The sequence below is a fragment of the Nycticebus coucang genome, chromosome 20 (assembly GCF_027406575.1).
Source record: "Nycticebus coucang isolate mNycCou1 chromosome 20, mNycCou1.pri, whole genome shotgun sequence".
In the NCBI taxonomy this organism is placed as follows: domain Eukaryota; kingdom Metazoa; phylum Chordata; class Mammalia; order Primates; family Lorisidae; genus Nycticebus; species Nycticebus coucang.
In genome coordinates this window covers 22,062,409-22,196,769 of record NC_069799.1, presented here as the reverse complement: position 1 = coordinate 22,196,769, position 134,361 = coordinate 22,062,409, and the positions used below count along the sequence as shown (strand labels likewise).

At 41.7% G+C, this 134,361-nt stretch overlaps 1 protein-coding gene across 1 annotated transcript; it reads right to left on the bottom strand.

Annotated features, from left to right (window-relative positions):
• Nucleotides 1-59,174: 59,174 nt before the first annotated feature.
• Nucleotides 59,175-123,474, bottom strand: LOC128572508 (zinc finger protein 493-like). The gene is given in 9 exon segments (XM_053572547.1): nucleotides 59,175-61,479; nucleotides 62,936-62,990; nucleotides 80,078-80,173; nucleotides 117,601-117,792; nucleotides 118,664-118,735; nucleotides 121,940-122,113; nucleotides 122,233-122,373; nucleotides 123,146-123,201; nucleotides 123,392-123,474. Coding segments are annotated over 9 exon segments (3,174 nt in total).
• Between the last annotated feature and the right edge of the window lie 10,887 nt (nucleotides 123,475-134,361).

The window sequence follows — 134,361 nt, the reverse complement described above, 5'->3', positions numbered from 1 at the left end:
AGTTTGCCATCCCTCAAGTGGAGGCAAATGGTCTGTGTTAAACCTCCTCACAGACTCCCTGAAAAGATACAGGAAGACACCCCGGATTCCTCTCAGGCTGAATCAATGGGCAGCTCTTTCAGTAGTAAAACTCCTGGCAGACAGGGAGGTCATGTGATCAAGAGGACTTGGTGATACAAAGGCTAAAAAGAGGCACCCAGGCAGAGATAAGTCTGAAAGTCAGGAATTGAGGGTTGAAAGTGGGTGCGTGCTTGTTAAGAAATGCCACCTGCCACTGGAATCTGACCTTGGGACTCTGAGCAAATGCAGATCTCATCCCACTTTGGCAACCTGAGGTGCGTACAACATTGTCCACAGGTAATACTTGGTCCATGACAATGATGTCTTTATGGGCATCCAAATATTTGGTACAATGTCTCTAGGATGACCAGCGCAAAGGGTAGTCTACCCTCTCCACCTATGGAAAGCTGTGGGCTAAGGCTTTCTAAGAAATACTGAGGCTACATATTTATTGCTTAATACTTCACTGTGCCCTCTGACTAAACAATCTGGTTCTGTAGCATTAATGACAGGACAGCTGGAACACAAATTCTTCAACCTCTTACATGCTAGATTGGAGAAAAAGAGTTGATTCATCAGTTCCTTTCAATGCCTGATTTCCTTGTCAATTGTTGGGGAGAGAATTATTGTCTAAATTAAATACTCAGGATTATTAATTCTCTAGAAAAACAATAGCCTTCCCAGGAAGATAGTCTCTGAACACACCTGGTAGGTGGAGGATGAGGAGAAATGGCCAGAAGAAATCAACATTCAGGTAAATTTCTCTATCTGGGAAGAGCTTCCCCCTGGGAAACCTCAGGACTACCTCAGTAGAGATTCACTTAATACCAGAAATGTTCACACCCTCTGAAATGGGAAGCATTAGTAGACATAGCCCCTTTGATTGACAAATTTATGAGATGCGGCTTTCACAAGTTTGTGCTGTGGAATAACATGCTAGAACTACAGATGAAAGTCAATCTGTTACTGAAATAGCAAATGGTAATAACACTTTTTAATCTTTTTTTTTGCTTAAAGTTAATGTCTTTAATTTATAATGTGCCTTATATACATTGTTTTGAAATTATTTTGTGATTTATTATAGCTAAGTCAATCATGCAGTAACTCAAAGTCAGACACAACACCTTAATTACTATATATTTCCAAACTGGAGCTGACCAAAGAAGCTTCTATTTGCACAGCCTATATGGCCAAAAAGTATTTTTTGTCCCCAATGCTTTCTTGGAAAATAAAAAAAGTAAAAATACATAATTCCAAAACATCAATTAACACGTTCAGAAAATACCATTTAATTTTCTACTCATAGAGTCAAACACAGAACTTTCTTTAACTATTGCCAGAATAGACCATTTTTACTAAAGGATTACTGTTCAGTGGTGAAACCACTGGCTGTATAAGATTTGTAGGGCAAGCAGAGAGTATTATATTTACATGAGCTAATTTCTAATGTCTAATTCCTGGTTAGATTAAATGGGTAGTCATTAGAAAAAACTGAAGGTGATACTAATTAAAACACATTTATAACAACTGTATAATACATATGATTTAGATATAATGAATATACCTAAACATACACATATAAATGACCTTTCTAAACAAATGTAATAAACTAAAACTAAAATTTAATTATAGGGTTATAGGTTAATTTATAATTTAATTATACAGTTATAGGTTAGCTGATGACTTCATGTTGAACCTCAGAGTTAAAGCATTCTATAGTAGACATACCTGCTATTTGACAATGTGAGTGTTGCTTTCTTGGCACTGTTGTTATTATTGCTTGATATTTTGATGCAGCAATCATCTGATTTCTTTTCTGAATGTATTTATCTTCATTCACTCTTTGCAAGGTTTTTGTTTCTGGTCTTTGTCTTGAACATTGTTATTGTTGTTGAATTTTAAGCCTTTTTTGTTTTGTAAAGCGAAAGGGTGGAAACCTAATAAACACATGTATATGTAAAAGGAAGAAAGAAAGTAAGTCAGAGAAGACGAACTCATTCATTCAGCAAATATTTACTAGAGTTTTACCCTGAACAAGATTATCTGCTGAGTAGTATGGGATAACAGTAAAAAATCAGTTTTGAAACCTATACTCTAAAATTGTGTGATCTGAAATAAAGCATATGTTCAAAATAAGCTCTTTACAGTGTTGTCATCTTTACTGTGCCAGTATTTACATTATAGCAATAATGGAAAATTAAAAGAAAAAAAGAAATTTAATTATATATCTGTGTTAATTTGAAGATTCCTCAATTTTTTTTTTTATTTTTATTAGTTCCCTAATTGACCTTCATGACAATGTTCCAACTATGAAGACACTGGGATCTTTCCTGAGGCTAGTCTTCTATTTGTAAAATACTCCAAATCCATTTTCCAAGTATTAAAGTACTGAATCAAGTATTAAGTTTCAAGATATTTGTTTCCTTCAGTTCACAAGAAGAACTCCAGACTATACACTTCATGACTTTAGGTGTACAGTAAGAGTAAAAATGCAATAAAATATTTCTAGTAATAAACACTTTAATCTCATATGGTTTAGCACACAGGTTTAATTACAGAAATTGTAATTTATGATATTACTTATGCAAAATGACTCTGGCAAATTCACCTGCTTCTCACTGCCATTCTGCTGTTATTTACAAACAAAATGATGGTTCCATGCTACAGACGATTGATGAGGTCATGGCCAGAACATCATGATGCCTCACATCACTGCTGGTCTCCCCGCAGCCATCAGTGAGGTATGTGGACTCAGCTTCCTGGTCTAGAACCAGAAGCTGAGCAAATAAGCACTGTCACTGCAAAGGTATAACTCAAACCTTTGCATCAGGATTGTCCTTATCTTTGAACAAACCAAGCTTGTCTTAATGAAGAAAAAATAAAGCTCTAAATTCGGGTGTGAAATGAAGTGTCTGAAGAAGGGAATGGAGATGACAGGATCTACCCTGATTTCTGATTCTGCTTAAATTGGTGAATTGTCTAGGAGAAGGTGGCTCCAAAACTTTAGTTAGTCCATACTGATTATTTGGCACACTGGAATAATCCACTCCAAATAGATACCCCAAAATTGTACAACTAAATACTACCTGGGTAAAGCCCAGCCCCAGCAGTGGATGAACCGACCCCAACTGGCACTGCCATGTTGGCGATGGTGTATCTTCTAAATGTGATTTTCTTAATTATTAATTTTTTTCTAATTATAAAGAAATTTATTTGAGATCTGATAATTACGTTTGTGAACTTACAACTGTGCGCTTACAGTGGCAACACTGTTCAAACCACTCAGCAAGGTTCCATAATCTCGGTATATCAGTGTCTCACTGTTGTGTTCTCATTGATGTGTGCTGGTATCTTGCTGTGTTTTGTATATTTTTATTATTATGTGTTTTTGTGTGTTCTTGGGAGAATGTCAGAGTTTGACTCAGAGCAATGAACAAACTTTTGGAAATTTCTTCTTCCTTTTTTTTTGTGAGGTAGTGTCTTACTATGTTGCCCTCTGCAGAGTGCTATGCCCTCACAGCTCAGAGCAACCTCAATCTCTTCAGGTACTCTATCAATTCTCTTTTTTTTTTTGTAGAGAAGAGTTTCACTTTATGGCCCTAGATAGAGTGCCGTGGCATCACACAGCTCACAGCAACCTGCAACTCCTGGGCTTAAGCGATTCTCTTGCCTCAGCCTCCCAAGTAGCTGGGACTACAGGCGCCCGCCACAACGCCCAGCTATTGTTGTTGTTGTTGTTGTTGTTGCAGTTTGCCCAGGGCCGGTTTTGAACCCGCCATCCTCGGTATATGGGGCCGGCACCTTACCGACTGAGCCACAGGTGCCGCCCCTACTCTAGCAATTCTCTTGTCTCTCTCCCAAGTAGCTGGGACTACTGGCTCCCCACATCAATGCCTGGCTATTTTTCAAGACAGGGTCTTGCTGTTGCTCAGGCTGGTCTCGAAACTGGGAACTCAGGCAATTCACCAGGCTCAGCCTTCCAGATTCCTGGATCATAGGCATGAGCGGACAATTTTTTTTTTTTTTTGAGACAGAGGTTCAAGCTGTTGCCTTGTGTACAATCCCTAGTATCACAGCTCATAGCAATCTCAAACTCTTGGGCTCAAGCGATTCTGTTTCCTAAGCTTCCCAAGTAGCTGGGTCTATAGACGCCAGCCACAATGCCCTACTATTTTCTGTTGTAGTTGTTGTTGCAGTTGTCATTGTTTTAGCTGGCCCGCGCTGGGTTAGGACTTGCCAACCTTGGTGTATGTGACCGGTGCCACCCAATGAGCTGGTGGCACCAACTGAACAGGAAATATTTTTTTAAAAAAGATATTTTACTGATACTGTGAATGTCAAGTGTAATACAACAGCAGCCAGGATGGACATTTAGAGAAAAGTGAAGACTTACAAAATTGCATTGAAGGGTAGATTAGGCACTGGCTTCAGTACATAGCTTTCCAAAGGGAGTACTTTAAATGTGACCATAGTGATATTCAGGAATGAGGTATGTAACAGGATCCTGATAGAATAAAAATGTCAAGTTATGTCAATGTACATGAGAAGAAAATCTTTAGTATCCTCCAACAATTCATAGAAGAAACTATTAACAGTGTTTATTCTTCTGGATACTTCCTATGAGTTTATAAATACACACTTTTTAACGAATAAATTATATCATTTTATTTTTATTATTATTATTAAATCATAGCTGTGTACATTAATGTGATCATGGGGCACCATACACTGGTTTTATAAACAGTTTGACACATTTTCATCACACTGGTTAACATAGCCTTCCTAGCATTTACTTAGTATTGTGTTAAGACATTTATATTCTACATTTACCAAGTTTCACATGTACCCTTGTAAGATGCATTGTTCTTTTATTTACTGTTTTCTTATCTATGGTTAACTGACATGTATTTATATCAGTCTGAGATCAGTTCTAGGCTTACTTCATAAATTCTCAGGACTAGTGTCTATTGTAGGTCAACAATTCTTACTGTTAAAATTCAGGTGCCAACACAACTGAAACATGTAAACTAAAAATTTTAGTGCACATGTAGATACTTGTCTTTGAAGACATGTTCTGATTTTAAACCGATTTCTAGTTTAGTATCATTAAATTGTTTTCATTTACTGGAATAATAAAATATCTTACAACTACAATGAGAACTGTGGGTTTGGGAAGCTCAAGGTTGGAATGAAAAATTAAAGGTAAATCTGACTTTTGATTCACACATGCAATTAAAGTGAATTTTATTGGATAAAATGAAAAATTATCTAAAATTAAAAATAATGAAAACCATTAATGTTTTCTTATGCTATATAATATGGAAATTTAGTACATTTATATGATAAACTATTGCATAATCCCAGTGTAAAATGCCAATGAAATACAGCAAAAGTGGCCAGGCAGGTAACTCTCACTTGTAATCCCAGTTCTTTGGGAGACTATGGTGGGAGGATATCTTGAGCTCAGGAGTTCCAGACCACCCAGAGCAAAAGTGAGACCCTGTCTCTATTAAAAATAGAAAAACAAGCCTCAGCACTTATAGCACAGTGGTTATGGAGTCAGCCACATGCACCAAGTCTGGAGGGTTCTAGCCCTGACCAGGCCAGCTAAACAATATTTGCAACTACAACAAGAAAATAACCGGGTATTGTGGTGGATGCCTATCGTCCCAGGTACTTGGGAGGCTGAGGCAGGACAATCGCTAAAGCCAGAGAGTTGGAGGTGACTGTGAGCTGTGATGGCACAGCACTCTACCGAGGGTGACATAGTAAGACTCTGTCTCAAAAAAAATAGAAAAACTACCCAAGTGTGGTGGTGCACAGCTGTAGTCCCAGCTCCTCAGGAGGTTGTGGAAAGAGGATTGCTCTACGTCAACTAGTTGAGGTTGAGCTATGATGCCATGGCACTGTAGCTATGGTGATAGAGTGAGAGTCTATCTAAAAACAAAAATGCAACAAATGGCACACAAAGGTCAATATATATATTAGATTTAACATCATATAATAAAATAAGATCCATCAAAATAAACAAGTTGAAAATTAGGCAAATATCAACCAGGTAGAGTTTTTTTTTCTTTTTGTTAGTGACCAACATTAAAAGTATAGAGGAGGATTGGGGCCTATAGCTCATTTGCTAGGGAGGCTGCCACCTACACCGGAGCTGGTGGTTTTGAACTCAGCCCAGGCCTGCCAAAGAACAATGACAACCACAACCCAAAGGTAGCTGGGTATTGTGGTGGGTGCCTGTTGTCCCAGCTACATGGGAGACTAAGGCAAGGGAATCATTTAAGTTCAAGGCTTTGAGGATGTTGTGAGCTGTGACACCATAGCACTTTACCCTGAGCGACTAAGAGTCTGTCTTTTAAAAAGTATACAAGGACTGGTGTTTTGATTAATGTTTTGTTGATATCAGAGAGGAGATATGATGACAGAAGAGGTGAAAAGGAAGGGTGGGTATTAGAGAGAAAGAGGAAGGAGAGAATGAATAAGATGTTACGGTGCTGGGTTTAAAGATGGAAGAAGAAGGCCTCAGGTGAAGGGATGTAAGCCTCCTCTAGAAGCTAGAAAAGGTAAGAAAAATAATTTTTTCCTAGAGGTTATAACATACTAAGATGGCGGCCAAGTAACAGCTTCCTTGCAACTGGGCACAGTGAGTCCTGGCAGAGAAGACTACAGGCATCTCTCGCTGGTGGGATCTGCACAGAAACATCCCTTTGAGGTCACAGGGAGTCAGCGTGAGACCTCTGGACCCGATGAGGAGGACAAATGCAGTGGAGAACTGGCAAATGTTTGCATGTGTTCATTCAATCTAATCTCACTGGCAGCTGTAAGTACAGCTGCAGTGATATTGAATACTGGAAAGGCCTTACCTGTGAGCTGTTTTGTTTTTTTTGACTTGGCACTCAGTTGAACTACCTTGGGAGAACTTGGGCAAGAGTGCAGAGGACTTTAAGTGTTGTTTAGGGCCCAGGACTGAGTCACTCAGCGGTTGGAGCTAATAGTGTTTGGCTATAGGCTGCATGAAGACATTGTAGGAGAACTGCCCCAGCAAGCTCCACCCTCAGGGTTGCAGAGCAAGGATTGGGCAGGAGAGAGTAACCTACTGACTGAGTAGCTTAAAGGCAGGGACTGAGACACCTTACAGCCTTAACCGACAGGGGCATAGAGTTATACCAGTTTTGTCACACTGGGTAAGTGGATAGCCATTTCAGGAGTGATCCCAATGACAAGTGCTTTTCTGGGAAAGCTTCGTGCTTAGCCAAGGTTAGCAGTGTAAAGTGACTTGTAAGCAAGCAGTGTAAAGTGACTTGAAAGCAAGCAGAGGAAAGCAGATTTAGGCTATGCACCCTGTGGGGTTTGAGAAATCAGCAGAGACCACCATTCTCCATCTCATGTAGCTGTACCAGCACTGTGACTAACAAATCATACCCAAGAAGATCACCTGTTGCCCCGACAATATCCAGCAAGATATATATACTGCTTTGTTTTTGTTTTTGTTTGTTGCTTTTTTGTTTTTGTTTTTAATTTCAACATTTTCCCTATAGATTTCACTTTTGTTTCTTTATCTTTCTTTTCTTTCTTCATTTTTCTAGTTTAAATACAATTTCCCATTGTTGCTTTTTTCAACAATTAGAATTTCATTTTTTGCCTGTGTTTCTACCCTATTATTTGGTTTTTCCCCAAATTTTGTCCTGTAAAGTTTTCTGTTTGGTTGTTTTGGTTTGATTTATAGCATTTTTCCCTTTCCTCTCTACTTGGTGAAGGTGGGATACTGTGTCTGAACAAGCTGCTGACTTCAAGGGAACTACCCAACTTGGCACCTCCAAAGGTTGGGGATCTTTAAGGTTGAATCAAACTACCCTACTGTACACCTATATTGCTCCTGTCTCCTCCTTTCTGTGCTTCTTCTTTTTTTTTTTTTTTTGTCAGTATTCCCTTTTACCTACCCCCTCTCCTTTTTCTTTTCTCTCTCTCTTTTTTTTTGTTCTCTTTCTTTTTTCCCTTCTTCCTCTTCAATCTTTTCATCCTTCTGGTACCAAAAGGACTCATCAAAACCCTACTCTAGAGGCATGGCAACTTAAAGATCAAGAGGAAGTGAAAGGAAAATTAGGGCAAGGAAACAGACAAAAGAAGTTACTCATGTGTAAGAATCAGCAGAAAACTCATGGCATAAGTATAAACCAATCCAGACCAAACCACCCAACCCTCCAGGGGACTGTGAGGTAGCTACTGCAGAGGATTCCACCTATAAAGAAATGTTAGAAATGACAGAAAGGGAATTTTAAATACAGACAATGAAAACAATGAAGAAAAATGATGGAAACTGCTGATAAAGTGGAAAATAACCAAAAGGAAATCCAAAAACAGTACCAAATAAGAGGTCAATGATATGAAAAATATAGAAAATATAAGCAGACCTGAAGGAACTGAAGCAGTCAATTCGGGAACTTAAAGATGCAATAGAAAGTATCAACAACAGATTAGACCATGCAGAAGAAAGAATTTCAGAGGCAGAGGACAAAGCTCTTGAGATAACTCAGATAGTTAAAGAGGCAGAATGTTCACTGACACTTATGGGACTTTACGAAGCATTCAAACATGAGTTATAGGAATCTCAGAAGGGGAGGGGGATGCCCCAGGGGAATGGAAGCCATACTAGACAATTTTATATATGAAAATTTTCCAAATATCACCAAAGATTATGACACATTCCTTTCAGAGGGATATCGGACCCCAGGTTGCCTCAACTCTAACCTAACTTCTCCAAGACACATTGTGATGAACCTGTCCAAAGTCAAGACAAAAGAAAAGATGCTTCAAGCTGCCAAGAGTAACTGCCATTTGACCTATAGGAGTAAATCCATCAGGGTGACTGTAGACTTCTGTAATGAAACTTTCCAAACAAGAAGATAATGGTCATCTGCCTTTAATCTACTTAAACAGAACAATTTCCAGCCCAGAATTCTAAATCCTGCTAAATTAAGCTTCAAAATTGATGGAGAATCAAATCATTTACTGATATAAAAACATTGATGAAATTCGCCACAACAAGACCAGCTCTACAGGAAATACTTCAACCTGTTCTACACACTGACCATCAGAATGGATCAGCAGCAAAGTAAGAACTCAGAAATTAAAGGACAGAACCTAACTTTCACACTGATACAAAAGATAAAACTAAGGAATGGAATCTTACAAAATAAAATGAATAGAACACTATCACACTTGTCAATTACCTCAATAAATGTTAATGGCTTGAATTCCCCACTGAAGAGGCATAGATTGGCTGACTGGGTGAAAAAAACACAAGCCATCCATTTGCTTTCTGAAGGAAACACACCTAGTTTCAAGGACAAATTAAAACTCCAAGTTAAGAGTTGGAAGAGAATTTTTGAGACAAATGGAATTCAGAAGAAAAGAGGAGTTGCAATCTTACTTCCAGATACATGTGGATTTAAAACAACTAAAGTCAAAAAAGACAAAGATGGCCACTTTATATTGGTCAAGGGAAAAATACAGCAAAAAGACGTTTCAATTCTAAATATGAATGCACCCAATTTAAATGCTCCCAGATTCTTGAAACAGACCTTACTCAGTCTGAGCGATATGATATCCGATAATACCATAATAAGAGGGGACTTAAACACTCCTCTTACAGAGCTGAACAGATCCTCTAAACAGAAATCAAACAGAAATGTAAGGGACTTAAATGAGACCCTAGAACAACTGTGTTTGATATATATATATATATATATATATATATATATATATATATCTCCATCCCAAAGATAAAAAATATACATTCTTCTCATCACCCCATGGAACATTCTCCAAAATTGATCATATCCTAGGACACAAAACAAACCTCAAAAGAATTGAAATTTTACCTTGTATCTTCTCCGACCATAACACACTAAAGGTGGAACTCAACTCCAACAAAAATGTTCAACCCCACACAAAGGCATGGAAATTAAGTAACCTTCTGTTGAATGACAGTTGGGTGCAGCAAGAAATAAAATAGGAAATCATTAACTTGCTTGACCATAACAACAATGAAGACACGAGCTATCAAAACCTGTGGGATACTGCAAAAGCAGTTCTGATAGAAATATTTATTGCTTTAGATGCCTACATTCAAAAAACAAAAAGAGAGTGCATCAACAAACTCACAAGCTATCTTGTGGAACTGGAAAAAGAAAAATCTAAGCCTAAACCCAGTAAAAGAAAAGAAATATTCAAAATTAAATCAGAGATCAATGAAACTGAAAACAGAAGAATCATTCAGAAAGTTATAAGAAAAGGAGTTTGTTTTTTGAAAAAATAAATAAAATACATAAACCTTTGGCCAGACTGACTAGAAATAGAAAAGTAAAATCTCTAGTAACTCAGAATTGATAAAGGGTAAATTACAACTAATGCCCCAGAGATACAAAAGATCATCTCTGAATACTACCAGAAACTCTATGCCCAGAAATTTGACAATGTGAAGGAATTGGATCAGTATTTGGAATCACACCCTCTCCCTAGAATTAGCCAGGAATAGATAGAGCTCCTGAACAAACCAATTTCAAGCACTTAGATTAAATAAAGAATAAAAAGTCTCCCAACAAAAAATTGCCATGGTCTGGATGACTTCACAGCAGAATTCTATCAAACCTTCAAGGAGGAGCTTATTTCCATACTGCAGAAATTATTACAAAAAATTGAGGAGGAAGGAGTCTTCCCCAACATGTTCTATAAAGCAAACCATCACCCTGATACCAAAACCAGGAAAAGACCCAACTAAAAAAAAAAAGAACAGACAAATTTCACTAATTAATATAGATGCAAAAATTCTCAACAATATCCTAGCCAAACTTAACAGCTTATCATCTAAAAAGTCATACAGAATCAAGTAGTTTTCATCCCAGAAAGGCAAGGCTGGTTTAACATATGCAAGTCCATAAACGTTATCCACTGCATTAATGGAAGCAAAAACAAAGACGATATGATCCTCTTAATAGATACAGAAAAAGCATTCGATAAAATCCAGCATCCTTTTCTAATTAGAACACTGAAGAGTATAGGCATACATGTCACATTTCTGAAACTAATTGCAGCTTTCTATGGCAAACCCACAGCTAATATTTTAGTTAATGGAGTAAAACTAAAAGCTTTTCCACTTAGAAATGAAACCAGACAAGGTTGTGCTCTGTCACCATTACTATCCAACATAGTGCTGGAAGTTCTAGCCAATACAATTAGTCAAGACAAGGAAATGAAGGGCATCCAAGTGGGAGGAGAGGAGGTCAACCTCTTCATCTTTGCTGACTATATAATCTTATACTTAGAGAACCCCAAAGACTGAAGTGCAAGACTCCTGGGAGTCATTAAAAAAGACAGTAATTTCTCAGGATAAAAAATCAATGTCCACAAGTCAGTAGCCTTTGTATACGCCAATAACAGTCAAGATGAGAGGCTAACTAAGAACACAACTCCCTTCACCATAGCTTCAAAAAAATGAAATACCTAAAAATATACACAACGAAGGAGGTGAAGGACCTCTATAAAGAAAATTATGAAATCCTCAGAAAGGAAATAGCAGAGGATTTTAACAAATGGAAGAAAACACCATGCTCATGGATGGGCAGAATCAACATTGTTAAAATCTCTATACTTCCCAAAGCAATCTACCTATTCAATGCCATTCCTATCAAAATGCCAACATTGTACTTTCAAGATTTGGAAAAAAGGATTCTGCATTTTGTATGGAACCAGAAAAAAAACCGTATAGCTTAGGCAGTTCTTAGTAATAAAAATAAAGCTGGGGGCATCAGCATACCAGATTTTAGTCTGTACTACAAAGCCATAGTGCTCAAGACAGCATGGTACTGGCACAAAAACAGAGACATAGACACTTGGAATCAAATTGAAAACCAAGAAATGAAACTAACATCTTACAACCACCTAATCTTCGATAAACCAAACAAGAATATACCTTGGGGGAAAGACTCCCTATTCAATAAATGGTGTTGGGAGAACTGGATATCCACATGTAAAAGGTTGAAACTGGATCCACACCTTTCCCCACTCACAAAACTTGATTCAAGATGAATAAAGGACTTAAATGTAAGGCATGAAACAATACAAATCCTCAAAGAAAGCATAGGAAAAACACTGGAAGATATTGGCCTGGGGAAAGACTTCACGAAGAAGACTGCCATGGCAATTGCAACAACAACAAAAATAAATAAATGGGACTTCATTAAACTGAAAAGCTTCTGTGCAGCTAAGGAGACAACAACCAAAGCAAATAGACAACCTACACAATGGGAAAGGATATTTGCATATTTTGAATCAGACAAAAGCTTGATAACTAGGATCTGTAGAGAACTCAAATTAATCCACATGAAAAAGCTAACATGAAAAAGCTATCAATGGGCAAGAGACATGAATAGAACCTTCTCTAAGAAGCCAGATAAATGGTTAACAAACATGAAAAATGTTCATCAACCCTAATTATTAGAGAAATGCAAATCATAAAGACCCTGAGATCTCAACAATCTAACCACAGGCCGAGTTTGAACCTGCCATCGTTGGCATATAAGGCTGGAGCCCTACTCCTTGAGCCACAGGTGCTGCCCGAGACCATTGGTTTCTTTTTCTTTTCTTTTCTTTTTTTTTTTTACGTTTTTGGCCAGGGCTGGGTTTGAACCCACGACCTGTAGTACATGGGGTCGGCACCCCACTCCTTTGAGCCACTTGTCTCTCCTCCTCCTCCCTGACCTCATCATACTCTCCAAAGCTAATGCCCCAGTGTTCTCTGAATGCAGGATGCTAAAATCTTCTCACCAGTGAGACACCCACTTTCTCCCAACGCCCTGTGTAAGTTACCTATTTGTCTGTTTCTTGTGCCAAAGAAGCAAAATTCTACCTGCTGCTTTATCTTGGAAGCTGCTCATGGAAATGATTTTCCTTTTTCCAGGAATTCCCCCATCTGAGCTAAAATCAGATTCTGTGAATAAAATGAGTGAGTGAGAAACTCTAAGTGAACACCTTAGAAGCCCCAGCCTATGCTGGATAATCAGGAGCAGAAGATGTTGCCCAAAATTGATTCTTCCCTTTCCAGAGTTCTGTCTGTCAAAGATCTCCCAGTTCCCCAGCCAGGGAACACTGTGTTAATCCTTCCCCTGTCACCTCTCACATGGAAGAATAAAATCTTTTTTTTTTTTGGCCAGGCCTGGTTTTGAAACCACCACCTCTGGTATATGGGGCCAGTGCCCTACTCCTTTGAGCCAGAGGCATGGCCCAGAAGAATCAAATATTATCTGGTGTAGCAGAGCTGTTTTTTGGCTTTGAGCTTTGATATTTGGAATTCTCTTTATCATGTGCAGTGAGCTCTAATTCTGGTGCAAAAGTAAGATTAGAATGCTCAGCAACTGGGCAGCACCTGTGGCTCAGTGAGTAGGGCACCAACCCCATATACCGAAGGTGGCAGATTTGAACCAAGTCCCGGCCAAACTGCTGAAACAAAAACACAAATAGACGGGTGTTGTGGCAGGTGCCTATAGTTCCAGCTACCGAGGAGGCTGAGGCAAGAGAATCACCTAAACCCAAGATCCAGAGGTTGCTGTGAGCTGTGATGCCACATCACTCTACCGAGGGTGACAAAGTGAGAATCTATGTTAAAAAAAAAAAAAAAAGAATGCTCAGGGTCCATAGCACAGTGGTTGCAGTGCCAGCCACATACACACAAAGGGTGACGGTTTTGAACCTGGACCTGACCACCTAAACAACAATGACAACCACAAAGAAAAAAAAAGCTAATTGTTCTGGCAGCACTTGTAGTTCAAGCTACTTGGGAGGCTGAGACGAGAAAATTGCTTAAGCCCAGGAGTTCAAGGTTGTTGTGAGCTGTGATGCCATGGCACTCTACCAACAGTGTGAGACTTTATGAGACCCTGTCTCAAAAGAAAAAAAAAAGGAAATATTAGAAGACTCCTTTGTCATGGAGCCCAGAGCTTATAGTCTATCACTGGGGGATGTTTGTTTGCTGGTTTCTCCACTGAATCTGTTCAGTTGTATCAAAGTGAACAGGAAAAACTCTCATCTAGGGGGTCACTCCTGCATTCCTCAAAGCTCCTTGATGAATATAAGCCATTTCTTGTTTCCAGTCTCAGAATGAAAGACTACCAAAGACACACACACTCAGGATTTCTGACTCTCACCCTCCTTTCAACCTCCATATGAAGAGTCCATGGCCTCACCTTCCTTTTGATGTGATTCTTACTGGAATAATGATAGTGTCTTACTGATTCCTTCATATGATCGATTGTGTTTTTGTGGGCCTTTTTCTGTAAAGCAGCGGTTTTTGTTTTGTAGAGACAGAGTGTCAGTTCATTGCCCTCGGTAGAGTGCCATGGCATGACACTGCTCATAGTAACCTTCAACTCCTGGGCTTAGGCCATTCCCTTGCCTCAGCCTCCCAAGTAGCTGGGATCACGGGTGCTCACCACAATGCCTGGCTATTTTTTTGTTGAAGTTTAGCTGGGGCTAGATTTGAACCCACCACCCTCGGTATATGGGGCTTGTGCCCTACCCCCTTGCGGTCTGTTGTAAAGGGGGCAAGTCAGTGGGGAATTGCATACAGAGGCAGAAGATATCTAGGTATTCACCTCCGAATTTCATTTTTTTTTGGGGGGGGTGTTGGTGTGAATACCAGTGCTGCAAAAGAACAGCCCTGTAGCCTTCAGGAGTAAGCTCACTACTGTAATTTTAAGGAATAAGGGTAAGAAACAGACTAAACAGAATGGGATGGCGTATAGTGAAGTTCTTTATTCCGGGATTTGATTTTATACACTTCTAGTCATGTACACACTTAATCTATCATCTGTTAGTTTCACCATTACCTCATTTTACCTATCTAAAATTAACTTGTAAGGAAATATCCTGTTACCACATCAACACAATCACTTCTACAGTAAACATCCTCTTCTAGACACTGACTAATCTCTTGGGCCGGTATCTAAACAAAGATCACAAAGAAGAAAGCACCCACAGGGGAAGAGTTAATAGAACAGTACTTTCAAGCGTTTACTCAGTTTACTCAGCATGAAGTAATGACTATCTCTATAGACCTCTGACAATATGTTTTTAACATACGTCAACCCTCTGGCCCGTATCTCTGAGGAAGGGCTGCATGCCCTTTGGCCTCAGGCTTAATGGGGTGCAAAACTTAAGAGAATTGGCTTGTGGAATTTTAACTCCAAGCAAGCTAACTCTGTGCGTGTTCCAGGGAGTGCCCAGGTCCCTTAAGCCTCTGAAAGAGTAGCAAGCCGTTTTAAACTCACATGGAGTTTACTTTGTGTGCTTGATGTAGGGTATGTTTATTTTTAAATATTATCCTATATGGGGGCAGGGCTTGGTTTGAACCTGCCACCTCTTGTATATGTGGCAAGCATCCTACTCTTTTGAGCCACAGGTGCTGCCCCTAATTTCATCTTGAAGCTCAAGAGAAAAGTCCCCTCCCCTCTTAAGTCCAGATTCAGAGTATGTGTGGCCCTGCTCGAGTGGTCTTTTATAAGCAAGTATACTGAAGACATTTTTCCTTTATACTACTCATCATGACTTTAGTAAGAAAGGCTAAGGTCATGATTACCCTGGGGACCTACAAACTGAGTGCTTTTACAGTGTTATGAAGCAGGGCATGAAAGACATGAGACACAGGGCGGTGCCTGTGGCTCAGTCGGTGGGGCGCCAGCCCCATATACCGAGGGTGGCGGGTTCGGCCCCGGCCCCAGCCAAACTGCAACCAAGGAATGGCCGGGCATTGTGGCGGGCGCCTGTGGTCCCAGCTGCTCGGGAGGCTGAGGCAGGAGAATCGCTTGAGCCCAGGAGTTGGAGGTCGCTTTGAGCTGTGTGAGACCACGGCACTCTACCGAGGGCCATAGAATGAGACTCTGTCTCTACAAAAAAAAAAAAAAAGACATGAGACACAAAGGAAAAATTGCAATGGTTTCCTTCCCATGGGATTCCTGACTCAATTCTCCCTTAGAAGTATTTAAGACCTTCACCAGATTTCAAGTTGCGGAATGAAGCAGCTGATTGACACGTGTATATATGTTGCGTGTGAAGACAATATTTAGTGTTAAAATTGTCTATATTGATGTTATAAATTTCAAATGCTTGGGTGGCGCCTGTGGCTCAAAAGGGTAGGGCGCCGACCCCTTATGCCAGAGGTGGCGGGTTCAAACCCAACCCCGGCCAAAAATGGCAAAAAAAAAAAAAAGTCAAATGCTTAGAAAAGACCAATATTATGTTATATTCAGTAGTTTTCCAGAGACCACACAACCAGACGAGCTGAATTTGCAAAGGAGTCCATTATTGAAGAGCTAGCCAGCGACATCTTCACTGTTTTAATGAGTGGTTTTGGAGAACAGCCCTGAGTGCTTAAGTGGTCAGATTTTTAAGGCTTGGTCTGCATCCTGGTTCTTGTGCAGACCACCCAGGTGCACCCGGGTAGGGTAGCAAGCAAACATTGTACAGAAGTAGAATTTTGCAGTTAGCTATACATTTTAGTTTCAGTACTTTCCCCACCAGGTATTGTTTAAAGGTGAATCTGGGGACAGTTGGTACCTCCTGGTCCTTTCCCACGGTATTAGCCAAACAAGCAGGGAGTGAACTAGAGGCAAGAAGTCAATTAGTACTTTCTCATCTATCTTGGGAGTGAACTAGACTTACTTTATTTTTGAAAGCTTGTAGTTCGGAAATTTGCAAGGAGTTAACTGGTATTTTTTCTACCACAGCTTAGATCCACTAGGCCTAATACTCTCCACAGGTTTTTTTTTTTTTTTGAGACTGGGTCAAACTATTGACTTAGTGGAAGGTATAGTTCATATTGGTTTTTAATTATCATCAGTTTGACAGCGCTTATTTGTTTTTTTAACATTCTCTTAATCAAACAGTAGTTTGATTTAAGATGCAGGGTCCTAGCACCAGAAGGAGGATAAGGAGGATGAGTGGCCCAGCTGCAGTTGTGAGTAGTGTTGTGAGACATAGTGACCAGGAGAATAAGATTGATATCAGTCTTTTATTCTCTTCTTGATGGTAATACCTGTTTTTTAAATTTTTAGGAAGCAGATATAGAGTTTTTCTAATGACTTCAGACTGGTTTGTATAAAAACAGCATTTTTCTCCAAAGGTTACACATAGTCCCCCGTCTTTCATGAAGGGGAGGTTTAGTAGTAAAGCCTGGTATTGGCTTAGATGAGTATTTGACAGTCACTTCTCTGGGGTTTCTCTCTATGGGGAGTCATTATTAATAAGTTCTAGTTCAGTGTTAACTTATCTGCCTCCTTTATTAAGGAGGCAGTGGATGCTATGGTCCTGAGGTATGATGGCTACACCGTGACTACCAGGTCTAACTGTTTTGACAAGTAGGCCACTGGCCTTTTCCAGGGATCTAGGTTCTGGATCAAAAACGCCTTTGGTAGTCTTTTGTTTCTCTGCTATAAAGAAGTGGAAAGGCTTGGTGATGTCAGGGAGAGTTAGTGTAGGAAACACTTGAATGTGTTTTTAAGTTTCAGATGCTTTTTACTCCATTTCAGTTCATTTCAAGGGGGTTTCCCCTGGCTGTGGCTTCATAAAGGGGTTTTGTTATCTCTCTGAAACCTAGAATCTACAGTCTGTGGTATCCAACACTTCCCAAGAATTCACGGACCTGTTTTTGGGTTGTGGGGGTCGGGATCTGGAGGACAGCTGCCACTTGCTGGGCTGAGAGGGCTCTACTTCCTTCTTAAGTACATACCCCAGATATGTGGTTTGACTGGCACACAACTAAGGCTTCTTGGTGGATACTCGATAACCCAGTTCTTGTAAGGTGCTCAAGAGATTTTCCATGATCTCCTTACACTTAGCAGTAGAGGGGGCTGCTATGAGTAGGTCATCTACGTACTGTAAAAGGGTTATAGCTGGGTATTCCAGTCTGAACTGTTGGAGGTCCCGGCTTAACACCTCATCGAACAAGATTGGGAAATTCTTAAACTTCTGGGGCAAGTGTGTTCACATTAACTGTCTAGAAAACCCACTGTTAGTGTTTATCCATTCAAAGGTAAAAATTGCCTGACTTACATGAGTTAAAGGAAAATTGAAGAAAGTATTCTTTAAGTCCAGTACTGTATATATGCAGTGGTCAGGGGAATAAGGCTTAGGAGAGTGTATGGATTGGGGACTGTGGGATGAATGGTTTCTACTCGTTTGTTAACCTCCCTCAGGTTTTAAACTGGGAAGTATTCTTGGGTGCCTGGTTTCTGGACGGGAAGGAGGAGTGTATTCCAGGCTGACTGGTAAGGTATTAAGATGCCTGTTTTTTTAAGTTGTTGAATGCCCCTCTTGGTCTCTGGCTCATGGGGTGTTGTTTTACTCTTATGGGGAGGGCATCTGTCCTTAAGTGGACCACCACAGCGGGGTTGTGGGAGGCTACTCTAAGCTAGTTGGTTTCAGCCTATACCTCTGGGATCCAGATTTGTAAATTCTGCAGATAATCTTGGGGGCCCACAGGAGGGTCTAGAGGCTGGAGAAGAGGGAGCATGTTACCAGGAGTTGGGCTGGCTCTTCCTAGAAAGACAGTTGTCTAGGCGTACTTTCAAAAGAGATGGTAGCTTTCAATTGTTTTTAAAAGTTATGTCCGGTAGGGAGTAGGTATAGTCAGGGATTACCAGGAAGGAGTGGGTGACCATCCCATTTCCAAGGTCTACTGTGTGAGCAGTGGTCCACGGGTATGTGTCCGTTTGACCTGTAGCTCCCTGCACTTAAGTGACTGATGCGAACAGAGGTCGAAGGGGTTTAGTCAGAACTGAGTGAGCTGTCCCCCATATCAACCAGGAAGTTCACAGGAGTGCCCCCAATTTTAAGAGTTACCATAGCCTCCTGGGGGCATATAGATAAGAAGCCATGGCTTCTTCAGTCTTCAGCTAGGGACAGGGCAGGTTTTGTCTTTTGCCCCCTCCTCTTGGCCCATTAATTTTTCCAATGTCCTTGCTCCTTACAGTAGGCACATTGATTTTTTTCTAAAGGTGGTTTTTGGCCAATCTTCCTCCTGGTCCAGGGCTCCCAGGCCTGGAGATCTGCTCCTAAGACAGCAACAGTCACTCTTCCTAATTTCCTGGCCACTTTTTTCCTGTAGGGCTTCCCAGTTATGTAAACTCCCTGTGCTATGCTCATGAGTTCCTTTCTATTCTTTGCCTCAAAATGTTCTAATTTCTGCAGCTTTTTCCTAATATTTAGGGTCAACTGCATGACAGAAGCCAGGCTTACTGCTTGTCTAATTGTGGGTGGGTGAGATCTATCAGAGTGTAAATCAGATATACCTTGAGCAGCTGCTCTGAAAAGGCTGCAGGGGACTCTGAGGCCTTAGTTAGGTTTGTAGATTTTCGGGCTGCTCTTTGCAGGTCAGTTAAAAGAGCCTGGAGATAGGCATCAGGAACTGCTTGCCCGGTTGGGGCGGTTGTAAGGGAAAATATGTGCAAGTGGGGAGTGCATCCTGTTGGTTGGTGAGTGAATCTCTTTGGGGCCCAGAATAGCCTTATGGGCCTTGGTGAGGATGTGCTCCCTCTCTTCTGAAGTGAAGAGAATCTGAGACATTTGCTGACAATCATCCCAAGTGGGATGATGGGTGAAAAAGACAAAATTACAGAAGGGAAATAAGGGCCTGAGGTTTCTCTGAAAATGGAGAGTTTTGTTGTTTCTAGTTATATAGGGCCCTTATGGTAAAGGCTACATAAATAACTCCCCTTCCTCCTGGAGCAACTGAAGAATTTGAGGTGGAGATGTGGTGGAGTAAAAAGAGGACGCCCTCCAACCATAGAGGAGCCTGCTTGAGTGTGTGTATGTGTTGGGGGAGAAGTTGCAGGCAAGGCTGAGGGACCTGGGTGGGAGGGAGGTAGGGTGTTCTCCGTTTACTCTGGAGCTGGAAGAACTGGGAAGCTCCCTGGACTTGTGTTTGTTACAAGAACTGTGGTCCCTAGGTAAAGGGAGCAAGTATGGAGTCAGGTTGGGGGATTATTAACTTGTTCATTCCAAATATCAATACAGGGGAACTGATCCGGGTGACTCGGTTTTCCTGTCACTGTGCACCAGACCTGATGACAAAAGGAGGCATCAAAGGAGCCTTAGGGGGGTCAGTCCAAACTGAAGTTTGGTCATTTGAGCTCACAAAGGATCTGGAGACGTCTCCCAGAAAACTTGTTTCCATATTCATTACTCTTATCTTTAAAGTACCTTAATAAACAACCTAGTGGGATACCTGCCTTAGAAGAGGAGGAAGACATTTTAAAAGGACAAAAGTATCTGGGAATCATAGAGAAGCACAAAAAGGAACACTGATAACATTACAGTGCACCAACAAAAACCTAACTGTCAACCAGAGAAATTAACTAGATTAACCAGAGGGAACCAAATTGAAGAACCCACACCAGACGGCCCCAGACCAGAGGGATCCAGTCCAGGAACCCAGACCAGAAGGACTCAGACCACAGGAATACAGACCAAGTATTCAGATCAGAGGGATCCAGACCAGGGACCCAGACCAGAGGGATCCAGACCAGGGACCCAGACCAGAGGGATCCAGGCGAGGGACCCAGACCAGAGGGACCCAGGACAGGGACTCAGACCCATAGGGACCTCCAGACCTATCTGGGCCCCAGGCCCAGGGAATTATGTCACATCCAACTTCCTCTCAGACCCACTCCATGTCCGTGGACCCTGAACAGAAACAGAAACCACACAATGGCTTACCTCTAGAGGTGACCAGATGGACTCACTTTTCTAATTTAGGGTGGTCATGCTTCATTTTTCTGAGGGCTCTGGGTCCTCTGGAGTCCCTAGAAGATCTCGGGTGGCACCTCCCATCAGAGGAGCCATGGCCTCTCCCTCACTTGGAGGCCATCGTAGGACCAGTGAGGCCGGGGTCTAGGGGATCTCACTAGGGCCTCCAAATGTTATGCCCAGTAGTTCCCCAGAAACCACACAGCCAGACAATCTGCGTTTGCAAAGGAGTCCTTTATTGAAGAGCCAACCAGAGACTGTCTCAGTGTCCCAATGAGGGATTTCTAAGAGCAGCCCCAAGTGCTTAAGGGGTCAGGATTTTAAGGCTTGGTCTGCATTCTGGTTGGTGCACAGACTGCCCAGGTGCATCGGGTAGGGTCGCAAGCAAGCATTGTAGAGAAGTAGAATTTTGCCACATATACAGGAGCTGGTGGGTTTGAATCCAGCACAGGTCTGCCAAACAACAATGACAACTATAACCAAAAAATAGCCAGGCGTTGTGGTGGGCACCCTTAGTCCTAGTAACTTGGGAGGCTGAGGCAAGAGACTTGCTTAAGCCCAAGAGTTTGAGGTTGCTGTGAGCTATGATTCCACGGCACTCTACCCAGGGTGAAAGCTTGAGACTCTGTCTAAAACAACAAAAATAAAATAAAATAAAATATAAACAATGTCTGTCTCCTTGTTTTCCATACCTGAAGTGAGACAGCAAATCAAGAGAAGTCTAGGTATTTAGCATAGATTGTTCTATATTAAATAGAACTTTGAAAGAGCTGCAGAGAAAAAGCCTACTGGAGAAGATTCCCAGGATACCTCAAATGTGGCATCAGAAAACAGAAAAAAAAATGGCTCTAGGGGTGTCTTTACTCATTTAATCTTTATGCATTCCATGGTATGTTTTATTTCTGAGGACTTCTTAGGTTGGATTATCTTAAAAATACAAGATGACCATATGATTTCTCACATATACATACAAATATTTTTTGTCCTCCTCTTCCTCCTTTTCCTTCTGTCTCTTTCTCTTCCTCTTCTTGTTTTCCTTCTCCTCCTCCCCTCCTCCCCTTTTATCTTCCCTTCTGTCTTCTTCACCTCCTTATCCTTCTTCACTGTTGTTTACATATCTATCAAAAGCATGCCAGTGTGGGCATTTTGGTTCAAGCATCCTTATCACATGCCTTTTAAAAAGTAGAATCCTATATACAAATGCAACTTTGATGTCTTGCTGCATATTTCTTTCTTTTTTTCCTGAAGCAGAGTCTCACTTTATCTCCCTCAGTAGAGTGCCATGGAATCACAGCTCACAGTAATCTCCAACACCTGGGCTTAGGAGATTCTCTTGCCCCAGCCTCCTGAGTAGTTGAGACTATAGGTGCCCACCACAATGTCTGACCATTTTTTGTTGCAGTTTGGCTGGGGCCCAGTTCGTACCAGCCACCCTCAGTATATGTGGCCGGTGCCCTATCCACTGAGACACAGGTGCTGCTCCTTATTTCTTAATTCTTCTTCAAGAGTTCATTGGACAGCTTGACACCCGTAGCACGGTGATTATAGTGCCAGCCACATACACAAGGGCTGGCTAACCAATAATGACAAATGCAACAAAAAATGGTCATTGTGGCAGGTGCCTGTAGTTCCAGCTACTTAAGAGCTGAGGCAAGAAAATCACTTAAGCCCAATCATTTGCGTTTGTGAGCTGTGACACCACGTCACTCTATCAAGGGTAACATAGCAAGATTCTTTCTCAATAAAAAAAAAATATTCATTGGCCAATTATACTCCATTTTCAACATATATTGGTATGTAATATATGATTCTGTGTATAACCTCATAATTTTCAATATATAAAATATAGATAGCCTGCATTTGTATGTATATGTAGATATTGTAGCTCCTGGGTAAATGGGCCCATTTTATCATTATACGACTTCAATCTTTTTGTCCTGGCTATTTTGACCTAATCTGTATTTTGTGTAATATTATAGCTAGTGTACTCACTTTTAGTTACTTTTTGTATGGCATTTAGATTTTTAGTATTTTTACTCTTAGCCTATTTAAGCCCTTAAAACTATATGGAGTCGGGCAGCGCCTGTGGCTCAGTGAGCAGGGCGCCGGCCCCATATGCTGAGGGTGGTGGGTTCAAACCCAGACCCGGCCAAAACTGCAACAACAAAAAAATAGCCGGGAGTTGTGGCGGGCGCCTGTAGTCCCAGCTACTCAGGAGGCTGAGGCAAGAGAATCGCCTAAGCCCAGGAGTTGGAGGTTGCTGTGAGCTGTGTGATGCCACGGCACTCTACTGAGGGCAATAAAGTGAAATTCTGTCTCTACAAAAAAAAACTATATTGAGTCTTCTGTAGACCTAATGTTGTTTAAAAAAACTAATTCTAATCTACTCAGCCATATTATCTTTTTAGTTTGGGGAATTTAACTCATTTATATTTAATGTAACTAAGTTACTATTATCTTATTTCTTCTAGATATGTTATCTCTCATTTCTTCTCTTGCTGTCTTCATGTCAGTTTTATGGATTATCATAGTTACTTGCTTTGACTACTTAGTTTCTTTCACATAAATTGTTTCAATATTTTCTTTCTGAACACCTAAATATACCATTATTTACAAAACATTCATTACATAATTTTATAACATATTTTTCTATGTATTGATATCAAAATATTAACAATACAAAATGTCTGTTTCCTATGTATGTGTACATTTAGAACACTGTTTAATTTTTTTTTTTTTTTGAGGCAGACTCTCACTATGTCACCCTTGGTAAAGTGCTATGCCATCACAGCTCACAGCAACCACAAACTCTTGGGCTTAAGCTATTCTGTTGCCTCAGCCTTCCAAGTAGCTGGGATTACAGGAGCCTGCTACAACACCTGGCTATTCGTTTATTTATTTATTTAATTTTTGGTTGCAATTGTTATTGTTCTTTAGCAGGCCCTCGTCAGGCTCAAACTCTCCAGCCTCTTGTATGTGTATGTGTATTAGTGAATATATATTATTTTGTGTTAAAAATTTGTGTGATGAAGATGTTGTTTGAAAAACCATGTAAGTCTAGGTAACTCTATTTTTTTTTTTTTTTTTTTGTAGAGACAGAGTCTCACTTCATGGCCCTCGGTAGAGTTCCGTGGCCTCACACAGCTCACAGCAACCTCCAACTCCTGGGCTTAAGCGATTCTCTTGCCTCAGCCTCCTGAGTAGGTGGGACTACAGGCGCCCGCCAAAATGGCCGGCTATTTTTGGTTGCAGGTTGGTGGGGCTGGGTTTGAACCCGCCACCCTCGGTATATGGGGCCAGTGCCTTACCGACTGAGCCACAGGCACTGCCCAGTGACTCTATTTTTGCTATTGTTGTATTTCTGTAAAAAAAAAAAAAACCACGTAAAAGTGACATTTTTTAATATTTAATTATACAAATTAGTTCTGTTAAGTATATTGACATTTTTATGCAACATAGATCTCTAGAATGTTTTCACCTTGCAAAACTAAATCTCAATATACGTGAAATTACTCTCAATTTTCCTTTATGAGCACTACTCTATTTTTCTTTTGTTTCTACAAATGTAACTATTTTAGATTATATAATGGGATTCAAAAGTATCAGTCTTTTGGAGAAGCTGCATTTTTTTAATTTACCATAATGTTAAGATTTGTCTTTATTAGACATGTTGGAAGATTTCCTGATTTTTTTTTCTTTTTTTAGATAGAGTCTCACTATTTTGCCCTCAGTGGAGTGCCAAGGTGTCACAGCACACAGCAGCATCCAACTCTTAGGCTTAAAGGATTCTCTTGCCTCAGCCTCCAAAGTTTATGGGACTACAGGCACCCACCACAATGCCCAGCTATTTTTTGCTGCATTTGTTATTGTTTGGTTGGCCTGGCAGGGTTTGAACCTGCCAGTCTTGCTGTATGTGGCTGGTGCAGTAACCACTGTGCTGTGGGCACTGAGCCTAAATAAACTTTACTTATCAGATTGTACATGATAAAAGAAAATAAAGTTGAGTTGGAAGTTCCAAAATTTAGAAGACATAATTCAAGTTAAATGGGGTTATTATAATAATGATACCTTAATTCAATAGAATCAGTGGTTGTAAGAAGGGGAGTTTGGTGTGATGTGGTGTCTCATGCCTGTAATCTGAGTCCTCCAGGAGGCCAAAGTAGAAGGATTGCTTGAAGATGGCAATTCTAGGCCAGTGTAAAGAAGAGTGAGACTCTGTCTTTATTAAAAACACAACAAGTAGCTGGGCATAGTAACAAGTGCCTGTAGTTCCAGGTGTTTGGAAACCTGAGGCAAGATTATTACTTCACCTTGTGAATATGAGGTTACTGTGAGCTACAATGACACCATGGCAATTTATACAGTGTGACAGATTGAGACTGTGTTAAAAAAAAAAAAGAAGCAGAGAGGCGGAGAAAGATGGCGGCCGAGTAACAGCTTTCTTGCAACTGGGCACCGTGAGTCTGGGGAGATAGGACTCCAGGCGTCTCTGGCTGGTGGGAACTGCCTATCATCACTCCTATGAGGATACAGGGAGTCAGCGAGTCACTTCTGGAAAACAAGAGGAGGATTAAAACAGTGGAAAACTTGGGCAGCGCCTGTGGCTCAGTGAGTAGGGCGCCAGCCCCATATGCCGAGGGTGGCAGGTTCAAACCCAGCCCCGGCCAAACTGCAACAAAAAAATAGCCGGGCGTTGTAGCGGGCGCCTGTAGTCCCAGCTACTCGGGAGGCTGAGGCAAGAGAATCGCTTGGGCCCAGGAGTTGGAGGTTGCTGTGAGCCGTGTGACGCCAGGGCACTCTACCCGAGGGCGGTACAGTGAGACTCTGTCTCTACAAAAAAAAAAAAAAAAACAGTGGAAAACCGGCATGTGGTCGCGTGTGTTCAATCAGTCTAAACCCGACCACAACTGTAAGTTCAGTGGCAGCGAGACTGCAAACCAGAAAGGCCTTACCAGTGAACTGTTTTGATGTCCTTGGACTTGGCACTGAGTTGAACTGCCTTGGGGAGGGCCTGAGCGGGAGTGCGGAGAACTTTGGCCGTTGTCTAGGGCCCCAGTCTGAGCCGCTGAGCCAGACGGAGACAGTAGTGTTTGGCGGTGGGTCACACAGAACCATTGTCAGCAATCTGCCCTGGCAAGCTCTGCCCTCAGGGTCGCAGAGCTAGAAACGGGTGGGAGCTGGTAACCCAGCAACCAAGTAGCCTAAGGGTGGGGTCTGAGCCACCTTGCAGCCCTAACCCTCAGCGGCAGAGTGAGACCGGTTTTGGCACACTGGGTAAGTGGATAGACACTTCAGCAGTGATTCCAGGGAGAAAGATGGGAAAGCTTCTGCTCAGCAAGTTTACAAGTTCAAAGTGCCTTTTAAGTGAGCTGAAGAGAGATTTAGGGGTTTGAGATTCTCTAAATTTACGGGTTTCTCAAACCTGCTGGGGTTTGAGAAATGAGCAGCCTACAGTCGTATCAGAACTGTGATTAACATCTCATACCCAAGAAGACCATGTGTTGCCCAGACAATATTCAATAACATATACAAACTGCTTTCTTTTTAATTGTGTATTTTTTCTTTTTTTTTTTGTTTGGTTGTTTTTTTTTTTGTTTGTTTATTTTGACGTTGTTGATGTTCTTTTGTTTTTTAATTTCAATCTTTTCCATACAGATCCCTTTTTCTTTCTCAATTTTTCTAGTTTAATTATAATTTCCCATTGCTGCCTTTTTTAATAACTAGAACTTCATTTTTGCTAGTGTTTCTACCGCTATCATTTGGTTTTTCACCCAATTTTATCCCCGTAAAGTTTTCTGTTTGCTTGTTTTGGTTTGATTTATAGCATTTTCGTCTTTTCTCTCTACTTGGTGGAGGTGGGGTACTGTGTCTGATCAGGTTATCAAAGAGCCGCTGACCTCAAGGGAACCACGCAACTGGGCACCCCCAGAAGGTGGGGTTTTTTAAGGTTGTGTCAAAGTACCCTACTGTACACCTATATAGCCCTGTCTCCCTCTTTCTGTGCCTCTCTTCTTTTTGTCAATATTCCTTATACCCGCCCCCCTACTTTCTCTATCTTTCTTTTTTTTTCTTATCACTTGGTCCTCCTTTCTTTCATCCCTTTTTTGCTCTTCAACTTTCTCACCCTTCTGGTCCTATAACCCTTAGTCCACAGGCACAAGAACTTAAAGAGCAAGAGGAAGTGAAAGGAAAATTATGGCAAGGAAACAGATAAAAGAAATCACTCATGAGGAAGAATCAGCAGAAAACTCCAGGCAACATGAAGAACCAGTCCAGAACAACCCCGCCCAGGGACAATGAGATAGCTACTGCAGATGATTCCACCTGTAAAGAAATGTTAGGAATGACAGAAAGGGAATTTAGAATACACATGTTGAAAACAATGAAAGAAATGATGGAAACAATGTAGGAAATTGCTAATAAAGTGGAAAATAACCAAAAGGAAATCCAAAAACAGAATCAAATAAGAGATGAACGAAATGAAGAATATAAAAAGGATATAGCAGAGCTGAAGGAACTGAAACAGTCAATTAGGGAACTTAAAGATGCAATGGAATGTATCAGCAACAGGTTAGACCAGCAGAAGAAAGAATTTCAGATTTAGAAGACAAAGTTTTTGAGATAACTCAGACAGTCAAAGAGGCAGAAAAGAAGAGAGAGAAAGCAGAACGTTCACTGTCAGAATTATGGGACTTTATGAAGCGTTCCAACATACGAGTTATAGGAATTCCAGACGGTGAAGAAGAATGCCCCAGAGGAATGAAAACCATACTAGAGAATATTATGAAAGAAAATTTCCCAAACATCACCAAAGATTCTGACACACTGCTTTCAGAGGGATATCGGACCCCAGGTCGCCTCAACTCTAACCGAGCTTCTCCAAGACACATTGTGATGAACCTGTCCAAAGTCAAGACAAAAGAAAAGATTCTGCAAGCTGCCAGGAGTAAGTGCCAGTTGACCTACAGGGGCAAATTTAACAGAGTGACCGCAGACTTCTCTAATGAAACTTTCCAAGCAAGAAGACAATGGTCATCTACCTTTAATCTACTTAAACAGAAAAATTTTCAGCCCAGATATCTGTACCCTGCTAACCTAAGCTTCAAAATTGATGGAGAAATCAAATCATTTACGGATATACAAACATTGAGGAAATTCGCCACAACAAGACCAGCTCTACAGCAAATACTTCAACCTGTTCTGCACACTGACCACGACAATGGATCAGCAGCAAAGTAAGAAGTCAGAAATCAAAGGACAGAACCTAACCTCCACACTGATGCAAAAGATAAAACTAACCAATGGACTCTCACAAAATAAGACGAATAGAATACTACCACACTTATCAATTATCTCAATAAATGTTAATGGGTTGAATTCCCCTCTGAAGAGACATAGATAGGCTTACTGGATTAAAAAACAAAAGCCATCCATTTGCTGTCTGCAAGAAACACACCTGGCTTCAAAAGACAAATTAAAGTTCCGAGTCAAGGGTTGGAAGACAAATTTTCAGGCAAATGGAATTCAGAAGAAAAGAGGAGTTGCAATCTTATTTTCAGATACATGTGGATTTAAAGCAACTAAAATCAAAAAAGACAAAGATGGTCACTTTATATTGGTCAAGCGAAAACTACAACAAGAAGACATTTCAATTCTAAATATTTATGCATCCAATTTAAATGCTCCCAGATTCTTGAAGCAGACCTTACTCAGTCTGAGAAATATGATATCTGATAATACCATCATAACAGGGGACTTTAACACACCTCTTACAGAGCTGGACAGATCCTCTAAACAGAAATTAAACAAAGATATAAGAGATTTAAATGAGACCCTAGAACAACTATACTTGATAGACGCATATAGAACACTCCAGCCAAAGATAAAGAATATACATTCTTCTCATCGCCCCATGGAACATTCTCCAAAATTGATCATATCCTGGGACACAAAACAAATATCAACAGAATCAAAAGAATTGAAATTTTACCTTGTATCTTTTCAGACCATAAGGCACTAAAGGTGGAACACAACTCTAACAAAAATACTCAACCCCACCCAAAGGCATGGAAATTAAACAATCTTCTGTTGAATAACAGATGGGTGCAGGAAGAAATAAAACAGGAAATCATTAACTTCTTTGAGCATAACAACAATGAAGACACAAGCTACCAAAACCTGTGGGATACTGCAAAAGCAGTTTTGAGAGGAAAATTCATCGCTTTAGATGCCTACATTCGAAAAACAGAAAGAGAGCACATCAACAATCTCACAAGAGATCTTATGGAATTGGAAAAAGAAGAACAATCTAAGCCTAAATTCAGTAGAAGAAAAGAAATATTCACAATCAAATCAGAAATCAATGAAATTGAAAACAAAAGAATCATTCAGAAAATTAATGAAACAAGGAGTTGGTTTTTTGAAAAAATAAATAAAATAGATAAACCATTGGCCAGACTAACTAGAAATAGAAAAGTAAAATCTCTAGTAACCTCAATCAGAAACGATATAGGGGAAATAACAACCGATCCCACAGAGATACAAGAGATCATCTCTGAATACTACCAGAAACTCTATGCCCAGAAATTTGACAATGTGAAGGAAGTGGATGAATATTTGGAATCACACCCTCTCCCTAGACTTAGCCAGGAAGAAATAGACCTCTTGAACAGACGAATTTCAAGCACTGAGATCAAAGAAACAATAAAAAAGCTTCCAACTAAAAAATGCCCTGGTCCAGATGGCTTCACTGCAGAATTCTATCAAACCTTCAAGGAATAGCTTATTCTTGTACTGCAGACATTATTTCAAAAAACTGAGGAAGAAGGAATCTTCCCCAACACATTCCATGAAGCAAACATCACCCTGATACCAAAACCAGGAAAAGACCCCCCAAAAAAAGGAGAATTTCAGACCAATCTCACTCACGAATATAGATGGAAAAATTCTCAACAAAATCCTAGCCAATAGATTACAGCTTATCATCAAAAAAGTCATTCATCATGATCAAGTAGGCTTCATCCCAGGGATGCAAGGCTGGTTTAACATACGCAAGTCCATAAACGTTATCCACCATATTAACAGAGGCAAAAATAAAGATCACATGATCCTCTCAATAGATGCAGAAAAAGCATTTGACAAAATCCTGCATCCTTTTCTAATTAGAACACTGAAGAGTATAGGCATAGGTGGCACATTTCTTAAACTGATTGAAGCTATCTATGACAAACCCACAGCCAATATTTTACTGAATGGAGTAAAACTGAAAGCTTTTCCTCTTAGAACTGGAACCAGACAAGGTTGTCCTCTGTCACCTTTACTATTCAACATAGTGTTGGAAGTTCTAGCCAATACAATTAGGCAAGACAAGGAAATAAAGGGAATACAAATGGGAGTAGAGGGGGTCAAACTCTCCCTATTTGCTGATGACATGATCTTATACTTAGAGAACCCCAAAGACTCAACCACAAGACTCCTAGAAGTGATCAAAAAATACGGTAATGTTTCCGGATATAAAATCAATGTCCACAAGTCAGTAGCCTTTGTGTACACCAATAACAGTCAAGATGAGAAGCTAATTAAGGACACAACTCCCTTCACCACAGTTTCAAAGAAAATGAAGTACCTAGGAATATACCTAATGAAGGAGGTGAAGGACCTCTATAAAGAAAACTATGAAATCCTCAGAAAGGAAATAGAGAGGATATTAACAAATGGAAGAACATACCATGCTCATGGATGGGAAGAATCAACATTGTTAAAATGTCTATACTTCCCAAAGCAATCTACCTATTCAATGCCATTCCTATCAAAGTACCTACATCGTACTTTCAAGATTTGGAAAAAATGATTCTGCGTTTTGTATGGAACCGGAAAAAACCCCGTATAGCTAAGGCAGTTGTTAGTAACAAAAATAAAGCTGGGGGCATCAGCATACCAGATTTTAGTCTGTACTACAAAGCCATAGTGGTCAAGACAGTATGGTATTGGCACAAAAACAGAGACATAGACACTTGGAATCGTATTGAACACCAAGAAATGAAACTAACATCTTACAACCACCTAATGTTCGATAAACCAAACAAGAACATACCTTGGGGGAAAGAATCTCTATTCAATAAATGGTGTTGGGAGAACTGGATGTCTACATGTAAAAGACTGAAACTGGACCCACACCTTTCCCCACTCACAAAAATTGATTCAAGATGGATAAAGGACTTAAATTTAAGGCATGAAACAATAAAAATCCTCAAAGAAAACATAGGAAAAACACTGGAAGATATTGGCCTGGGGGAAGACTTCATGAAGAAGACTGCCATGGCAATTGCAACAACAACAAAAATAAACAAATGGGACTTCATTAAACTGAAAAGCTTCTGTACAGCCAAGGAGACAATAACCAAAGCAAAGAGACAACCTACACAATGGGCAAGGACATTTGCATATTTTCAATCAGACAAAAGCTTGATAACTAGGATCTATAGAGAACTCAAATTAATCCACATGAAAAAAGCCAACAATCCCTTATACCAATGGGCAAGAGACATGAATAGAACTTTCTCTAAAGACGACAGACGAATGGCTAACAAACACATGAAAAAATGTTCATCATCTCTATATATTAGAGAAATGCAAATCAAAACATCCCTGAGATATCATCTAACCCCAGTGAGAATGGCCCACATCACAAAATCTCAAAACTGCAGATGCTGGCGTGGATGTGGAGAGAAGGGAACCCTTCTATACTGCTGGTGGGACTGCAAACTAGTACAGCCTTTCTGGAAGAAAGTATGAAGAATCCTCAAAGCACTCAAGCTAGACCTCCCATTTTATCCTGCAATCCTTTTACTGGGCATCTACCCAGACGGAAAAAAATCCTTTTATCATAAGAACACTTGTACTAGACTGTTTATTGCAGCTCAATTTACAATCGCCAAAATGTGGAAACAGCCTAAATGCCCACCAACCCAGGAATGGATTAACAAGCTGTGGTATATGTATACCATAGAATACTATTCAGCCATTAAAAAAAATGGAGACTTTACATCCTTCGTATTAACCTGGATGGACGTGGAAGACATTATTCTTAGTAAAGCATCACAAGAATGGAGAAGCATGAATCCTATGTACTCAATCTTGATATGAGGACAATTAATGACAATTAAGGTTATGGAGGGGGAAACAGAAAGAGGGATGGAGGGAGGGTGGTGGGGCCTTAGTGTGTGTCACACTTTATGGGGGCAAGACATGATTGCAAGAGGGACTTTACCTAACAATTGCAATCAGTGTAACTGGCTTATTGTACCCTCAATGAATCCCCAACAATAAAAAAAAAAAAGAGGAAGCAAACGTATATAAGGAAAAATCAGAAGAGTAAGATACATGTTCATGTCTATGTTCAGACAAAGGCCATAACAAAATAGTCAAACATGGGCTCATGCCTGTAATCCTAACACACTGGGAGTCTAAGCATATGATAACTTGAGCTCACATATGTAAGACCAGGCTGAGCAAGAGACCTACAAAAGCATAGAAAATAATCAGCCAGTCATTATGGTGGGTACCTGCAATCCCAGATACGTGAGACCAGAGGATCACTTAAACCCAGAATTATGAGGTTGCTGTGAGCCAGGCTGATCCCAAGGGACTGTAGTCAGGGCATCAAAAAGAGACTCTGTCCAAAAAAATAAAAAAAAAATAAAAGACTTTGTGTAGTGATGTATTATGATAATATTTTCACACATATCTACAGAACAAATTGCTTCTAACTTATCGATTTTTATATTTTCAAAGTGCACAATTGTTTGTATGTTAATTTGCCGCACCCCCGGCATCAAGCCGCGGTGAGGTGGCGCTGTCCGCATTATAAAATGCGTGAGTAGGTGGTATGTGCTCCCCGGAGCGAAACCCCCAGCACCCCTGGTTTGCGACAGCAGCGCATAAGTTGCCTAGCATGCCTTTGTTTGAACGTAATGACTCACGAGGTGCGGCATAAAAGCCTAAGAAACCTTTGCTCTGAAACCTGTTTGTCGAGTTGAATGCCTGCTTGTTTTGAGAAACTAAGAATAAACATAATGACTTACTGATCCATAATCAAACATAGTCAGTGGAGACTCAATGTCTCCAGGGAATCGATGCAGGAGCACGTTCCTATCATCAAATGTCAGTGAATTGAGACAGTGCATTGAGACAATGCAGGCACAGCAAACAAGATGTTCCAACATGACATACACTATCACCGCCTGCAGTAAAACTTTACTTAGAAAAACATCTTACTTCACTAATTTTCATATGTAACACAAATCAATAGAGTAGTTTAATGTTTAACAAACAATGAATCAAAATATAGTTACTAATTAGAGTAAAAATGCATAGAAAATATATATAAAAGTAGTCAAGCATTATACATAAAAGAATATGTTCAGCTGTTTTTAAAAGAGATCATAAGAAACTGAGAACAATTACAGAACTAAGAGAAGTCACAAACCTTGACATTCCTAGATAAGGGGAAGCAACCAGGTGTTACTGATAAAACCACCTCCCTAGAGCAAAAACCTTGAAAAAATAAACCACCTCCCTCCGACACCTCCCTCCGGAGAACAAAACCTTGAAAACATATAGTGCATGATAAACCACATATGGAGACACAAAGATAATTTACAAGCATGAGCAAAATAATGATTACATTGTTTAAACCCTGGAAAGAAAATGTATAAATACCAGACTTAAAAATCAGTAAAGTACAACTGCTTTCTTCATCATTCGTGGTGTGTGGCAGTTTGTCATTTCATCCTGCGTCGACCTTTTCAACCAACCTGTACCGTTCACCCTGAGCACCCTCGGACTGAGGCCCATCGACTGGCGGTCCGCGACATTAATTATATCACAATTAAAAGGATAGGAAAACATGTCGATGTATTTGCTGTGTGTACAATCTCCATTATTAATAAAAAGCTAGGGGTTCTCATAGCTCAGTGGTTAGGGTGCTGGCCACAGGCTCCAGGGCTGGTGGGTTCAAACCTGGCCCAGGCCTTCTAAAAAATAAAAAATAAAAATATAGCTGGGCATTTTGGCAGGTGCCTGTAGTACCTGCTACTAGGGAGGCTGAGGCAAGACAATCACTTGAGCCCAACAGTTTGAAGTTACTGTCAGCTGTGACACCACAGCACTGTATGAGGGTGACAAAGCAAGACTTTGTCTCAATAAAAAAAATTAAAAATCTAAAATTAATTATTTCAAAACCCAAAATATTCTGCATTAATTCTAACATCTAAGGAAAAGAATCATCAAATAATATAAAATTAAGTCCTTTAACACGTCCTTCTATGGCTTTCACAAAGATTTATGCTATCAGCCATGTCCAATAGCTTTGAAGTAGTTTTGAGACCTACACTTCTTTGTATTTTTTGTTAGGCTTAGTATCAACTTCCGCACAGTTACATTCCAAAACTATTACATCAGTGTTACACAGGAGCTGTGGTCTAAATAAGATAGCAAGAGAAGCAGGCTATCACACAATCCCTAAGGAGCAGCTGCTATTTCCTTGCATATGGTATATTTGTATATTTAGTGAATAGTTTGGAATGCATAAAGGAAGAATTTCAGCCTAGGTGGCACCCGTAGCTTAGTGGGTAGGGCGCTGGCCACATACACTGAGGCTGGCAGGTTAAAACCTGGTGCAGGCCAGCTAAACAACTGCAACAAAAAAAAATAACGAGGCACTGTAGTAGGTGCCTGTAGCCCAGGATTTTGAGGTTGCTATGAGCTGTGATGCCAGCAGCACTCTACCAAGGGTGACGTAGTGAGACTCGTTTCCAAAAAAAAGAAAATTCTTATTCCTAGTATCACTCTGGTTCAAGTTATGATTCAGTGTTTAATTATTAAGGTGAAACAAAAGCAGGTCTAACTCCATTTTGTTGTACCTCTTATTCATGAGAATCAGGGGGAAGCAAAGCAGGCCTGACTCCATTCTGGTGTTTGGTTACATTTTATTGCTTAAAAAAAAAAAAAAAAAAAGCAGTTCCGCTTGCCTCTTCACCCATTGCATTTTATTTTAAGTGGACCTAGTTAGAACCGTTAGAATTATTAGTATTGTATGGAAAGTCACTAACTACCCTCGTGACAACAACCCTCTGATTCTGTTAAGGTGGTCTTCATACCATCCACATATGATATTGAAATGTTAAAAGAACAAGCTTGACTCCATTTTACTACTTACTCCCTTTTATCTTCAAAACTAGTTCCTCTTGTTTGCTCTCTCGTTCTCGCTGTACCGCCCTCAGTAGAGTGTGGTGGAGTCACACAGCTCACAGCAACCTCCAACTCCTGGGCTTAGGGGATTTGCTTCCCTCAGCCTCCCAGTAGCTGGGACTACAGGCACCCCCAACAAGGCCCGGCAGTTTTTTCGCAGTTTGGCCGGGCCGGGTTTGAATCCAACACTCAGTATATGGGGTTGGCACCCTACTCACTGAGCCACCGGCGCCAACCGATTATACCTTTTTATGATCATGCCATTTATAACCTTTACCTGTAATTTCTCCTCCCTGCATTTCCCCACAAGGACGTTGTGGTTTGTACCAATTTTGTAAGGAAGAAAAATCACTAATTGCTCTCACGATCACAGCATTGTGTAAAATAAGTCACTGCCCTACCCTCGCCGACCCTGTAACTGCCATTTTTGCTTCTGTATAACTCTTGCTTGCCCCCCACACCTCCTGAAAAAGTTTTGCCCTATAATAACCAGAGCCACTGAGAACTCTGGGCTGTTCTCAGAAACCCCATGTTCAGAAACTGAGGCAGTCGCTGGCTGGCTGTTCAATAAAAGGACTCCTCTTTAAATTTGACTTGTCTGGTGGTGTGGTCTTTGAGAAAATCCTGGGCACAACATAATAATCAGTTATTCAATACAAATATTTATTGAACACTTAAGAAGTGACAAGTTCTGTCCTAAATAATGAAGACACCATAGTAAAAAAGTATACACATTCCACCAGCATGGAAAAAGTTGGCAGTAAAAGTTGAACAACTACAGGTTGGTACAGGTATCTATCCAAGAGGGTAACTATAGAGAGACACGTACCTACAGATAAAAGGAAGGACTCTTTCAGAAACTGTTCTACAAACTAAGACCTGAGTAGGATGACATTTTATTACCAGAGGAAGAAGGTGCAAGGGAAACATAGGAATGAGTGAAACACAATTGAGATCTATAATTAATAAGTACGATATGGCAACTGAGTGGAAGTTTCATGGAACAGAATCACTTTTTAACTATGACAGATGCTTTTAGGTTCAAGGAATTGTTTAGAATTCATGATGTACACAGAAAGAGGGAGCTTACCGGACTGTGACAGGGGCTACTTCCAAGGACTCAAGGACACACCACTGCCCACTGCAGTGGTATCTTGTAAAAGATGGTTTCCTCCAGTGACCCTCACACCCTGAATCCACACAGCTGAGGAGCATCCAACATTTTGGGGAGATAGCCAGGAAGGCAGAGGCAAGCAGGAACTTTGGGGGAAAACTGAGTGTGATGGAAGGCAGGGACTAAGGAGGCAGCTGAGCAGAACATTTTCATTCTGTCCTGGGATCTGCTCCCCTGGGTTTCCCCTCACCTCTGCTCCATCTTCCTGGCTGATTCTTCCCATATCCCTGCCTGCTTACCTCAGAGGGCACAAGGGCTCAGTCTGCACAACATGAGTCTCCAAGTTCTAACTGTACCCCTGTATATCCCTTCATGTGGATGTGCATACCCCTCAGCTCCTCTAAAACCATTAACGCCACCTCCCTGAGAGGGCCCTTCAGGGCTAGGCAAAGTTCACCCGCCACTGTCCCAGCCCAAATTCCTAGCCATTGTCCACAACTCCTGTCACACACTCATAGTCCATCCAACCCCAAAGAAGCTGCAAGCTCTCCCTTTAAAGCCCACAGACACCACCCCTCTGACTGGGCTGAGGCTGTCATCTGCAGGTACCATCAACCCTTAGTTCATCTGCCCAGGGGCAGCCCCCAGGGACCCTGTGCCCTGTTGTATTCACCTGTAGTGGTCATATCAACTAGGGCCAATGCCGAAGTTCCTATAGGCCAGCCCTAGTCTTCTCACTTCCTGGACCCCAGAAACCTGTACCTTAATATTCCCATCTTCAATATGGCTGTCCCCCGCCTAGCCCCAGCCTGTCACACAGATGCTAGGCCCAGGTATCCAGAGCCATTTAAATGACCCAGCCCCTGATCCACCATCACCTTCATTGTGACCCCTGGGAGGTTAATGAGACCTTAGGCCTTGATTTCTCATCTGTCTATTAAGGACAAGAGTTGTTGGGTAGGCTCGGTGCCTGTAGCTCAGTTGTTAGGGTGCTGACCACATACACCAGGGCTGACAGGTTCAAACCCAGCCCGGGCCTGCTGAAAACATCAAAGACAACTACAACAACAACAACAAAAATCGCAGGGTGTTGTGGGTGCCTGTAGTCTCAGCTACTTGGGAGGCTGAGATAAGAATATCGCTTAAGAGGTGGCGCCTGTGGCTCAGTGAGCAGGGCGCCAGCCTCATATACTGAGGGTGGTGGGTTCAAACCCAGCCCCGGCCAAACTGCAACAAAAAAATAGCCGGGCGTTGTGGCAGGCGCCTGTAGTCCCAGCTACTTGGGAGGCTGAGGCAGGAGAATTGCCTAAGCCCAGGAGTTGGAGGTTGCTGTGAGCTGTGTGACTCCATGGCACTCTACTGAGGGTAATAAAGTGAAACTCTGTCTCTACAAAAAAAAAAAAAAAAAAAAAGAATATCGCTTAAGCCCAAAAGTTTGAGGTTGCTGTGAGCTGTGACACCATAGCACTCTACTGAGGGCAACATAATGAGACGCTGTCTCAAAAAAAAAAAAATAGTGTTGTTGGGTAGAAAGCAAGTCCCACCCCCAGCCAGCTCAGAATGCCTGGCATCTGGTTTCACTTGTGTCTTATTGTTGCAGGAAGACGAGGCCCAACGGACAGAAAGAGCACCCAAACACCATGTTTATAAGAGGAAGGTATTTATTCACCAGCCAGGAACTTATGGCATAGAAGAATTCCAAATGGCTGTGCTCCCCGACTGGCTTGGTCTTTTCCTTTTTATTTACAGTCAGAAAGTTCCACCCCACAGGTACCCTTCTCATTGGCCAGTTTAAATCAAGTGGCAGATGCTATTCCAGCCCCTACAGAACTACAGGATTTCACAGAACTTGGAAATTTCCAAGGCCCAGATGATAATCAGAAACAAATATGACACTATACCTGCCAAAAAAAAAAAAACAAAAAAAACAAAAAACAGTGCGGATTGTTAGGTCTAGTGGCCTAGGCTGAGGTAGAAAAAATACCAGTTAAATCCTGGCAAATTTCCAGATCACAAGCTTTCAAAAATGAAGTAAGTCTAGTTCACTACCAATTTCTTGCTTGGCTAACTCCTTGCAAAAGGACCGGGAGGTACCAAATATCCCCTGATTCACCTTTAAACTATACCTGGTGGGAAAATACTGAAAATAAAATGTATACCTAACTAACCACAAAATTCTACTTCCATACAATGCTTGCTTGCTACCCTACCCGGATGCACCTGGGCAGTCTGTGCACCAACCAGGATGCAGACCAAGCCTTAAAAATCTGACCACTTAAGCACTCAGGTCTGCTCTCCAGAATCCCTCATTGAAACAGTGAGGCAGTAGCTAGCTGGCTCTTCAATAAAGGACTCCTTTGCAAATTCAGCTTGTCTGGCTGTGTGGTCCCTGGGGAACTACTGAACATAACATAATATTGGTCTTTTCTAAACATTTGAAAATTATAACATCAATATAGACAATTTTAACACTAAATATTGTCCTCACATGCAGCATAACACATGTGTCAATCAGCTGCTTCATTCTGCATCTTGAAATCTGGGCAAGGTCTTAAATACTTCTATGAGAGAATTGAGTCAGGAATCCCATGGGAAGGAAACCATTGCATTTTTTCCCTTGTGTCGCATGTCTTTCATGCGCTGCTTCATAACACTGTAACAGCACTCAGTTTGTAGGTCCCCAGTGCAATCACCACATTAGCCTTTCTTACTGAAGTCATGATGACTAGTAGAAAGGAAAATTGTCTTCAGTATACCTGCTTATAAAAGACCAGTTCAGCAAGGCCACACACTCTGAATCTGGATGTGTAAGAAGCTCTCTTGAGCTTTAACATTTAATTGGGGGCAGCGCCTGTGGCTCAAAGGAATAGGGTGCCTGCCCCATACACCGGAGGTGGTAAGTTCAAACCAAGCCCTGCTCCCCCCCAAAAAAATGAAATTGCCACCCAGATATCTTCTGCCTCTGTATGCAATTCCCCACTGACCTGCCCCCTTTGCAACAGATCTCAGTGGGCAGGGCTCCAGCCTCATATACTGAGGGTGGCAGGATCAAACCCGGCCCTGGCTAAGCTGCAACAAAAAAATAGCCAGGCATTGTGGGGGGCACATGTGATTCCAGCTACTTGGGAGGCTGAGGCAAGAGAATCGCCCAAGCCCAGGAGTTGTAGGTTGCTGTGAGCAGTGTGACGCCACGGCACTCTACCTAGGGTGAAAAAGTGAGACTCTGTCTCTACAAAAAAAAACCTGCTTTACAGAAAAAGGCCCAGATAAACACAATCCATCATATGAAGGAATCACTAAGACACTATGCTGATTCCAGTAAGAACCACATCCAAAGGAAGGAGCGGCCTTGAACTCTTCATATGGAGGTTGAAAGGAGGGTGAGAGTCAGGGATTCTGAGTGTGTGTGTCTTTGGTAGTCTTTCATTCTGAGATTGGAAATAGGAAATGGCTTATAGCCATCAAGGAGCTTTGAGGAATGCAGCAATGATCCCCTGGATGAGAACCTTTCCTGTTTACTTTGAAACAACTGAACTGATTCACTTGAGAAACTAACCCACAAACATCCCCCAGAGATAGACTATCAGCTATGGGCTTCAGGACAAAGGAGTCTTTTAATCTTACTTTCTTTTTTTTCTTTTGAGACAGAGTCTCAAAAAGTCTCACACCCTTGGTAGAGTACTGTGACATCACAGCTCACAACAACCTCAAACTTCTGTGCTTAAGTGATTCTCTTGCCTCATCCTCCCGAGTAGCTTGGGCTACAGGTGCTGCCACAACAACTGCAACAACTGGCTCTTTGTTGTTGTTATTGTTGTTGTTGTTGTTTTTTGCAGTTGTCGTTGTTTAGCTGGCCAGGGCTGGGTTCAAACCCGCCATCCTTGGTGGATGTGGCTTGCACTGCAACCACTGTGTTATGGGTGCTGAGCATTCTTTTTCTTTCTTTCTTTTTTTTTTTTTTTTAGATAGAGTCTCACCTTGTCACCCTCAGTAGAGTGCTATGGTGTCACAGCTCACAGCAACCTCCAGTGTTTGGGCTTAGGCGATTCTCTTGCCTCAGCCTCCTGAGTAGCAGGGACAACAGGCGCCCACCACATCACCCGGCTATTTTTGTTGTTGTTATTGTAGCAGTTTGGCCAGGTCTGGATTTGAACCTGCCACCCTCAGTATGTGGAGCCTGTGCCCTAATCACTGAGTCACAGGCTCCGCCCAGCCACTGAGCATTCTAATCTTACTTTTGCACCAGAATTAGAGCTCACTGCACATGATAAAGAGAATTTCAAATATCAAAGCTCAAAGCCAAAAACCGTTCTGCCAGACCAGGTAAAATTTGATTCTTCCATGTGAGAAGTGATAGGAGAAGAATTAACACAGTATTCCCTGGCAAGGGAACTGGGAGCCCTTTGACATACGGGACTCTGGAAAAGGAAGAATCAATTTTAGGTGACATCTTCAGCTCCTGATTATCCAGCATAAAATAGGCTTCTAAGGTGTTCATTTACAGGTGCTCACTCAAACACTCATTTTATTCACAGAATCTGATTTTAGCTCAGATGAGGGAATTCTTGAAAAAAAGGAAAATCATTTCCATGAGCAGCTTCCAAGATAAAGTAGCAGGTAGAATTTTGCTTGTTTAGCACAAGAAACAGACAAACAGGTAACTTATACAGGACTTAGGCAGCAAGTGGGTTTCTCACTGGTGATAAGATTTTAGCATCCTGCATTCACAGAATATTGGGGGGTCAGCCTTGGGTTCTATAATGGATTCATTGAAGAGGAGGAGAGACAACTGAGGTTAACCTGGAATACATTGGAAGGTTCCAAATGAGCAACCTTGGATTCACTGTTTTGATGAATCTCTCACTCACATGATTCCTACACAGAATACTGTCTACAAGAGGAGCACAGCTCAACTTTGGAAAAGAAACCAATTGTCAGGTAGCACTTGTGGCTCAAAGGAGTGGGGCATAGACCCCATATACCAGAGGAGGCAGGTTCAAACCCAGCCTCAGCCAAAAACTGCAAAAAAAAAAAAAAAAAAAAAAGAAATCAATGGTTTCAGGCAGCACCAGTGACTCAAGGAGTAGGGCTCTGGCCCCATATGCTGGTGGTGGCAAGTTCAAACCCGGCCTTGCCCAAAAATTGCAAAAAAAAACAGGAAAAGAAAAAGAAATCAAGGGTCCCTGACATTGTACAGGGGTGACATGGAGAAGGACTGTGATGTCTGTGGTAGGGGTCCCCTAAGGGCCCACACTGGGTACAGCAAGTAACCCTGATTACAGTTCCAAATACCGAAGCTCACAGCAACCTCAAAAATCACCTGCTGTGTTGCCAAAAGAATGGTGACCTCCCTCAATGCTATGTCTGAGGCTGTTTATCAAGACATAGCTTGGGTGAGGTCACAGCAAATATATTTCCTCCTAATCTGGGAGCAGGTCTCTTAGCTCACCAGGTGCAGGAGCCTGTGAGCTCAGCAGTGCAAAGCTATGCCATGGCCACCCAGGTGGTCTTTGTCTTTTCTGCTGACAGCTGTTCCCCTCCACTGCCTGACCCTAGGGATCCAGCCCTGGGTGGAGAAACACACAGCTCCTCCCAGGAAAGAAATGGGCACGCCCCATCCCTGGGCAGGAGGTCACAGCCTGTCAGTGGGTCAGATGAGACTTGATCTACAAGATTCCTGACCCTCTTCAGCAGAGGATGCAGGTCTGTGTGCAAGGAGAAAGTCTTCTTCTTCTCATACTTTTCCAGATGATGAGGTTCACAATTTTGGACACACGCTAAAAAAAAAAAAAAAATGACAGGACAAGTGGAGGTCTTAGTAGAAGAATTTAAACAATATAATCAGAAAGTTGAACTGTTAGTTTTCTTGAGGGCTATAATGACGGACAAATTTTATAATCAAGTAACATGGTTTATATTTTTAGATGTCTTATGACAGTCATGCCATTCGTCACAATTAAAAACATATGAGCGTTTTATTATTCATTTGTCTCTGTATATTATAAGCATCAAATTGAACATATATTGTTATCCTCTTTCTTTGATTCATAAAACAATGGAGATCTTCACTCTTCTAGTCTCAGTACAGGGAGGACTGTAATCCCCTAAACTCTGATAGCACTTTCTAGTGAGAAATGTTTAACTGTTTTTCTTTTTTGAGAAATCATCTTGTTATTGTCATTTACTTTAGATTTTCTTTGCATAAAATCACACAAAAGGTATATTAAATGCTTACTGATAATAGGTATTCCCTCTATACTTTTTTTGAGACAGACTCTCACTTTGTTGTCCTTGGTAGAGTGCTATGGCGTCTCAGCTCCCAGCAACCTCAAACACTTAAGAGAGTCACTTGCCTCAGTCTCCCATGTAACTGGGACAACAGGTGCCTGCCACAATGCTCAGCTACTTTTGGGTTGTAGTTGTCATTGTTCTTTGTAAGGCCTGGGCTGGGTTCAAAACCACCAGCTCCGGTGTAGGTGGCTGCCACCCTATGCCCCAATCCTTCTCTATAGTTTTAATATTGGTCACTAACAAAAAGAAAAAAAAAAATCCTCTACCTGGTTGATATTATTTGCCTAATTTTCAATTTCTGTTTGATGGATCTTATTTTATTATACGATGTTAAATCTAATATATGTATTGACCTTTGTGTGACATTTGTTGCATTTTTGTTTTTAGATAGACTCTCTCTCTGTCACCCTGGCTAGAGTGCCATTGCATCGTAGCTCAACCTCAAATAGTTGACGTAGAGCAATCCTCTTTCCTCAGCCTCCTGAGGAGCTGGGACTACAGGTGTGCACCACCAACCTTGGGTAGTTTTTCTAATTTTTTGAGACAGAGTCTCAGGATGTCACCCTCAATAGAGTGCCATGCCATCACAGCTCACAGCCACCTCCAATTCTCTTTGGGTTCAGCCATTCCCCTGCCTCAGCCTCCCAAGTAACTTGGACTACAGGCACCCACCACAATACTTAGGTATTTTTTTGTTGCAGTTGCAAATGTTGTTTAGCTGGCCTGGTCTGGGCTCAAACCCGCCAGCCTCGGTGCATGTAGCTGATGCCATAAACACTGTGTTATGGGCTCCGAGGCTAGTTTTTCCATTTATTTATTTATTTTTATTTATTTTGGAGACAGCGCCTCAAGCTGTCACCCTGGGTAGACCTACTGTGCCATCACAGCTCACAGCAACCTCGAATTCCTAGGCTCAAGCGATCCTCCTGTCTCTGCCTCCCAAGTAGCTGGGATTACAGGCACCTGCCACAATGCCCAGCTATTTTTAGGTTGCACCCATCATTGTTGTTTGGCAGGTTCAGGCTGGATTCAAATCCACCAGCTTAGGTGTATGTAGCTGGTGCCTTCGCCGCTTGAACCACAGGTGCCGAGCCTAGTTTTTCTGTTTTTCACAGTGACAGGGTCTCACTCATGCTCTGGGTGGTCTGGAACTCCTGAGCTCAAGAATTCCTCCTGCAATAGCCTCCCAAAGAACTGGGATTACAGGTGAGAGCTATCTGCCTGTCCACTTTTGCTGTATTTTATTGGCATTTTACACTGGGATCATGCAATATTTTATATATAAATGTACTAAATTTCCATATTATAGAGCATAAGAAAACATTAATGGTTTTGAGTCTTTTTAATTTTAGATAATTTTGCTTTTTATCCAATAAAATTCATTTTAACTGCATGTGTGAATCTCAGGTCAGATTTCTCTTTAATTTTTCATCCCAACTTTGAGCTTCCCAAACCCACAGTTCTCATTGTAGTTTAAGATATCATTTTACTATTCCAGCAAATGAAAACAATTTAATGATGATAAACTAGAAATCAGTTTAAAACCAGAACATGTGTTCAAAAACATGTGCACTAAAATTTTAGTGCCTACATGTGCACTAAAATTTTTAGTTCACATACTTCAGTTGTGTTGGGACCTGAATTTTAACAGTAAGAATTGTTGACCTACAATAGACACTAGTCCTGAGAATTTAGGAAATAGGCCTCAGAACTGATCTCAGACTGATATAAATACATGTCAGTTAACCATAGCTAGGAAAACGGTAAATAAAAGAACAATGGAGAACGACATAATTGATTCTTTAAAAAGTGTGTATTTATAAACTCATAGGAAATATACAGAAGAATAAACACTGTTAATAGTTTCTTCTATGAATCATTGGAGGAAAGTAAAGATTTTCTCCTCATTTACATCTATATAACTTGACATTTTTATTGTATCAGGACTCTGCTACATACCTCATTCCTGAATATCACTGTGGTCACATTCAAAGTACTTGAAAAGCTATGTACTGAAGCCGATGCCTAATCTACCCTTCAATGCAATTTGTAAGTCTTTACTTTTCTATGAATGTCCATCATAGCTGCTGTTGTATTACTCTTGACATTCAGAATGTCAGTAAAATATCTTTTTAGAAACATATTTCCTGTTCAGGTGGTGCCACGAGCTCAGTGGGTATGGTGCTGGTCACATATACCAAGGCTGGCAAGCTCGAAGCCAGCCCGGGCCAGCTAAAACAATGACAACTGCAACAACAACAACAGAAAATAGCAGGGCATTGTGGCTGGCACCTATAGTCCCAGCTACTTGGAAGCTGAGGCAACAGAATCAATTGAACCCAAAAGTTTGAGGTTGCTATGAGCTGTGATACCAGGCACTGTACCCAGGGCGACAGCTTGAGCCTGTGTCTCAAAAAGAAAAAAAAAAAATTATCTGGCTCATGCCTGTAATATCAGGATTCTGGGAGGCTGAAGCAGGTGAATTGCCTGAATTCATGGGTTTGAGATGAGCCTGAGCAACAGCAAGACCCTGTCTTGAAAAATAGCCAGGCATTGATGTGGGGTCCAGTAGTCCCAGCTTCTTGGGAGGCTGAGGCAAGAGAATCGGTAGAGTAACCTAAGAGATTGAGGTTGCTGTGAGCTGTGAGGCCACGGCACTATACAGAGGGCAACTTAGTAAGACAGTATGTCACACACACACACAAAAAAAAAGACAAAGAAATTTTCAAAAGTTTGGTCATTGCTCCGAGTCAAACTCTTACATTCTCCCAAGAACACACAAAAACACACAATAATAAAAATAAACAAAACGCAGCAAGATACCAACACAAGTCAATGAGAACACAACTGTGAAACACTGATAAACCAAGATTATGGAACCTTGCTGAGTGGTTTGTACAGTGTTGCCATGGTAAGCACACAGTGGCAAGTTCACAAATGTAATTCTCATATCTCAAATAAATTTCTTTATAAATAGAAAAAAATTAAAAATTAAGAAAATCACATTTTGAAGACACACCCTCGCCAACATGGTGGCACCCAGTTGGGGCTGGTTCATGCAATGTGTGTTCTGGCTGGGACTGGGGCTGTGCTCTAGCCAGGTAGTATTTAGTTGTACAATGTTTGGGGATCTATTTGGAGAGGATTATTTCAGTGTGCCAAATAATCAGTATGGACAAGGGAAAAAATTAAAGACTAAAATTTTGGAGCCACCTTCTCCTAGAAAATTCACCAATTTAATCAGAATCAGAAATTAGGGTGGATCCTGTCATCTCCATTCCCCTCTTTGGACACTTCATTTCACACCTGAATTTAGAGCTTTATTTTCTCTTCATCCAGAAGAACTAGGTTTGTTCAAAGATAAGGATAATCCTGATGCAAAGGTGTGAGTTATACCTTTGCAGTGACAGTGCTTATTTGCTCAGCTTCTGGTCCTGGACCAGGAAGCTGTGTACACATACCTCACTGATGGCTGCAGGGAGACCAGCAGTGATGTGAGGCAACATGATGGTCCAGTCATGACCTCATCAATCGTCTGTAGCATGGAACCATCATTAAACAGATTGTTTATTTATTTTATTTTTATTTATTTTATTTTATTATTATTATTTTTTGCAGTTTTTGGCCGGGGCTGGGTTGGAACCCACCACCTCTGGCATATGGGGCCGCTACCCTACCCCTTTGAGCCACAGGCGCCACCCCTAAACAGATTGTTTGTAAATAACACCAGAATGGCAGTGAGAAGCAGGTGAATATGCCACAGTCTTTTAGTCATAAGTTATATCATAAATTACAATTCCTGTAATTAAACCTGTGTGATATGTCACAGGAGATTAAAGTGTTTATTACTAGAAATATTTTATTGCATCTTTACTCATACTGTACATCTAAGTCATTAATTGTATAGTCTTTATTTCTCCTTGTGAACTGAAGGAAACACATATCTTGCAACTTAATCGTTGATTCAGTACTCTAATACTTGGAAAATGGATTTGCAGAATTTTACAAATAGAAGACTGTAGCCTCAGGATATAACTCAATGTCTTAATAGTTGGAATATTGTCATGAAGGTTAATTAGAGAACTAACAAAAATAAAAAATATTGAGGAATCTTCAAATATAGATATATAATTAAATTTTATTTTATTTTTTGTATTTTCAATCTTAATGTAAATATTGGCCCAGTAAAGATGACATCATTTTTAAAAGCTTATTTTGAACATATGTTTTATATCAGATCACACAATTTTAGAGTATAGGGTTCAAAACTGATTTTTTACTGTTATTCCATAATACTCAGCAGATAACCTCGTTCAGGATAAAACACTAGTAAATATTTGCTGAATGAATGAGTTAGTCTTCTGAGACTAAATTTTTCCCCCCTTTTACATATACATGTGTTTATTACTTTTCCACCCTTTGCCTTCACAAAATCAAAAGGTCTTAAAATTCAACAACAATAACAATGTTCAAGACAAAGACCAGAAATAAATACTTCACAAAGAATGAACGAAGATAAATACATTCAGAAAAGAAATCAGATGATTGCTGCATCAAAATATCAAGCACTAATAAGAACAACAATGCCAAGAAAGGAACACTCACATTGTCAAATAAGAGTATGTCCACTATAAAATGCTTTGACTCTGAAGTTCAGCATGGAGTCATCAGTTAACCTATAGCTATATAATTGAATTATAAATTAACCTATAACCCTATAATTAAATTTTAGGTTTAGTTTATTACTTTCATTTAGAAAGGTCATTTATATGTGTATGCTTAGGTGTATTCATTTTATCTAAAACATACGTATTATAAACCAAGTTATTATAAACGTATTTTAATTAGTATCAGTTACAGTTTTTTCTAACGACTACCCATTTACCCTAACCAGATATTAGAAATCAGAGTTAGATATTAGGAATTTACTCCTGTAAATACAATAATCTCTGCTTGCCCTACAAATCTTCTACAGCCAGTGGTTTCAGAACTGAACAGTAAACCTTTAGTCAATATTGTCTATTTTGGCAATAGTTAAAGAAAGCTTCTGTGTTTGACTCTATGAGTAGAAAATTAAATGGTATTTTCTGAATGTGTTAATTGATGTTTTGGAATTATGTATTTCTACTTTTTTTATTTTCCAAGAAAGCATTGGGAACAAAAAATACTTTTTGGCCACATAGGCTGTGCAAATGGAAGCTTTTGTGGTCAGCTCAATTTGGACATACATAGTAATTAAGATGTTGTGTCTGCCTTTGAGGTTCTGTATGACTAACTTACCTAAAATATAATAATTCACAAAATAATTTCAAAACAATGTATATAAGGCACATTATAAATTTAAAGACATTAACTTTAAGCAAAAAAAAAAAAATTGAAAAGTGTTACCACTTGCTATTTGGGTAACAGATTGCCTTTCATCTGTATTTGTAGCATGTTATCCCACAGCACCAACTTGTGAAAGCCACATCTCATAAATTTGTCAATCAAAGTGGCTATGTCTACTAATGCTTCCGGTTTCAGAGGGTGGGAACATTTTTGGTATTAAGTGAATCTCTACTGCGGTCGTCCTAAAGTTTCCCATGGGGAAGCTCTTCCCAGATAGAGAAATTTACCTGGATGTTGATTTCTTCTGGTCATTTGTCCTCATTTTCCAGACACCCGAGTAACACCTACCAGGTGTGTTCATGGAGTACCTTCATGGGAAGGCTATTGTTTTCTAGAGAGTCAGTAATCATGAGTATTTAGTTTAGACAACAATTCTCTCCCCAACAATAGACAAGGAAATCAGGCATTGAAAGGAACTGATGAGTCAACTCTTTTTCTCCAATCTAGCATGCAAGAGGTTGAAAAAAAAAAATTGCAGGGCGGCGCCTGTGGCTCAGTGAGCAGGGCTCCGGCCCCATATACGGAGGGTGGCGGGTTCAAACCCGGCCCCGGCCAAACTGCAACAAAAAAATAGCCGGGCATTGTGGCAGGCACCTGTAGTCCCAGCTACTTGGGAGGCTGAGGCAGGAGAATCGCCTAAGCCCAGGAGTTGGAGGTTACTGTGAGCTGTGTGATGCCACGGCACTCTACCAAGGGCGATAAAGTGAAACTCTGTCTCTACAAAAAAAAAAAAGAAAGAAAAAAAATTTGCGTTCCAGCTGTCCTGTCACTCCTGCTACAGAACCAGATTGTTTAGTCAGAGGGCAGAATGAAGTATTAAGCAATGAATATGTAGCCCCAGTATTTATTAGAAAGCCTTGGCCCACAGCTTTGCATAGGTAAAGAGAGGGTATACTACCCTTTGTGCTGGGCATCCCCAGAGACATTGTACCAAATAGTTGGCTGTCCATGAAGAAATCATTGTCATGAACCAAGTATTCCCTGTGAACAATGTTGTGCCCAACTCAGGTTGCCAGAGTGGGCTGAGATCTGCATTTTTCTCACTCAGAGTCCCGAGGTCAGATTCCAGTGGCAGGTGGCATCTCTTAACAAGCATGCACCCACTTTCAATCCTCAATTTTTGAGTTTCGGACTAACCTCTGCCTGGACACCTCTTTTTAATCTTTGCCTCAGCAAGTCCTCTTGGTCACATGACCTCCCTGTCTGCCCTGAGTTTTACTACTGACCACAGTGAAAGAGCTGCCCATTGAATTAGCCTGAGAGGAATCTGGGGTATCTTCCTGGATCTTTTCAGGGAGTCTGTGAGGAGGTTTAACACAGACCATTTGCCTCTGAATGAACCAGACCAGCGCTATCTTAGGAGTTAAGTTTCGCTCCCCCCCAACCCGGCCATTTCACTCAATGTTTCACCTTCCAGGCAAGCCCAGGCAAGCCCAGACATCATGAGACAACTGCCCACCAATCAGGGATCCTCCCCCCCACCTAACCAATCCAGAAGCGTCCCCTTTGTTTCAAGCTGTGCACGCCCACCCACTGCACGGGACCATAAAAACCCTCTGCTCCAGAGCTCAGGGCTCCTGGCTTGAATCCGTTGTAACGAAGACCCCAGGAGTCCAAGTTCAAACTTGCAATAAAACAGTTTTCGCTTTTGCATCGGACTCGGCTTCCTGGTGGTCTTTGTGGGGGATTTCAAGATCTGTGCACACCACCTCCACTTGAGGGGTGGCTAACTAGAGCTTTAAGCCAAGAGCAGATCAAGGACACAGGTTCATAAAAGAGACACCATTGATGCAGCAGGGGAAAAATCCATTTGAAACATCTTACTTGAATGAGAAAATCACAACTCAAAAAGGGCAGCCAGGAGAGCAGGTAGTCCCCAGTTTGTAACACAACCAGACATGGTCCACTTTGGCCATTTCTTGTGAAAGAAAAAATATGTTGTTCAAGGGTGACAGCAGTCACACATACATAGTCTGTCATCTTATCTTAGCAAAAAAAAGCCAGGATGTGTGTGGGGTGAATTAAAGACACAGAGGAAGCAGTGAAAATGTCAGGCAGTAAGAAAAAGAGGCTAGTGTTTAAGGATAAAGTTTGCTCCTGATTTTCTTTGCTTCATTTTCAAAGGAGTAAACCATAACATTGAGTAGTGATCTCAAAACCCATAACTAAGAAAATACAGCTTCAGGCGGGCAGAAGAAAATACAGAGGAGCAGATTTACCGCTATTGTGGCAGATTGATGCTGAATAATTGATGTTTGTCACTTTTCAGCAAAAACACAGCAATCTGATGAGGTTTTAAACAAATTCTCAAAGCAAAACTAACACTTACTTGGCGATTCCCTTTTCAGTTATACCAAACTGTTCACATACAAAATTTTTTATAAATTTACCTTTACATCTGTTATCCCTTGCCCCGGCCCGTGGGGAATTCAACGGGGACCTGGGAAACAAAGGGGTCAGTCGAATGAGGGGACAAGAGACACGAAAGAATGAGAGCAAGTCAAGAGTCTGATCAAGCTCTGTCGAGTTTATTTTTCAGCTGGACTTATAAGCACACAAACGAGGAAGTACTAAGGGCTATTCCTAACAGGGCGGGGAGGGGGCTAGTTTCTGGAAAATTACTAGAAGGACCCTAAGGCGGGGTGTGCATTTTTGAGGAGATATGCAAGGGGAAAGTACCGTTGCTGTTTATGGTTGAATTCCTGAGAATAGTTTGCTCGTAAAATCAAGATAGCAAGGGGCATTTTTGTTATATGTTTTGGCTCCCGGCATCTCCTCCCTTTTAGTTTTTTTAATTGTTGGGGTCTGTCAGTTGTCGGCGTGGAAGAGAGGGCATTAACCTTTTGGGGGGAAGCATTGACCTGATTCCTCCCGCGGGCATAATGACTGTATGATAAGTTTGAGCGTCTTTTGGGGAGGAGAGGAGAAATTTTTATGACGCTAACATGTATGCAAATCAGGTTGGCTTCCAAGGGACTCAGAGAGGCTGTTTATGCCTTCCCTTTGCAGTGTCTTTATTGCACCCCATAAAAAGGTACCCAGGTTGTACTCACATATGATGGTGAGTCAACGTGCATAGCTCTGAGTGCTTACGCGGTTCCCAGAGGAATATCTTCGTTGGCAAGGCCCCGGTCTGCAAGGTCGAGTCTATGATAATGGACTTGAATGGGTTTTGATGCCAGGGAGTCAATCTGTGATTTGATAAAATTCATGATTTTGTTAAGAATAATGGGTCCAAGGGTGATTATTAATAGCAAGCTAATAAGGGGACCTGCAAGGGGCATGAGTAAGGAGTACATGGAGGATTTTCACCACTCGTTTGCCTCAGATGAAAATTTTTGTTTTTGTAAATCTAAGCTAAGCTTATGAAGTTGGTCAATCTGTGTTTTCATCAGTCGAGTTTTCGGTTAAATAGAAGCGCCAAGCGAAGGGCTTGGTGACCGCTGCAACATGTTGGCCCAGTGCCCGAAGGCAGAAGATCAGGAGATAAGGCAGCATCATGGATGGAAATTCATGGTTCTGGAAGGTAAAGGAGAAAGATAATCTCAGGCAGGTTATTCTCCCTGGATTTTAGAATTGTTATCAATTTGTTTTACTAATCTTTCAGGCAGCCTTCTGGCTGCATTTTTTTTTTTTTTTTGTAGAGACAGAGTCTCACTGTACCGCCCTCGGGTAGAGTGCCGTGGCGTCACACGCTCACAGCAACCTCCAACTCTTGGGCTTACGTGATTCTCTTGCCTCAGCCTCCCGAGCAGCTATTACAGGCGCGCGCCACAACGCCCAGCTATTTTTCTGTTGCAGTTTGGCCGGGGCTGGGTCCGAACCCGCCACCCTCGGCATGTGGGGCCGGCGCCCTACTCACTGAGCCACAGGCGCCGCCCTGGCTGCATTTTCTTTGGTATCAAATAGGCATACGGATCCTCGGCCCCAGATAAGAACTGGGTCTGGGCCGTTCCATTTTGAGGTGAGTGGATCCTTCCATAGGACTGTGGCATAATTGTTATTTGTTTCTGGGTGCCAAAGGCGGTCAGCGGCAGACTTGCCCTGGGCATCTATATTTAAAAAATTAAGGATTAGGAGCCCAGGGGAAAATTTAGCTTGTATAATGTTACTATCATAGGGACTACATCCCATGAGTTTATCCCTAGTCCATTTCTTGGAGGTCTTATTTTCAAGATTACGGGCTGCTGTTTCTTTGTAGTTATCAGCATATTGGGTTCTCCAGAGGACATAATCAACTCCAGGCAGGGTGGCGCGGGTTATAAAGAACCAGTCATTTGGGGTGAGCCACCGCTCTCTCAGAGATTCAACTATAGATATAGTGAAAGGGGCTGTAAGGCCATAGAGGGACACAGCAGTTTTTAATTCTTTAACATGCTTGAAATTCAAGCGACGATACTGCTGATCGGCAGTTTCAGCTTTTTCAGCATCTGAGTCAGAGGCCTCGTGGTCATTATCTGAGGCGTCATCTGCCGAGGGGTGTTCGTCCCCATCATAGGGGGGTTTTGGTTCTGATTAGGGAGGGGGATCCCCTTTTATCTTAGTTACAGGAAAGGTGTGCAGCGCCTTTAAAGGTTTTTCTTTTGAGCTATGTTTATGGAACGTTGGGGTGGGGGGGTTAGTTTTAATTCTAAAGCACATAACTCTTGAATGAGTTTTAAATGTTCCTTCCTTGTTTGGAGTAAGTCCTTAAGGGAGGAGACCTCTTGACATAATTTGCGTTTGACATTTTCAATTGGCGTATCTACGCCTAGAATCGGAGCACAAAATGGAGGGGCAGAAGCATAGGAAGGGGGATGATTTAGGACCAAAGGGAAGGGAGGACAGTTAGAATTAGCGGCCTCCTCTTCCCGGGTGGTCGTTTCTTCGGGGGACAGGGAGTCGGGCTCAGGCATAGGAACAGAAACAGAAAGGCAGGCTCAGGGTGGTCTGGAGTGTTCTTTAAGTGCCTTCTCTCCTTCTTTAACAACTTCTTGGATATCAGGCCATTGGTTGTAAGTTTTTAAAATATCATAGATCAAGTTCCAGTAGGAAAATGCCTGAACGGGGATTTTTTCAGGGCCGAATGTTCTATAATAATCTTTTAGACAATCACCGACTCTAGTCCATCTCAGAACATCAATAGTGCCTTCTTGGGGGAACCAAGGACAGATATCACCAATAAAAACAAAAAAATTATAGAGATCTTTTTTCTTTACCCAAATTCCTCGTGTCTTGAGGGACTCCTTGAGTCCCTGAATAAACAAGTCATGTTTACTTAACGTTTGTCCCATAAACTCGTTGCTTTCTCTTACCTTGACGGATCAGACTCGCAGGTGGGCAATTCTGCGGCGATCTCGGTGCGGATCTTCACTCACGTCCTTCTTGTGGCATGGCTATCACAGTGCGGATTTTCACTCACAACCTTGCTGTTGCGGCAATCCAATGATAAGGGTACTCTTACTGGCAGCAACGTTCGATGACACCCCCGTACCCCTGCCCCACATTTGGGCGCCAATTGCCCCGGCCTGCGGGGAATTCAACGGGGACCTGGGAAACAAAGGGGTCAGTCGAATGAGGGGACAAGAGACACGAAAGAATGAGAGCAAGTCAAGAGTCTGATCAAGCTCCGTCGAGTTAATTTTTCAGCTGGACTTATAAGCATACAAACGAGGAAGTAACTAAGGGCTATTCCTAACAGGGCCAGGAGGGGGCTAGTTCTGGAAAATTACTAGAAGGACCCTAAGGCGGGGGGTGCATTTTTGAGGAGATATGCAAGGGGAAAGTACCATTGCTGTTTACGGTTGAATTCCTGAGAATAGTTTGCTCATAAAATCAAGATAGCAAGGGGCATTTTTGTTATATGTTTTGGCTCCCGGCAATCCCTTACATAGATCATTTTTGACATGCTGACACCCTGTTTGTCAGAAAATTTTCTTCTTGGGTCAGCACCTGTATGTCAAGTGGCTAAGGCACCAGACACAATATACCAAAGCTGGCAGGTTCGAATCCAACCCGGGCCCACCAAACAACTATAACCAAAAAAAATCTGGATGTTGTGGTGGGCGCCATAGTCCCAGTTGCTTGGGAGGCTGAGTCAAGAGAATCACTTAAGCCCAAGAATTTGAGGTTGCTGTAAGCAGTGACCGTAACAGAACTCTACACAGGGTGATAGCTTGAGACTCTGTCTCAAAAAAAAAAAGAATATTTTCTTCTTAAATCATCACTTATTTTAGGAGAAATATTGTTCTTATGTGTTGTTCTACGCAAAATCATTCCCTTTCCTTTTACTGTTCCCATGTTTCTTCGTATTCATGAGTTTATTCACATTTCTCTCCTACATACTGGTTCCTGCTTGCTTTAAGGTTTCTTCCTATTTTGAATAGAAATGCAATCCCAATTAAGTGTTTTCTATTTAAAGGCCTAGCAGGGTGGTTTTACAGGATTTAGGTCTCTAGCTTAAAGTTCAGACTTCATCAAACAATGGGGTAGACCTGCTGGAAAGAACTAAAAAAAATAAACAAGGCATCATCAACCAGGGAGCAGAGGGACTTTAGAGTACCCTGTAGGATTGTATTTTTCCTTCCATTTTTTTTTTTTTTTTTTGTAGAAACAGTCTCACTTTATGGCCCTCTGTAGAGTGCCGTGGCCTCGCAAAGCTCACAGCAACCTCCAACTCCTGGGCTTAAGCGATTCTCTTGCCTCAGCCTTCCAAGTAGCTGGGACTACAGGCGCCCGCCTTACCTTCCATTTTTAAGAAAGATATAAGAGAGGGAAATAGAGGCCCTGAGTATTTGTGGAGAGCAGAGGGGTGGCTCTAGCGCTATGAGCATCAGTTTGTTCATTGTGACAGAGACAGCTACCCAACCACCAGCCTTACCACCATCTGAAAGTGTACTTTGTTCTGAAGCTGGAGCGTGTCCACCAAACTAAGAGTTCCAGAGAGTCAGAGATGGTTCAGGAATTTCACAGGGTCTGGAAGGTGAGTGTGATTCTCCATCTCCAGGAGAGGGAAATGTCACTTAAAGGGCATCTCTCTAGCAGTGAGGGGATGGGCCTAGCAGAGGCTGCTTCCTGAGCCATTCCTGACTCCAGGAAGCCATAGTCATGGTGTGGGAAGGGCTCTGGCCTGGTGGCTTCTTGCCTGACCCTAGAGTAACTGTTCCTAACAACCTTCTTCCCTAGGGGTAGCAACCATTTCAAAAGCTTCCTACTGCTCTTGGGGACTGATGCTGGCCTGGCTTTCTCTTGCTGTCTCTTCATCACAATTCTCCGTATCAAGACCTTAAAAATCTGCTTTAATGTTCTGCTTGTGGAGCCAGAGACCCCTTTGTATGCTTTTGAATCTCAGGATGAACTGGGAGATGATGTGCATTGTAGAGATAAAAAAAAAAAGAATGAAATAGAGCAGGGGTAGGTAAGGAGCTACATTACCTGGAAAGCAAAGAGAGTGAGAGCTGTAAGTGTAATAAGTACTGTGCATCAGGCAGCGCGAATTCAGAATGTCTAATGTTCCTTTAACTTATCTTGCTGAAAATGTACACTTTCCTCCCAGATTTTGGAACTACAATGTCACATATGGGGAACAGATGTCAAGAGTGTGTTCCCTGGTTTTTGGGTTCAGGTGACAAAGCAGTTACTGGTAACAAGACAGCGGAACAAATGAGCAAAACAAGTTGATACAAGTGAGCAAAAGGTCAAAGTTTATTAAAGCACAGTACAGTCCAGAGAAGGGAGACATCTACCTTATCAAGTGGAGAACACCCTGGGTTAGCGAGATTTCTCCCCTTTATGATAATTTTCCTAATCTACGTTAGCGGTGGGGGAAGGGTGGTAACATATTTACTATTTTTACTGGAAAGGGTGGGAAAATTCCTGAAATGACTGTCCTCCCCTTTCGTTCTTTCTTTCTTCTCTGCTTGTATTTTCTCTAACTTTTATAGGTTGAAATAGTGGGAGAGTGTGATACTGACATCCGTAGCAAATGTTTGTAACCAAAACAAATATCTAACAATAGAATTCCAAGTAATTAAATTATAATACAAGCACATAATTGATCATTTGGCATATTTAACTTTTAGGAAACTGCTTGTTTTCCTAGTGGCTATTCTATTTCACATTGACACCAGTAATATACAGTGCTCTAGTTTTTTTCGTATCCTCACCAATATTTGAAATTATAGTACTTTTTTTTTTGTAGAGACAAGAGTTTCACTTTATTGCCTTCGGTAGAGTGCTGTGGCATCACACAGCTCACAGCACACTCCAACTCCTGGGCTTAGGCGATTCTCTCACCTCAGCCTCCCGAGCAGCTGGGACTACAGGCGCCCGCCAAAACGCCCGGCTATTTTTTTGTTGCAGTTTGGCAGGGGACGGGTTTGAACCCGCCACCCTTGGCATATGGGGCCCGGGCCCTGCTCACTGAGCCACAGGTGCCGCCCTGAAATTATAGTACTTTTCATTTCAATCATTCTGAAGAAGCTGTTGTCACATCACATTGTGGTTTCAATTTTCATTTTCCCAGTGATCAATTGTTGACACTTTTCACACACTATGGGAATTCTTATGTCAAATTTAGTAAAATATCTGTTCAAGTCCTTTGTCATGGTTTTCATTGTGTTGTTTTGTATTAAGTTGTAGGTGTTCTTTACTCTTAACATGAATGTTTTTCCTGACCAGGTGCAGTGGCTCATGTCTGCATGATCAGCCTTTTGAGATGCCAAGGTGGGAGGATTGTTTGAGACCAGTTCAATTCTACAGTGAGTTATGATCACTCCACTGTACTCCAACACCTTTTTTTTTTTTAATTGTTGGGGATTCATTGAGGGTAAAAGAAACCAGGCTACACTGATTACATTTGTTTGGTAAATTGCCTCTTATGATTGTGTTTTGCCTCCAAAAGGTGTGTCACACACCGAAGAAATACCTTATTCTCCTCTTTGACTTGACAGTTTCAATTCTATCTTCTTAATAATGGTGGGGGTTTTTTTGATAAGCAAAATTTTAAAATTGTAGTGAAGTCCAATTTATCTTTTCTTTAAAATTATTATTAGTGCCTCTTGAGCCTGCCTGAGAAATCTTTGCCTAATCCCAAACTTGTGGAACCATTTTCAAGAAAAGTTAAAGATCTAACTTTTAACATCTAGGTCTATAACCCACCTCAAATTACATTTGGCATATGATATGCAGAAAGTTTCAATTTTTGCTTTTTTGTATTGATTATCTAGTTGTTCCAGCATTATTTACTAAAAAAGAATCTCAATTCTCACTTTGCACTTGTTTGATACCTTTAATAAAAATCAATTGAATGCATATGTCTAGGTCAAGACCTAGAATGTCTATTTTGTGCCATTGATTTTTTTTATCTTAACTCCATCACCATCATGTCTTACTTATACTACTTTCACAATATGTGTTGAAAATCTGATTGTAAAATCCTTCAACTTTGTGTTTCCCCTTCCAGACTATTTTGACTAGTCAAGATGAACAAAATGAAAATTACATTTTCACATAAACTTTTACAAATTACATATAAATTTCTATAGAAAATTTTATTTTACTGCGATTTTTATTGAAATTACAGAATAAATTAGAAGAAAGGTTTTCAAAAAATTCAATCAGGACAGCACCTGTAGCTCAGTGAGTAGGGTGTCAGCCATATACACGGAAGCTGGCAGGTTCGAACTCAGCCCAGGCCAGCTAAAAAACAACTACAATTGCAACCAAAAAAGTAGCCGGGCATTGTGGTGGGCGCCAGTAGTCCAAGCTACTTGGGAGGCTGAGTGAGGCAAGATAATCACTTAAGCCCAACAGTTGGAGGTTGCTGTGAGCTGTAACACTACATTACTCTACAGAGGGCAACATAGTGAGACTCTGTCTCGAAAAAAAAATTAAATCAAACCCATCATTAACCATATTTTCCAAATGTTTAGACTTAATTTTCATTAGCAAAGTTCTGTAGTTTTCACTGTGGAGTTTGTGTATGTTTCTTAAATATTTTTCTACCATTTTGACTTTTTTTCCCCATTCTGACCATCTATCTTTATTTTCTATTTTTACTTTATTTTTTTTTAATTAAATCATAGCTGTGTACATTAATGCGATCATGGGGAACCATACACTGGTCTTATACACCGTTTGATACATTTTCATCACATTTTCATAGCCTTCTTGGCACTTTCTTAGTTATTGTGTTAAGACATTTATATTCTATATTTACTAAGTTTCACATGTACCCTTGTAAGATGCACTGCAGGTGTAATGTCCTCCCATTTCTAACCCTGTAAACCAATTTCTAGAAGTTGTCATAGTATTTGTAAACTGTGATAAAAGTGGTGAAAATTTTACTGTGTTTATGAAAATGGGTCCCTTGGGGCTACCATCACCTTACTTGTATGGACGCTGCAAAGACCCCTTTTAGTGGCCTTGGCCATATCTCTACACTGGGGCCTCTCTACATCTGAGAGTCAGTTTTGTAAAGCAAACATCAGTTCAGTTTTTTAAAGCCTTCCTGAAATGCATTTCTTTCTTGGCAGCCCCCCTCTGGTAACTTTGTTCCTACTTATTATGGACAAAGGATGCCCTAGAATCATCTGCCCCTGTCTCTCCTTAGCCCTACTGAACAGGATAAACACAACTTTAACACTTCATTCACATTTGTAGAGTACTTCTTCCATATGAATTATTATTAGAAAAGTATGAGAAGTATTAAAGACATTGTCATATTATTCACATATGTAGAATATCACTTTTAATTTTGCTATGTACTGAAATGTGTGAATAATGGTTATGAAATTCAACACTGTCTTCACAGTTGTAGCAGTTTTCTGTCATAAATTTTATATAGAGAATGGTTTGAGCAGAAGTTAAACAATTGTCACATTCACAGCCTTTCTGTTCAACATGAATTCTACTGTGTACAGTAAACTATGATTACTGGCATAAAGCTTCCACACGCCTACATATTGTGATTTTTTTCTCTGACATGATTTCTGTTATTTTTACTAAGGGCCAAGAATCAGTTAAAACCTTTGTCATTTATTCTCATTTGTAAGATTTCACCCCGATATGAATTTTCTTACGTGTAGTAAAGTTTGAGCTCTGGTTAAGTGTATTGCCACACCATTCACAGTTGTAGGATTTCTCTCCAGTGTAAATTCTTATAAACTTAGTAAGTTATGAACACCAAGCAAGGTACTGCCATATTCTTCATATTTCTAGAGTTTCCATGTTATCACATTTTTTTTTAATGTACAGTCTGGTTTGACCTGGAGTTAAAGGATTTGCCACACTATTCATATTTGTAATGTTTCTCTCCAGAATGAATTCTTTTATGTACAGAAAGGGATGAGGAATGCTTAAAGGCTTTGCCACATTCTTGACATTTGTAGGGTTTCTCTACAGAATGAATTCTTTTATGTACAGAAAAGTGTGAGTACCAGTTAAAAGCTTTGCCGCATTATTCACATTTGTAGGGTTTCTCTTCAGAATGAATTCTTTTATGTACAGAAAGGGCTGAGTACCGGTTAAAGGCTTTTCCACATTCTTCACATTTGTAGGGTTTCTCCCCAGAATGAATTCTTTTATGTACACAAAGGGTTGAGGAATCATTAAAGGCTTTGCCACATTCTTCACATTTGTAGGGTTTCTCTCCAGAATGAATTCTTTTATGTACAGAAAGGGCTGAGTACCGGTTAAAAGCTTTTCCACATTCTTCACATTTGTAGGGTTTCTCCCCAGAATGTATTCTTTTATGTATAGAAAGGTTTGAGGAATGCTTAAAGGCTTTGCCACATTCTTCACATTTGTAGGGTTTCTCTCCAGAATGAATTCTTTTATGTACAGAAAGGGCTGAGTACCGGTTAAAAGCTTTTCCACATTCTTCACATTTGTAGGGTTTCTCCCCAGAATGAATTCTTTTATGTATAGAAAGGTTTGAGGAATGCTTAAAGGCTTTGCCACATTCTTCACATTTGTAGGGTTTCTCTCCAGAATGAATTCTTTTATGTACATAAAGATGTGAGTACCAGTTGAAGGCTTTGCCACATTCTTCACATTTGTAGGGTTTCTCTCCAGAATGAATTCTTTTATGTACAGAAAGGTGTGAGTACCGGTTAAAGGCTTTGCCACATTCTTCACATTTGTAGGCTTTCTCTCCAGAATGAATTCTTTTATGTACAGAAAGGTTTGAGGAATGCTTAAAGGCTTTTCCACATTCTTGACATTTGTAGGGTTTCTCTCCAGAATGAATTCTTTTATGTACAGAAATGTGTGAGTACTGGTTAAAGGCTTTGCCACATTCTTCACATTTGTAGGGTTTTTCCCCAGAATGAATTCTTTTATGTACAGAAAGGGCTGAGTACCAGTTAAAGGTTTTGCCACATTCTTCACATTTGTAGGGTTTCTCTCCAGAATGAATTCTTTTATGTACAGAAAAGTGTGAGTACCAGTTAAAAGCTTTGCCGCATTCTTCACATTTGTAGGGTTTCTCCCCAGAATGAATTCTTTTATGTACAGAAAGGGTTGAGGAATCATTAAAGGCTTTGCCACATTCTTCACATTTGTAGGGTTTCTCTGCAGAATGAATTCTTTTATGTACAGAAAGGGCTGAGTACCGGTTAAAGGCTTTGCCACATTCTTCACATTTGTAGGGTTTCTCTCCAGAATGAATTCTTTTATGTACAGAAAGGGCTGAGTACCGGTTAAAGGCTTTTCCACATTCTTCACATTTGCAGGGTTTCTCCCCAGAATGAGTTCTTTTATGTATAGAAAGGTTTGAGGAATGCTTAAAGTCTTTGCCACATTCTTCACATTTGTAGGGTTTCTCTCCAGAATGAATTCTTTTATGTACATAAAGATGTGAGTACCGGTTGAAGGCTTTGCCACATTCTTCACATTTGTAGGGTTTCTCTCCAGAATGAATTCTTTTATGTACAGAAAGGGTTGAGGAATCATTAAAGGCTTTGCCACATTCTTCACATTTGTAGGGTTTCTCTCCAGAATGAATTCTTTTATGTACAAAAAGGGCTGAGTACCGGTTAAAAGCTTTTCCACATTCTTCACATTTGTAGGGTTTCTCCCCAGAATGAATTCTTTTATGTATAGAAAGGTTTGAGGAATGCTTAAAGTCTTTGCCACATTCTTCACATTTGTAGGGTTTCTCTCCAGAATGAATTCTTTTATGTACAGAAAGGTGTGAGTACCGGTTAAAGGCTTTTCCACATTCTTCACATTTGTAGGGTTTCTCTCCAGAATGAATTCTTTTATGTATAGAAAGGTTTGAGGAATGCTTAAAGTCTTTGCCACATTCTTGACATTTGTAGGGTTTCTCTCCAGAATGAATTCTTTTATGTACAGAAAGGGCTGAGTACCGGGTAAAGGCTTTGCCACATTCTTCACATTTGTAGGGTTTCTCTCCAGAATGAATTCTTTTATGTACAGAAAGGGTTGAGGAATCATTAAAGGCTTTGCCACATTCTTCACATTTGTAGGATTTCTCTCCAGAATGAATTATTTTATGTACAGAATGGTGTGAATACTGTTTAAAAATTTTGTCGCATTGTTGACATTTGTAGGGTTTCCCTCTGGTATGAAGTCTTTGATATACAGAAAGGTTTGAGTACTTGTTAAAGGCTTTGCCACATTCTTGACATTTGTAGGGTTTCTCCACAAAATTAATTGTTTGATGTGCAGAAAAGTGTGAGTACTGGTTAAAGGATTTAACACATTCCTCACATTTGAAGGGTTTCTCTGCAGAATGAATTCTTTTATGTAAAGAAAAGTTTGAGTACTGGTGGAAGGGTTGTCCACATTCTTCACATTTATAGGGTGTCTCTCCAGAATGAATTCTTTGATGCAGAAAAAGGTTTGAGTAATTGTTGAAGTTTTTGCCACATTCTTTACATGTGTAGAGTTTCTCTACATTATAAATTGTCTTATAGGTGGAATATCTTGAGCTGTAGCTAAGACACTTATCATTCTCACAATGGGAGATTTTCTCTGCAGTATGAAGTCCCCTGTGCTTAGACAGTCTTGAACATGATGGAAAGACTTTGCAATATTCCTTACATTTGCACTGCTTTTCCACAAAATTGGTTATCTTATGTTTATCCATGTTTGAGCATGGATTTAAGGCATTCCCATATTTTTTACACTCAAATGTTATTTCCCTGGTATATATCATCTTGTGTCTATTTCCATTTGATAATTTTCTGACAACTTTGAAACATTTACTCCATTGGTAGATTTTACCATGCATAGCTGTTAAACTTTTGTCTAGTCCATTGTAACATATTTTCTGCTGCTTATACTCACACACTCTATCCCAGTCTTTTATTGAGTTTAAATTTTCAGGGCTATCATTTTCATATCTTCTCAGGATTTTCTCTGGTAATAACATATTCACACCCAGCACTTGCGAATTGCTCTGGGTAGAATGATTAAATATAACTGAAAGAAAATTAAAAATACAAAATTATGCCATTGAATTTCATCACAATGGAATAAATATACATTACAAATTTTGTCTGTAAAATTATGCCCAGCACAGTAATAAGATGGCATACGACAGCATAAATGCCCTGAGAATTTCTGAGATACACATAAGTAAGAAATATATGCTGCATTTTAGCAATTATAGAAACGAAGTGAGAATTTTTAGCTCACCAGGTGAGCACAATGTGAAGAGGCATATACAGGCCAGGTGCAGTGGTTTATGTTTGTAAACCTAGCACTCTGGGTGAATGAGAGTGTGGATTGCTCCAACATAGGTATTTGAGAGCAGTCTGAGCCAGAGGGAAATCTTTGTTTAATCCAAAAATAGAAAAAATTAGTGGGGCAAGTGGCAGACACCTGCAGTCCCAGCAATTCAGGAAGCTGAAGCAAGAGTATCTCTTGAGCCCAGGACGTTGACGTTGCTGTTGACTATAATACCACAGTACTGTATCTGTGGTGAAAGACACTCTGTCTCAAAAATATATAACTATATAAAATCAAATAAGAAGAAAATGATCATGACAAAGTGCAAAATATGAGAAGAAAAGATTGTTCTACTTATAGAACACAGTCATTCCCCCATCTGAGAACGCATTGTCCATATGAATGTAAACTTTTTCCGCAAAAGAAAAACAGAGACCTACATTAACTCTACTGGCTTTTCAGGGCTTTTCTAAAGATAGGTTATGTCTCCCAAGAGGGAGAGTGCTGAAGGGAATGGCGCAGTTTGGGTTTTTTTTGTTGTTGTTGTTGGTGGTGGTGGTGGGTGTTTTTTGTTTGTTCATTCGTTTTTTTCAGTTTTTGGCCAGGGCTGGGTTTGAACCTCCAGCATATGGCCACCTCCAGCATATGGGCCAGCACCTTCCTCCTTTGAGCCACAGGTGCTGCCCAAGAATGATGCAGTTTTTATAAAACTGACTGGGGGAGCTGAAACCAAAGGTAAAATATTGTTACAGCACCAAAGAGATCCCAAGACAATAGACATATTCAGGTCTAGCAAGTGATTACAATCTCTTAGGAGGAAATGTGAGGAAAATGCTTCAGCTAGAAAATAGCCACAGAATTTCACAGGCAAAACTCTTTCAGAATGTATACTGAACCGCCTCAAGTCTTTAGTATAATTTGTATCAGAGTCCTTCCTGTAAGGCAAAGCCATATCATGGATTTTGTGAAAGGTGCCTTAATTTGAATTGGTGCCCTTAGCACAATGGTTATGATGCCAGCTACAAACACGGAGGGTGGCGCGTTTGAACCCAACCTGGGCCAGCTAAACACCATTGACAACGAGAACAAAAAATACCTGGGCACAAAATATGGAAACAGCCTAAATGCTCACTAACCCAGGAATGGATTAACAAGCTGTGGTATATGTACACTATGGAATATTATTCAGACATTAAAAAAGATGGAGACTTTACGTAAATCCTTTGTATTAATCTGGATGGAAGTAGAACACATTATTCTTAGTAAAGCATTAGAAGAATGGAGAAACATGAATCCTATGTACTCAATTTTGATATGAGGAGAATTAATGACAATTAATGACATGGTAGGGGTGGGGGAAGGGGAGAACAGACAGACAAAAAAAAGTGGAGGGTGGGGAAAGGAAGAGAAGAGACAGGGAAGGAGTGAGGTGGTGGAGTCTTGGTGTGTGCCACACCTTTTGGGGGCAAGAGACGATTGTAAGAGGGTATTTTCCTAACAAATACAATCAGTGTAACCTGGTTTCTTGTACCTCAATGAATCCCAAATAATAAATTAAAAAAAAAAAAATAGCCGGGCACTGTGGTTGGGCACCTGTAGTCCCAGCTACTGGGAGGCAGAGGTGAGAGAATTCTTTAAGCCCGAGAGTTTGAGGTTGCTGTGAGCTGTGATGCCATAGCACCCTATTGAAGGCAACAGAGTGAGATTGTCCGAAAAAAAAAAACCCAAAAAGGTGCCTTTGTGATCCTCAAAAATTAACGAAAGATTAGAACATGTAAAAAATAATAGGGTGACATAACACTAAGAAACAAAATAAGTAATGTAGAATCAACCATAAAATATAGAGATGTCTAAATTATTTAAGAGTTTTATCTTAATGATGGTAAATGGATGAAATGGGAATGATACAAACAACTAAGTAATATCATAAAAATGGAGATATCAACAAAAAAGAAAAGCTTTTAAGAAAGAGAAATTCCTAACTTGAAGAACACAGGGAAAAGACTAAGAAATTTTCAAAGGAAAAAATATGGAATATCAAGCTCACCACACGTCAGCTAGGAGAAACACAAAAAACCCATAAAAAGACACATGAAGATCAAAGATTTGAAAGCCACACAAGAGTATCCTTGTGTGGAGAGTATCCAGATGTGTCATCTCTAAGCACGCTCTTCTGAGATTACTACTGGATTTTTTGACACACATCTTCCATATCAAAAAAGAGTTGGATGGGGTGGTACCTGTGGCTCAAAGGAGTAAGGCAACATCCCCATGTGCCAGAAGTGGCGGGTTCAAGACAAGCCCCAGCCAAAAACTGCAAAAAAAAAAAAAAGACTTGGGTGATACAGTCAAAGTGCTGAAAGAACACAAATTTTAAAACATATGTACTATATCCTGCAAAACATCCCTTCAAGATAAAGAAAAAAATAAACATTTATCAAGATAAATGAATGCTGAAAACTACCAAAGAAGAAATCTCAAAGAAAGCCCCTTTCTTTTAAATTATGAAATTATGCTTAAGAACAATGCTAAATTAGGTAACAATAACTAAATCTGGAAAAAAAAAGCTAAGTACATTTAAGTAAAACTTTTGTATTATTATAATGACAGGGCAGTAAGCACTTTTATTTTATTTATTTTTATGTGTTTTTTTTTTTTTTTTTGTAGAGACTATGTCTCACTTTATCACCGTTGGTAGAGTTCTGTAGCATCACACAGATCACTGCAACCTTCAACTCGTGGGTTTAGGCGATTCTCTGTGCCTCAGCCTCTCAAGTAGCTGGGACTACATTCACCTGCCACAACGCCCAGCTATTTTTTTGTTGCCCTTTGGCTTGGGCCAGGTTTGAACTCACAACCCTCGGTATATGGGGGCCAGTGCCCTACTCACTGAACCACAGATGCCACCCTATTTCCTGTTTTTCGAGACAGAATTGTAAGCTGTCATCCTGGGTAGAATGCCATGGCATCACAGCTCACAGCAACCTCAAAGTTTTGGGCTTAAGCAAGACTACTGCGACACCTTCCCAAGTAGCTGGGACTACAGGTGTCTGCCACAACACCAGGGCATGTTTTCATTTTAGTTGTCATTGTTGTTTGGCAGGTCAGGTCTGGATTCAAACCTGCCAGCTCGGGTGTATCTGGCTGATGCCCTAGCTGCTGAGCTATAGGTGTTGAGCCCAGAAAGCTTTTTAAATCATGCTTTAAAATTCAAAGACAAAAACATAATCTTAACATGAAACTTCTGTTAATGGTATAAGTGTTCAATGTAACAAGATGAAATTGGTGACTTCAGCAAGTTGAAAGGAAGGCTGGGCCAGGTGTCTCACACCTATAATCCTAGCACTTGGGATGTCAAGGCAAGTGATTTCCTGAGCTCATAGGTTCCACACCAGCCTGAGCCAGAGAGAGACCTCATCTCTAAAATAGCTAGGCGCTGTGGAAAGCACCTGTAGTCCCAGCTACTAAGGAGTTGAAGCAAGAGAATCACTCCAGCCCAAGAGTCATAGGTTGCTGTGAGGTACAACACCAGAGCACTCTAAAGAGGGTGAGAAGTGAGACTCTGTCCCAAAAAAAAAAAAAAAAAAAAAAACTAGCCAGGCACTGTGGTAGGGGCCTGTACTTGCAACTATTGAAGAGACTGAAGCAAGACGATCTCATTAATCTGACAGTTTGAGGTTGCTGTGAGCTATGACAATGCCACAGCACTCTACTCAGGGACACAGAGTGAGACTCTGACAAAAAAACAAAACAAAACAAAAACCATAGAACCAAAAAATAAGGAATATAAATAGTTATAATTTTTGCATTCAATTGAAGTTAGCTTGATATGAATCTGAATAATATTAATAATATTGTTATATCTTTAAGAACTTTTCATAATTTCCATTCTTCAAGGTGTTCAGAAAGAAAATATCTATAGAATTCATGTGAAGTAAACTAAGAAAGCAATCAGACTAATTACAAAAATCAATAAAACAGAAATGAAGGTAGCAAGAGAAGAAATGAGGAGAAAATATCTAGCAGAAATAAAGTAATAGTAACTTTAACTCATGTATATTTAATGAAATTAACTCAATAATCTAAAAAGATGATATGGCTGAATAGACTTACAATAAATAAGTTTCTACAATATTAGGTCCAAAGAAAACTCCTTGTAACTTTATGGACTCAAATAGGCTAAAAGTAAAAAGGCAAAAAATCTGTATGCCAAGCAAATAGTAACTCTTAAGTGGGTGAAGTAGCTACAATTATATCAGACAATATACACTTGTGACCTAAACAGCCAAGAGAAAAATGTAGTAGTAATGGAATAGGCCCCTTTACAAAGAATCCTCACTATCTAGTACATATACTCACAAACTTCATTTAGGTATTTTACATATCTTGTATTATATAAACAAGTATGTATAACACCATTGATTCCAATATAAGAAATAAATCATGGCAAAAGCAAAGGAAGAAACAGCCACATGGTCATTTTTAATTTTAGACCTTAGTTTTTTTTTCTCTCTTTTTAAAAATTTCAGATTAATGTGAGGGTACAAACAATTGGATCACATACTGTTCATAGTGACTCACACCTATACTCATACTACTCTGGGAGGGTGGATAGCTTTAGCTCATGTGTTCCAGACCAGCCTGAGCAGAGCGAGAACCCCATCTCTACTAAAAATAGAATAACTGGGCTCAGCACCTGTAGCTCAAGCGGCTAAGGCACCAGCCACATACACCTGAGGTGGCGGGTTCAAATGTAGCCCAGGCTGGCCAAATAACAAAGATGGCTGCAACCAAAAAATAGCCGGGCATTGTGGCAGGTGCCTGTAGTCCCAACTACTTGGGAGGCAGAGGCAGGATAATCCCTTGCGCCCAGGAGTTGGAGGTTGCTGTGAGCTGTGATTTCAAAGCACTCGACCCAGGGCTACACCTTGAGGCTTTGTCTCAAAAAATAAATAAATACAAAATATAAAATAAAAATAAAATAGAATAACTGGGGTAAAAGAATCTCTTGAGCGAAAGAGTTGGATGTTGCTATGAGCTAAGAAACCATGGCAGTCTACCCAGGTCAACAGCTTGAGACAATGTCTCAAAATAAAAATTTAAAAATTAGGTTACACATTTTCCATTTGTTAGATAAAGTCCCGCTTATAGTTATGTCCCTCACCCAGGAGGTATGCCATATACCCTTACAAAAAACACCATTTTCAATAATCAATTGAAAAATTAGAAAAAACATTAATAAGATAATAGACAACTTGAACATTGTGTATTCTAACAAACATGACAGAACTAACATACCTAACAAACAGAACTAACATATCTAACAAACATAACAGAACTCTCTAGTCAAAAGCAAAATAAGGCTGGCTATGGTGTCTCAGGGCTGTAATCCTAGCACTCTTGAAGGATGAGACTGGAGGATTACTTGAGGCCAGGAGAGTTTGTGAAGAGCCTGAGCAAAAGTGAGACCTCCTCACTAAAAAATAGCTGGACATTGTGGTGGGCGCCTGTACTCCCAGGTACCTGGGAGGCTGAGGTAAGATATTTGCTTTATCCCAGAAGTTTGAGGTTGTTGTGAACTATGATGACACAGCACTCTACCAAGAGCAACAGTGAGACTCTGTCTCAATGAAAAAAAAAAAAATGAAAGGGCGGCACGTGTGTCTCAGTACGTAGGGCACCAACCCCATATACTGAGGGTGGCGGGTTTCAACCTGGCCCCAGCTAAACTGAAACAACAACAACAAATAGCTGGCCATTGTGCCAAGCGCCTGTAGTCCCACCTACTCGGGAGGCTGAGGCAAGAGAATCACCTAAGCCCAAGACCTGGAGGTTGCTATGAGCTGTAACGCCAAAGCACTTTACCAAGAATGACAAAGTGAGACACTGTGTCTTAAAAAAGAAAGAAAGAAAGAAAAAGTGACAAAGTATTGAACTGATATTTTTCAAAAAAGATACATAAATAGCCAAGAAGCATTAGAAAGGATGCTCAAAATTAGTAACTACTGAAGAATGCAAAGCAAAATCACAATGAAGAATGAATACTAAAATAAAATTCTCCCACTGAGAATTTTGTTTGTTTGTTTGTTTTGGGGGGGAGTCTCACTGTGTTGCTCTAGGTACAGTACTACAGTGTCACAGCTCACAGCAACCTCCAACTGTTGGGCTTCAGTGATCCTCTTGACTCAGCCTCTCAAGTAGCTGGGACAACAAGCATCTGCCACAATGCCTGGCTATCTTTTTGTTACAGTAGTTGTTGTTTAGCTGACCTGTGCTGGGTTCAAACCCACCAGCCTTGGTGTGTGCGGCCAGCCACGGGGTTATGGGCGCCAAGCCCTACTGAGAATTTTGAACTGATTATTTGGGCATCTCCAATTTCTCCAAGCCATGATCTGGGGCTGGTTCCACCTATCCAGAGACCTGAAGGGAGATACTTACTCATGACAAAGGAGACAAGCCTGAAGACCCTGGAACTTTGTGTGTGTGTGTGTGTGTGTGTGTATGTTTATATATCTATTTGTGTGTATATGTAAATATATACAGACATGAGAACCTGCATTTGACCACCTCCCTACATTGAACACCTCCCCGACTTCACCTAATGTACATAGACTGGGCATGCACCAAAAGTAAGTATCAGTACACAAGGCCAAGTTTCTTATGCTAACCACCTATGTGTGTTGGCAAGATTTTTTTTTTTTTTATTGTTGGGGATTCATTGAGGTGTACAATAAGCCACATTACACTGATTGCAATTGTTAGGTAAAGTCCCTCTTGCAATCATGTCTTGCCCCCATAAAGTGTGACACACACCAAGGCCCCACCACTTGAGTGGTCAACTTTCAAAGGTCTACTGTGTTTCTGTGTGTGTGGGTGTGTGTGCATGATACAGTACTGATAAGCATAACCTAAACAAGAGAAGGTTATAAAATAAAGGTTATTTATGACAGGCATGGTGGCGGATATCTGTTAATCTTAATCACTTTAGAAGGCCAAGGAAGGTGGATCACCTGAGCTCAGGCATTCAAGAGCAGCCTGAGAAAGATCAAGACCCCTTCTTTAGTAAAAATAGAAACACTACCCAGACACTGTGGCAGATCCCTCTAGTCCCACCTACTGGGGAGGCTGAAAAGAAAGGATCACTTGAACGCAAGAGTTTGATGTTGCTATGATCTACAATGCCTCTGAACTTAACTCCAGGGTGGTAGAGTGAGAAATTGTCTCAGAAAAGTTTATAAGAGTGATTTTGTAACAAGAGAGAATTTAATACATGCTCATGGATACTGTAACTCACCGATGACAGCATACGTAAGAAATGTACAGAGTAGATAACTTTAACTATATTAAAGTTGAGAAATTGGAGCTTGGCACCTGTAGTTCAAGCAGCTAAGGTGCCAGCCACATTTACGAGAGCTGGCAAGTTCATATCCAGCCCGGGCCTGCCAAACAACCATGAGAAATACAACCAAAAGATAGCCAGGCATTGTGGCAGGAGCCTTTAGACCCAGCTACTTGGGAAGCTGAGACAAGAGAATCACATAAGCCCAGGTGTTGGAGGTTGCTGTGAGGGTGACAGCAGGGTGACAGCTTGAGGCTCTGTTTCAAAAAAAAAAAAATGTTGAGAAATTGGGCTAAGTGCCTGTAGCCCAGAGGCTAGGGTGCCAGCCACATACACCAGAGTGCAGGGGTAGAATCTAGCCCCGGGGAGGGAGAGCAAGATGGTGGCCGAGTAACAGCTTCCTTACATCTGGGCACTGTGAGTCTGGGGAGATAAGACACCAGGCATCTCTGACTGGTGGAATCTGCCTATAATCATCACTTTGAGGATACAGGGAGTCAGCAAGAGACTTCTGGACCCCACGACAAGGACAAAAACAGTGGAAAACTGGCAAATAATCGTGTGTGTTCGATCAGTATAATCCCGCTGACAGCTGCAAGTGCAGTAGCAGTGAGACTACGAACCTTCAAGGCCTTACCTGTGAACTGTTTTGGTGTTTTTGAACTTGGCACTCAGTTGAACTGCCTTGGGGAGAGCTACAGCGGTAGTGTGGAGAACTTTGGGCGTCGTCTGGGACCCCAGACTGAGCCGCTGAGCCTGACGGATGGAGCTAATAGTGTTTGGCTGTGGGCCACAGGGAACCATTGTGAGAGAACTGCCCCAACAAGGTCCACCCTAGGGGTTGCAGAGCAAGGATCAGGCGGGAACTAGTAACCCAGTGACTGACCTGCCTAAAGGCGGGGTCTGAGACACCTTAAAGCCCTTACCCACGGGGCAGAATGAGACCGGTTTTGGCACACTGGGTAAGTGGATAGCCACATCACCAGTGATTCCAGCAACAAGCACTTTCCTGGGAAAGCTTCTCCTTAGCAAGATCAGATGCTTTAAGTGCCTTTTAAGAGAGCTGAAGAGAGACTTAGGGTGTCTACACTGTGGGGTTTGAGAAATCAGTGGAGGTCTCCTGTCATATTAGCATTTTAATTAACATCTCATACCCCAAAAGACCACCTATTGCCCAGACAATATTCAAGAAGACATATATATATACTGCTTTGTTTTGGCTGTTTTTTTTTTTGTTTGTTTTGTTTGCTTTTTTGTTGTTTATTTTGATTTCGTTGTTGTTTTGTTTTTTAATTTCAACCTTTTCCATACAGATTTTTTCTTTTCTTTATCCAGTTTTTCAAATATAAATACAATTTCCCATTGCTGCCTTTTTCAATAACTAGAACTTCATTTTTGTTAGTGTTTCTACCCCTATTATCTGGTTTTTCACCCAATTTTGTCCATACACTTTTCTGTTTGCTTGTTTTGGTTTCATTTATAGCTTTTTTGTCTTTCACCTCTTCTTTCTGGAGGTGGGGGTACTGTGTCTGATCAGGCTATCAAAGAGTTGCTGACCTCAAGTGAAGCACCGAACCGGACACTCCCAGAGGTTGGAGTTTTTCAAGGTTGTGTCAAAGTACCCTACTGTACATGTATATTGCTCTGTCTCCCTCTTACTGAGCCTCTCTTCTTTTTGTCAATATTCATTTTACCCACCCCCTCTCCTTTCTCTATTTTCTTTTCATTCTTTCCTGCTCTCTTTTCAACCTTCTCATCCTTCTGGTCCTATACCAAAAGGACTCATCAAAAACCTTGGTCCACAGACACAGGATCTTAAAGAGCAAAAGGAAGAGAAAGGAAAATTAGGGCAAGGAAACAGATAAAAGAAATCACTCATGAGGAAGAACCAGCAGAAAGCTCCACTCAACAGTAAAAACCAGTCCAGAACAAACCCTCCAAGGGACCATGAGGTAGCTACTGCAGAAAATTCGACAAATAAAGAAATGTTAGGAATGACAAAAAGGGAATTTAGAAAACTCATGATAAAAACAATGAAGGAGGGCGGCGCCTGTGGCTCAGTCAGTAGGGTGCCGGCCCCATATACCGAGGGTGGCAGGTTCAAACCCGGCCCCGGCCAAACTGCAACCAAAAAAATAGCCGGGCGTTGTGGTGCACGCCTGTAGTCCCAGCTACTCGGGAGGCTGAGGCAAGAGAATCGCTTAAGCCCAGGAGTTGGAGGTTGCTGTGAGCTGTGTGAGGCCACGGCACTCTACCGAGGGCCATAAAGTGAGACTCTGTCTCTACAAAAAAAAAAAAAAAAAAAAATGAAGGAAATGATGGAAACAATGAAGGAAACTGCTAATAAAGTGGAAAATAAACAAAAGGAAATCTAAAAACAGAATCAAATAAAAGATGAAACAAATGAAGAATATAGAAAGGATATAGCAGAGCTGAAGGAACTGAAGCAGTCAATTAGAGAACTTAAACATGCAATGGACAGTACCAGCAACAGGTTAGACCATGCAGAAGAAAGAATTTCAGAGGTAGAAGACAAAGTTTTTTAGATAACTCAGATAGTTAAAGAGGCAGAAAAGAAGAGAGAGAAAGCAGAATGTTCACTGTCAGAATTATGGGACCTTATGAAGCGTTCCAACATACAAGTTATAGGAATCCCAGAAGGGGAAGAAGAATACCCCAGAGGAATGGAAGCCATACTAGAGAATATTATAAAAGAAAATTTCCCAAATATCACCAAAGATTCTGACACACTGCTTTCAGAGAGATATCGGACCCCAGGTCGCCTCAACTCTAACCGAGCTTCTCCAAGACACATTTTGATGAACCTGTCCAAAGTCCAGACAAAAGAAAAGATTCTGCAAGCTGCCAGAAGTAAGCGCCAGTTGACCTACAGAAGCAAATCTATCAGAGTTACTGCAGATTTCTCTAATTAAACTTTCCAAGCAAGAAGACAATGGTCATCTACCTTTAATCCACTTAAACAGAATAATTTCCAGTCCAGAATGCTGTACCCTGCTAACCTAAGCTTTAAAATTGACGGAGAAATCAAATTATTTATGGATATACAAACATTGAGGAAATTCGCCACAATAAGCCCAGCTCTACAGGAAATACTTCAACCAGTTCTACACACTGACCATCACAATAGATCAGCAGCAAAGTAAAAACTCAGAAATTGAAGGACAGAACCTAACTTCCACACTGATGCAAAAGATAAAACTAAGCAATGGACTCTTACAAAATAAGATCAATAGAACACTACAACACTTATCAATTATCTCAATAATGTTAATGGCTTGAATTCCCTACTGAAGAGACATAGATTGGCCAACTGGATGAAAAAACACAAGCCATCTATTTGCTATCTGCAATAAACCCACCTGGCTTCAAAGACAAATTAAAACTCCAAGTCAAGTGTTTGAATACAAATTTTTAGGCAAATGAAATTAAGAAATAAAGAGGACTTGCAATCTTATTTTCAGATACATGTGGATTTAAAGCAACTAAAGTCAAAAGACAAAGATGGTCACATTATATTGGTTAAGGGAAAATTACAACAAGAAGACGTTTCAATTCTAAATATTTATGCACCCAATTTGAATGCTCCTATATTCTTGAAACAGACCTTACTCAATCTTAATAATATGATAACCGATAATACCATAATAAGAGAGGACTTTAACACTCCTCTTACAAAGCTGGACAGATCCTATAAACAGAAATTAAACAAAGAGGGCGGTGCCTGTGGCTCAGTGAGTAGGGGGCCGGCCCCATATGCCAAGGGTGGCGGGTAAAAGGCCAGCCCTGGCCAAACTGCAACAACAACAACAAAATAGCCGGGTGTTGTGGCGGGCGCCTATAGTCCCAGCTAATCGGGAGGCTGAGGCAAGGGAATCGCTTAAGCCCAGGAGCTGGAGGTTGCTGTGAGCTGTGTGATGCCACAGCACTCTACCAAGAGCCATAAAGTGAGACTCTGTCTCTACAAAAAAAAAAAAGAAATTAGACAAAGATATAAGAGATTTAAATGAGACCCTAAAACAACTGTGCTTGATAGACGCATATAGAACACTCCATCCCAAAGATAAAGAATACACATTCTTCTCATCACCCCATGGAACATTCTCCACAATTGATTATATCCTGGGACACAAAACAAATATCAACAGAATAAAAAGAATCGAATTTTTAAATTTTAACTTCTCAGACCATAAGGCACTAAAGGTGGACTTCAACTCTAACAAAAACGCTTGACCCCACACAAAGGCATGGAAATTAAATAATCTTCTGTTAAATAACAGATGGGTGCAGGAAGAAACAAAAAAGGAAATCATTAACTTCCTTGAGCATAACCACAATGAAGACACAAGCTACCAAAACCTGTGGGATACGGCAAAAGCAGTACTGATAGGAAAATTTATCGCTTTAGATGCCTAAATTCGAAAAACAGAAAGAGAGCACATCAACAAACTCACAAGCCATCTTATGGAGTTGGAAAAAGAAGAACAATCTAAGCCTAATGTCACTAGAAGAAAAGATATCTCCAAAATCAAATCAGAGATCAATGAAATTGAAAACAAAATAATCATTCTGAAAATTAATGAAACAAGGAGTTGGTTTCTCGAAAAAATAAATAAAATAGATAAACCAATGGCCAGACTAACGAGAAATAGAAAAGTAAAATCTGTAGTAACCTCAATCAGAAATGATGAACAGGAAATAACAACTGATCCCACAGAGATACAAGAGATCATCTCTGAATACTACCAGAAACTCTATGCCCACAAATTTGACAGTGTGAAAGAAATAGATCAATATTTGGAATCACACCCTCTCCCTAGACTTAGCCAGGAAGAAATAGAGCTCCTGAACAGCTCAATTTCAAGCACTGAGATTAAAGAAAAAATAAAAAAACTTCCAACCAAAAAATGCCCTGGTCCAGATGGCTTCCGCCAGAATTCTATCAAACCTTCAAGGAAGAGCTTATTCCTGGACTGCAGAAATTATTCCAAAAAATTGAGGAAGAAGAAATCTTCCCCAACATATTCTATGAAGCAAACATCACCCTGATACCAAAACCAGGAAAAGAACCAACCAAAAAGGAGAATTTCAGACCAATCTCTCTTATGAATGTAGATGCAAAAATTCTCTACAAAATCCTAGCCAATAGATTACAGCTTATCATCAAAAAAGTCATACATCATGATCAAGTAGGATTCATCCCAGGGATGCAAGGCTGGTTTAACATACACAAGTCCATAAACGTTATCCACCATATTAACAGAGGCAAAAATAAAGATCACATGATCCTCTCAATAGATGCAGAAAAAGCATTTGATAAAATCCAGCATCCTTTTCTAATTAGAACACTGAAGAGTATAGGCATAGGTGGAACATTTCTAAAACTGATTGAAGCTATCTATGACAAACCCACAGCTAATATTTTACTGAATGGAGTAAAACTGAAAGCTTTTCCTCTTAAAACTGGAACCAGACAAGGTTGTCCTCTGTCACCTTTACTATTCAACATAGTGCTGGAAGTTCTAGCCAATACAATTAGGCAACACAAGGAAATCAAGGGAATCCAAATGGGAGCAAAGGAGGTCAAAGTTTCCATCTTTGCTGATGACATGATCTTATGCTTAAGAGAATCCGAAATACTCAACCACAAGACTCCTAGAAGTCATCAAAAATAATGTTTCGAGATAAAAAATCAATGTCCACAAGTCAGTAACCTTTGTATACGCCAATAAAAGACAAGATGAGAAGCTAATTACGGACACAACTCCCTTCAAAAAAAAAAAAATGAAATATCTAGGAATATACCTAATGAAGGAGGTAAAGGACCTCTACAAGGAAAATTATGTAATCCTCAGAAAAGAAATAGCAAAGGATATTAACAAATGAAAGAAAAAACCATGCTCATGGATGGGAAGAATCAACATTGTTAAAATGTCTATACTTCCCAAAGCAATCTACCTATTCAATGCCATTCCTATCAAAATACCAACATTGTACTTTCAAGATTTGGAAAAAATGATTCTGCGTTTTTTATGGAACCAGAAAAAACCCCGAATAGCTAAGGCAGTTCTCTGTAACAAAAATAAAGCTGGGGGCATCAGCATACCAGATTTTAGTCTGTACTACAATGCCATAGTGCTCAAGACAGAATGGTACTGGCACAAAAATAGAGACATAGACACTTGGAATCAAATAGAAAACCAAGAAATGAAACTAACAACTTACAACCACCTAATCTTTGATAAACCAAACAAGAACATACCTTGGGGTAAAGACTTCCTATTCAATAAATGGTGTTGGGAGAACAGGATATCCACATGTAAAAGACTGAAATGGATCCACACCTTTCACCACTCACAAATATTGATTCAAAATGGATAAAGGACTTAAATTTAAGGCCTGAAACAATAAAAATCCTCCAAGAATGCATAGGAAAAACACTGGAAGATATTGGCCTGGGGAAAGACTTCATGAAGAAGACTGCCATGGCAATTGCAACAACAAAAATAAACAAATGGGACTTTATTTAACTGAAAAGCTTCTGTACAGCTAAGGAGACAACATCGAAAGCAAAGAGACAACCTACACAATGGGCAAGGATATTTGCATATTTTGAATCAGACAAAAGCTTGAGAACTAGGATCTATAGAGAACTCAAATTAATCCACATGAAAAAAGCCAACAATCCCATATATCAATGGGCAAGAGACATGAATAGAAACTTCTCTAAAGAAGACAGACGAATGGCTAACATACATATGAAAAAATGTTCATCATCCCTATATATTAGAGAAATGCAAATCAAAACCACGCTGAGATACCATCTAACCCCAGTAAGAATGGCCCAAATTCTCAAATGGCCCAAATCTCAAAACTGCAGATGCTGGCGTGGATGTGGAGAGAAGGGAACACTTTTACACTGCTGGTGGGACTGCAAACTAATACAACTATTCTGGAAGGAAGTATGAAGAAACCTTAAAGCACTCAAGCTAGACCTCCCATTTGATCCTGCAATCCCATTATTGGGCACGTACCCAGAAGGAAAGAAATCCTTTTATCATAAGGACACTTGTACTGGACTGTTTATTGCAGCTCAATTTATAATCACCAAAATGTGGAAATAGCCTAAATGCCCACCAACCCAGGAATGGATTCACAAGCTGTGGTATATGTGTACAATGGAATACTATTCAGGTATTAAAAAAATGGAGACTTTACCTCCTTCTTATTAACCTGGATGGAAGTGGAAGACATTATTCTTAGTAAAGCATCACAAGAATGTAGAAGCATGAATCCTATGTACTCAATTTTGATATGAGGACAATTAATAACAATTAAGGTCATGGGGGGGAAGCAGAGAGAGGGAAGGAGGAAGAAGGGTTGGGCCTTGGTGAGTGCCAAGTGTGGCAAGACATGATTGCAAAAGGGACTTTACCTAACAAATGCAATCAGTGTAACCTGGCTCATGCTACCCTCAATGAATCCCCAACAGTAAAAAAAAAAAATGTTTTAACTGAAAAAAAAAAAAAAAAATCTAGTCCCAGCCTATCAAACAACAAGGACAACTACAAACAAAATGTAGCCCGGTGTTGTGGCAGGCACGTGTTGTCCCAGCTACTTGAGCGTCTAAGGCAAGAAAGTCGCTTAAGCCCAAGAGATTGAGGTTGCTGTGAGCTATGATGCCAATGCACTCTTCAAGAGCAACAACTTGAGACTCTGTCTCAAAAATTTAAAATAAAAAATAAAATTTGAGAAATTAGAGCATACACAAACTAAACTATCACAATTCATATGAAGGCAATGTTGAAGTTAAATTACATGAGTTTTTTTTTTTTTTTTTTTTTTTTTGTAGAGACAGAGTATCACTGTACCGCCCTCGGGTAGAGTGCCATGGCGTCAAACGGCTCACAGCAACCTCTAACTCTTGGGCTTACGCGATTCTCTTGGCTCAGCCTCCTGAGCAGCTGGGACTACAGGCGCCACAACGCCCGGCTATTTTTTTGTTGCGGTTTGGCCGGGGCTGGGTTTGAACCCGACACCCTTGGCATGTGGGGCTGGCGCCCTACTCACTGAGCCACAGGCGCAGCCTTACATGAGTTTTTTTTTTATATTTAGGGGAGATTCTTAAGTGTTCTGATAAAATTTACTGACTATACTTTCTGCAGAATCTTGTTTGAAAACTTCATTGAATCAAAAACTATAAAGCAGAAGACATATGCCATCTATTTGAAGTGTCCTGAGATGCCTAACCCAAATACTATTTCTAACTGCTCATTCTCACATTTTGAACAGGATGCTAAGGCAGTGGTTCTCAACTTGTGGGTTGAGACCCCTTTTTAACAATGAAAATACACCTCAGCATTAGGAAGGTTGAGAACCACTGTGCTAAAGAAAAAAAATTGTTTTGAGGGACACTTTCATTCTGTTGCCATAGTTAAAGTGCCATGCCAGGTTAAAGTGCCATAGCATCAGCCAACCAGAACAACCTCAAACTCCTAGGTTAAAGTAATCCTTCTGTCTCAGCCCCCCAAGTAGCTGGGACTAAAGGCAACAACCACACTGCCTAGCTGTTGTTTTTTATTTTTAGTAGTGAAAGTATCTCACTCTTGTTCAGCCTTGTCTTATACTCCTGAACTCAAATGATCATCCCACCTCATCCTCTAAGAGTGCTAAGATTGTAGAAGTGAGCCACCCTGCCTGCTTAAAAAAAAATATATATATTTTTTGAGACATAGCCTCAAGCTGTCATCTTGGCTAGCTTGCCATGGCATCACAGCTCATAACAACCTCCAACTCTTGGGCTTAAGCGATTCTCCTGCCTCAGCCTTCCAAGTAGCTGGGATATAGGTGCCTACCACAATGCCCGGCTATTTTTTGGTTGTAGTTGCCATTGTTGTTTGGCAGGCCTGGGCTGGATTCAAACTCGCCAGCTTTAGTGTATGTGGCTGGCTCCTTAGCTGCTTGAGCTATAGGCACCGTCCTTAAAGAAAAAATTCTTCAAAATGTTTCAGAGATTCTCAAAAAATACACAAATATTTTTATTCTCTGAAAATCAATCAAATAGCAGTCAGATTTTGTAGCCCTGGATAAGCCACAGAAAGTTCTTTCTTCTCACTGTAAGCTAGAAAGAACATCACTGAAAACTAAACTCCTTCTAAACATTTAAAAGAAAAGGCCAGGCAGCTATAATTCTAGCACTCTGGAAGGGCAAGGCAGGTGGATTGTTTGAACTTAACCAGCAGGAGTCCAGTCCAAGCAACAGCAAGACTATGTCTCTTAAAAAGAAAAACTAGCCGGTCATTATAGCAAGCACCTGTAGTCCCAGCTACTTGGGAGGCTGAAGCAAGAGGATTCTTTGAACCTGAAAGTTTGAGGTTGTTGTGACTATGACACCATGAAACTCTACCCAGGGTGACAAAGTCAGACTGTGTTTCAAACAAATTAAAAAAAAAAATTAATAGCCGGGCGTTGTGGCGGGCGCCTGTAGTCCCAGCTGCTCGGGAGGCTGAGGCAAGAGAATCGCGTAAGCCCAAGAGTTAGAGGTTGCTGTGAGCCGTGTGATGCCACGGCACTCTACCCGAGGGCGGTACAGTGAGACTCTGTCTCTACAAAAAAAAAAAAAAAAAAAATTTAAATTTAAATAAATTAATTGAAAATTAAAATTAAAAAAGAATAGGGGCAAGCATGGTGGCTCACACACATAAACCTAGCACCTGAGAGGCCAAGGTAAGAGGATTGCTTGAGTTTGTGAGTTTGAGCAAGAGCAAGACTCTGATTCTACTAAAAAACAGTAAAAATACTAGCCTGGCCTTGTGGAGAAACCTGTACTCCCAGCTACTTGAGAGGCTGAGACTGAAAAATCACTTGAACCAAGATGGTTAAGATTGCTCTGTGCTATGCTGATGCCATGGCACGCTGGTCTGATGGCAACACAGTGAGCCCTTGTCTCAATGAGAAAATAAACATAAGAAATGAAAACAAGAACGGAGGTGCCTCATGGAACAAGAGAAAGAAATCCTGGCTTCCCAGAAATCGTTTCCAAATAAGCTGAGCTTCCCTAATCACGTTGCATTGTCTGGTTTCCACCTTCAACTTTGGACCTCTGACCAGTGTTCTCTGCTTCATTCACTCCGACCTACCTGGGTGCTTGACCACTGTCTGGTGAGTCTTCACATTCCAGGGTTCTTTCCTTTGCTCCAGACAGGTGATGAGCTCTGGCTTAGAGACGGCAAGCCCTGTTTCATTAGAGAAAAAAGATAACATGACACTACTGGGCTTCACCAGTTAACAATCTAGTATCTTCGTAGAGTAGAGAACACAACATTTTAGAGAACCTAAAAGAATAATCTAAAAATAGAGGTTTCTCACAGAAAATTTAGAATATTTTAAAAGCATTAAAAATGCTCCACTACCCAGTAGTATGGAAATAAAAATTGGTGCTAGAAACTAGCCTTAAAGGGATGGGCAACAATTCTAAGCCTCTACATTTTTTAAATTACCATCAATGTAGGGAGCCAAGATAACATCTGAAATATTTTCTTTTCTATACCAAGAAGTTATGTTTTCCTTAGAAATAACAATCTGAAACTAATGCAGTCAAAGAAGAATCTCCACAAAACCCACCTACAGAGAAACAATATGAAATACTTAGTGTACAGTTAAGACATGTGTATGTAAGTTATCCTCACCAAGGAAGACCAGGTGTCTGTAGGTCTCTAACATGACATCCCGATACAAATTCTGCTGAGCAGGGTCCAGGCAGTCCCACTCATCCATAGAGAATTCTATAGACACATCTCTGAATGTCAACAATTCCTGAAAAAATAAAAATAAAAAACTTAAAAACAATATTTATCATGACACCATGGGAAGATTTAATTTCATTTTTACATAAATAAGTGGGTGAGAACTTTTTTGACTTACATGACTGAATGGTATTATGTGATAAATAGAGCAGAGAGATAGTCCCTCATGTGCTCTCTAACACTGAGGAAAGATGATGGGATAACATCCACAACCCCAGTGTAGATACTGTGCTTTTTGGCTTTACAATGCAAAAATCAGGCCACCAATACAGGCATGTGGATTCTTGTGCCTGCTTACATCATACACTATAACCTGTGTGTATTCCTTATGTGAAAATATCATGGTGAAGTATATGGAAACCCTAAGATTTTAACGTGTGCAAGCATGAACTGGAGATCTTGTCAAATGAATTTTTTTTTTTGAGACACAGTCTCCCTATATCGCCCTTGGTAGAGTGCAATGGTGTCACAGCTCACACCTCCTGGGCTTCAGGTATTCTCTTGCCTCAGCTTCCCAAGTAGCTGGGACTCCAGGCACCCACTACAATGCCCAGCTATTTTCTTCTAGTAGTTTTCACTGTTGTTTAGATGGCCTGGGTGGGGCTGGAACAAGCCAGCCTTGGTGCATGTGGCTGGCGAGTAACCACTCTGCTGTGGGCGCCAAGCCTGAAATGTAGTTTTTTATTCAGCAGATATTGGGTGAAGCTTCATTTTTGAATTTCCAAAAAGCTCAACAGGGAGGCCGATATTTCTGTCCCATGATAATATTTTATCACACATGAGACTGGATTTATTCCAGTTGAATGTGGACCCAATGAACAACCATTAGAGCCTTTATTTTTATTTATTTTTTTTTCAGATTGTAGGCAGGGGGTCCCCAAGTCTATCTAAGGGGGGCAGCCTCTGCTCACTTTTTTTTTTGACTCATAACTGTATACATTGATATGATCATGGGGCATCATACACTCGCTTCATAGACCATTTGACACATTTTTATCACAATGGTTAACATAGCCTTTCCGGCGTTATCTCAGTTACTGTGCCAAAACATTTACATTCTACATTTACCAAGTTTTGCAAATACCCCTGTAAGATACACTACAGGTATGATCACACCGATCCCCCTCCCTCTACCCACCCCTCCTCCCTTTTCCATTTCCCCCTATTGTTAGGTTGCAACTGGGTTATAGCTTTCATGTGAGAGCCCCAAATTAGTTTCATAGTAGGGCTGAGTACATTGGGTACTTTTTCTTCCATTCTTGAGATACTTTACTAAGAAGAATATGTTCCAGCTCCTTCCATGTAAACATGAAAGGGGTAAAGTCGCCATCTTTCTTTAAGGCTGCATAATACTCCATTGTGTACATATACCACAGCCTTTATTTTCCAAACAAGGTATAAAAAGAGAATCTCAGAAGGTACATATGAGTTGATACTCTCCACAAAGTATGTAATCATATTCTGATAAAAACTTCTTAAAATTTTTTTTTTCAAAGTTGAAAGTACAGGCTTGGTGCCTGTAGCTCAGTGGCAAGAGCGCTGGCCTCACACAGTGAAGTTGGTGGGTTCAAATCCAGCCCAGGCCTGTTGAACAACAAAGACAACTACAACCAAAAAATAGCTGTGCGTTGTGGTAGGCGCCTGCAGTCCCAGCTACTTGGGGGACTGCTGTCCCAGCTTCTTGGAGTTTGGTCTCAGCTGTGACACCAAGGCACACTACCCAGGGTGACAGCTTGAGATTCTGTCTCAAATGAAAAAATGTTGAAGGTACAGATATCTGCCCTCTCTTCTAATCTCTAATGCTATCTTTAAAAACTCTTCTTTACCATCCTAGAAAGCAAGGCTTTTATAATACTTCTGATTTTGAGAATTTTGAGTTACTTTAGGCCGTTCATGCCATCTTCTGTAAAACTGCACGTGTGTCACCTTATTTTACACAGCACTGAGGGGGCTTCTGGACTGAAACTGAACAGTACATAGTCCCATGCTTTGCTAATATCCAATGACCCAACATCATCCACACCGGGTAATATGAGGATCCACTTATTTCCATTTAAAATAAGCACAAGGGAACATTTGCAAAATTACAGAACATAATTTTTTTTTATTACTGTTGGTGAAGAACATAATTTTTTTATAAACATAAATTTGTGATGAAAATTCTCCAGTGCTTATGGGAATTTGGATGGAGAGAATGGAGAAAGGACACTGCTGTATACGTAGGGGAGGAGGATTTCTCAGAGCCTCTTCACTATTACAAGAAAAGGGCAATAAGAGTATTTGAAACAGGCTCATCAGGCAGGAACATCACAAGTAGAGAAGAAGATTTTCAACTTCGAAACACGGGATATTTCAGGAGAAAAGGCAGTCACAACCCTGTGTTAGGACACATTTAGCTGAGAAGCAACTAGTTCTTTCTCTTTACCTACATGCCCTTGATTTCCTTCTCAGGTGAGATTACCCGGATATATACTCCACCTGCATATTGATAATATGGCTTTAACGGCATATAGCACAACGCCTTCACCTGCTCCCACCACATCCACAGGCTGAGAAAACTTGAAGCAAAAGAAATATATACATTTATTACAGGAGACAATCAGGAAAAAGGAGCTTTCACGTAAAGACCAAAGTGTAACTTTCATATTTCTTGCCCTCAGGTGCCCTCCCCTGCTACCAATTTCAGCCATGACAATGGAATGTTGGTGGTGCTGTCCTGTCCCCATGAAGCACAAGCAGGGTAGGCCCTGTGACCTCCCTTTGGGAAAAAAGGCTCAACAGATTTTAAAACTCTCATGCTTGACACTGGCCTAACTTTAACATCACATGGGGGTAATAATTAAAACCATGTGGATGACACAATCCAGACTAATAGAATTTGTGGGAAGGTGGAATCACAGATGAAGGCATTTCTTCAAACTGGCCATGGACTCCTACATGGAAGCCTGGGCTGAGAACCACTCAGGAAAGCATCGCCTCCCAGACTTTACTAAGCAAACAAGGCATTCACTATTCTGGGCCCTTCTAAGTATGTGATCCTGCACGAGAAGCAATTACTCTATCTTGAAGCAAATACTCACTTTTTTTTTTTTTTACAATGGCTATTTATGTCCTTGTTTAAGAATTTCAGGATGAGTGTTTAGCAATTAATCATAGAACCAAGACTGAAGAACTCCCCGTGGAAAAAAAGCTGAGTAGTTAACCTCCATTTCTGTCATTGTCCTGCAGACTGCCAGATGGCAAGTAACGTTTGCAACAAGCCAGGGGGACCTACACGTAGAAAGCTCCTGCACAAAAATTCCCAAGCTCCTTTCCCCTTTTACCACCTTTTGGTCAGCTGAGGAACATGAGGTGGTCTTTCCAACATTATTCAGCCATCTTCCCATGTTGCTCTCGAATCAACTGCATTTTCTTGAAACAACTCTTGTATGTTGAGTTTGGCTTTGGAAATGATTTGTAAACCTTGGGTTTGCCTCAAATTTTCCTGGTTTTAAGTGGGTGTATGAAGTGGCTTCTTTGACAATTTCACATATTTGCTGGTGTTACTTCTCCCAGACTACAGTAACACTCAGCTGGAGAAAGTAAACACAGGATAGAGTGCCTTCTGCTCAATACTTTCATTTATTTAATTATTTTGAGACAGAGTCTCACTTTGTCACCCTTCGTAGAGTGAATGCCACCATAGCAACCTCCAACTCCTACGCTCAAACTATCTTCTTGTCTCAGTCTCCTGAGTAGTTGGGACTACAGAGGCCACAGACAAGGTCTGGTTCTTGCTGAGGTTGGTCTTGAATTTCTGACCTCAAGCAATCCACCGCCTTCAGCCTCTAGAGTGTGAGCATTACAGGTGCGAGCTACTTCGCCGGCCAACAGCATTTATTTATGTACTTATTTTGCCAACACTTTTGTAATAACACAAATCCTCTTTTTCCAGGAAAGACCACCCACCACAATCGTGAAACATAGCATTCTATGCCCATGCTTTAAAGTGTCTAGAGACGACCGAAGGAAGAAGTAACCAAATAAAAACCTGAGTTAAAAATTGAAAACTGTAAATTTTAGTCTTGGTCACATGTGGATACAGCTAGGGCCCTGTATACATACATAGGAAGTAGGGAAAAGGAAAACTTGGGAAGTGGAAATTCTTAAGTGTACTCAATGAACATTTGTGATCCAGCTTGAGTTTCTAGCCTCATATTCTCTGGATCAGTTGCAAGTCTAATAATAGCAATTTTGCAAAGAGGTGGTCAAGCCATACAGAATACTTTGTAAATGTTTTGTGAAATTTTTAAGACAGAGACTCAAGCTGTTGCCCTGGATAGAGTACAGTGGCATCAGAGCTCATGGCAACCTGCAACTTTGGCTTAAGCAATTCTCTTGCCTCAGTTTTTATATTTTTAGTAGAAGTAAGATCTCATTTTTTTGTTCAGGCTGGTCTCAAACTCATGAGCTCAAGCAATCCATACACCTCCGCCTCCCAGAGTGCTAAAATTACAGGTATGAGCCACCACACCCAGCCCATTTTGTGACATTTTTTTAACAACTATTTTGTAAATAAAGATATAACATAGAGTTATAATTTTGCATTTTCTCTATGTTTTGTGACTGTAGGGGCACTTTTTGTAACACTGTGTTACAACTTCCCAAGAATAGATATTGAAAAAAAGGCAGATGGACCATTGTGGCTTCATTATTTGGGACACCATGCACTTTATTGTACAATTGTGTGCAGTGACAGGTAGGCTGTGATGAAAAGTGCCCCCTAGAGTAACACTCCATGGGACTCTTCTGTGTTTATATCATATCTGGTAACTCTGATGGTGTGTAAAAATACTTCACGATTACAAAGAAAATTCTTTCCAACTCCAAAATAGCCTTCAAAATGTTAGACAGAAAAAGAACTGCCACATTACAGAATGAAAACAAAGTGTGATGTTCATCTCAGAGATTGTAAAGATCAACGAAGTCACCATAATTAGTCCTCACTGAATATACTTGACAGCACCATTGGTTATATATAGCTCACCCTAAATTCACCTTACAATTGGAAAGGCCTTTTGTGTTTGTACTGTACTATATTCAAAGGACAGACAAATTTTTACTTGTCTACATGATGGAAGATCCTTTCAAACAAGGAGCCAGGGGCACACTAACAGGAGGTCCTGCAGCACAACAGGAACTCTGACAAATGTTCACAATCTCTTGGGCTATTTATATTTCTAAGCAATGAGAGAAAGACCTGAATTTGAAAAGGAGGTAAGAAGATTATTTATCTGGTAAAATCATGTACTTATATTTCAAAGGCAGAAAAAAACGCTTACATACAAAATTTTCTAAATTAAAATTATAAGAAAAGGGAAAATAGCAAAATCTTTCTATTCGAATTGGGTTATTAGTCTGATATTTTGAATTTCCTTTTGCTCTTACAACAGACAGGTTAAGGGCCACTTCCTTGAACTCATGGACATAATTTCAGGAGACATTGACGCCACCACAGTTGGCATGAAAAGGAGTTTATGGAATGAAAATAATCAGAAGACACGAGCTATCAAGAACCCATGAGAGGGGCAGTGTAGAGATTGTACAAGTATTGGTTGAGCCACTGGCTGGTAAAAGAAACTAAAAATCTTAGGATCAAATCTTTTTTTGTTTTTTATTTATTTATTTTTTTTTTGTAGAGACAGAGTCTCACTTTATGGCCCTCGGTAGAGTGCCGTGGCCTCACGCAGCTCACAGCAACCTCCAACTCCTGGGCTTAAGCGATTCTCTTGCCTCAGCCTCCCGAGTAGCTGGGACTACAGGCGCCCGCCACAATGCCCGGCTATTTTTTGGTTGCAGTTTGGCCGGGGTTTGAACCCGCCACCCTCGGCATATGGGGCCAGCGCCTTACCGACTGAGCCACAGGCGCCGCCCAGGATCAAATCCTTATGCAAAAGCAGAGGTCAAGTCCAGAGGGTGAGTCATTTAAGACCTTTTTTTTTTTTTAAGAGACAGAGTCTCACTTTTTTGTCCTTGGTAGAGTACCGTGGCGTCACAGCTCACAGCAACCTCCAGGGCTTAGGCAATTCTCTTGCCTCAGACCCCCAAGTAGCTGGACTACATGTGCCCACCACAATGACTAGCTATTTTTTGTTGCAGTTTGGCCAGGGCCGGGTTTGAACCCACCACCCTTGGTATATGGGGCCGGCACCCTACACACTGAGCCACAGGTGCCTCCTTCATTTAAGGCCTTTTTTTTTTTTTTTTTTTAAATAAGAATAGTTGGTACTAACAACATGTATCATCCAGAACCTCAGGGAATGGAATTCCTTGCTGGGATCCCATAAGGAAAATCATGTAATTGTACCTTTGGCTCTGCAGGCTAAAAGTCTGCTTCACTCCATACTAATACTGTTTTTTGTAAGTTTATCTTCCAAAGTGTATGACAGAGACAAGATGAATTCTTGTTGGACATATCCAAGGACATCTACTTAACTGATTCTTCCTTCACTCTCTTTTTCTGTTCAGACATTCACCATATCCTATGTAAACTGTAATTTTTCTAAGCTTCACAAGAATATAACCATTTTCCCTCAGTACCCATAGCTTCAGGTCTTTTTCCCTCTGTATGCCTTGTCATGTTTAAGTGCCACAGTTCCCAAATGCCCCTTAACAACAATCAAAGATCCATCTGTGATTTGTGTATTTTTTTTTTCCAGGAATGTCTACAAACTTTGTCTTAACAAAAGGACCCTTGATTTCTATTTTTGCCTCTGTCATTTCTTTGGTGTACCAGTGCTAGGTGTAACTGCCCAGGCTGGGACATAGGCAGGCTTTTTTTCTGTTCTATGCAGGCAGATAAAATTATTTATCATTGCCAGGGCGAGCAACATGGCTGAGGAAGGGCCATGTTGCTGATACATTTTCAAGGTCAGATTCAGGGAATAACCCAGGAGTCTGCTGGGCACTGGTGTGGGGAACTAGAGACTGCTTGAGGAGTAGAGGAACTGTGGGCTGGATTCCAGAGGGTGGAGCCCTGCCTGGGAGGGGGATGAGCACACCGCTGTCTAGTGTGCAGGTGCATAAAAGGGTGAGAATTACCTGGATGCAGCTGGATGGGCAGAAGAAATCTGAGCTCAGAGATTCTCTCCTTTAAACCCACAGTATCCACTGACACCAGGAGGAGAAGGGGAATAACTACACATTTTCTAGTGTGAAAGTCTGTGTGCCAGAGAACACACTCTCCCTTCCTGTGACAGTTGCAATCTATCTCCAGCCAGATGTCTTTCTTTAAAAACACTTGTGACAGAAAATGCACACAGTTTGCTGAATAACAACAAATATTCCAATAAGAATTGTACCTGCAAAATTCAATTTTGACACCACCCAGAGTTAACATATATCTCACAAGTTTGGGTCTTGGCCCCACCACACTGGTTACACGTCAGATGACAGTGGCTAGACTGGAGGCCGTTCGATAACTTTGCACAACTACTTGTGAATCAGGGGCTCCCATAACCCCATCCACAAGTTTAATAATGTGATAACAGTGCTCACAGAAGTCAGGAAGCCACATTCATTGCATTCACCCATTTTATATAAAGTAGACCTCTCATAAAAATCTACATGAAGGCTGGGTGCAGTGCCTCATGCCTGTAATCCTACCACTCTGAGAGGCGAGGGTGGGTAGATTGCCTTGAGCTCGCAGGTTCGAGACCAGACTGAGCAAGAGAAAAACCCTGTCTCTAAAAAATATAGCCAGGCCTTGTGGTGAGCACCTGTACTCTGAGCTACTTGGGAGTCTTAGGCAATAAAATCACTTGAGCCCAAGAGTTTGAGGTTGCCTCTACCAAGGGTGACAAAGTAAGACTCTAGTTAAAAAAATAATAATAATAAAGGCTATATGAAAAGACACGTATAGGGCAAAGGAAAGTGCTGGGAGATGATGGGGTTTGTAATTCATCCTGGGAAGTAGTTGTAATTAAAGAAATTCCACATCCTAGCCAGACCTTATTGCTAAGGCCTGTAATCCTAGCACTACTGGAGGCTAAGGGGAGTGGATTACTTGAGCTACAGAGTTTAAGACCAATCAGACCAAGAGTGAGACCCCATTTCTATTATCAAAAGTAGCCACGCATTGTGGTGGGTGTCACTTAATTGGGACGCTAATTCAAGAGGATAACTTGTGTGCAATGGGGCCACAGTACCTCAGGGCAACAGAATGAGGGTCTATCTCAAAAAACAGAAAAAACTTCCCCACCCTATATGTTCTCAAGAGCAACTCACTGCAAAAAATCAACCCTTCCCATTATAACATGATTATCTTTATTTTACCTATGACAGACCAGGCAAAGGACACTGAAAATTCCTATTTTTTTGCTCATAACCTGAGCTGAACAGTTACGTCTTCAGCAGTCTAAACAAAATACTCTTTCATTAAGTTTCTCTCCTTCTCCCAGCTCCTGAAGTTTGGCCAATTCAGACTTTAACATCTAACCACTATTTAGGTCCCAACCATGAACAGGCTGACTTCAAGGAGAAAAATTTCCTGACCTAGCAGATGATTTCTTCATCCTTTATTCTGCCCTCATCTCCCACTTTTTTTCAAAACTTGTTTGTTCTTCTCTATGAAAGAAACCTGTTCAGTCTGATGCTTCCAGATCTTATAGTTGGAGCTTTCCCCAAGCAATACTTCTTTACAATAAGGAAGGATTTATTTTAATGGACAATAAGATGTAATTTCAGCCTGGGTGGCCATAGATCAGTGGTTAGGGCACCAGCCACATGCTCTGACGCTGGTGAATTCGAAGCCACCCTGGGCCTTTGAAACAACAACAACAAAAATAGCCAGGCGTTGTGGCAGGCGCCTGTAGTCACAGCTACAACAGAGGCTGAAGTAAGAGAATCACTGGAGCCCAAGAGTTTGAGGTTGCTTTCAGCTATGAGGCCACAGTATTCTACCAAGTGTGACAAAGTAAGAATCTGTCTGAAAAAAAAATGTAATTTCAAATTTCTACTATTAAATAATGCCTAGAAACAGCCCCAGAGCAAACCAGCTAAACCTTCAGGAAGGGCACCGCATCACTCCACACTGTCATCAACCACATCTGCCTTTGGGTCCCCAGCTGTCCAGGGCTCTTCAGCTCCTCTCAGTACATACAAAGGGCTCCTCCCATGGCTGGTGGGAAGAGGCTGTGACCCTGCAAGGGAGACATCCTAAGTCCTCAATGACAACCATTTCCACAACCAAGATTGACATTGTCTTAGTCCCTGGATTCAGACCTTTGTCCCCAGACAAGGTTGTTCATTAACTCTTGAATAAGACAACCTTAAGTGTTTAAAAAACCACCAAAATCCTGCAAACTCAGTGTTGATGTCTATAGTATAAATGAAAATTATAATGCACTTTTAAAGTTTAATTATACTATACATTACTTATGTCAGCACAAACAGCAAAATTATCTATTTTTGCAGACAATAATGATGCCACTTAACTATTCAGTCCATGAAAAAAATCATTTAGGAACCAATCATCTGAGTACACTTCTGGAAGTTTGCAAGTCCCCTTCCATAGTACTTAACATTAAGCTTCACTCTCCAGATGACAGAAAACAGAACAGAGTGTTAACTGTTACAGGTTCTCCACTCTGTCTAAGAGAGGAACTGATGTTTTGTGAATATTTATTATTATTATTATTATTATTATTTTTATTTTTTGTGATTTTTGGCCGAGGCTGGGTTTGAACCCACCACCTCCAGCATATGGGACTGGCCCCCTATCCCAATGAGCCACAGGCGCCACCCTGAATATTTATAATTTACCAATCGATCTACCACATTTTCATGTGGAAATGTATTCATTTTTATGGAGTCATAAAGCAATCCACACTTTGTCACTTTCTTCTTCCTGGTATCATTGCAAACTTAAGCTCTGAGTTATAATTGGAAATCATCCTCAAACAATAAGAGATTGCAGAACCTTACAAACTCACTAAGGAAGAAAGCAAAAGTGATTTCCTTTTTATGAACTAATAGGCGACTAGCTATTTCATTCCCTTTTCTGAACTCCACTTCTGTCTTGCCTCATCAGGGGAATCTTTTAATTCTTTATGTTCCGTTGATTGTCGGAAGCCATATAAGGTACAGCTTGGCCTTACTTCCTTTTTAAGTAAAAAACAGTTTTACCTTTTCCCGGTAACTTTACCTGGCAACTAGCCAACCAATCACCTTATGCCCCATCTTACTTACTCTAGCCAATCCCCAGTTAACAACTCCTCTGAACCTCCCAACAAGACCCACCCACCTTCCCCGTAATGCTTATAAGGCACAAGTTTTTTCTTTTTTTGTAGAGACAGAGTTTCACTTTATTGCCCTCAGTAGAGTGCCGTGGCCTCACACAGCACACAGCAACCTCCAACTCCTGGGCTTACACGATTCTCCTGCCTCAGCCTCCCGAGTAGCTGGGACTACAGGCGCCCGCCACAATGCCCGGCTATTTTTTTGTTGCAGTTTGGCCGGGGCTGGGTTTGAACCCGCCACCCTCGGTATATGGAGCCGGCGCCCTGCTCACTGAGCCACAGGTGCCGCCCAAGTTTTTTCAATAAAGTTGGAGACTTGATCAGAAAACTGTCTTGTCTCCCTTTCTCGCACTCCTTGTTTGTTTTTCTCCTTTAGGTGGTTCCTGCGGCCCCCCGTTGCTGTCCCGCGGGTCGGGACATCCTGGCGCCCAACGAGGGGTGATAGGGACCCCCTGGAGGAGAACGCCTGCCTACAGAAGCCCCGGCCGGGCACCCTTCGGAGCTGCAGCGAGGACCCGCGTGCACTCCCCATTCAGATCGCCTCGGTTCACCCGCCGTGAGACGGATCAGAAGAGAAGGTAGGCAAACGATAACTTACAAGATTTCAAACATTTCACCCCTTTGTCTTGGCTGTTATTATTGGATCTCCCGGATCTAATTCACTTACCAAGCTCACAGGGCCAAAGCGGGGAAGGACGAGAGGTACCCGTTTCGGCAGTGAGAACTCCAAAACACTTGGACTAGTTTTTCTGCCTAACACTCTCTAACAAACTCTGAGCTTGCTACGTCTTACACGGTCATCCACCTCAAGGGCACTCCCAGGGACGCTGCCTCCCAAAGGCTAAGCCTGAGGGCGGTAGGCAGCTGTCCTGCCTGAGAGGGTCCGAGCAGGCGGATTATACCTGCCGACCTATGACACGCGAGCAGAGATCATAAGGCACAGGGAGAGTGGTCACAGAGAAACTTAAGTTCCGAGTCGACTGGAGACTTGCGTGAACCGAGATCCTGAGAGAGCCATCCAGCCAACATAATGGGGAATTCGCTTAGTACACATGAAATGTTCCTTGACGGGGATCAAGGGATCACTCAGAGTGCGAGGAGTAAGGGTTAAAAGAAAGGACCTTAAAGAATTTTTTAATTTTATTCATGAAACCTGCCCCTGGTTCCCTTTAGAGGGAACAATCAGCCAAAAATGCTGGGAATGAGTAGGAGATGCCTTGCAGGACTTTTACCACACCTTTGGTCCTGACAAAGTCCCAGTTACAGCCTTTTCCTACTGGAATTTAATTCACGACATGTTAAAAGTTCATTCACTAGATCCTGACATTCGAGATGTCATCAAGGTAGGAGAAGAAGTCCTTAAAGAGGCTTCTCACCCTCCTTCCACCTGCCCCTGTGTCACCGTAGAAATTCCTGACAACGCCCCAGTTTCCCCTAAACCCCCGAACAGCCCCGACAACGCTCTTAAAACTCCAAAAACTATATGGGGCACCTTGTGACTGTAAGGGAGGAACAACTACAATAATACCCACCTCCCATACTAGCCAAGTTGATTGCAGCGGCAAAACCGCCTATTTAACTTTCACGTCACAGGTAGGAGGAGGACATAAACAAAACTGGCAGTGTGTTAATGCACCCAAAATAATATACTCCCAGTTCAAAACGAACCAGGACCTTGTCCCACGGAGTGCGAAATAACTGATCAAATGCACTCTATGTGCTACAATAGTGTCCAACAGTGCACCCACACAAACGGCAACACATATCTAACAGCCATTTTACAAAGAACTTATTCTGGCTCCTTTGGAGGTGAGCTTGATTCTACTCATAACCTGGGACACTCCAAATATGCCCAAGCCTCCTGCTTAGGCACTATTGGCAAAAATGTTTGCTGGCCACTAAAACCACCAATTCACACATCTGATGGCGGTGGGCCATCAGATAGGGTAAGAGAAGATGCGGTCCAAAAACAAATTGAAAATATAATTAAAGAAAAATATACTCCCCTACAATACCACCCCTTACCTTTACCTAAATCTCGAGACATAGATCTCAACATCCAAACCTCTGATATTTTAGAAGCCACTTTCAAAGCTTTAAATAATTCCAACCCAACCCTCGCGGAAAACTGCTGGCTATGTCTAACTCTTGGCACACCTATGCCCCTAGCCCTACTAACAAACACCTCCACTTCACATCTAAACAACTCACATCTAAACTGTAGCGACAGTCTACCTTTTAGAGTCCAACCTATAGAATTTACACAAACCCCTTGTATATACAAACCTCCCCAGAACAATGATTATGATGTAGACTTAGGAAGCATCACCTTCACAAACTGCTCCTCCATTTCTAACATCACCTCACACCGGTGCCCCCCTCCAGGACATGTTTTTGTATGCGGAGGAAATTTGGCCTACACGGCCCTACCAGGTAACTGGACAGGCTATTGCGTAACCGCCCAACTACTCCCTGATATCTCTATTATACTAGGAGATCAACCTGTTCCTCTCCCCAGTCTTGATTATATAGCTGGACATCCACGCTCTAAAAGAGCTATTCAACTTATCCCACTAATAGCAGGACTAGGCATCACTACAGCAGTAGCCACAGGAGTTACCAGAACAGGAATATCTATACATTCCTACCACAAACTGTCTCATCAACTAATAGAGGATGTCTCAGCTCTTTCTGAAACAATTCACGATCTTCAAGATCAAATAGACTCCCTAGCAGAAGTAGTCCTACAAAACCGTAGAGGCTTAGATCTCCTCACGGCAGAGCAGGGAGGTATCTGTTTGGCTTTACAGGAAAAATGCTGTTTCTACGCCAACAAGTCAGGCATTGTTCAAGACAAGATAAAAAACCTGTAAGACCAGCTCGAAGAAAGAAGAAAGGAACTTCGTGATAACCCCCTTTGGTCAGGACTCAATGGACTTCTTCCTTATCTCCTCCCACTCCTAGGCCCCCTATTAGGTTTTCTATTAGTCCTTTCCTTCAGCCCCTGGCTATTCAAAAATGTCACCACTTTCATTAAACAACAAATAGACTCTGCCCTAGCAAAACCAATTCAAATTCACTACCATCGCCTGGCTCTGTCTGACCAAGAAACCGACTCTCGTGGCTTCCCCTCATAATGAGGGCAGTGTATAGATCAATGGGTATGTACACTTACCCATTCCTAATAAAAGGAAAAAAGGGTATGGGCACTGAGTTGAGTGCACAGCAAGGCATTGCAAGAGAAGGTCCCACAATCCTTCGACCTCCCGATCCCAAGGAGAAGTCAAATGAAGGATCAGACCCCCTCTGATTTTTCTCTGAGAGCAAACCTGGCTTGCATAGAGGTTGGTATCAAAAATTTCGCTTACCTCTCCTCTCCAAAAGATACCACAAATAACAAATGTGGATCTGGGAAATCCACGAGAGGAGCCAGGTCACTACTCCCTCTCTCGGTTAATGCCCACCTCCTTAAAACAAAAAGGGAGGAGATGTCGGAAGCCATATAAGGTACAGCTTGGCCTTACTTCCTTTTTAAGTAAAAAACAGTTTTACCTTTTCCCGGTAACTTTACCTGGCAACTAGCCAACCAATCACCTTATGCCCCATCTTACTTACTCTAGCCAATCCCCAGTTAACAACTCCTCTGAACCTCCCAACAAGACCCACCCACCTTCCCCGTAATGCTTATAAGGCACAAGTTTTTTCAATAAAGTTGGAGACTTGATCAGAAAACTGTCTTGTCTCCCTTTCTCGCACCCCTTGTTTGTTTTTCTCCTTTAGGTGGTTCCTGCGGCCCCCCGTTGCTGTCCCGCGGGTCGGGACAGTTGATAAATTACATTTTACAATTAATGAAAAATTGAAGCTGAAAAAAGAAAGAAAACTTTTTAAGGCGAATACTTCAGGGAGTGTCAATTGTGACTGGAATACAGAGATCACTCACTCATCTTTCAAGGAAGGTCTTCCTATATCTTGGCACATGCTTCCCTCATTCTCTTCACAGAATTGATCAATAGCCACCCTCCCAGGAGAAACTGCACTGTAGCTTTGAATGCACCATGAAGTGTGCCTACTGGGTTCAGGGTATTCCTTTTTTTCTTGAGACAGAGTCTCACTCTTTCACTCTGGGCATGGTGTCATGGCATCATAGCTCATGGCAACCACAAACACCTGGGTTCCAGAGATCCTCTTGCCTAAGTCTTCTGAGTAGCTCACAAGACATAGATTTATACCGCAATGCCTGTGTAGTTTTTCTTTTTCTTTTTTTTTTTTTTGTAGAGACAGAGTCTCACTTTATGGCCCTCAGTAGAGTGCCGTGGCCTCACACAGCTCACAGCAACCTCCAACTCCTGGGCTTAAGCGATTCTCTTGCCTCAGCCTCCCGAGTAGCTGGGATTATAGGCGCCCGCCACAACACCCGGCTATTTTTTGGTTGCAGTTTGGCCGGGGCTGGTTTTGAACCCGTCAACCTTGGTATATGGAGCCGGCGCCTTACCAACTGAGCCACAGGCGTTGCCCAGTAGAAAGGGAGTCTTGCTCTCATTCAGAGTGGCCTCAAAATGCAGATGCTCAGGAAATCCACCCACCTCTTCCTCCCAGAGTGCTAGGATTATAGGCATGAACAACCTGGCCCAGCACTGTGTAGCAGGTTTCAAACTGCCTTGCTGGGGGGATGGGTTACCCTTATCCATTGGGATAGTTTTCCTACCTTGAAATATCTGAGAATTTAGAGGGCAGAAACAGAAATAAGTTTTGCACTTTCCCCTGAATACCAGTGTCTGAAGAGCTGAACAGTAATGTCTCCCAGAAATGAAAATTGAGGCTGGTATAACAAAGATTAAAGTTACAAACGGGTAGCTGTTTACATGAAGGGTGTACTATGAGAGGACTCTCAAACTGAAAGGCATTCACTTATACCCCTGAGGGGGTCTAGATCCATACTTGCTATAGGGAAGAAATCTTCAGGACTCTGAGAAAAGCACAGCTATTTGGGAGACAGGTTGCAATAAAAGCAGACAAGAAACTGAACTGCATGATTACAGCAGCCCCCTTCCCATACTCCTATAAATCCTCAGGACACTGACAAGAGTATAATCATCCTGGGAGAACAGCTAGGATAGAAAGCAGGTCAGACACCAAATGGCATGGTCCCTGCAACCCTCTCTCCACCCTCCTGCAATGCTTCAAGGCTGGTGTTCTTGGGAAGTAGGAGAATCTCCTACCTTGGTCTTGGCTGGCTCTAGAGATAAGGTCTCCATGGAAGATGAACAGCTTGTGTGGAAGGCAGTAATGCTAATATCACTCTTGGACACAGCATCATTCATTCTGCAGCAATGACTTCCCTCACCTCTCGTGACCCCCTCCCACATTTTAGCTACACTAATAAAAGTCTCTTGAAGCTGTGTGAGGGGGATGACTTCAGGTCAGACTCCATTCTGCTCTGTTGAACTAAAGCTTATCCTTAATCTCTGGACCAGTCTTCTCACTTTCTTGTGGACCCTGGCCAGATTCTATCTCTAAACCTGTGACTTCAGGCTGTGCACTGGGAGAAAATGTCCCAGGGTCTGGAATTTTTGGAACATTCCAGAAAGTATAGATGTTAAAGTCATCTTGAGACAAGTGCCAAGCTCAGGACAGAGAGAAAACAAGGAGCGAGGATGAATCACCCTGTACAGTTACCAATGGGGAATCTCAATGGAAAGACTTTCTGGTAAGGAGTGTGTCCCTAGGCACGATAAAAGGAGTAAAGCACAAAGATTGCTACCACCAAGTGTCACAGAATTATTGCCTGCTTATTATGAAACATGTCCAGAAATTCATAAAAACCAAAACTTTGGAAACAATCACCCACTGTTATAAAAGAAATCACAAACAAAAAATACTGCATCTGTTTGACATGGACAATGAAGAAAAAATTACAATTGGGCAGCGCCTGTGGCTCAAAGAAGTAGGACGCTGGCCCCATAAGCCAGAGGTGGTGGCTTCAAACCCAGCCCCAGCCAAAAACCGCAAAAAAATAAAAATAAAAATAAAAATTGATAATTCAAATTAGATGGGAAGTTGGTAGTTAGAAAAATGAGATGGGAACTAAAAATTTAGGATTTAATGCAAGACCTAGAAGAGTTAGGCTGAGGAAACACAGTGGTAGATGTAGACTCAGTTTGCTGTAGTTTTGAAAAATGTAGGGAGAAAACTATTCCCCTGTAGAGTGTTAAAATATTCAGGAGGCAATTAGGCTGACAGGGATGGAGAGCACTGCATTCCTAAGTAAGAAAACCAAACTTCACCTTAAACTTATTGTTGTAGGAAAGAAGGTGTGATAGAATGATCCACCCAAACTTCCATGTTTAAAGGAAGAAAGGCTTTATTTCAGCTGGCACAGTCACAGTGGACTAAAGTCCCAAAATGGCCAAGCTCTCCGACTGCCTCTGTCTTTTCTTTGTCCTTGGGTGCCTTTCTCATTGCTCAGTTTCCCTGGGCTTTTACAGAAGCAAAAGCAAGCATTGGTTTCAATGTCCTGTTGCAGGAAGACGAGGCCCAAGGGAGAGAAACAGCATCCAAACACCAAGTTTATAAAATGAAGGGTATATTCACCGGCTGGGAGCTTACAGCATAGAAGAATTCCAAATGGCTGTGCTTCTGACTGGCTTGTTTTTTCCCTTTTTTCCCCAATCCAAAAGTTCTAACCCATAGGTACCTTTTTCACTGGCCAGTCTGAATCAAGCAGGAGATGCTATTCCATCCACCACAGAACTACAGTATTTCACAGAAGTGGAAATTTCCAAGTTCCAGGAATTTAACCTTACAAATTCCCAAGAGCTGAGTCACCATGTAGAGGACCCCGTAGGTGTAACCTTTTGGTCTCCTTGAGAAGACCTGTTCTCCTAGACCTCACCCTTCTCAGGTATCCTCTCTCAGTCCCAAGAAGTAAGTTTGTACAGTTTCTTAAGAGCTGAGCCCCTAAGGGGAGGACTTTATAGATGTGACCTGGGGGCTTCTGTGAGAAGCCTTTTTTTGAGACACTGTCTCACTTGGTTACCTTTGGTTGAGTGCCATGGCATCTTATCTCACAGCAACCTCAAACCCTTGGGTCCAAATGATTCCCTTGCCTCAGCCTCCCAGGAAACTGGGACTATAGGCAACCCCCACAACACTCAGCTATTTTTTAGAGATGGGGCCTTGTTCTTGCTCAGGTTGGTTTTGAAATCATGGGCTCAAGAAATCCACCTGCCTCATCCTCCCAAGTACTGGGATTATATGCATGAACCACAGCACTGTGCAAAGTCTTTTTTTCTTTTAGACTTTATTTTTTTCTGGATATTCTCTTCATTTTAAAATGCTAATTGTAAGAGGTTTAGTCTTTACAGTGAAATAATAAAAAAAAAATACAGAGGATTGATTTGCGCTCAGCTGGGGCACAAGGCAGGGGTATATGGCACACCTGCAATGTGAGGGGCACATCTACAACAGGAACTTGACCACACAAACACAAACACTGGAACCTAATCATTTGTATCCTCATATTAAAGGAGGTTTATTCTGAGCCAAATTGGAGGACCACGAAGTGTAGCCACACCCCAGAAACCTAAGGCAAATGGACTGGAGGCGGTGGGGTTGGTTTGGTTTTACACATGTTAGAGAGACAAGGATTACAGGTGAGGTCATTAATCAATACTTGAAAAACACATCTTGGTTTACCCCCGAAGTTGAATCATCCTAAAGGGGGTTCTTACAGGTTGTAGCTGGGTTTAAAGATTCTGTAGCTGACAATGGACTGAAAAAGATAAGACTCAGTCTAAAAGACTGGGAGTCAGTGATAAGGAATGCTTCAGATACAAGGTAAGTTAATTGAAGACAAAAGGCCTGACACAAACCATTGGTTTGTTATGTGTATTGGGGACCTGCCCTCTTGCATACCCTTAGGTTAGGCCTGTTAATGTGTCAGAAAGGACTTCAAGGAGTGGGGCATGATGACTCAAATCTTTTTCCTGCCTCCTGGCTAGCAACTCAGTTTTAGGAATCCTCTTTGCCAAGAGGGGGACCAAATACTCAGTCACTGATCAGAGAGACTTAAGATTTTACTTTAGTTCACAATAAAAAAATAAAGCAGTTGAATGAATATTTCCATTATTTCAATTTTTTTCTTCTTTTTTGAGAAAGAGTCTTACTCTGTTGCCCCAGGCTAGAGTGCTGGGCACACTAGCTCACAACAAGTTCAAACACTTGGGCATGTGAAAAAAAATTTCTTTTTTTTGCAGTTATAGGCCAGGGGCTGGGTTTCAACCTGCCACCTTCGATATATGGAGCCAGCGCCCTACCCCTTGACCATAGGCGCCGCCCACGTGAGATTTTTTTTACCTCAGTTTCCTAAGCAGCTGCGACTAGTGTCCACCATAAGGCCAAACTCATATTTTTATTTTTAGAGGAGACAGGTTGTCACTCTTTCTCAGGATTGTCTGGAACTACTGAGCTCAAGCAATCAACTTGCCTAAGAGTGCTACGATAGCAGAAGTGAACCATGACACAAGGAAAGATTCAATATATGAAACCATCATTATCAATTCTCAAAGTGTATTTTAACTCATAGTTTTTCAATAAGATTTTCAAAAATTTCTCAAACTAAACCTGGCACTGTGGCTCACTCCTGTAATCCTAGCACTCTCGGAGGTCAAAGTGGGTGGTTCCTTTGAGCTCAGGAGTTCAAGACCAGCCAGAGCAAGAACATAATCCAGTCTCTACTAAAAACAGAAAAACTAGCCAGGCATTGTGGCACAGGTCTGTAGCCCCAGCTATTCTGAAGGCTAAGGCAAGAGGTTGGCTCAAGACCAAAAGTTTGAAGTTGCTGTGAATTATGATGCCAGGGTACTATCCCAAAGCCAGGAGTGAGAAAAAAAAATCACTCCTGAATCACTCGGGGGCGGGGGCAGGAATGGGGAGGGGGTAGGGGAATCTTTCGGCCTGCTTCCTTTCTCTGGCCAATGGCACCCCCCACCCCTGGTGAATTTCTGGTTGGGCAAACCAACCAGGAACCCAACAAACCAAAAGAAAATGTAAATTGTTTCTTTTTACAGTGGACTAAAGTCCTACAGTACAGTTTTACATTTCCTTGGCTCCCTTTGTCTTTTAGAATGTGTTCCCTTTAAGCCTAAATGGCCCAGGTAGAATGATGCCTCAGGAACTCTCACGTCAGAGGATTGGAAACACCTAGAAGTCATCTGTATTCAAACTCCCTAGAGCAAAAAGAACACAGCCCTCACATTCACAATGCCTTGTGAATTCAGCTGCAATTACCCCTCTGCCCCCTCACTGTACCTCAGCCTGGCCACTCTTCCTTTCATTCTTTGAGATGCCCAGCTGTCTCCCTACTTTTATCTCCCATCTTCTCTTCACTCACGACTTGTTCTCATCTGTCTTTCTCACATCTTCCGCATTTTCTTCCCTCTAATAACAAATAAATGTGCACCTTTATATTCTAATCTTGCCCTAGAGAGAATCTTTTCCCATCCCCACTTCAGGACAACTGAACAACTCAGCTTTTCCACACTTCTCTTGAATGCAAAACCTTCCCCTTTATTCTTTAACATAAGTGGCATATTCAAAAGACAAAGGCAAATTCATTAACGTAATTCCCTGTATGGGGAAATCATGGACAGATTAGGCCAATCTCCCCCTGAGGGATAGAAGCTTAAAGATTCCTTTTCATAAAATAAGACATGGAGATATAGACCATTCTCAGGAAAGCCAAAAATGATTAGAAAATGAATGGAGCAGGGAAAATAAAGTGTCTTGTAAATTATTCTTTTAGGAATCTGAATTAACTTGAGAAGCAGAAACTTTGTTGAGGAAAAAAATATCATCCTCCAAGAATGACTGGATTTTCCAACTGTACTGGGTAAGACAATAAGAGGGAAGCAATAGAAAGCAACTGTTTTTATTTTATTAGGAAGGTTTTGTTGCATAAGGACATTTTAGTGAGTCCATCCCTACTCTTGAGTGTGAGGAAAGCCATACTAAGTTATAAAAACCTTGATATTCAGGCTTATTTCGGAAAGGTTTTTCCATTTTTGAAAACAGTCAGAATGCCTAACCTAAAATTTTTGGAAGAATCATTTTCTGCACCATAACATCAACCAAAGCAGGGAACAAAATTTAGGCTTAAGTAAACACAAACTGCTAATTCTCCTCGGGTTGCAAAACCAGGGAAGATTCACCTGGGTAGTCCAAATAAGGTGAATGAATAACCGCACCCAGTCACTTTTTAATTTGGTTTGGTTCCTTATGCACCTTGTGAAAGCCTTTTCTTCAATCACCTTTCACCTCCAACCTGGGGCCTCTGAATTACAACTCATGGATGAGGGTCCTCCTATTCCTGAATTGCCGTTTGTTCAAAAAATTAAACTCTTGGGGTGGCGCCTGTGGCTCAGTGAGTAGGGCGCCGGGCCCAATATACCGAGGGTGGCGGTTTTGAATCCGCCCCGGCCACCAAACTGCAACAAGAAAAAAACAAGTAGCCGTGGTTGTGGCGGGCACCTGTAGTCCCAGCTATTTGGGAGACTGAGGCAAGAGAATCGCCTAAGCCCAAGAGATGGAGGTTGCTGTGAGCTGTGACGCCAGGGCACTGTACCAAGGGCGACAAAGCGAGACTCTGTCTAAAAATAAAAATAAATTAGAAAGAAAAATTAAACTCTTTAGTCCTTTAAAGTTACCTCAATTTATTTTAACATAAGAATGGAGGGACTGCGAGGCCTCACGGACCACGGCCCCCCCCTTCACCTAGCCCCATACACTCAATTGGAATTGTTCCCTGACATCCTTCCATTGTCGCCACATTGGAGGGTTGTGGTCCTGCAGGCAAACAGCTGCTCAGACATTGCTCTGGGACGTGGTCAAAGTAACCACTGGAGGAAGGATCAGGACGCCCAGGGACCCAGCTGCCTGCTCAACAGCAACCTTAGCCAAGAGGGTTCTGAAGGCCAAGGGTGCCAGTGGCAAACTACTGTTTTAAGATTTCAAAGCTAAAATGACATGGTCCCTGATCCAGCCACCGCCACATATGTCTTCAACCAAACAGTTCCCACTCTCAGGACACCTCGTTCAATATACTCACCATTTCGGTTTCCAGTAAGTCCCTCGACTTCCCTACAGATCTCCCAGGACCTACAGGTCCCAAGGTGAGAAAAGCTGCAGCAGAGATACCTGGGTCCTCCTAGAGATGCCACAGTGAAGAGGAGAGCACAGCTCGGCGCACAGAGCAACAGAAAAATCCTGGCTCCACTTCTACTTTCAGGCTGTACCTCTGATTGGATAATTCTTAATGCAGCTTCCCTGATTGGATAGGACCGCAGGCCCCACCCTTCTGGCCTTGAGTGTCAGGAGATAACATTAGACAAGCTGAATGAGACCAGAATGCCAACAGTTTCTTGGCTAGAATGTACTGTATTGTTGTTGTTGTTGTTGTTTTAGGACAAGGACCATAATATTATTCATCTAGATATTACAGGGCCACCTGCTTACCACAGAGTAGCTGTTTAACAAATATCAACTGAATGAATGAAAATACATTTACTGAGTGTTTAGTTTGTGCTAGGCTTGGGAATCTATTATTAAGAGTTAGACGCTGCTTTCAAGGCATTTTCTTTCTTTTTTTCTTTTCTTTCTTTTTTCTTTTTGAGATAGCATCTCACTTTAGGGTCCTTGATAGACTTCCATGGATTTATACCTCACAGCAACCTCAAACTCTTAGACCCAATTGATTCTGTTGCCTCAGCCTCCCAATTAGCTGGGACTACAGGCACCTGCCACAATCACCGCCTCTTTTTCAGAGAGGAGGTCTTGCTTTGGCTCAGGGTAGTCTCCAGCCTGTTGGAGCTCAGGCAATCCACTCATCTGGGTCTAGGATTACAGGTGGGAGCCACTGAGCACTATGTCATTTATTTGAAGACAGTGTTCAGTGACTCATTGTTGTGCATGAAGAATTTTTTTTGTTTTTTGTGAAAATTTTTATATAGCGTTAATTATTTTTGGAAGATGTTCAAAGCACAGTAGGTTTAAACCTCTTTAAAGTGATTATATATGTATAACAATTGTTATAATAAAGAAATGTTTTGTTGTTCTAATAAATACACAGGCGCTCATTTTGAAATTCCGTGGGGGTAGACCCTTCAATAACAAAGTTTTGAGGCTAAGCGCCTGTGGCTCAAGTGACTAAGGCACCAGCCACATATACCTGAGTTGGTGGGTTAGAATCCAGCCAGGGCCTGCCAAACAACAATGATGGCTGCAACCAAAAAATACCCGGGCTTTGTGGCAGGTGCCTGTAGTCCCAGCTACTTGGGAGGCAGAGGCAGGAGAATCGCTTGAGCCCAGGAACTGTAGGTTGCTGTGAGCTGTGATGCCACAGCACTCTACCCAGGGTTACAGCTTGAGGATCTGATTAAAAAAAAAAAATTGAGACTCATCCGCAGATGATGCAATTCAACAAGAATTTGCCAGTGAACAAAATCATATATGTCAAAATCATCCAAAGCGAATGAAGCCATGTTACGCAGCAATTCCTCTCTGTGCCTGAAGTAGTAAGAGCGCAGTAGCTTTTACTGAACAAGAACATGTTGTGCAGTTCTGTCTAGATTTGAAATTGTGAAGTAGTGGGACACGATTACTTTGCAAATCTTAGTTTTGAAAAATTGTCAAGTTTGGTTAAATCATTCCTGTATATTTTTCAAAGTATGGGTTCTATTTACATATTTTTACTATTTGGGATTTGGCATTTTTTATTTTTATTACATAGTGTTCAATTAAAATGGACAAGTTTGGAGTAAAGAAACAAAAATTAGAAGATGGTACTAGTGTGTTAAATACTGTTTCATCCAGTACCTGAGTGACTAAATTAAAAACAATTAGTTGTCAAAATAATGAAATATATTTAATATTTGGTTTCACATATAGTAAAGGAAGTCCACCATGTCCACATGCATCATTTGTGGGGAAACATTAACATTAGTATATTAATCTCTGTTTCTTAGCAGATTAAGGAGACATTTACAACTGAGACATTCCAACATGTCTGAAAAGCTGATGAAAAATTTCAAATGACTTGCACTTAGTAATACTAAACAAGTAAATATATGGACCAAATATGCAATGAGATCAACTAAAGCACAAGAAGACAGTTACTTACTTGCATAAATCGTACCTGGAAAAATGAAATATCATACTATTGCAGATCCCTTATTTTACCAGCCTGCTGTGCAATTGTTAAAACAATAGATTATTGGGAAAGGAAATTTTAAAAATTCTCCTTTCACATTTTAAAAATCTTTAGCATATTAAGAATTTATCTAAAAATATGCAATCTCAAATAATATCTCACTACAATGAAGTACATGTCTGCAATTTTATTGGATGAATCTACGGATATCAGTGGTAAGCCCCAACTTTTAGCATTTATTTGATGTTTCTATAAAGAAGAAATCCTAGGGCGGCACCTGTGGCTCAAGGAGTAGGGCGCCGGTCCCATATGCCGGAGGTGGTGGGTTCAAACCCAGCCCCGGCCAAAAACCAAAAAAAAAAAAAAAAAAGAAAGAAATCCTAGAAGAGTTTTTATTTTGTCAGCCACTCCAGATGACAACAAAGGGCCAAGGTATTTTTGATTTGATTGACAAGTACTTTAATTCAAATCACTTGTCTTGAGATTCCTGAATAAGTATTTGTATGGCTGGAATGCTGTCTATGTCCACAGGAGTAAAGGGATTTGCTACACTTGCACAAAAAAATCCAAAAATTGTATTGACACAGTTTTCTTATTTTGGGAAGGGGCCGTGTTTGAACCCACCTGGTCTGGTATATGTGGCCGGCACCTTACTCCTTGAACCACAGGCACTGCCCTTGACACAGTTTTCTACTCAGAGAAGTGCTAACATCAAAATTATTAGTCCCCAAATGTAAAAAGGTCATAGAAGGCACTGTTAAAATTACAAAAAATGTAAAAAGAAGGGCATTGGAATCAAGATTATTTGCAGAAGTATGTTCCTCAATTGATGCTTCTCACATGAAAATTTTAGTGCATATGGAAATGAAATGGTTATTGCCAGGAAAAATTCTATCAAGGTTTTATGAATTAACGGAACTATCATCCTATATATAAAAGCTACATTGTAGTCTTGGCGCCTATGTCTCAAGCGGCTAAGGCGCCAGCCACGTACACCTGAGCTGGTGGGTTCGAATCCAGCTCGGGCCCGCCAAACAATGATGACGGCTGCAACCAAAAAATAGCCTTGTGTTGTGCCGGGCGCCTGTAATCCCAGCTACTTGGGAGACGGAGGCAGGAGAATCGCTTGAGGCCAGGAGTTTGAGGTTGCTGTGAGCTATGATGCCACAGCTATTTTTCTGTCTCAAAAAAAATAAAAAAGCTACGTTCTAAATTATGTGGTTTTCTTCGTGATGAGTTTTGGTGTAATAAAGTTGCATTTCTTGCAGATTTATATCACTATTGGGATATTCTTAATGAGATTATGCAGGAAATCATGAAAATATTCTCACATCTACAGATAAAATCAATGCTTTCCAAGAAGTTACTGCTCTGGAAAGGGAAGGATTAAAAGAGAAAAAGCAATTGAAATGTTTAAAGTATAAGCTGGATAAAAATGTGATTGCACACATTTTACAAACTTTATATTTATTGTACACAAATTTTGAAAAAAAAAATTTCTGGGCGGCGCCTGTGGCTCAGTCGGTAAGGCGCTGGCCCCATATACGGAGGGTGGCAGGTTCAAACCCAGCCCCAGCTGAACTGCAACCAAAAAGTAGCTGGGTGTTGTGGCGGGCGCCTGTAGTCCCAGCTACTCAGGAGGCTGAGGCAAGAGAATTGCTTAAGCCCAGGAGTTGGTGGTTACTGTGAGCTATGTGATGCAATGGCACTCTACCAAGGGCCATAAAGTGAGACTCTGTCTCTACAAAAAAAAAAGAAAAATTTCCTGCAACTGTTTTGACATATTATGTCTGGACTGAATGAGAAATCCTGTTTTTTTTTATGTGTGTCAGCCTATTCAAATATTACAGAAAAGGAAGAGTTGACAGCAATAAGAAATAACAGGTAATTGCAATTAAAATATTCGACAATAGATATTGCAACCTTTTGGTTATCTCTCAAGGTTGAACTTTGAAATAATACCAAAAAGCAATGGAAATATCTCTTCCATTCTCAATGTGATATTTGTGTGAAACAAATTTTTCTGCGATGATACTTTCAAAAACAATTGATCACGGGCGGCGCCTGTGGCTCAGTCGGTAGGGCGCCAGCCCCATATACCGAGGGTGATGGGTTCAAACCCGGCCCCGGCCAAACTGCAACCAAAAAATAGCCGGGCGTTGTGGTGGGCGCCTGTAGTCCCAGCTACTCGGGAGGCTGAGGCAAGAGAATCGCTGAAGCCCAGGAGTTGGAGGTTGCTGTGAGCTGTGTGAGGCCACGGCACTCTACCGAGGGCCATAAAGTGAGACTCTGTCTCTACAAAAAAAAAAAAAAACAATTGATCACATCTGGAATCCTTGCAGGGAGATTTAAGAGTATGCCTGTGAAAATTCTACCTTGCAATAGAGATATTCTAAAAAAAGTCAACCTCAGGTATCTCATTAATGTTAAATTATAATAGAGAGAAAAATAAATAAATATAATAAGTATTTTTAAGAATTTTTGGCATCTTTTTATTACAAAATTATAAATAATTTTAGGCTGGTGCTCATGCTTATAAACCTAGATTTTGGAAGGCTGAGTGGCAGAGGTGGATTGCCTGAGCTCACAGTTTGGAGACCATCCTTAGCCTGAGCCAGCCCTCCTCTCTAAAAAGAGCAGGGTATCATGGCGAGTGCCTGTGTTCCCAACTACTTGGGAGGTTGAGGCAAGAGAATCACTGGAGTTCAAGAGTTTGAGGTTGTTGTCAGCTACTATGCCACAACATTCTATGGAGGGCAACTATGTGAGTCAAAACTGGTAAGTAGGGCGGCGCCTGTGGCTCAGTGAGTAGGGCGCCTGCCCCATATGCCGAGGGTGGCGGGTTCAAACCCAGCCCCGGCCAAACTGCAACAAAAAAATAGCCGGGTGTTGTGGCGGGCACCTGTGGTCCCAGCTGCTCGGGAGGCTGAGGCAAGAGAATCGCATAAGCCCAAGAGTTAGAGGTTGCTGTGAGCCGTGTGACGCCACGGCACTCTACCTGAGGGCGGTACAGTGAGACTCTGTCTCTACAAAAAAAAAAAACAAAAAACTGGTAAGTAAATACATAGATAGATAGATAATTTTCTTTTATTTTTTGCCATAGATGGTGTATTTTGTTTCTCTGTGCGGGTGTGCATGAGTGAAAGTGTGTGTGTGTGTTATGACACAAAGTCTCACTCTGTCCTGGGTAAAATGCTGTGATGTCATCATACTTCTTAGCAACTTCAAACTTTTACATTCAAGAGATCCTCTTAAGTACATGGGACTTCCCTTCTTAGTGAGAGAGAAAGGGATACCCTTTACACTAGATTGGGTTTGTCTATTTTCAGTAGAGATGGTGACTCACCTTTGCTGAGGCTTGTCATGAACACCTGAGCTTAAGTCATTCACCTTCCTCAGCCTCCCAGTGTGCTAGGATCACTGGTAAGAGTCACTGCAAAAGGCCCCATTTTTTTTCTGTTAATGAAAAAATCAAAAAATGCATATTCTCAGGCGGCGCCTGTGGCTCAGTGAGTAGGGAACCGGCCCCAAATGCTGAGGGTGGCGGGTTCGGACCCAGCCCCGGCCAAACTGCAACAGAAAAATAGCCGGGCGTTGTGGCGCGCGCCTGTAGTCCCAGCTGCTCGGGAGGCTGAGGCAAGAGAATCGCGTAAGCCCAAGAGTTAGAGGTTGCTGTGAGCTGGGTGACGCCATGGCACTCTACCTGAGAGGGGTACAGTGAGACTCTGTCTCTACAAAAAAAAAAAAAAAAAAAAATGCATATTCTCTCTCTCTTTCTTTTTTACCTTTTTAAACTTAATTTAAGTGTGCCACAGAAGTTTAAAAAGTGTCTCCTGAAATAAAAAGGAGGTGAAAAATACTGGTCTTCCATGATTGGTGCAGCAGTCAATACCCTCAGGCAATTGGGCTAGAACTTGTTTCCTGTAGATGTATAGAAATGTAGAGAAATACTCCACCAGTCACAACTCTCTTTCAAACTTCTGTACTAAAACTTCTACAGTGTCTTTCTTTTTTCCATCAACATGCAACAGAAAGGGTTGGTGTAAATTAGGTATTCCCAAAGCCAGAGCACAGGTCCAGGCCGCCTTTATTTCCGGAAAGGCTCTTTGTAGTTTCCTTCCACATATCAAGACTTTATTTTTTGGCTCGACACCAGACACATACACTGAGGTTGTGAGTTTGAACTCAGCTCGGGGCCTCCTAAAACAACAATGACAACTGCACCAAAAAATAGCTGGGCATCGCGGTGGGTGCCTATAGTCCCATGTACTTGGGAGGCTGAGGCAAGAGAATCACTTAAGCCCAAGACTTTGAGGTTGCTGTGAGCTGTGATGCCATAGCACTCTATCAAAGGACACATAGTGAGTCTCTATCTCAAAAAAAAAAAAAAAGACTATTTTTACCTTATGTTTCAGGTGACAGTTTTCCTATTTTGCCTAACCAAGGGATCCAAATTCTGTGATATTCAGGTATTCCCTGAAATTCTCTTACATGTTTTCTGATAGTTAGTGTATTTAGGGAGCACATGGTCTGAACTATCCTTGAGGACATTCATTGTTGTTCTGGGATTGTCAAAAAAACCAGTTAGGTCACATCTAGCATACGTAACTGAAATTTGTCCTTTGTAACCTTAAAGCATTTCCTTCCCAAGAACTCCAGAGTCAGGTATGTGTTCCCTGGTGTTTCGTACTAAGTGTCAAGGAATGGTTACTGGTACCAAGACAATGGAACAAATGAGCAGACCAAGAAGATACAAGTATGTAAAAGGCCAAAGTTTATTTAAGCATAGTACACTCCAGAAAAGGAACACATTTACCTTCTGGAGTGGAGAAGATCCTGTGTTGAATAAAATTTTTCCCCTTTATGCTGATTTCTCAATTCTTTTTTTTTCAACCTCCAACTCCTGGGCTTAAGTGATTCTCTTGCCTCAGCCTCCCAAGTAGCTGGGACTACAGGCGCCTGCCACAATACCCGGCTATTTTTTGGTTGTAGTTTTCATTGTTGTTTGGCAGGCCCAGGTTGGATTCGAACCTGCCAAGCCTGGTGAATGTGGCTGGTGCCATAGGTGCTGAGCCTGATTTTTAAATACTATGTTACTGAGGGAATCTAAATTTAAATGCCTTTTTTTTTTTTTGAAAAGGAAAACATATCTAGAATGGAGAGTCCTCACATGTTCTACCTCTTTAAGGCAATTTCCAGAAGTTGTCATGGGTATTTGTAAAGTGTCATAGAATTGGTGTGCGTAAGTTTTTTTTTTTTTTTTTTTTTGTAGATACAGAGTCTCACTTTATGGTTCTCGGTAGAGTGCCGTGGCCTCACACAGCTCACAGCAACCTCCAACTCCAGGGCTTAAGCGATTCTCCTGCCTCAGCCTCCAGAGTAGCTGGGACTACAGGCGCCCGCCACAACGCCCGGCTATTTTTTGGTTGCAGTTTGGCCGGGGCCGGGTTTGAACCCGTCACCCTCAGTATATGGGGCCGGCGCCCTACTGACTGAGCCACAGGCGCCGCCCTGGTGTGCGTAAGTTTTACTATGTTAATGAAAATGGGTCACTTGAAACTACTGTCACCTAACTTGTATGCATGCTCTAAAGACCCCATTTTATGGCGTTGGCCATATGTTTACTTTGTGGACTCTCTACCTTGGAAACTCACTTTTGTAGATAAAATGTCTGCTCACGTTTTGGAAGCCTTCTTGAAATGATACCTTTTTCTTCTTGGAAGTCTCTTCTGGCCATTTTTTTCCTCTTAATACACATAAAAGTCTCCTAGTACCATGTGCTTCTGTCTCTTCTTGGCTCTACCTGACAGTACAAACACAATGTAAACACTTTGAGACAGGATTAACATTTGTAGAGTATTTATCCTGTAGGAATTATGATTAGAAAAGCATTTGATATGCTTAGAGAAGTATTCAAAGATGTTGTCACACTCTTCACTTTGGTAGAATTCTTTTATGTACTGGAAGACATGAGTACTGGTTAAAGGATTTGCCACATTTTTAAACTTTGGGTTTTCTCTGGCATACATTTTTTATGTATAGAAAGATTAGAACACAACTTAAAAGTTTCTCAAATTATTTGTATTTGTAGAGTTTCTATTCAACATGAATTCTTTTTTTTTTTTTCAACACGAATTCTATTAAGCACAGAAAACTGTGACTCTGGCTTAAGCCTTTGCCACATTCTTTACATTGTTAGGATTTTGCACTGGTATGATTTCTCCTATGATTAGTAAGGGCTGAGGACCAATTAAAAACTTTGCCCCAGGGCAGCGCCTGTGGCTCAGTCGGTAAGGCGCCTGCCCCATATACCGAGGGTGGCGGGTTCAAACCTAGCCCCGGCTGAACTGCAACCAAAAAATAGCTGGACGTTGTGGCGGGTGCCTGTAGTCCCAGCTACTCAGGAGGCTGAGGCAAGAGAATCGCTTAAGGCCAGGAGTTGGAGGTTGCTATGAGCTGTGTGATGCCATGGCACTGTACCGAGGGCCATAAAGTGAGACTCTGTCTCTACAAAAAAAAAAAAAAAACAACTTCGCCCAATTATATACATTTGTAAGATTTCTCTCCAATATGAATTTTCTTGTGTGAAGTAAGGTTTGAGCTCCAGTTACAGGCTTTGCCACATTCTTCTCATTTGTAAGAATACTAGTGGATTAATCAACACAAAATTTTATATCAAAAAAAGAGTTGGGTCATAATGCTCAAAGTGATCAAAGAACAAAAGTGTCAAAGTATATATAATTTGTCGAGCAAACTGTCTTTCAAAATGAAGAATGATGTGGAGGGGCCTGAAAGATGACGATGGCCCTACATGGCGGAGGAATGTAGAAACCTAACCTGTTGAGAGCTATGCTTCCCAGAGACAGGTGACGTGGTAGCTACCATGTGCCTTGTAGAGTAACCTGATCTTAAGTCCTTTCCCTAGCAACTGCTGAGCTTTTGGCCCCTAAAACGCCCATAGGTGGAATGCCTGGAAAGTCCCGGGGTGTATACACCGGATGCGTGGGTGGAGGATGTGGGAAGGATATATAATCAGAGAGCTTGCTGTGCAAAAACGGTTGCTGTGCCGGAAAAGAAAGAGAGCTGTAACACCCCAACAATAAAGCAGCTGCAACTTCTCCGTTGGTGTCCTCGTCTCTGCTGGTAAGCGGCCTACGACACCGACAAATGATGCATCTTTTAATAGTAAATTAAAAAATTAAATAGGCCCACCTACCCACAAAGGGGCCTTCAGTTAACACACATAACAAAAAATAAAATTTAAGAGAGCTAAAATCGCATGCTGGCATTGCCTGTTGCTCAGTAGGTATGGCGCATACACCCAGGCTGGAGGCTTAAAAACCGGCCTAGGCCTGCCAAACAATGACAACTACAAGAAAAAAGTTTAGCCAGGCACTGTGGTGGGTGCCTGTAGTCCCAACAGCTCTGGAGGGTGAAGCAAGAAAATAACTTAAACCCAAGAGTTGGAGGTTGCTGTGAGCTGTGTTGCCGTGGCATGCTACCAAGGGCTACATAGCGACACTCTGTCTCATGAAAAAAAAAAAGAAGTATAAATAATAAAACTCTTCAAAGAGCAAATAGGAGAATAGATCATGACATTCACCTCGGCACTGTCTTCTTTCATATGACATCACATGCATAAGCAATGACAAGAACAAAAAACACTTAGAGCACATCAAATTTAACCATTCTCACACATCCAAGAAAACATTATGTAGAGTAGAAATGCCACCTTAGACATGGCTGAAAATATTTGTAAATTAAGTGTGATTGGAGAATATATAGGTATAAGTTGTATATATATGTCTCTGTGTGTGTATATATATATATATATATACACAAATCCTAAAACACAACAACAAAACCCAAGTACGTGTATTTAAATATTGACAAAAAATTGGACTGACATTTTTCTTTTTCTTTCTTTCTTTTGGTGGTTTTTTTTTTTTTTTGGCCGGGGCTGGGTTTGAACCCGCCACCTCCGGCATATGGGACCGGAGCCCTACTCCTTGAGCCACAGGCACCGCCTTCTTTCTTTCTTTCTTTCTTTCTTTCTTTCTTTCTTTCTTTCTTTCTTTCTTTCTTTCTTTCTTTCTTTCTTTCTTTCTTTCTTTCTTTCAGACAGAGCCTCAAGCTGTCACCCTGGGTAGAGTGCTGTGGCATCACAGCTCACAGCAACCTCAAACTCCTGGGTTCAAGCAATTCTCCTGCCTCTGCCTCCCAAGTAGCTGGGACTACAGGTGCCCACCACAACACCCAGCTATTTTTTGGTTGCAGCCATCATTGTTTTTTGGCGGGCCCAGGCTTGTTTCAAACCTGCCAGCTCCGGTGTATGTGGTCGGTGCCTTAGCCACTTGAGCCACATGTGCCAAGCCTGCACTGGCATTTTTCAAAGAAGATATATAAATGAGCAATGAGCATTCGAAAGGATGCTTAAAGTACTGATTATTGAGAAATGCAAAGAAAAATCACAATGAACTATTATGCTCAAATTGAACACTAAATAATGTTTGTCAAGGATATAGAGAAATTGGAAACTTTTTGAAATATTGATGAGGGGGCGGCGCCTGTGGCTCAGTCGGTGGGGCGCCCGCCCCATATACTGAGGATGGCAGGTTCAAGCCCAGCCCCTGCTGAACTGCAACCAAAAAAAAAAGAAAAAAAAAATAGCCAGGCGTTGTGGCGGGCGTCTGTAGTCCCAGTTACTTGGGAGGCTGAGGCAAGAGAATCGCTGAAGCCCAAGAGTTGGAGGTTGCTGTGAGCTGTGTGATGCCATGGCACTCTACCGAAGGCCATAAAGTGAGACTCTGTCCCGGCCCACGGGGAATTCAACGGGGACCTGGGAAACAAAGGGGTCAGTCGAATGAGGGGACAAGAGACACGAAAGAATGAGAACAAGTCAAGAGTCTGATCAAGCTCTGAAGAGTTTATTTTTTCAGCTGGGCTTATAAGCATTCAAACGAGGAAGTAACTAAGGGCTGTTCCTAGCAGGGTGGGGAGGGGGCTAGTTTCTGGAAAATTACTAGGAGAAAGACCCTAAGGCAGGGGGTGCATTTTTGAGGAGATATGCAAGGGGACAGTACCGTTTCTGTTTACGGTTGAATTCCTGAGAATAGTTTGCTCGTAAAATCAAGATAGCAAGGGGCATTTTTGTGATATGTTTTGGCTCTCGGCAAGACTCTGTCTCTACAAAAAAAAAAAAGAAAGAAATATTGATGAGGAAAAATGTTGCAGATACTCTTAAACTATATGAAATTTTCTCAGAAAACTAAAGCTAAAAGTTATTGTTTGATCCAGCAACCTCACATTTGGATATATATCCAAAACACTCATTGCAGAATACGGAAGATACATGTCTGCACTCACATTCATCACAGCATTATTCACGAAAGTGAAGAGGCATAAGAAACACAGATGTCAATGTCTGCGCCAATGTGGAGACAATGGAGCATTTATCCAGCATTAAACAGAATACCTTGCCATATCCACTGACAAGGACAAACCTTAAGTCTATTATGTTAACTTAGAAAGTACACTTAGAGGCTCAGCACTTGTGGCTCAAGCAGCTAAGGTGCCAGCCACGTACACCTGAGCTGGCGAGTTCGAATCCAGCCCGGGCCCACCAAACAACAATGACGGCTGCAACCAAAAAAAAAATAGCTGAGCATTGTGGCAGGTGCCTGCAGTCGCAGATACAAGGAGGCAGGAGAATCGCTTGAACCCCAGAAGTTGGAAGTTGCTGTGAGCTGTGATGCCATGACCCTCTACCCAGGGCCACAGCTTGAGGCTCTGTCTCAAAAAAAAAGAAAGTACACTTAGAAACACTGAAAGTGCCCAGCTATTTGAGAGGCTAAGGCAAAAGGCTCTCTTAAACCCAAGAATTTGAGGTTGCTGTGAGCTATGATGTTACAGCACTCTACTGAGGTTGACATAGTGAGACTCTGTCTCAAAAAAAAAAAAAAAGAAAGACTGAAGGTGGTAAATTTTGTGCTTGCCAATGAGATTAAAATAGTTACAAAGTTTCTCAAAAATTACCTGCAAATTGCAGAAGTTTTTTCCTCTTGGCACTCACAGCTCAGCTAGTAGGGTGCCAGCCGTGTACACCGAGGTTGGCATGTTCAAGCCCAGCCTGGGCCTCCTAAACAAAAATGACAACTGCAACCAAAAACATAGCCAGGCATTGTGGTCGGTGTCTGCAGTCATATCTAATTGGGAGGCTGAGGCAAGAGGATCACTTTAGCCCAAGAGTTGGAGGTTGCTGTGAGCTATGATACCACAGCACTCTACCCAGGATGACATAGTGAGACCCTGTCTCAAAAAAAAAACAAAGTGGTTATAGATTCATCAATATGGCCAGGCTCAGTAGTTCACATCCATTATCTCAGCATTTTGGAAAGCTGAGGTGGATAGATTGCTTGAGCTCCTGAGTTTGAGACCAGCATGAGCCAGAGTGAGAACCTATCTCCAAAAATAGCCGGTTGTTGTGGTGGGCGCTATATTCCCAGCTACTTCGGAGCATAAGGCAAGAAGATCACTTGACCCCAGTTGTTGGAGGTTTGTTGCGTGAAGTCCCTTATGTGTGATCGGTGATGCAGAGTATAGGCCTGCAATTGAAATAGAATGGAACAAAGAGTGGCTATAAGCTTTATGATGGTGGGTAGCAAACTTCTTTATTTTTTTCCCAGCTTATATAGGCACATAAGTTAATCAATAAACACATGACTTAAACTTTGGCCCCAAGCCTCTTACTACCTGGTACTTATGGGTCTACAGATAAACCAGATTAACTGATAACCATTTTACTAACATTATCTAAAACTATCCTTATGGGCTAAGGTTTAACTGGATTAACTGATAACTACTTCCACTGAAGTTATTCTTATGCTAAGTAATCAAAAACAAAAAACACAAAATAAGATTTTGGGGAAATAAGCTGTTTGAATGCTTGACCATCTGGAGGCAGTTAATCATCATCAGGGAGTAGCCTGGAAAATCCTGAGATATACAGGAATCTGCCTGCAGACCTGCCTCCATGAAGCTTCACCCTAAATCACTTTTACATGATTAGGTTTTAAGCTATATATGGAGTTCTATTCTTTTCTTTTTCTTTTTTTTTTTTTTTTTTGTAGAGACAGACTCTCACTTTATGGCCCTCGGTAGAGTGCCGTGGCATCACACAGCTCACAGCAACCTCCAGCTCCTGGGCATAAGCGATTCTCTTGCCTCAGCCTCCTGAGTAGCTGGGACTACTTGCGCCCGCCACAGCATCCGGCTATTTGTTTGTTGCAGTTTGGCTGGGGCTGGGTTTGAACACGCCACCCTCGGCATATGGGGCCGGCGCCCTACTCACTGAGCCACAGGCGCTGCCCCGGAGCTCTATTCTTTTCTAACTCACAAAAGACTTTAAACTTGCCTTCACAAAATGGAACCATTTAAAGGTTACTTATAGGTTTTTCACCTATAGAGTTTGCTGTGAGCTATGCCATGGCATGCTACTGAGGGTAACAAAGTGAAATTCTTTCTAAAAAATAAAAAAGGGCTTATCAATAAACACATGCTAAAATTAAGGCTATCATCATGGCTGTTTACCTAGATGGGACATAACAAACCATTGAAAACCACCAAGGAAAAGAAATACACAAGATAAGTTGTTGCTGTTTCCCTGTGGAAATGGTAGTTTCTCTGTGGAAACATATCGCAAGACAAGAATTATCAGTACAAGCTGCAAGGAGAGAGGCTGCCTGTCACTCTGCAGAGGATGAACCCTTCAGGACCCACAGGGTTTTTATTAGAAAATATTACAGGGCGGCGCCTGGCTCAGTCGGTAGGACACCAGCCCCATATACCGAGGGTGATGGGTTCAAACCTGGCCCCGGCCAAACTGCAGCCAAAAAATAGCCGGGCGTTGTGGCCGGCGCCTGTAGTCCCAGCTACTCGGGAGGCTGAGGCAGGAGAATCACTTAAGCCCAGGAGTTGGAGGTTGCTGTGAACTGTGTGAGGCCACGGCACTCAACCGAGGGCCATAAAGTGAGACTCTGTCTCTACAAAAAAAAAAAAAAAGAAAAAGAAAATATTACAAGGCTCTTGTCAACAAGTAGCAGTTCTTACAACAAGTAAAAGTTCTCACAGCTCTTGGTTTCTTTCCTGCACAACTTTTTCCCAACACCTTTGTTGGTTTCTTTTCTTTTTTTTTTTTTTTTTGCAGTTTTTGGCCAGAGCTGGGTTTGAACTCACCACCTCTGGTATATGGGGAAGGCGCACGGAGGCTGCCCAGGGTTTCTAATCTATACATAAACATTTCCTTCACCACCTTGTTGGTTTCTAATCTATACATAAACATTTCCTTCACCACTTCACGATCCTGCCTGTGAGAACACAGAGCAGCTTGGTGGCATGCTGCCAAGCTTCAGATGCTCCTGTGCTTGCATCATTTAATACTCTCATGTCGGTTCGGCGCCTGTGACTCAAGCGGCTAAGGCGCCAGCCACATACATCTCAGCTGGTGGGTTCGAATCCAGCCCAGGCCTGCCAAACAACAATGATGGCTGCAACCAAAAAATAGCCAGGTGTAGTGGCAGGCACCTGTAATCCCAGCTACCTGGGAGGTGGAGGCAGGAGAATCGCTTGAGCCTAGTAGTTGGAGGTTGCTGTGAGCTGTGATGTTACAGTACTCTACCCAGGGTGACAGCTTGAGGCTCCATCTTAAAAAAAAAAAAAAAATACTCTTATGTCTTCCACAGCTGAAGTCAGGTCACAGTGTGAGAAAATGTCCATCTACATTTCTCCCTCTTTGTTTTGAATGATCTTTGTAAAGCATTAAGGAAAAAAAACTGTGCCCTTTTGTCTCATTCCTCGTGAGTTTCTTGAGAATATTCTCCAGACTAGGTAACAAAACACAATAATGCCAATGATTAATAGCATAAAAATGAAAGAAGCACTACTCAATACTTTCAATTGCTTAATAGGAGGTAGTTGACTAATACCATCAGAAATGCTTTGCAATATATCTGTTCCTGATAACAATTGTAGCTGATGTGCAAACCTTTCTGACATATGCTGTTGTAATTCTAGAATTTCTTCAGTCACGTTAGTACTACTTAACAAATGCTTTCTAACTTTATCCCAATTAAAATTACTGTCACTACAAGGAACAGGGGTTACATGGAATGTAGTAATATTCCAATCACAGCATAATCTGATTTGTCCTTGTAGACTTACAATTTGATCCCCCAGTAAAACTAGGGTTTCCTCTAAATCTGTTAATTTGTTATGAATTTTACAGTCTATTTCATGCTGGACAGTCCATAACTTTTCAGAATTACTATGTCAATTTTGAACAAATTCTCCAGTTTTTACAGATCGGTATAAAGCCATACCAGCAGTTGCTGCAGCAAAAGTAATAGCAATCAGTCTAATGATAATGGATATCAACAGTCCAATCATCTGTTTAGTCTGTTTCTTGATAGAGTCCACAAGATGTTGAAACAGCAAGGCTCTGGTGAATCTTGCTATGGTCTCTGCATCTGCACTGGTATCCACACTCCGACTTGAGCTCTTTACTTTCCTGACTGTGATAAAAAGAGACGGAAGAAATAAAGCATGTGAAAATGGAACAATTCATGCAAGAAATAACAGACTCTTCAGGATGCCACTGGGCAGATCCCTTCATTAAAGATATGGCAGTTTTACACAAGCCTGTACATAATGGGTTTCATTTCTCTGAAAGGTTGAAGTTCAAGAGTTGTCAGTATTATGCATATCTCCTTTCCAAGCATATAATTATGATAGAGAAGTTGTTAATTTCTAAAGATGTTGTTGAGTTGGACCATTCATGGATGGCATCGGTGAGGACATAGCACCCCTGTGCCATACAAGGGAATGAAGGGGCTGTGGTAGATATACTATTATCACCTTTATGCCACCTTAAATCCGCTTCCACTCCTTTGTCTCGAGCGGTCTCCATGGGGTCTCCAATCAATGACAGTTCCATAGGAAGTATTAACTAATACACGAGGTACCTCTCCATGACAAAGCGTCCAATGCACCCACTCAGATAGATGTGTAGCCACAGGCACAGAACAGTGTGGGAGGTCAGGAGGAGCAGATCCTTTGTGACTCTCATTACCTTTCCATCCTTTTGTTTATAAAATGTAGATTGATTTGATTTCTTTAGCCTCCTTACTATTTACAAGGGATGGTGAAGCCTCATTCTGGGGCTTTTGAGGAAGTACAAAAGGGCCATGTAAGAAAGACAATAGCATGCTGCCAAGCAGACTAAAATTCCAGAGCAATACTGTACAGTAAAAGTTTGATTCCCAAACAGAAAGTGATGTCAAGGGCAGTGGGAGATAGGGGACATAGAGAAAGAAGGTAAAAAGGCTAGTTTCTACAGGATGAAATTCCTGGAGAGTTCCCTGATATAAGAGGTTAGTGACTCACCTAACGTGATCGCAGCTACAGGAAAAAGGTCAGGAGGCATCTGCAAGGACACACCATAGAAAATATCCAAATCTACAGAATAGACATATGTCTGACATGGAGAACAAAGAAGACAGATGGACACAAATCAGTCAGGCATGGAGCATCTTACCCCCACTCAGATGCCTTCCTGGCCACATCCCCGAAGGGATGAAAACTCTATCTGGCATAGGCAGAGACATATAAATCCCATTCCATGTCGCCTCGTCGGGAGGGGGCTGCCACTAAACCATATGATAAAGTCATGGTACGGAGTAGAGGCCCACTCAGATCCTGTAGCCTCAGGGCTGTAGAATGACATCCAAAACACTTTCTCTCACTCATACATAACACAGAACATAGAAAAACAGAAAACCAAGACAAAAACAACCTAACAGACATACATAAACATAACACAAAACACATGAAAGACACACAAAACCACAACCAGAACAGCTTAATAGAGACTGCAAATACCAGAACAGTCTAATAGAAGGCTACAGACACCCTCAATCTATGGCTGCATCCAGCCTCTGGGTGTCCCAGAACAAACAGACTTACTGGTAAGGACTTCAGACCTGATGATCCTGTTAAGGTGCCCAAATTTAGTCTATTAATTTGGTAGGCTGGGTCAGAGGGACAGAGTTGATCTTTCACCCAGGGCTGAGAAATTCTCAGAGGTTGCCTGCTAGGTGAAAACTGGCTCTGGTGCCTAGGCACAACCAGTGGTTGTAGCCTGGGTTAAAACCCAGGGACTTGCTAGGGCCTCCAGATGTTATGGGGCAAGAAAAGATCACCAAATATCTTCAAAATACCTATAAGAAGCTTTATTTAGACTGTCCAGCCAGCTGTCTCTGCAAGTCTCAGAGATATCAGGGGAGAGCAGCCTCAAACAGGGTTAATGCACAGATTTTATAGGTTGGATGACGCAGCAAGTAAGCCACAGGACTCCATGACCAGCATGTACGGCACTTGCAGTTACTTGGTTAAGCAAAATAATAGCTAGATACAACAACATTTTTAATATCAATGGGGTCAGCATGACCTTATCCTGTCTGTGTACCATGAAATCATCAAGGCCTTATCTTGTGTGTATTCTTCAAGGCCTGATCCCATTTGTCCACTGCTCAGCCTCCCCTCCCACCCCTGTTTTGTGGGAAAGGGGAATGGGAGAGCTGGGCCCCTGGCTCACCAGGCTACCATCTCAACCTGCTGGTGATCTAACGTCCCCGGGGTTGATCAGACCCCCAGTTCTACCCAAATGTTGGGAACCCAATATTGACTGTACTTTGCCTTAGACGTCTCCCTGTGTAGGTACTTATTCCTGCATGCCAGTTCCTCCCAGTGTTTGACTCCTTGTAAACCCGCCCAGGGGGCTCATTTCTCTGCCCAGTTGAGGTGTCTACACAGGGAGGGCAAACTTCCTCTCTGGCACACTCAGTGGTTCACGTCACCCAGGCCGATCAGGGGCCCCCCACATGGGTGTCCTGATGATTGGCAGCAACTACCATGTGCATCTGAGCCTGTTCTCTCCTCAGATGGTCACGCTTCCAGGTCAGGAAACCAAAAATTTTGCAGGAAGACAAGGCTCAATGGACAGAAAAAGCACCCAAACATCATGTTTATAAGAGGAAGGGCTTTATTCATTGGCTAGGAGCTTTGGCATAGAATTCCAAATGGCCACCTTCCCCAATTGGCTTGGTCTTTCTCTTTTTATCTCTAGATACAAAATTCCAACTCATAGGTATCTTTTTCTTTGGCCAGTTTGAATTAAGCAGGAGATTCTTTTCCAGCCCCAAAGAACTACAGGATTTCACAGAAGTGGAAATTCCCAAGTTTCAGGAAGTTAAATTTACAAATTCCCAAGAGCTGAGTCACCATGGAGAGGACACTGCAAAGTGTATCTTTGTGGCCTCCTTGAGAAGACATGTTCTCCTAGACCTCACCCTTTTCGGGTATTCTCTCTCACCAGTTCCTGCCTGTCAGTTCCTCCCAGTGTTTCACTCCTTGAAGAAGCACTGAGGGGTTCTTTCTCTGCCCAGTTGAGGTATCCACACAGGAAGGCTAAACTGCCTCTCTGGAGAGATCAGTGGTTCACATCACCCAGGCTGATCAGGGCCCCCCCTCCACGTGGGTATTAGCGGCAACTACCAGGTGGATCTGGGCCTTTTTTCTCCTCAGGTGGTCTCGATTCCCAGTCAGGGAACCAAAAATGTTGCAGGAACACAAGGCCCAATTGAGAGAAAGAGCACCCAAACACTATTGAAGAGGAAGAAAGGCTTTTATTTAGCTGCCGGAGCTAATGTCAGAGAAGAATTCAAAGTGGCGGTGCTCCCAGACTGGCTTGGGCTTTCCCTTTTTATCTCCAGTCCAAAAGTTCCAACCCACAGGTAAATTTCTCATTGGTCAGTTTGAATCAAGCTGGAGATGCTGTTCCAGCCCCCACAGAGCTACAGGAGTTCACTAAAGTGGAAATTTCCAGGTTCCAGGAAGTTAAGTCTACAAATTCGTAAGAGCAGAGTCACCATGGAGAGGATCCTGCAGGTATATCTTTGTGGTCTCCTTGAGAAGACCTCTGCTCTAGACTTCACCCTTCCTGGGTATCCTCTCTCAATGTAAGTTCCTCTGGGGGAAATAAAAGTTTCCACGTCCTCTCATTTCACTTTTTCTGCAGGTATCTTAACGATTTCAGAAGATTTACAATTCGACTTAAAAACACAGAAACTAAAAAAAGGACTAGCTAAACTGACAAAAACAAAATTAAAATGTGCTCATATTTACTGACAGAATCAGGAGGCTATCATATGTTAATCAGACTCTAACCAACTTTTGAAGGTAAGAAAAGAATGTAATCACAAAGCCAGGCTCTCCCCTTAGGGAAACAAAGAGCCGCTTTTCACAAATTGTTCTGTGGAAAATACACCCCTTTTTCGGCTGCGCCTGTGGCTCAGTGGATAGGGCGCTGGCCCCATATGCTGAGGGTGGCGGGTTCCAACCCTGACCCCGCCAGCTAAAACAGCAGTGACAACTGCAACCAAAACATACCGGTAGCTGGGCATTATGTTGGGCACCTGTAGTCCCAGCTACTTGGGAGGCTGAGGCAAGAGAATAGCTTAAGCCCGAGAGTTTGAAGTTACTGTAAGCTGTGACCCCACCGCACTCTACCAAGGACCACAAAGTGAGACTCTGTCGCCAAAAATAAATAAATAAAATACACCACTTCCAGCAGCCACCCTCCAGGAAGCAGGTGTCCCCAACCCGAGAGAACTGTGGGCGCTCCGGGCGTGGCCTCCCCTTTCAGCTTTCGGGCTCTCCATCCCTGCGGGTCCCCAGGCAGAGGTAAAAGGTGGGGGCTGGGGTCAGCGGCAGCCACGTCTGGGCTGGTCTCTGAGAGGCGGAGACACCGTGGGGAGCTCGGATCCCGGGATGTCCCTGAGACAAATTTGGCTGGGGAACGGGCTTCCGGCTCTGGAAAATTTGCTCCGCTGCCGGTGGGGGAGGCTCAATAGGCCTACGGGGAGGGACTGCTGCTCAGAGGAGGTGGCGCAGACCGGCGGCTGGAATTCGGAGAAGTCGGGTAGCAGGATCCGGGCCACAGCCGCTTCCACCTCTGCGCGCACCTAGCTCCGGGGTCAGCTGCCCTCCTCCTCCGGCAGACTCCGCAGCGCGCCCTCCTCCTGCAGGTGCCTGCGCTAGATGCGGAGAGGTCCGGGGTTCGGCCTGCTAGCGGCCCCTCATGGGCGCCTGCGCCTGGCGGTGGTTGTTGTGGGCTGCATAGCCTCAGAGTCTTGGGGCACGGAGTAGAGAGTTCCGCGAAGACAGGCAGATGAGGACCAGGGTTGGGCGCGGCAGTGCAGGCAGGGGCTCAGGGACGCGAAAGGGTTCCTACAGGGGAGGGATCGCCAGGTGCGAGTGTCACCACTGGACCGCTACACGCATTGCTGTCGCTTCTCCTTCCTGAAGATCTGATCGTAGTGGGTGCAGCTAATTTTGGGGGCACTTGGAGCCTCAGGGCTACCACCCAAAGATGAAGCCACAGCTGGGGAACCAGCCTTGGAGCAGCATCAGCAACCCCCGCGCCTTGCCGCGGTTCCTGGCCAGTCTCAGTCAAAGCTAGAGGATGGAATTTGGACGATGTGTGTGCCTCAGATGAAGCCGGCCCCTGCTCCCCCATACAGATGAGATGACACCCCCTGGAGCCACTATTTCTCCCCCTGCTTTGGTGACCTGGCGGTCTCAAGAATCTGTCTGTAGGGCTGCTATGTCAAAGTCAGGTCGAGGATATCCCAGGGATAAGGGGTCACTGGAGGTCAAGGCCCTGTGGGACGTTGAGGGTCTAAGAGGGGCCGCCAGGTTCACACGGTGTAGGCGCTATGGTCCCCACGGCTCCCTGCTAAACAAAGTGAGCACTCCTGGTTTACATGCAGAGAGGTGGCTTAGAGGGCAACTGCCAGAAGTCCTCACCTGGGACAGTCAGCTCCCTGCCTGGAACAGGGACCACAGGTACTTCAATCTTCAGCCTGACAGCAGGGAACAAAGAAGCCCTGGCCTAGTGAGCAGGTGGGAGGAGGGAAAAGGTTTAGGAGGTAGCAAGCAGGGAATGGGGCCACCTCTCTTGGGAATTGGAAGGTCTGCCTGGATCTCCGCGGTTCCAGGCAGCCAGTGGCCCACCCATGTGTGGGTGTCTGCCTGGTACCTAAGTTTCCTCACCTGTTTGACAGGTCCTGCAATGGCAGCCTTGTTTCGATGATCTGATCAGATTTATAGTCGCAGTAAGTACTCAGCCTGCCCATTCTTGGGGTTCCTGTCAGTCCACACACACTTTCTCAAGAAACTGAACTCTCCAAGTGGGGAAACAGGCATGGAGGCAGGAATCTTCATGACTTTTGTCCTTGGCTTCAGTGGCCCTTCCTGGTGCCTCCCCCTCTTTCCTTAGGTTCTCTGCAGCCATGCATCTGGTAACAGTTGCTATACCTCAGAGAGCTGCAAGAAACTTCAGGTGTGTCCAAAACCAGAGGGCTTTGTTCCCTCACCCCAGATTCTTGCCATCCCAGAATTCAAATTCCCTGGCGTGGCCAGCGTTAGAGGAGGCTGAATTTGCTGCCTTTTTTCTGATAAATCAAGAGGGGTGGTGGCTGTGGGGCTATAAAGGGGGAGCTGGCACCTTCATCCTATCCCTGCCTCAATTATAGAGACCCAGAACTGGAGAAGAGTTCCTCAGGCAGGACACGTGTCTTTCCTCAGCACCCTGGCAGTGGCCTAATTGATCTCAGTCCCCAAGGAAGTGACGCAGCCTAGGGGACATCTCTCATCCCCACCGCCTTCACATTCTTCAGCCCTGTAACATGGAGTAGTGAGCTCTCTGGCCACTGGCGTTCAGGCTAGGATTTTTATCTTGCCACACTCGGGAGAAGTGGTATATGGAGCCAATAACTGGCAGAGCCAGATTCTGCCACTGCCAAATGCCTGCCAGGCCCCTTCAGGACTCAGCACCCCTTGAGCTGTACCAGGGCTATTTTTGGCATGAGGCAGCTGGTTGAGTTCAGCACCTCGTCAGAGTGGGGGTGGGGGTGGAGATGCTGGTAGGAGCAGATGCTGTGTAACTCAAGGAGGAAAAAGGAAATTTTTTTTTTTTTGTGGTTTTTGGCCAGGGCTGGGTTTGAACCTGCTACCTCCAGCATATGGGACCGGTGCCCTAGTCCTTGAGCCACAGGCGCCACCCAGAAAAAGGAAATTTTTTTACCCACTTGAACCATCTGCTGCATTGCAGATGCTACATCCTCATTGCAGGAGGAAGAGGAAGTTGGAAAGATAAGGCACAAGTGAGACCTGATTCCAGGCATTCTGAGCTGGCTGGAGGTGGGACCTGCTTTCTACCCATCAACTATTTTTTTTTCTTCTTGATACAGAGTCTCATTATGTCGCCCTTGGTAGAGTGCCATGGTGTCACAGCTCAAAGCAACCTCAAACTTTCAGGCTTAAGCGATTCTGTTTTCTCAGCCTCCCAAGTAGCTGGAACTACAGGCACCTAACACAATGCCTGGAAATTTTATTTGTCGGTATTGTTGTTGTCGTCACTGTTGTTTTTAGCTGGCCCTGACTAGGTTTGAATCTGCCAGCCATGATGTCTGTGGCCAGAGCCCTAGCCACTGATCTACGGGTACCAAGCCTACCCACCAACTCTTGCCTTTAATAGACAAATGAGAAATCAAGGCCTAGGGTCTTGTGACCCTCCTAGGAGTCACACTGAAGGTCAGGGTAGATCAGTGGCTGTGTCATCTACATGGCTCTGGATACCTGGGCCTGGGATCTGTGCGACAGGCTGGGGCTAGGAGGGGGACAAACATATTGAAGATGAGGATATTATGGTACAGGTTTCTGGGTGTCCAGGAAGTAAGAAGGCGAGGGCTGAACTGTAGGAATTCTGGTGTTGGCCCTAGTTGATATGACCACCACAGGTGAATACAAAAGTGCACAGGGGCTCAGGGGGCTGCCCCTGGGCAGATGAGCTGAGGGTTGATGGTACCTGCAGGTGACAGCCACAGCCCAGAGGGGTGGTGGTTGTGGGGCTATAAAGGGGGAGCTGGCAGCTTCTTTGGGGTTGGATGGACTGTGGGTGTGAGACAGGATTTGGGGATGAAGCCTGGGGGTTTGGCCTGGGACACTAGCGGGTGAACTTTGCCTGGCCATGAAGGGCCCTCTCAGACAGGTGGTGCTAATGGTTTTAGAGGAGCTGAGGGGTATGCACACCCACATGAAAGACATCAAGGGATATTCAGGGGTACAGTTGGAACTTGGAGAATCCTGTTGTGCAGACTGAGCCCTTGTGCCCTCTGGGGTGAGCAGGCAAGGAGATGGGAGGAACCAGCCAGGAAGATGGAGCGAAGGTGGGGGGCAACGCAGGGGAGCAGATCCCAGGACAGAATGAGAATGTTTTGCTCAGCTGCCTCCTTAGTCCCCGCCTCCCAGCACACTCAGGTCTTTTTCCCCTAAGTCCCTGCTTGCCTTTGCTTTCCTGGCTATCTCCCACAAGTGTTGGATGCTCCTCAGCTGTGTGGATTCAGGGTGTGAGGATCACTGGAGGGAACCACCTTTTAGAAGATACCATCTGGTAGTGGGCAGTGGTGAGTCCTTGAGTCCTGGGAAGTAGCCCCTGTCACAGCCTGGTGAGCTCCCTCTTTCTGTGTAGATCATGAATTCTAAACAATTCCTCAAACCTAAAAGGAGCTGTTGAAGTTAAAAAGCAATCGATTCTGGTCCATGAGACTTCCACTCAGTGCTATATTGTACTTATTAATTATAGCTCGCAATTGTGTTTCACTCATTCCTATGTTTCTCTTGCACCTTCTTCCTCTGGTGATAAAATGTCATCACACTGAAGTCTTAGTTTGTAGAACAGTTTCTGAAAAAGTCCTTCCTTATATCTGTAGCTACATGTGTAGATATGTGTGCCAACCTGTAGTTGTTCAACTACTACTGCCAGATTGTAAATTCTATGCTGGTGGAAAGTGTATACTTTTTTACTACTTCATATTCATTATTTAGGACAGAACTTGTCACTTCTTAAGTGTTCAATATATATTTGTATTGATTAAATGATCTTTATGTTATGCCCAGGAGTCTCTCACAGACCACACCACCAGACAAGTGAAATTTAGAAAGGAGTCCTTTCACTGATCAGCCAGTCGGTGACTGCCTCAGTTTCTGAACTAACGGTTTCTGAGAGCAGCCCCCAAGTTGTCTGTGGCTCTGGTTTTTATAGGGCAAAACTTTTCCAGGGGGCAAGCAAACATTATTACAGAAGCAAAAATGGCATTTAAAGTGGTAGGGGGAATCACGAAGGTAGGGCAGTTAGTCATTTTACACAATGCTATGATTAGGGGAGTGATTAGTGATTTTCCTTCCTTAAAGAATAGGTACAAACCACAGTGTCCTTGGGGGAAATGCAGGGAGGAGAACTTATAGGTAAAGGTTGTAAAGAGCATGACCATAAAAAGCTATAATCACAAGGTCCACAATCACAAGTAAATGCATTTACAGTTACACAATGGGAGGGCAAACAAGAGGTACTAATTTTGAAGGTAAAAGGGAGCAAATAGTAAAATGGATTCAAGCTTCTTCTTTTAACATTTGAATATAATATACAGATGGTATGAAGACCACCTTAACTGAATCACAAAGATTGTTGTCATCAGGTTAGTTAGTGACTTTCCACACAATACAAATAATTCTAACAGTTTTAACCAGGTCCATTTAAAATACCATGCAATGGGTGGGGAGGCAATCAGAACTGTTTTATTTATTTATTTATTTTTTCAAGCAATAAAAAGTAACCAAACAGAATGGAGTCAGGCTTGCTTTGCCTCCCCACTGATTCTCAGGAATAAATTACAACAAAAATGGAGTTAGACCTGCTTTTGTTTCACCCTAACAATTAAACACAGAATCACAGCTTAAATCAGAATGATACTAGGAATAAGAATTTTCTTATTTTTGGAGACAGAGTCTCACCATGTCACCCTTGCTAGAGTGCCGATGGCATCACAGCTCACAGCAACCTCAAAATCCTGGACTACAGGCACCCACCACAATGCCTGGTTATGTTTGTTTGTTGCAGTTGTTTAGCTGGCCTGGGCCACATTCAAACCTGCCAGCCTCTGTGTATGTGGCCAGCATCCTACCCATTGAGCTATGGGTGCCACCTAGGCTGGAATTCTTCCTTTATGCATTCCAAAATATTCATTAAATATATAAACCTACCATGTACAAGGAAATAGCAACTGCTCCTTAGGGATTGTGTGATAGCCTGATTCTCTTGCTATCTTATTTAGACCATAGCTCCTGTGTACCATTGATGTAATTGTTTTGGGATGTAACTGTGCTGATGTTGATATTAAGCCTACCCAAAAATACATAGATGTCTAGGTCCCAAGACTACTTCAAAGCTGTTGGACATGGCTGATAGCATAAATCTTTATCAGAGCTATAGAAGGACATGTTAAAGGTCTTAATTTTATATTATTTGATGACTCTTTCCTTAGATGTTAGAATTAATACAGAATATTTCGGTTTTTGACCTGGGATAGCTAATTTTACTTTTTTTTAAATTTTTTTATTGCGACAGAGTCTTGCTTTGTCACCCTTGATAGAGTGCTGAGATATCACAGCTCACAGCAACCTCAAACTGTTGGGCTTAACTGATTCTCTTGCCTCAGCCTCCCTAGTATCTGGGACTACAGGCACCTGCCACAATGCCCAGCTTTTTTTTTTTTTATTTTTTAGCAGGCCTGCTCCAGGTTTGAACCCACCAGAGCTTGAGCCTGTGGCTGGCATCTTAACCACTAAGCAATAGGCGCCCCTAGTTTTTTATTAATAATGGGGATTGTACACACAGCAAATACATCCACATGTCTTTCTTACATCTTTCATTGTGATATAATTAACATACAAACAATTGTACACATTGGAAATATATAATTTGATAAGTTAGCTGCAATTTCTTATGTACATATGTGTGAAAACATTATCATAATCCATCACTACACAAAGTCTTTTTTCTTTCATTCTTCTTTTTTTTTTCTTTTTTTGAGACAGTATCTTATTTTGATGCCCTGACTGCAGTACCTAGGTATTATCCTGGCTCACAACAACCTCATAATTCTGGATTCAAGTGATCTTCCAGTCTCCTATCTGGGAATGCAGGTGTCCACCACAATGCCTGGCTAATAATTTTCTATGCTTTTAGTAGAGATGAGGTCTCTTCCTCAGGCTGGTCTTCAACATGTTAACTCAAGTGATCCTATGCCTTAGACTTCCAGAGTGTTAGGATTACAGGCATGAGCCACCATGTTTGGCCATTTTTTTTTTTTCTTTTTTTTTATTCTTGGGGATTCATTGAGGGTACAATAAGCCAGTTACACTGATTGCAATTGTTAGGTAAAGTCCCTCTTGCAATCATGTCTTGCCACCATAAAGTGTGACACACACTAAGGCCCCACCCCCCTCCTTCCCTCCCTCTTTCTGCTTCCCCCCCCATAACCTTAATTGTCATTAATTGTCCTCATATCAAGATTGAGTACATAGGATTCATGCTTCTCCATTCTTGTGATGCTTTACTAAGAATAATGTCTTCCACTTCCATCCAGGTTAATACGAAGGATGTAAAGTCTCCATTTTTTTTAATGGCTGAATAGTATTCCATGGTATACATATACCACAGCTTGTTAATCCATTCCTGGGTTGGTGGGCATTTAGGCTGTTTCCACATTTTGGCGATTGTAAATTGAGCTGCAAGAAACAGTCTAGTACAAGTGTCCTTATGATAAAAGGATTTTTTTCCTTCTGGGTAGATGCCCAGTAATGGGATTGCAGGATCGAATGGGAGGTCTAGGTTGAGTGCTTTGAGGTTTCTCCATACTTCCTTCCAGAGAGGTTGTACTAGTTTGGAGTCCCACCAGCAGTGTAAAAGTGTTCCCTTCTCTCCACATCCACGCCAGCATCTGCAGTTTTGAGCTTTTGTGATGTGGGCCATTCTCTCTGGGGTTAGATGATATCTCAGGGTTGTTTTGATTTGCATTTCTCTAATATATAGAGATGAGGAACATTTTTTCATGTGTTTGTTAGCCATTCATCTGTCGTCTTTAGAGAAAGTTCTATTCATGTCTCTTGCCCATTGATATAAGGGATTGTTGGCTTTTTTCATGTGGATTAATTTGAGTTCTCTATAGATCCTGGTTATCAAGCTTTTGTCTGATTGAAAATATGCAAATATCCTTTCCCATTGTGTGGGTTGTCTCTTTGCTTTGGTTATCGTCACCTTAGCTGTACAGAAGCTTTTCAGTTTAATGAAGTCCCATTTGTTTATTTTTGTTGTTGTTGCAATTGCCATGGCAGTCTTCTTCATGAAGTCTTCCCCCAGGCCAATATCTTCCAGTGTTTTTCCTATGCTTTCTTTGAGGATTTTTATTGTTTCATGCCTTAAATTTAAGACCTTTATCCATCTTGAATCAATTTTTGTGAGTGGGGAAAGGTGTGGGTCCAGTTTCAGTCTTTTACACGCAGACATCCAATTCTCCCAACACCATTTATTGAATAGGGAGTCTTTCCCCCAAGGCAAGTTCTTGTTTGGTTTATCGAAGATTAGGTGGTTGTAAGATGTTAGTTTCATTTCTTGGTTTTCAATTCGATTCCAAGTGTCTATGTCTCTGTTTTTGTGCCAGTACCATGCTGTCTTGACCACTATGGCTTTGTAGTACAGACTAAAATCTGGTATGCTGATGCCCCCAGCTTTATTTTTGTTACTAAGAACTGCCTTAGCTATACGGGGTTTTTTCCGGTTCCATACAAAACGCAGAATCATTATTTCCAAATCTTGAAAGTACGATGTAGGTACTTTGATAGGAATGGCATTGAATAGGTAGATTGCTTTGGGAAGTATAGACATTTTAACAATGTTGATTCTTCCCATCCATGAGCATGGTATGTTCTTCCATTTGTTAATATCCTCTGCTATTTCCTTTCTGAGGAGTTCATAGTTTTCTTTATAGAGGTCCTTCACCTCCTTCGTTAGGTATATTCCTAGGTATTTCATTTTCTTTGAAACTATGGTTAAAGGAGTTGTGTCCTTAATTAGCTTCTCATCTTGACTGTTATTGGTGTATACAAAGGCTACTGACTTGTGGACATTGATTTTATATCCTGAAACATTACTGTATTTTTTGATGACTTCTAGGAGTCTTGTGGTTGAGTCTTTGGGGTTCTCTAAAGACTGGGGGTCATCAGCAAAGAGGGAGAGTTTGACCTCCTCTGCTCCCATTTGGATTCCCTTTATTTCCTTGTCTTGCCTAATTGTATTGGCTAGAACTTCCAGCACTATGTTGAATAGTAAAGGTGACAGAGGACAACCTTGTCTGGTTCCAGTTCTAAGAGGAAAAGCTTTGAGTTTTACTCCATTCAGTAAAATATTGGCTGTGGGTTTGTCATAGATAGCTTCAATCAGTTTTAGAAATGTGCCACCTATGCCTATACTCTTCAGTGTTCTAATTAGAAAAGGATGCTGTATTTTATCAAATGCTTTTTCTGCATCTATTGAGAGGATCATGTATCTTTATTTTTGCCTCTGTTAATATGGTGGATAACGTTTATGGACTTGCGTATGTTGAACCAGCCTTGCATCCCTGGGATGAAGCCTGCTTGATCATGATGAATGACTTTTTTTGATGATAAGTTGTAATCTATTGGCTAGGATTTTGTTGAGAATTTTTCCATCTATATTCATGAGTGAGATTGGTCTGAAATTCTCCTTTTTGTTTGGGTCTTTTCCTGGTTTTGGTATCAGGGTGATGTTTGCTTCATAGAATGTGTTGGGGAAGAGTCCTTCTTCCTCAGTTTTTTGGAATAATTTCTGCAGTACAGGAATAAGCTCTTCCTTGAAGGTTTGATAGAATTCTGGAGTGAAGCCATCTGGACCAGGGCATTTTTTAGTTGGAAGCTTTTTTATTGTTTCTTTGATCTCAGTGCTTGAAATTGGTCTGTTCAGGAGGTCTATTTCTACCTGGCCAAGTCTAGGGAGAGGGTGTGATTCCAAATATTGATCCATTTCCTTCACATTCTCAAATTTCTGGGCATAGAGTTTCTGGTAGTATTCAGAGATGATCTCTTGTATCTCTGTGGGATCAGTTGTTATTTCCCCTTTATCATTTCTGATTGAGGTTACTAGAGATTTTACTTTTCTATTTCTAGTTAGTCTGTCCAATGGTTTATCTATTTTATTTATTTTTTCAAAAAAACCAACTCCTTGTTTCATTAATTTTCTGAATGATTCTTTTGTTTTCAATTTCATTGATCTCTGATTTGATTTTGGAGATTTCTTTTCTTCTACTGAGTTTAGGCTTAGATTGTTCTTCTTTTTCCAATTCCATAAGGTCTCTTGTGAGATTGTTGATGTGCTCTCTGTCTGTTTTTCGAATGTAGGCATCTAAAGCGATGAATTTTCCTCTCAAAACTGCTTTTGCAGAATCCCACAGGTTTTGGTAGCTTGTGTCTTCATTGTTGTTATGCTCAGGGAAGTTAGTGATTTCCTGTTTGATTTCTTCCTGCACCCATCTGTTATTCAACAGAAGATTGTTTAATTTCCATGCCTTTGGATGGGGTCGAGCATTTTTGTTAGAGTTGAGTTCCACCTTTAGTGCCTTATGGTCTGAGAAGATACAAGGTAAAATTTCAATTCTTTTGATTCTGTTGATATTTGTTTTGTGTCCCAGGATATGATCAATTTTGGAGAATGTTCCATGGGGTGATGAGAAGAATGTATATTCTTTATCTTTGGGGTGGAGTGTTCTATATGCGTCTATCAAGCATAATTGTTCTAGGGTCTCATTTAAATCTCTTATATCTTTATTTAATTTCTGTTTAGAGGATCTGTCCAGCTCTGTAAGAGGTGTGTTAAAGTCCCCTGTTATGATGGTATTATCAGATATCATATTGCTCAGACTGAGTAAGGTCTGTTTCAAGAATCTGGGAGCATTTAAATTTGGTGCATAGATATTTAGAATTGAAATGTCTTCTTGTTGTAGTTTTCCCTTGACCAATATAAAGTGACCATCTTTGTCTTTTTTGACTTTAGTTGCTTTAAATCCACATGTATCTGAAAATAAGATTGCAACTCCTCTTTTCTTCTGAATTCCATTTGCCTGAAAAATTGTCTTCCAACCCTTGACTCGGAGCTTTAATTTGTCTTTTGAAGCCAGGTGTGTTTCTTGCAGACAGCAAATGGATGGCTTGTGTTTTTTAATCCAGTCAGCCAATCTATGTCTCTTCAGTGGGGAATTCAAGCCATTAACATTTATGGAGATAATTGAAAAGTGTGGTAGTATTCTATTCGTCTTATTTGGTGAGAGTCCATTGCTTAGTTTTATCTTTTGCATCAGTGTGGAGGTTAGGTTCTGTCCTTTGATTTCTGAGTTCTTACTTTGCTGCTGATCCATTGTGGTGGTCAGTGTGCAGAACAGGTTGAAGTATTCCCTGTAGAGCTGGTCTTGTTGTGGTGAATTTCCTCAATGTTTGTATATCCGCAAATGATTTGATTTCTCCATCAATTTTGAAGCTTAGCTTAGCAGGGTACAGAATTCTGGGCTGAAAATTGTTCTGTTTAAGTGGATTAAAGGTAGATGACCATTGTCTTCTTGCTTGGAAAGTTTCATTAGAGAAGTCTGAGGTCACTCTGATGGATTTGCCCCTGTAGGTCAACTGGCGCTTACTCCTGGCAGCTTGCAGAATCTTTTCTTTTGTCTTGACTTTGGACAGGTTCATCACAATGTGTCTTGGAGAAGCTCGGTTAGAGTTGAGGTGACCTGGGGTCCGATAGCCCTCTGAAAGCAGTGTGTCAGAATCTTTGGTGATATTTGGGAAATTTTCTTTTATAATATTCTCTAGTATGGCTTCCATTCCTCTGGGGCATTCTTCTTCCCCTTCTGGAATTCCTATAACTCGTATGTTGGAACGTTTCATAAAGTCCCATAATTCTGACAGTGAACGTTCTGCTTTCTCTCTCTTCTTTTCTGCCTCTTTTACTATCTGAGTTATCTCAAAAACTTTGTCTTCTACCTCTGAAATTCTTTCTTCTGCATGGTCTAACCTGTTGCTGATACTTTCCGTTGCATCTTTAAGTTCCCTAATTGACTGTTTCATTTCCTTCAGCTCTGCTATATCCTTTTTATATTCTTCATATCGTTCATCTCTGATTTGATTCTGTTTTTGGATTTCCTTTTGGTTATTTTCCACTTTATTAGCAGTTTCCTTCATTGTTTCCATCATTTCTTTCATTGTTTTCAACATGTGTATTCTAAATTCCCTTTCTGTCATTCCTAACATTTCTGTATAGGTGGAATCCTCTGCAGTAGCTACCTCGTGGTCCCTTGGCGGGGTTGTTCTGGACTGGTTCTTCATGTTGCCTGGAGTTTTCTGCTGATTCTTCCTCATGAGTGATTTCTTTTATCTGTTTCCTTGCCCTAATTTTCCTTTCACTTCCTCTTGCTCTTTAAGTTCTTGTGCCTGTGGAAGTTGTGGGCGGTTTAGATGGGTTGAACACACGCGACCACTTGCCGGTTTTCCACTGTTTTAGTCCTCCTCTTGGGGTCCAGAAGTCTCTCGCTGACTCCCTGTATCCTCATAGGAGTGATGATAGGCAGTTCCCAGCAGCCAGAGATGCCTGGATTCCTATCTCCCCAGACTCACGGTGCCCAGATGCAAGGAAGCTGTTACTCTGCTGCCATCTTGCTCCGCCCCCCTTCGTTTGGCCATTTTTTTATGGCCTTTATCTGCACACACACATGTATGTGTATCTTCCTCTTAAGATTTTTTTTTTTTTGACAGAGTCTCAATCTGTCACCCTGTATAAATAGCTAGGTGTCATTGTAGTTCACAGTAATCTCAGATTCATGAGGTGAAGCAATAATCTTGCCTCAGGTTCCCAAACACCTGGGACTACAGGCACTTGCTACCATGCCCAGCTACTTGTTATATATTTAGTAAAGACAGAGTCTCACTCTTCCTTACGCTGGCCTAAAATGGCCATAGTCAAGAAATCCTCCTACCTTCGCCTCCTGGTGGACTCAGATAAGAGGCATGAGCCACCAGATCACACCAAGCTCCGCTTCTTACAACCACTGATCCTATTGGAT